Here is a 144179-nt window from a genome sequence, read left to right as displayed (position 1 = left end):
CTCCTTGAACCCCAGTCGGCCTCAGCAGATGGCCGCTCACACTGAGCCTGGTTCTGCTGGAGGTTTCTTCCTGTTAAAAGGGAGTTTTTCCTCTCCACTGTCGCTACAAGCATGCTTAGTGTGGGGGATTGTATTTGAGTCAATGAGTCGATGCAATCAACTGGTTTTCCTTAGATAGAAAACTTTGTATCAATTTGACTGTATGATCTGGTTGAACTGTAAAGTGCCTTGAGATGACATGTGTTGTGAATTTGGCGCTATATAAATAAACTGAATTGAATTGAATTGAATTGACTGGATGTGGTTGTGACTGGTTTTAGTTGTGACCGGCTAGAAATGAACCAGATTGTGGTCAGAGTTCCCCAGGGGATAGAGAGGTGAGGAGCTGTATGCCTCCTTATGCTGCGTTCACACCTAAAGCAGCAAGAGCAGCAAACAACACGCGTGCTGCTTCATTTTTGATGCTTGTACAAGTTTAGTTCTGATGCGCTGCTTCAGCTGCGTGGTGGACAAGTGGGTCTGATGCATGTTGGGCGGAGCTACCCTATCCTTTCTTTGTCGGTAACAATGGCAGCTATATTCAGTGATGGGACTAACGGCGTTGAAAGTAATGGCGTTACTAATGCTGTTACCTTGTTTTAGTAACGAGTAATCTAACTAATTACTTTGACTGTAACTATAACCCAGTTACCATTGCAGACACCCCGTTGCTGCACGTTACTCAGGTCGCACAATGAACCTTTTTTCATGATAGGACTCGTGCGCGCCTTGTCATGAGAAAGGGGAGGACGAGAATGGCTGATGTATAGTGAGATTCCGTCTGTCAGTTGGGTAGGCGGGTATTTCTGCTGGCGGGTGTTAATGTACAGCACACACAGAGAGATGGAGAGTGGGGATGACTCCAGCAGCAAAACTGCGTTTTCCAGATGGAAATACCGATGTTACGTCGAGCTGCATCTCCGCACAGCGCAGTCGGCACGATTCACCGTGCGGAAACGCACATGCTCGCTAAAGGCGCGCAACAGCCGCCCTGTGCTCGCGCCACAGGAGAACTATGGAGAGCGTGAACGATCAAATGAAAGGGAGAAATCTGGATGGATGGATGGATGGATGGATGGATGATGGATGCATGGATGGATGGATGGATGGATGGATACTCTGCCTTTTCAACCTACTGTATTTTTTATTTTAAACATTATTTGATGGCCTTTGTGGCAGGGATGGAGATCCATATTTTATGTCACACACAGAGTATACATCTAGATAGATAGATGGATAGATAGATGTTGCAGTATCTATAACAACCCAAACACACAGGATTTCAGAATTAGACATCCCCAGTTATTAATTTCATATACTCACCAGATCTGAAAGCCCTGTTAAAAAACTTCACATGGCGTTCCCCCCTGATGTCATTTAGGTTAAGTTGCAATTAATGCTAAACTTTCTGCAGGTTCTTGTCTTTGTCATCCACTCTATTCAGCTGGCTTTGGAAACACACGGCGAGAAGATGGGGGCTGGGTGGGGAGGGTTACGGGGGCGAGAAACGCAAAAGTAATGCAATAGTTACTTTTACTAGTTGCTTTTATGGTGGAGTAACTCAGTTACTTTTTGGGAGAAGTAACAAGTAACTATAACTAATTACTTTTTTCAAAGTAACGTGCCCAACACTGGCTATATTAGCCGTGATCAGTGAGAATAAAGTAGTTTTACTATGCATGCATATCCACATGTGAACTTCATCAGTGCAGTCAGTTCATCCAGATTACGATCCTGCATTTAAATATTATTTCACTGTCAGAGACGCTCAGACCCCCCACATAACAGCAGTGCTCTGTCAGTAGGAATCGCATTCAACAGCAGCCTCTGGCTCGGTCGCCTCCTTGCGGTTTGCCGTGGCGGCTGGAATGTGGTTTTTCATGTTCGTAATCCAAACTGCAGGCAGCAGGATAATAAAAGCGAACATATTCTGCCGGCAGGTTTCTACATTTTAAGTTAATTTAGTCATTAATAAACTTTTTCAGAGGAGTGATCATAGCGCTCCGCATCAGCAGTGCTGTGTCTGGCTCCCTGCCAGCTCCCAGATCAGCTTCTCTGATTGGTTGATGTGGCGTGTCGAGCAGCAAAAGTTAAATTTTTCCAACTTCAGCAGCTGCTACATTTACAGTGTTTTGCGTGCTTGAGATGCTCATATTTTCATGACGCCCTGCTCAGGCACGCTGCTGCTCAAAATGCGCTGCGGAATGTTTTGCTGAGCCTTGATGCACATTAACCATTGTCTTAAAACTAGATGCTCCTGCTGCCTTTGCTGCTTGCGGTCTGAACATAGCATTAGTGTTGGCACACAGTAGATTCAGTGTTTTATTATTTCTGGTCTGGCAGTTAACATGCTGTGTGAATGTGGGAAGGATGGAAGACAGGGAGACATTGCTGAAGTCCCCAGATGTCAGAAAAACAGCCTGTGGGTGCCGTGGTTGGACTCTGCTGGTGCGCAGGACATCACAGACTATTGCTGCATTTGCGGGGGATGGTTGGGGGGCATACACAGGGCAGGTAGTTAGGCCTCATGCTAACTGCTAGCAGCTGAGTGTCCTTCCTGCAGAGCGTCTCTTTAATCGCTAGCTGGATCCCCCCTTTTCACTCTCCCTGCTGACCCAAAGCAGGTGAAATCCGTCCATGTTTACATGAGACATGAGAGTCCGGGGCTAGTGTGGTTAGCCACGTCTCCGTCAGGCATAGGATGCTAGCCTCACGGTAGCATCTTTCAAGGATAGTTAGAGCCGCCAGTTCATCCACCTTGTTAGAGAGAGATCTGACATTTCCCACGATGACAGACAGGATGATTGGTCTGTTCCTCCTTCCCCAGTGGTATCGCCTGACTCCCGCCTGGCCGCCGCATCTCTTCCTCCTCAGGGATATGGGCTCGATCCATGTGCAGCGTTATACAGCAGAACTGCTGGGGCCAGCAGCTGGTCTCTGGTGTCAACAATGGGAGCCTGGTCAAACACGCTGGCTCCACACGCAAAGATGGCGAAAAAAGAATAAAATACAGAGCTTACAGAAAAACCTAAGCTCCATTATGTTAGAAACGGTAAGAGACAGATGCAAATTCACACCAACATATAAAAAATAATAAACAATATAGATGGAAGTAGGAAAAACCCAGAAAAATAAATGGAACTGTTCTAACAGGCTCCTCGGTGGCGCCATATAATATGCTGCTCTAGGTCAAAGAAGGTTAATGTTTTTTAGCAGTAGACTATTTTCACAGACTACGAGTGATTCCTGTAGACATTGTTATGATCCTGGCACTGATGAATACTTTAATGGTTTATTCCATTCACCTGCCCAGTTTCTCATTACTGTTTATTTCATCCACCTGCTGCTGGATTTATTTAAGCTGCTTGTCCCCGGTCATTAGTGATAGTTTATTCCAGCCTTCGGTGATAGTTCTCTAGTGTACCCTGTTTGTTGTTCTGATTGCCTGATCCTGACTAGTTCTTCCCTTTCGATCTCTGAGCCTGCTTGTTCCCGTTCTGATCTGTTTGCCTGACCTGTCTTCGGACTCCTGCTCAATTCTGCCTGCTTATGACCCTGGATCTGTCCCCTGACCTCGACTTAGATTTCCCTTTGGTACCTCTTCGTGGTCAATAACCTCAGTTTCCCCTTTACAGAGATTTCGGCCTTTTCCGCCCTAACTGCGGAGTCACAGATTCATAGTTTAGTCAATAAATCTGTGAATCAAATCAGTCTGTCTGCTTGAAATTCTGGGTCCACAGTTCTGAGCCTTGACAGGCACTTAAAGTGTAACTTTCGATCTGGGTTACTAATATCATGCTTCAAATAATGTGCGTCTATAATTAGCAGAATCAGAATTAATTAATTAATGCCTTTCGAGAAATTATTTTCTTGCTCGGCAACCATTTACAGAAGAGAGAAAAATAAGACGTAATATAGAGCAAAAATCAAAGGAGCCTATGCATTATTGTTCAGTGATATAGAGGAGATCAAAATAGAACATATTCTTTCAAATCCATTGATGAATTCTATGATAATGTTCTGACTCTTGAAGGAGGCGGTCACATTTTCCTCCCTGCGCTGTCCTTGCTTTGCTGTGTGTCTGGTCTTTTCTGAGCCCTCTCTTCATATCAACCGAATTCAAACAATGGATCTGGTCAGCTGGTCTCTCAATGCAATTGATCAAATTTTCTCAACTGGAAGACAGTGAAAAGGGGACCTTTCCTGTCCTCCAGGACACTATGAACTCCTGGAAGGCTTGAAGGATAGTGTGTTTTACAATGTTGTCAATGGAGAATATCAAAGCTCTATGGATTTTTGGATTTATAATATTTGGATTTCTCCTGTTTGGATTTGAAGGATACCTGATGTATTCACATTTACAGAGAATGTTGGCGGCCGTGTGAGCACTGCTAAGGCTGGTTGACTTGCTCACAAAGGCTGTGAACGAGCAGGACCGGGAGCTGAGCCATATGCCGGTTGCAATTAAATGCAGACTGGCTGCAGTGGTTAAACTCAAAGGTGAGATGCCCCCCCACCCACGAATTTCTGTAGATGCATCCAGAACTGTAGTGCTGGTTGATAAACTCCATCATGTGCCTCCAGCCTCCCATGTGACTGAAACTGAAATCTCGATGACAGTGTAAATTGTAGTTGACGATAAAGAAATTGATTGATTGATTGATTGATTGATTGATTGATTGATTGGTAATGATCTGCTACAACAAAAGAGAACTATGTTAAAGCAAGTTTTATAGTTACTAAAAATTGGTCAGAGAGGACAGGGTGGTGAGGAAATTCTGTTATTTCTTCACATTTAATGCCACATGTCAGCACAGGGTCCAAAGTATTAAGATTAGAAAGTGTGGGACTATTAACATTTTGAACAAAACCAATATACTATAGCTAAGATAGCTTTAAAGCCTGCACTTAACCTATCGCCTTCAATGTCAGAATGGATGTTGAAATCCCCCATTATGATGACCCTGTCAGTATCTAATAACAAATTTCAATTCAATTCAATTCAGTTTATTTATATAGCGCCAAATTCACAACACATGTCATCTCAAGGCACTTTACAGTTCAACCAGATCATACAGTCAAATTGATACAAAGTTTTCTATCTAAGGAAAACCAGTTGATTGCATTGACTCATTGACTCAAATACAATCCCCCACACTAAGCATGCTTGTAGCGACAGTGGAGAGGAAAAACTCCCTTTTAACAGGAAGAAACCTCCAGCAGAACCAGGCTCAGTGTGAGCGGCCATCTGCTGAGGCCGACTGGGGTTCAAGGAGACAGAAGCAGAGATACAAAAAGCAGCTGTAAAAGGCGGCAAGGAAACACACAGCCAGGCAGACGAGCTCCAAGGCAGCTCCCATGCCAGAGGACGAAGAAAAGAGGACAAATCAGAAGGAACTCTGAAAACTCATCTAAAAATTCAGAGTAAGGACCTGGTGGACGATACAAAGTTACAAAAAGAAGAGGGTGTGTTGCTTTGCAATTGGATGAGGGAGTTCAAAAGAGTTGTATTTGTTAAAATATTTGGGATTGTTACCACTCCTCCCCCTCACACAGTATTTCTGGGCATATTAAAATTTAAATAACTGTGAGGAGGGGCTTCATTTATGCTAACAAAATCCTCAAATTGCAGCAAAGTTTCAGTGAGACAACATAAATCAGATTATCACAGAGCAATTCATTAATTAACAAACACTTTTAGTAGAGAGAGATCTTATGTTAAATAAATTGCATCTAATCAGTTTGATTGGAGGGATTTTAATTATAATTAGATTATTAATATTTATATCAAATTTATTGAATTTAGACGTTAGTGGGTAAGAATAGAGAAGCTGTAGAAAGCACTGTTAAACCACAGATTATTGGCCTGCACCATGGGCTGTCAGGGGTTTGGAGGACTAACACTGATAATAATGGTTGTTTCTGTACTTTTCCGAATACAGAAACTAAAAGCCATGTAAACATAAATTGTATTTACTAATATATAATTATATAGCTCTGGGATATGGGATATGCTCTGCACCGCCTAGGCAGTATTTGGTAACCTGCTGCACCCATGTTGCTCGCCTAGGTCTTGTCCCTCTTCTGGCTGAATCTACTCACACAGACCTTGGTCCCTGCTTTTTCTCACTTTATAATTCATTTCTAGTAGAACTCAGCATCACTACTAACTGCATAGCTTCAACTTATTCCTCCTCTTCCTCACTACGTCTCCAGTTTTTGGGGATATCATTTGCAAATTTAGCTAATTCATGTAATGTAGGATGCTGTCATGATCTTAGCACTGATTTCTGGTCCGATTACTCATTTCATTCATTTGCTTATCTCCGCCCAGTTCTCATTACCTGCTCATGTGATCCACCTGCTCTAGTCTCTATTTAACCAGCCTTCAACCACTCATCAGGGCAAGATTATATGAGCGTGTGGAGAAAGGTCTCTAACGTACCTGAGTGTTTCTGATTGCCTGATTTCTGACCCGTTCTGCCTTCTGACCTCTTATCCTGCCAGATCTTTTAGTTATCAGGCTACTCCCCCGTGGATCCAACTACCAGTTTTAGTCTGTGAAGCAGACACCATGTCTACTTTTAAGGCTAGGCTTAAAACTTTCCTTTTTGAAACTGCTCTTGTCTGCTGTTTGTTAGTTCAATCTCTAACGTTCTGCTCTCTCTGCTTTTTCTCATAGTAGCTTCATCTGGTCTGTTCCTGTTTGGCTGTGACTCCATCCTGGAGAGAAATATCAGCTGTGCTGCTGCCATCAACACCTTTGTTTCTAGATGTTGGAGCATGGCCTGTTTTTCAGTGTAGTCCTGTTTCTCTGACTGTGACTAACTGGATGTGCTCTCTTCATCCTCCGACATGGGAGCTGGCTCGGAGCTCGTCTGCCTGGCTGTGTGTTTCCTGAAAGGGGCCGCCTGTGGAGCTTGTTTACATTTTGATTTGTATCTATGCTTCCTTTTCTATGTCTCCTTCTGTCTCCTTGAACTCCAGTCGGCCTCAGCAGATGGCCGCTCACACTGAGCCTGGTTCTGCTGGAGGTTTCTTCCTGTTCAAAGGGAGTTTTTCCTCTCCACTGTCGCTACAAGCATGCTTATTGTGAGGGATTGCTGAAGAGTCAATGAGTCGATACAATTTTCCTTAGACAGAGAACGGAACCAATCTGACTGGATGATCTGGTGGACTGTAAAGTGCCTTCAGATGACATTATGACAAGACTCTGCTGTCTATCTATACCTTATGGACAAAGGACATTCTTTGGAGAACCAGAATGTTCACCTTTTGGACAAAGAAGACAGGTGGTTTGAGAGGGGTGTGAAGGAAGCCATCTATGTTAAGAAAGAAAAAAACAACCTTAAACAGAGGGGGTGGCCTCGTGGCTGGAACCAACCTCACCCTCTGGGCTCAGACAGAACTATAAGACCAGGTTAGTGACTCACATGTTCATTATTATCCAAATCCAGATAGACATGGTCACTAACCTGCTGTCTCATTCCTGCCTTAGACACTGCTCACTTCAGTTCAGTTTTCTATAAGAATCAATAAAAAAAACTGTTTGTCTGACTGAATGGATCCTGTTGTTCTGAGCCTGACACAACACACGACCCTTTTGACCCCAATATCTGGGTTGCTCCTTCTGGAGAGGCAGGTCTCCCACATATATCCTTGTATTTACACCATATCATCTGCTGTGTTTCCTGGGTTGCAGCTCCAACAAAATAAATGCATTAAACTAAACTAGTCTAATGTTTATTTTAATCTTATATGTTAAACTATAAATGTTGAAATCTGCCATTTTTTAGGAGTAATATTAAAGCACCAAGATTATTCATATTTTTGCGTAGCCTGACTGAAAGTGTGACATAACATAATGGGGCAGCAGTGGCATTGGCTGCACTGCAACAGAAGGGTTGTCGGTTCAAGCCCCCGCTGTGGCTTTCATTGTCAGTGGCTTCTGATGGTGGCCAAAGGGTGGCGCCAGTGTACGATAGCCTGGTTTCTGGCAGTGAGCCCCAGATGTGGCTACGATGCAGCTCACCACCATCAGTGGGTGAATGGGTGAAGGTCCCTCCATGAGTCGAAGGCGAATCCTATATTTATCCCGGTCCCTGCCTGGTTTCTATCATACAATGAAACGCTGCTGATAAAGTCTTCCTTTTTTTTCCAGTAGCAGTTTAACTTTTACTGAGCTTTGAGTTGATGTTGGTTATCTGTGACTGCAGAAGAATCCATTACTATTTCTAACCGTTTGAAACAACCTCTTCTTCCTTTTCTTCTACTGAAAGAACCGCATTCGAATGAATTGGCTGCGTCCTCCGAAGGCCAGATTCTTAGGGCTGATTATGTCATAGCGAGGCGCCGAGGTCTGGTCTGATTCCAAGACTCCTTGTTATGCGGCCTACAAATGCTTCCTTCTTTCTGTCCAATTTGAAGGAAGGGTCCGATGTATCCTATCTAGCCTATTGTATCCCAGGATTCATTACACGACCAAGACCAAGCAAGCCGGCTGCTCAGTGATCAGAGGAAAAAGGGAAATGGCGCCGAATAGTGGTGAATATTGGAAGTTCATGTTAATATAATCCAAGTCTCTGAATAGTTCCGTCTGAAATGAATGAAAATAGTTGTTTTAATGGTTATTGAGTCAGATATGTGGCGGTAATGTTTGATTTATCTACAGGTTTTTATCTGTTACTGTGTAAATGAGTTTGGCTATAATTTAAGGACAGATTCTAATATTGCTTTAATAATTGCTATTTTGCACAATTTGCAATATTTTTTGTTGTGCAATATAACAGATTTCACAGATATATTTTTTATACATACAATGTTTAGATTTGTTTCTATCTTTCTACCCTTTTTATAGAATAGAACAGAATAGAAAATCTCTTTATTTTCCCTCGATGGGGAAATTCTGGTGTTTACAGCAGCAAAAAGATTATTGAAAAAAATTGTCACACAAATGTGGACATTAATATTTAAAATTAGCAGCAACATCAGAGATGTGTAAAATGACAGCATGTTATTTAACCGACTAAGGTTTCTATCATTACATTTGCTTTTATTTGTTCCTGCTCCCAGTGGTTGGAAGCTTTATTCCACTCTGGATTCTCATCAGTCTTTGTTCACTTTTATATAAAAAAATTTAAACAGTTTTGAAAAGTTTGGTATTCATCCTTTTCCTGCTTTGTGTGTCAACTATCACGGTTGCTAGGCGACAGAGCGTACGGCGCAGAAAGCTGCCGAAGGCTGGACATGTTGGAATCCACAGCCAAAACTCCTCCAGTCTCCTTATTTTCACGGACTTGGAGAGATCCAGTCCAGGTAGACCGCGTCCTTGGAGGACGCATCCCATGAATTCAAGCTTTTTCTTCTTCGTCTTCTACTGAAACAAGCACTTCTTCTGTATCAAAGCTGTCGGGGTGCATATGCAGCATAAATAGATGTTACATCCACATGACTGTGCAGGAAATAAGGCCCCAGAATTGCAGCATTTAAAGCAGCACTAGGGCTGCAACTAACGATTATTTTAAAAATCGATGAATCGGCCGATTATTTTTTCGATTAATCGATGAATCCGACAAAAAATATTTTTTATATTAACCTCTTTATTCCAAAAAAAACCTTTTAGACAGAACAAACAAACACACAAGTACAGGTTGCTCATTAACTGTACTGGTGCAATATGAAAAATAAATGTTTGTGTTAAAACTACGCAAACTTACATGAGAAATGTAGCTGTACATCCACAAAATATAGGCTACTTTGTTTCACAAAGCGCAAAAATCGATTTTTATCGATTCGTTGTTGCAGCCCTAAGCAGCACACAGCCTATTGAAGGCTGAGAGAGAGTCACGGTGGGTCCTCAGTTTTGGTTTTTAGCACTTTATTTCCCGTTAGCATTAAAATGCTGGACATGCATGTGTATTCTTTCACAGTTCCTGTCTTTAGTTACTTCAAGGATTTCCAAACTTTTTCTCATAAATTGACATAATTCTTGAAAGAAATGACATCATAGGCTGCATACTGGTAATATGTTTCCAACAAAAAGTACTTTACAGCCAGGCTCCTCAAATCTGCACAGATGATTATTGCAAAGCGAAAAGAGAAGAATATTCAAATGAGAGGAATTGATGTTTAAGGTGGCATGCAGAGTTCAAAGCACTAACTGTTTTTATTCTGGTGTTACACTGTCATCATCTAACTGGTAACCAAACAGGCAGGGTGAAGAACTATGATCCACCCACTGGGCTTTGTGGATTATTTTATAACAAGCTGGTAAAGACAAAATGAAAGAGGGTGAGGGTATAGGAGTAGACGGATGGGCGAGCGATCCGAGCGTGGCTCAGCGCCAGGCCTCCAGCCTCGCCAACAAGAACACAGCTGCCTAATGGAGAGCTGGCATTGCTGGTGTACGTGGGAGTATGGGGGGTGGGGGGAGGGAATTAAAAATAATCAAGAAAGTCGAGCTCTGATAAAGATGGTTGGGGGCTAAAAGACGCAGAAGGAGCAGAAAAAATGAAACAAACTTTGAAAGGGAATTAAAGGGGGCAGAATTAAAAGTAGATAAAAGAAGGGGGGGGGTTACAGAGGGACGGAGATTGGATGATATCCTCCTGTCTCTGTTCATTAATACACTATGATCTCCTCTCTCCCTCCTTGGTGATTTTAACACATTTCTAATTAGCACACAATCCTCTGAGTTAGAGAGGGAAGCGGGGGGAGATGGAGGGAATAGAATCATATTTATATCTGGCTTTAATAAATTCACTTTCATTTCATCTTTTTTTTTAACTCACAAGCTTCTGTGGGATAAGTTTTCAATTTCCCCTGACTCTGGCAGAATAAAAAGGGATTTAAATTTGGTACAGTGTGTTCTGCTTGTAAAGAGGCCTGATAGGAGTGGCTGTTAGATTATAAAAGGTCCTGGAGAACAGAGACATCCTGCCTTCTATAACTCAGATGGGTTGAAGGATGAAACTCTAGATTTAACCTCAGAGGTTTAATCAATGCATTCAGGGTTTAGCTTCTTTATTTTGACTTCATCCATTTCCCTCATTGTCTTTGCATAAAGATATTATGAGTGTTACAGCACATTAGGGACGCTCCCTCCAAGCTTTGACTGAGTCACTAATCAGAGAGCAATTAGAAGGAGACTTCTTTGGGCAGCAGAAGCCTCTGATTACCCAGGAGGCCTCCTGGATATATTTAGTTCCAATCCTGGTGTTCCTCTGTGGATGGGTAGGGGCCCTGGAGCTAGTACGCAGCATCAGACTGGGTGATGGTTATGATGGACCTGTTCACCGTCTCACTGAATCCCAGGGAACATCCAGACATGGCAGCCTGACTACCAGGAACAAATATTGTCCAATTATGTATATATATATATATATATATATATATATATATATATATATATATATATATATATATATATATATTTTTTTTTTTTTTTACAATTCTGCTTTCTCTGTGTGATTAGAAAGCGGAAAACAGTCCTCCTTTTTTTTTTAGACTGCCTTAATGGCAATACTGAGAAACAAAAATGTTGAAACCTCAATAAAACAGTTAGCTGAATATCAGCATAACTCTCCATCGTTGTTTTAGTTTAGTATTTTTAGTATTGCTCTGCTTATTTAGTCTTATGCTTTAGAAAAAGCAATTTCCTTCCTTTGAAACACAAAGGAATACCTTGCACTTCTTGCACATCACTTATGTTTTGCTTTTGCAGCCAGATCTGTGACACTTTGATGTTTCACTCGCCAGCTCTGGTAGATGGATGCTTCCATAGTGTCTGAGAGCCACAGTTGGCTGTGGTTTCTACTTTTGATAAGGGGAGCGTAGTCATCTTCACTGTCACTTGTGATTCCTGTTTGGGCCAGATTACTCTGGCCACTACTACTAGTAATACTAATACTAGTAGTTTTTTTAAACGTTCTGACGGGGTCATGGCTGCATCCACAATACCTGCCAATGCTATCAGCCTGGAGCGGCTAACGCTATACCGTGCCGAAAGCAACAAAGAACTAAGCGGTAAGACTCGGGGTGGTGGGCTCTGTGTTTATGTTAGGTTTATTCAATGATGATTATAAAAATTTATGTATGTACATATAAAACATTGGAGAAATGAGATGCTTCACTCTGTCTTATGATTCAATCAGGAGACCACTCTATCTTGTGATTCAGTGAAGAGGAGAGCTCTGCCTTGTGATTCAGTCAGTAGAGCATCCTGTCTTATGACCTGATCAATTGTCCTTTCAGAACAGTACTCTGTTTTGTAACCATGTGTTATGTTCTCTTAATAAAAGCGCTTTGCAGAGGAGGTCCGGGGGGAGAGAGAGTTGGAGTGTTGGGTTCGGCTCTTCCCCCTCCTGCATGAAGCTGTTGTTGAAAATCCCTTACTGTGTATTCAGTCCTTTTTTTACAAACCTACATTTTTTAACAGTTTAGTCTAACAGTTTACATCAACAACAGATGGTGTAAAAATGCTAGATCGGTCGCCAGCTTCTGCTCTCCTGACATCAATTTTCTGACTGTTAATTGCAGACCGTTCTACCTGCCCAGAGAGTTCAGTGTGGTTAGCATCACTGAGAAAATGGATGTTAGAATTTCTACTCTCTGTGTACACTCTGACGTGTGTACACAGTGATGATGGAGTCCCGGACATGGGTCATAACTCTCCTCTATTGGTCGGTAGTCATAATGCTCCGTCATTGAGGAGCATTTTGGGACAGGGAAAAAGGTGGTAGACTTAAAGTAGTTTGGGACAGTGAGACTTCTGCCAACACTCAGTCCCGCAGTATTTCACCCCTGGGATATGTCAGGGCCTGCTACCTTATGGGGGTTGATTGGCTGAAGGGTCTTCCTGTGGTCATATGGAGAGACAAGTGGCAGTAAATGTGGTGCCGATTGGGTAGTTGTGATCTTCAAAGCACACATAGATCCTGTTGAGTATCTTTTATTTGGTGGAGAAGTGGCCCGATGCTTGCAGTCAGTTTTCGGTCTTCAGTCCCATCCAACTATCGGCCCATAACCTGCCTCTCCAGAACGTGGAGGCTAATGTCTGGGATCATAGCGGCTAAGATAAGCGGGCACATGGATCAATACATTAGCACATCTCAGATGAGATGTCATTCGGACTAGAGAAGTGTGGTCGGATGGTAACTAAGAGAGGGAAGGTAGTCCACACAGAGGGGTCTCACTCCCAGAAGTAACAATAGCAGACATTGAAGACAGCTACAAGTACCGTTGAAACTTGCAAGCAAATGGCAACCTCGAAGAGCTGACAAGGAAAGCGGCTATGGCCAAATACCCCCAACGAGTAAGGCAGGTCCTAAGGAGCCAGCTCAATGGCAAGAATAAGTGTCAGGCAATAAATAGCTAGTCTTTACCAGTGATGAGATAACCTGCAGAAATAATAAGCTGGCCAAAGGAAGAGGTACAGGCCACAGATGTTAAGACACAAAAGCTTCTAGCCATGCACGGAGGGTACCACCCCAAATCTAGTACCCTGAGACTATACGCCAGCAGTAAGGAAGGAGGCCGAAGACTAATGAGCATAAGAGCCACTGTGAAGTTAGGAAACTGAGTCTGGAAGCATTTTCTTGAAGGATAATTTTCTCTTTTATTTATCGTCCTTTGGACGGAGAGGGAGATAGAGCTCTCTCTGACTTAACCATCCTAAGCATATTCATTCCAACACTCTCTCTCTCCCATGAAGCACTGTGGAAGCATCCATCTCTGGTAGATGGATGCTTCCATAGTGTATAAGAGCCACAGTTGGCTGTGGTTACTACTTTTGATAAGGGGAGGGTAGTCATCTTCACTTTCACTTGTACATAAATATATATATATATATATATATATATATACTTATACATATATATATTTATATATATATATATATATATATATATATATATATATATATATCTGTGTAAGTATTAATCCGAATAAAATTATAGTGATTTTGTGCAAAAACAGTGCAAGAAATGAATAAATGTCAGTTACAGGGGGGAGGGGGGGGGGGGGGGGGGGGGTCTGAATCACTGAGGGAGGCGTTAAAGAGATTGATGACCACAGGCAGAAATGATCTACTTGGAAGAAATGATATGTCGTGGAGAGGAACTTTATATCTTTTCTCTGATTATCTGACTTCAGATGCTTCATTAGAATCAACCCAACCTGTGGCGCCAAAACGGTGAAGTGGATCGAACCAAGAAGCAGGAAGGTAAAGGAGAAAAAGAACAAGGGGGTCATCCGTCTTGTTTCTGCACTTCTCTGTGCCCCGCACAGACATTGGAATATAAAATAACAATAAATTATTGTAATGTATATTCAGTCAAAACCTGTAAACAGAATCCAGTTATTTACTGTAATTATTTCTTAAGTAATAGACAAAAACTAACAGCCCTTTATTGGCAACTGTCTGCCTATTATTTACTAAGAAGGAAATGTGTTCCGATCAAGTACAGCTCCCATAGAGCGGGAATGGGGTGGGTGGAGGAGGGAACTATGCTCTAACAGTAATTACAGTGTATTGGTGTGGATAATGTTACCTGAATCACACATCCAGCAGGTGGGTGAGGACAAGGCGGATGGTTGGTGGTGGTTTTGATGACCGGATCAGGATTATTTCCTACTCTGTTCATGCTCCCTCTTTTTGAAAAAGAAGAGAATGGAGATGCTGGAAATAAAAGGTTGCAACAGATCTTACTCATAAAGCGGAGAACCCCCAAACATTTCCTCATCTTCTGTGTTAAAATACAAGCTGCTGTCTGAAGATTCTGGTGCAACAAATATCCTCCAGTTTGCCCCAATCGGTCGTTTTCTCTTTCTGTACCATTGGGATATTTGATTATCATGAGAAAGAAGAAACATCAACGCAAAGATTGATGAAACGGAGCTTCCAGCTGCACAATAAGCAATCTTTGCATTCTGCAGCTGTGCGTGCAGAGCTTAAGCACTGAACATGTTTGTGTTCGGTAAGCAGACGGCTTCGCTGGAAAAGGTGAGATGATGACCTCTGACCTCCTGTTGGAAAGGTAAGAGCCTCTAGTTTCCAACGATGCCAGCCATTAGGGGGTGTGACTAAAAAGGGCAGAGGATTGTTGCTTAATGCAGAAAGAGTCTCATTAGGTAGAATTTTAAATCTCAATTCATTCGTTTGCACTGTAAAACATTATGTCAGAAACTTTAAGGTGAGTGAAAAAAATTAACATATTTCAGTCATATCTATGAATAGATGAAAACAGTCAGGTGTCAGCTGGGCCCTGATCGGGGTGCAACAGGTTAAGCCAGGTTTCTGTTGGCAAAGAACATAATTCTTATCGCTTTGGCGAAACTCAACCATAGATAAAACAAGTCCACCTTGTTTTCCAGTGACAGGATGTTGGCCCAGAACATTTGGACTCTATGGCTTCCTTGCTTTTAGCCGGACCAACATGGCCGCCTGATTCCCTGTTTCTGTTTCCTCTTGACCTTTGCTTCCAGCACTCGGTTGTGCCAGTCCATTTTACTCACAAATAGATGTAATTTCTTTAAATAAACACATTTATTGTCATTAAATCCTAATAACTTAGTTATTTAACTAAACGAACATCTTGAGAAGCTGTTGCATCTCTGTAAGCGCATCATGCGGCTGCTGTGTGCTACATCACCTGGCTGTTAGAAAAGGTCGTCTCTTTGGAACCGCCCAGAGCTACGCCCAACAAAGAGCCCCTCCTACCTCCTATTGCTGCTATGATTTAAATAAAATAGGCTCCTACAGAGAGTTATAGTCTGCCTTTTAGTCAGTTATACAAAATGTGAAACTTTAATATTTGTGTTGCACAGATTGGTGCTGGTGACCCGCTGATTGTCTTTGCTCTTCTTGTCAGGTAAGCCTTTTTGTTTTTTTCTTCTTGGTACTGCATCCGGCCTCAGTCAGCATCCTCATCCGTCTAGGATGCACCGATTCTGTTCCAGTGCCAATAAAGCCCCCCCACCCTCCACCGTCTCTGGCTGTTGATTACAAACGACACTGACTTGTGTTTATGTGCAACTGAAAAACAACCACATCATCATCAATACAATATTCCAGACTTAAAGAACATATTTTGAAGCCGTGTCCAGCCTTTATTTCTGCTGAAGTGCATCAGATTGATGGCACAGCAGCGTGTCTATGTCCCCATCCGGAATAGTCCCACCCAGCGCTGCATCCCAGATGAAGCCAATATACGGGCATCCATTTGTAAAAGAAGAAAGTTCTGCTTGTCCTCCTCTAGTTGAAGATGACTCATGTCTGTGGGCTGCAGCTCCTTCTTTTGGCTTTGATTTCAATGTCAAACTGTCAAACTGAAGCTGCGATTTCTTTCCAGGTTTTTTGTTGGTTACACTTGAATTCAGGGTTCCAGATAGGATTTGGTGTTTTGCCTCTAGTACCATAGATTTAGAGAGGATTAATGTCCATAGCCTCCTTCTACCATACATGTGCAGTTAGAGGTGTTCCCGAATGAGCCGTCACAAGCATGAATAGGGTAGTTCTGAACAGCTGGGGTTCATCACTGGGAAGTTCTTAAAGCTGAGCACACGCTGTCAAGGTGGGATGGAGTTTGGCTGAGAGATCAGTGTTGCTGATTTAATGAAGGCGGCAACAGAAAGACAAATCAGGGAACAAAATACTGAAAACCCAAAACCAGGAGGAAAAACACAGATGAGTAACAACCAGAAAAAAGCAAAGAGTAACTGAACAGGTGGCGCATATATGGGAGACAGAAACAATGGGAGAGCTAATCTGATGAGGACCAGGTGTTGACAGAAATAACCAGAAGGAGCTAATGGATAAGAGACCACCATAGGGGGGCAACAGAGAGCAATTTAAAAATGCATAAATATAAAACAAAATGGAAAAGAAACAAACAAGAAAACACAGAATAACATAAATAGAAGTGGAACTGAAAACTCAAACAGAAGTCCAGTAGAGATCCATAAAACATGCACGGTTGATAAATCAGGATTTGTTTTATACTTAGGCACATTCTAAACTTCTAAACTTTAAAGGCTAATTTAGAACATTTTCTATGTTCAGCTGATAAATGAGGCCCCTGGGGTCTAGACCACCTGGATTCAGCTTTCTGACACATTCTGGTTTCATTTTATTGTAAACCATGAAACCAAAACACACCAAATTTCATAAAAGAAAAAAAAAAAACATTGTGCATTTCATTTGAAAAGATCCTTTTCCATCCATAGAGAAGTAAACTTCAAGTATGCTACAAAAAAGGGATCCCATATCAGGGGGAAGACTAGCCTGACGTAGTCCTACTCAATTCTAGTCACAATATGAGTCTGATACTCATCCATAGAGCTGTGATTATGGGGCGTGTTTCGACCGAACCAGGAAAAAAAATGCCTCTGCACTCAATTGCATAGACCTACAACCAATAAGAGCAACGGAGTGCGTGACGTATGTTAAAGGAGAATTCCGGTTCTTAACACTTTAAGCCCATTTTCTGTAGTGTCCAGGATGAAATCGAATGATCGACACCAAAATTTTGACAATTGGTCCTGTCTCTGCTTTTTGGCTCATTTAGAATCAACCCCTGGCTGCTTCAGAATGGCTTCCATAGTGCATGTCCGATAATGTCCTTAAAACAACCTTAAACGTTCTTTTTTTTAAATATGCTACTCACCGGGTCGTCAGCGCTGTTCAATGACGTTCCAAAAAAAGTTTCGTAAAGAAAAAACGTTCCTGTAGTGTTTTATTTAGCATTTTGTAAATCCCATTGAGTTCTGTTGGAATAGTCAATATCCCTCCGCCACCGGAAACGGAAATGGGGCCTGTTTACACAGTTGTAGTCTTTTCGCTTCACTCTGTGTACTCCGACGTCGAGAATCAAGAATCCACCTTTCGTATTCCATTTTCAGAGTTTTTTAAAGTGTTTAACAGAGACGTTAGCACCTCGACGTCGGAGTACACAGAGTGAAGCGAAAAGACTACAACTGTGTAAACAGGCCCCATTTCCGTTTCCGGTGGCAGGGGAATATTGACTATTCCAACAGGACTCAATGGGATTTACAAAATGCTAAATAAAACACTACAGGAACGTTTTTTCTTTACGAAACTTTTTTTGGAACGTCATTGAACAGCGCTGACGACCCGGTGAGTAGCATATTTTAAAAAAAGAACGTTTAAGGTTGTTTTAAGGACATTATCGGACATGCACAATGGAAGCCATTCTAAAGCAGCCAGGGGTGGATTCTAAATGAGCCAAAAAGCAGAGACAGGACCAATTGTCAAAATTTTGGTGTCGATCATTCGATTTCATCCTGGACACTACAGAAAATGGGCTAAAAGTGTTAAAAACCGGAATTCTCCTTTAAGCGAGGCATAGTTGTTGTCCACAAAAATCAAAGCGTGCACGCCTATAATAAGAAGATGAGCCTTGATCGCGTTTCTCTGTTCCTCTTTTAAAATTAATTTGCTGTCGATATCTTCTAGAACAGACCTAATAGCAGAATCTACTCACCCAAACTCTCCAGCGGCAGCCATTATTGTTGTCACCCAAGCGCACATTGGTCACGTGGTTGATTACGCGACTGCTGGTCATCTGTCCATCATCGTATAAAGCCCGCCCTGACAATTTGATTGGATCGCCTGACAGTGGGCGATAATACTTGCGCTGCTATGGAGCAGAGCCAGACCGAACTTCCCCGACCTCAAACTTTGTGGGCGGGACTAAGTTCGGAATGGCACCCAGGCTAGGGGAAGACTGCATCACTGCTTAAAGAGTCACAGGTTCTAGGTGCTCTAGATCTTTTCTGTTTTGAACGAATCAATATTTGTTATGAGAGTTTATATGAGAATACTGAGATCAACATATTGGCATTTTAAGACATCAGTTTTATCTCCATGTGAAATGAAATCACTCTAAACTCAATTCAGTTCAGTTCCAGCTCACTATTTGAATCCCAAAGGGAAAATGAATGTCCTAACTTCCATGTCTTTAATAGTTGTTATAGATATTGTAAGCAGAGAGGATCTTCTTGCTGGATGTGACTCCATATCAAGTTGATTAAATTTACAAAAATGATTTGGGGAACTTTATAAAACTACCCTCAGTCTGAAGTTGTTAAACCTCTACTCTGTTTGAAACTATTACCTGATTTAGTGGATGAAATCTGACCGATGCTTTGGGAGTTTTATTCTTACAGGAGATTAAATAGGATTTCTGACTCATTCCTCCTGACAGAACATTTTACCTCTGCCCACAAATGTTCTATTAGACTGAGATCAGGGCTCTGGGAGGACAACACCAACATTCTGACCTAAACGTCCTTAACCCACTTCCTGACTAATTGGATGCTATTCTAAGGGCCACTGTAATTTGTTCTTAACTCCTAACCTCACGGTCTGATGTCCTGATTGGTTGTCCTCCCTGCTGGATGACTGTGAACATCTGCTATTGGAGTATTAATGTAGCATTATGCCTGAACAAGTTAAACCATCTGACTAGCTTCTATCAAATTAAGGACTTTACATTTTTGCAACCAGGAGACCACACCACCAAGATTTCTTTGAATCTTCTCCTGCTTATCTGTCAGGGTCACGGAGGGGCTGGTGCTTTTCTGCAGCGAAAGGCAGGGTAGAGCCTGGACAGTTCAGCAGTCTATCTGAGGACAACAGAGAGGCAAACAAACTTCTAAACTCACCGATAGGATAATTTAGATGCGATCAGCCCAACAGTCACGTTTTTGGAATGTGGGAAGAAGCTGGAGTACCCAGAGAGCAGCATGAAGCAGACAATGGCGATCATCGGATATTAGAGTTAGTCTTCCAACAAACTGCATACTTTCTGTTGTAAGAGACTGACCTTTATTGACACCTAAATATTCATTTAGCAACTGCTAGATATGCAGTGCTGGAACTAAGGTCACATAAACGAAGGCTTTATAGTTCCTACGCTCATTTTACTTTAACTAGCACTGTTACTAATTAGTTTGTAAACGTCAGTGATACGTTAGTCATTACAGTGCCTTAAACGGATTTGATACATAATGTGTATGAATAAGCACAAAAAAAAAAAGTAAATGTAAATCTCTTTATTAATCTCAAAATGGGGAAATTCAGTCTCTACCGTTGTTCGGCACTCGGGGAGCTATCAAGGGTTAAGAGTCTCGCTCAGGGACCCAGAGTGCAGGCTATGGGGATCGAACCGTGTAACAGCTGGGATTCAATACACCCCTCTGCTATTGGCTGCTAGACTTCCTCACCAACAGACCTCAGTCAGTCCGGGACGGACAGAACACCTCTGATGTCATCAGTCTAAGCCCCTCCCCTCAGGGCTGCGTCCTGAGCCCCCTGCTGTTCACCCTGATGACACATGACTGCGTCCCCAGGTTCACCACCAATCACATGGTGAAGTTTGCAGATGACACCACAGTGGTGGGCCTCATCAGAGACGACAACGACCTGGACTACAGAGAGGAGGTGGAGCAGCTGGTGGAGCAGAGATAACAGCCTGATCCTGAAGGTGGAGAAGATGAAGGAGATCATGGTGGACTTAAGGAAGAACCGGCCTAACCACGCTCCACTGGTCATCAACAGCTCAGCTGTAGAGATGGTCAGCAGCACCAAATTCCTGGGGGTGAACATCACAGACACCCTCACCTGGACTGGAAACACCACCTCACTGGTCAAAAGGGCACAAAAGCGCTTGGACTTCCTGCAGAGGATGAGGAGAGCCCACCTGCCCCCCCCATCCTCCCCACCTTCTACAGAAGCACCATAGAGAGCGTTCTGACCAGCTGTCTCACTGTGTGGTGTGGAGGCTGCAGCGCCTCAGACTGGAAGAAGGTGAGAAGAGTTGTGAGAACAGTTTACATCACTTTTTTTCATCTCAGTGGGTTTTTTTTCATCACAATGTTTTTATAACTGCTGCTTAACTGATCAAGGGTGCCCTTTAAAAAAATGAAATAGTCTAGAGAACTGTACTTAGCGAAATTTCTTCTTGTATACATTTTTGTGAACAAAATAACCATAAAATCTGTCGAAGTCTACTTTTAACCTTCTCAGAGCACAAGCGCACTGCTCTAAACACTAGGCCAATTGTCCCCCTAAGAGCTTACTGGTGTAAATGAACGTCACAACGACATACAATTTTAATTAAATTCAGTTTATTTATATAGCGCTCATTCATAACACATCACATTAGGTCACTTTACAGAGACAACACAGTCACAGCCAAACAGAAACAGACCAGATGAAGCTACTATGAGAAAAAGCAGAAAGAGCAGAACTTTAGAGATTGAACTAACAGATTCTGCAGAGTGGGAGAATAGAGATAGAATGAAGCAGAATGATGAAATAGGGGTCCCTATGTCCTCCAGCAGTCTAAGCCTATAGCAGCATAACTATAGAGATAGCTCAGGATAACCTGAGCCACTCTAACTAGAAGCTTTATCAAAAAGGAAAGTTTTAAGCCTAGCCTTAAAAGTAGACAGGGTGTCTGCCTCACGGACTAAAACTGGTAGTTGGTTCCACAGGAGAGCAGCCTGATAACTAAAAGATCTGCCTCCCATTCTATTTTTAGAAATTCTAGGAACCACTAGTAAACCTGCAGATTGAGAGTGAAGTGCTCTGTTAGGAACATAGGGAACCGCAGATGAAAGAAGTAAATTCTAGAAACCTCTTTGATATGGGATTTAGAGTCCTGATCAAAAACAACACCAAGATTTTTTACTTTATCATCTGAAATCAGTTTAATCCCATCCAAATGAAGCAAAGACTCTGGTCCAAAGACTATAACTTCTGTTTTGTCTGCATTCAGAAGGAGAAAGTTAAGAGTCATCCAGGTTTTTATGTCTTCAAGACATGCCTGTAATCTCTGTAATGGGTTAGCTTCATCTGGATTATAGACAGATATAGTTGGGTATCATCAGCATTACAGTGAAAATTAATCCCATGCTGTCTAATAATTCTACCGATTGGGAGCATGTATATAGTAAAGAGAATTGGTCCTAGCACTGATCCCTGTGGTACTCCGCAGGTAACCTTTGAGCATGTTGAAGATCTATCATTAACATGAACAAACTGAATTCGATCAGATAGATCAGATTTAAACCAGTCTAGTGCTGTACCTTTAATTCCAACAAAATATTCAAGTCTTTCTAAAAGAATATTATGGTCAACTGTATCAAATGCAGCACTAAGATCCAACAGGACGAGCACAGATACAAGTCCATTATCTGAGGCCATGAGAATATCATTAGTGACTTTCACCAGAGCTGTTTCAGTGCTATGATGAGCTCTAAAGCCAGACTGAAACTCTTCAAAAAGTTCATTATGGTGGAAGTGATCGCACACTTGTTTGGCAACTACTTTCTCAAGAGTTTTAGATTCAAAAGGAAGATTGGATATAGGTCTATGATTGAGCAAGTCATCTGGGTCAAGAGACAGTTTGTTAAGCAGAGGTTTAATTACAGCAACCTTAAAAGCTTTAGGTACAAATCCCTGTAACAGAGATAGATTAATCGCATCTAAAATGGAGGAGGAGATCAAAGGGAATACCTCCTTAAATAACCTGGTTGGAACTGGATCTAACATCCAAGTTGAAGGCTTAGATGAAGACAATAGTTTTGCAAACTCTGAAAGTTCAACTGGATCAAAGCAGTCTAAACCCGGTTCAGATTCCATCACTACCTCAGATACAATCGCGGATAGAGGAGTGCTTATGATCTTATTTTTAATAAGATCAATCTTATTTATAAAGAATCCTATAAAATCATTGCTGCTAAGAGCAGGTGGAATGGACGGTTCAACAGAGCTATGGCTCTGAGTGAGTTTGGCAAATGGATTAAAAAGAAATCTAGGATTATTCTTATTCTCCTCTATTAATGAGGAGAAATATGCTGCTCTTGCTTTACAAAGGGTCCTCTTATACAGCAGTAAGCTGTTTTTCCAGACTAGGAAGGACTCTCGCAGGCCTGTGGAGCGATATTTTCTCTCCAGTTTCCTAGCATTTTGCTTCAAAGTGCGCAGCTCTGTATTAAACCAAGGAGCAAGCTTTCTATTTTTAACGGTTTTCATTTTCAAAGGAGCTGCGTTTTCTAAGGCAATACGCAGAGAACTAGCAACCCCATCAACAAAATCATCAACCTGTGAAGGGGAATAAGCTAAGCTTTTGCACTCTGCAGCACTGCTCAGCGACACAGAGGAGAGAGAAAGTGAAGCAGATTCTTAAAAAATTTATAACTGCACAATCTGATAATGATCAGCTAAAATTTAACCTTCTTTTGGGGGAGGAGAACTCTGTTAAAGTAATCCTGAAGGTTATTAGAAAGTGGTCAGAGAGGACAGGGTTGTGAGGAAATACTGTTATTTCTTCACATTCTATGCCGTATGTCAGCACAAGATCCAAAGTATGAAGATGAGAATGTGTGGGACTATTCACATTTTGAACAAAGCCAATAGTGTCTAAGATAGCATTAAAGGCTGCTCTTAAGCTATCGCCTTCAATGTCAGCATGGATGTTAAAATCTCCCACTATGAAGACCCTGTCAGTGTTTAATACCAAATCAGAAAGGAATTTGGATGAGGGAAATTAAGGGTTATTGTTCAAAAGAGTTGTAGGTATTACCGTAATTGTTTTGGGAGTAATCAGTAAGTCAGACTGGAGGATTGTTGCTACTCCTCCTCCTCGCCCAGAACTTATGGGTATGTGAAAATTTAAATAGCTTGAAGGAGTTGCCTCATTTAAGCTCACATAATCCTCTTGCTGCAGCCAGGTTTCTGTAAGGCAAAACAAGTCAATGTGATTATCACAAATCAAGTCATTAACTAGAAAACTTTTAGAGGAAACAGATCTTATGTTAAACAGACCGCATTTAATTGTTTTAACTTTTTCCCCAATTGGAGTTATTTTGATTTTAATTAGATTATCATGATTTACTCCTTTGGTAATCTTTGCTAATTTATTAGATTTTGGTCATGGGTAAGACACTGTCTGGATGGAGTAAAGAGTGGGTAACAGTAGAGAAGCTGCAGAGATGTGTGTTAAACTACAACTCTGCTTCCTGGTCTGCACCCTGGGTGGTCAGGGTTTTGGAGGACTAATAAATGTGGCCAGATTCCTAGAAAGAAGAGCTGCACCATCCAAAGTGGGATGGATGCCGTCTCTCCGAATCAGACCAGGCTTTCCCCAAAAGGATTGCCAATTATTAATGTAGCCCACGTTGTTTTCAGGACACCACCTAGACAACCAGCGGTTGAATGACGACATGCGGCTAAACATGTCATCACTGGTCAGATCAGGGAGGGGACCAGAGAAAATTACACATTGTTTTGGCAAATTTACACACCGAAGCAACACTAATTTTAGTGACCTCCGATCGGCATAACTGGGTGTCATTACCACCAGCGTGAATAACAATCTTACTGTATTTAACCTTATCCTTAGCCAGTAGTTTCAGGTAGGATTTGATGTCACCCATTCTGGCCGCTGGCAAACATTTGACTATGGTCCCTGGTGTCTCTAATGCCACGTTTCTGACTATGGAGCTGCCAATCACCAGAGTGGGCTTCTCAGTGGGTGTGTCACTGAGTGGGCAAAACCGGTCAGAAACGTGAACGGGTTGGTGGTGACCAGTGGGCAGAGATCCACGACTACGCTTTCTGCGTACAGTTACCCAATCGCCTGGCTGCTCAGGCACTTTTAGAGGACAGCTACGTGGGGGGCCTACTTTAACTCCTGGATGTTCAACAGCCTGAAGCCTGGATTCTAACTCTGACACCCTCGCCTCCAAAGCTACAAAAATTCTACACTTATTACACATCCCATTATCACTGAAGGAGGCAGAGGAATAACTGATCATCTGACAAAGAGATATCACAGAAAAAATAACTTAACTACAGATGGAGATCGTCTGGACAGCAACAACACTCAGTTAATCCAAATAGGAAGTGAACACGATACGTCTCACCAACAGCAGCAGAATCGCCATCTAGTGGCAGGACAATGGATGGATGGATGGATGGATGGATGGATGGATGGATGGATGGATGGATGGATGGATGGATGGATGGATGGCTGGATGGATGGATGGATGGAGGGCTTGATGGATGGATGGATCGATGGATGTTACTCTTAGAGGTGTAGTGTGTCAGTAGGTAAAGAGTCTCAGTTGTCAGATTTTGTCCTTGAAGGAGACGAAGTTAATTGACTCTAAACTTTCGGGCCCTGCAGTCAAATCCACATCAGATCGGCTGCTTAACTTTTTTGATGTGGCTCAGGAGGATTGTGTGTGACAGGTTAATTTTCGATGACTTTAATTGGTTTGAGCAGCCAGGACTCTGTTGCGTGAACACTCACACAGACAATCATACATCCTTGTGGGGACCTTTCATTTCTAACTGATTTCTGCAGCCTAACCCTACCATTAAAAAGTTGATATTCCCTAACTTGAGCTTAGTTCTAACCTTATTCCTGTACCTAACCCTAAATCAGCATTGGTACCCATGTGGACCAGAAATGGAACCACACTAGAGCAGTCAGTCCAAATGATATGTTATTTTACAGAAAGTGGTCCCCACAATGCATGAAATACATGCAGACACACCCGCATTCTGTGGGGGTGATATCGTTCACACAGACACACCAGAGTGACCTGCTTGCTCACCTCAGCACTGACACTGTTTCTACGCATATTTATCCAAACTCAGAGACTTTTTACATCTAGAGCCCAACATGGCCGCCACATCATCCCATCAGCTTTCAGAGGAAAGCATTTGGTATAAATGTATGAACATTTCCGGTTATATTCAGTTGAAAAGATGTTTTTTCTTGTTTTATCATCTGATTTTGGTTGATTATTTGCATCAAACAGCAATGAAAGGTTATCTGGAGTTTATTAAAAGGTCTGAAGGCACTCAGGTTATTGAGAAAATGCAATTAAAATTATAATTGACATTGAAACATTCACCTTATTTCAATAATGCACAATGCTTTTTGTAAATCATGAAAACAGATTCCTGTCATTGAACTAGTATGTGTCAAACCAGTAGTCAAGCTGTAAAAAATAAAGATTAGGGATCATGGATTTTTTTTTTTTTAGAAGCATCCATAGCTTAATTAATATATTCTATTAACCTAAAACACTATGCATGGTCTGGTTGTTCCATATGAGCTACACCGGTCATTTAACTTGACCAAGATACCTTCCTGTAGAACTGCAGTCAGTCTCTGGACTGGCATGGCTATCACTGCCCCCTACCATCACCGTGCTAAGACTTGGTCTACCATGGGTCCTCGATGGATCCCAGTCAGCACCAATTCCTAGAACGGAGGAAGAAGATTAATTCCTTTACCCACAATGATCAAAGCTTCTCTTAGTGGAGCTGGTGTGTTAAAGAAAAATGAATTTGCATCTGTAGAATTATTCCAAGAAAGTTTCTCTTCTACAGTAATCTGTCATTTGAATTTACAGAATTGTTGTTTAGGTGAGACGTGTCACATGAATCCAAGTTTACTTCAAGAAGATCAGAGAAACAGGACTACACTGGAAAACAGGCCAAGCTCCAACATCTAGAAACAAAGGTGTTGATGGCAGCAGCACAGCTGATATTTCTCTCCAGGACTTTTGTTTGAATTTGGATGAAAGTAAAAAAGGAGATGTGAGTCTAGAACTTCACATTTAACTTCCTTCTCAGAGGGATGTTATAAACAAGATACATATTTGTCTGATTAATAATTTCTACCTATTTTTTACAGCTTGCTGAAAACAATTTGCTTCTCTCCAGTGCATTGTCTTCATTAAAATCAGGAGTTAATTGGCTCTAAGTGGTGCGTCAGTATGTAAAGCAACAAAGGGAACATTGTTATTCAAACTGTTTGCAAAGATCGGCTCCTAATCAGCCTGCTAATCGCTGCTAATTGGTTGCAAAGGTAAATGAGTCAGCGCTGGTTTTGCTCTCAAATCTAGAGCTGTGCTGGGCGTTCTCGATGGCAGCCGGCACACACCAGTTTAAACTGGTAGGATGGGTGCAGAGGGGTGGCACATAAATATAGAGCAGAAGGTTCTTTAGTAGTGTCCATGATCTGTCTCAACAGCAAATACAAAGCAATTTGGAACATAATGCAGAAAATAAATGTCAAAATAAAAACAAGAGGAGACTGTGCAGAAAGGGAAAACAAACTGCAAAAGTCAGTCCATCCTGTTAATCTTAGGCAGGATCAGCCAATGCACTGCCAACGAGAAGCGGCCACAAGCGTCCCCGATGCAGCAAACCCCAGCGAGCAGGCTGGACTCTGATCCAGGACAGGGATTCAGATCAGACTGGAGAATTACTGGAATCCAGGGTTAGTGGTACGATCCACTCAGGAACAGACAGATTCAGGTTCCAGGAATCCATCAGAGCATGAAGACAGGCTCAGAAACACGCCTGGGAGGACAGGTTCAGAGTCCTGTACGTTGAGGATCTAGCTCAGACAGAAACGCACAGAGAGGAAGGATCCAGCAGGAGTCCAAACTGTTGGGAGCTGGAGAAGTACCACCTTCCTCCAGCAGAGTCCGCCGTGGATCCTCCTGAGCCGAGCCTTCGACGCACCTGTGGCTCGTTTCATCATCAGAGGATCCACAGTATAAAAGCTGTCTTCAGACCTTGCCTCGACGCCGCAGTGTTGAATCTAGTTGGTTAGCACCTGAGCCAAAGAACCTTCTGAGAAATCTTTTATTGCCATCTGAGTCCTGCTAGGATTCTAATCCTTTGTGTCTCTGTTTCCAGGAAACCTGTTTTTCTCTGTAAGCTCTGGTTGAGCTTAGACTGCCGAGCCTGCCCTCTGAGCAAAACCCGAAGACTCTTCTCTGGATTTCCCATGCAGCTCTGGATTAAGAGCTGGAAACCCAAAGCCAAGGTCTGCACCCTCATCAGAAGTAAGACGCTGAAGCAGTTATTGGACTCTGCTGAAACAAACCTTCTCTGGACTCAACAGGCCCTCTCTCTGAACTCAAATCGGAACCCTCAAGGTATTAATCTGAACATCACAAACCCAAACCCCATTGCTCTCAAAGCTAACTGCTCTGTTATCTACACAGACTCCAGTGAACCAGTCCCCAGGCCTGAACCAGTTCCAGACAATATTCCATGTGCTTGTGAACAATAAACATTGTTTAACTTTTACTCCTTTTTCCGTCTCCGTGGTGTTCTGCATAACTGGGTCTCATCAGTGAACCCATCATGACACAAACGAGGATCAAGAGGGCAGATCAGGCAGGGACAGACAGGACCAGTAGGTGGGAGGGAATGGAATCAGGAGAACAGAATCACTACTGGTTAAGAAATAAACTCGTTTTATGACACTGGCTTAAGACTTAAACTCCTCACTGGAACAGGGACATGCACCTTGGAACTAACTAAAAGTAACAAAACCGACTGCCGGAGCAACAGAAACCAAACAGTGAACAAATATCAAACAATGATCTTGCCCAGATAGCTGGGCTTGACTGAGTATAAAGCAGAACCTACAGATGGATGAGATCAGAGACTGCGATAGGCCAACCAGCGCTGCGATAGGCCTCCCAGCACTGCGATAGGCCACCCAGCACTGGGATAGGCCTCCCAGCACTGCGATAGGCCACCCAGCACTGGGATAGACCTCCCAGCACTGCGATAGGCCACCCAGCACTGGGATAGGCCTCCCAGCACTGCGATAGGCCACCCAGCACTGGGATAGGCCTCCCAGCAATGCGATAGGCCTGCCAGCGATGCGATAGGCCTCCCAGCACTGCGATAGGCCTCCCAGCGATGCGATAGGCCTGCCAGCGATGCGATAGGCCTCCCAGCACTGGGATAGGCCTCCCAGCGATGCGATAAGCCTCCCAGCAATGCGATAGGCCTCCCAGCACTGCGATAGGCCTCCCAGCACTGCGATAGGCCTCCCAGCACTGGGATAGGCCTCCCAGCGATGCGATAGGCCTCCCAGCACTGCGATAGGCCTCCCAGCACTGGGATAGGCCTCCCAGCGATGCGATAGGCCTCTCAGCGCTGGGATAGGCCTCCCAGCACTGCGATAGGCCAACCAGAGCTGCGATATGCCACCCAGCGCTGCGACAGGCCATCCATCACTACGATAGGCCACCCAGAGCTACGATAGGCCACCCAGAGCTACGATAGGCCACCCAGAGCTACGATAGGCCACCCAGTGCTACGATAGGCCACCCAGCACTACAATAGGACACCCAGCGCTACAATAGGCCACCCAGCGCTACCATAGGCCACCCATCACTACAATAGGCCACCCAGCGCTACAATAGGCCACCCAGCGCTACCATAGGCCACCCAGCGCTACTATAGGCCACCCAGCGCTACAATAGGCCACCCAGCGCTACGATAGGCCACCCAGCGCTACAATAGGCCACCCAGCGCTACAATAGGCCACCCAGCGCTACAATAGGCCACCCAGCGCTACCATAGGCCACCCAGCGCTACAATAGGCCACCCAGCGCTACAATAGGCCACCCAGCGCTACCATAGGCCACCCAGCGCTACAATAGGCCACCCAGCGCTACGATAGGCCACCCAGCGCTACAATAGGCCACCCAGCGCTACGATAGGCCACCCAGCGCTACGATAGGCCACCCAGCGCTACGATATAACCAAGTGGTTTGGTCATAAGGGAAGTGTTTATGGAACACATCAAGTACAAAGATTACAGGATCCCAAGTAATGAGCACTTTTAACATTCTGCAGCAAATCAGAGAAATGATTGAAATGATTCAATATCTATTTTTATATCAGGATTAAAAACAACCAAAGGTAAATCAGGTAATGGCCAGAAATCCACTCTTTGCTCAGAGATAGAGGCGTTAGAGTCCAAACTAAAGGTTTCCTGTTAAAACATGAGCTCAATAAGCCTAAATGTTGAAGTTGAAATACATCAGTTATCGTGTCATTTTACCATAAACATGAACTCTGTACAGTTTTTTCCCTCCACTTGCTTTGAGTATGGGTTGTAATTTCAGCAGGACAGCTGAGTAGAGAAGTGAGCTCTGAGAGGAAATGGATCAGACTGAGTATAAACAAAACAATAAAATGATGCTGCTGCACATATAGGAAAAGATTTTCAAACATGTTGGGTTTGAACTCTTTTTATGCGAGGGCGGATAGTTTCCAGGTCATTTTTAACATGTGAAAGAGCATAATTCCACCATGGCAGCATTTGACAGGTCAGAAGGAGGACGTACAGGTCATAGTTCAATAACAGTCCCTAGCCCTATAAATCTAGGCATAAATCAGATTTCTATTCTATTCAGTTTATTTCTATAGCACTAATTCACGTCATGTCATCTCAGGTCACTTTACAGTTCACCAGATCATCCAGTCAGATTGATTCAAAACCAGCGGATTGCATTGACTCATTGACTCTTCAGCAATCTCTCACACTAAGCATGCTTGTAGTGACAGTGGAGAGGAAAAACTCCCTTTGAACAGGAAGCAACCTCCAGCAGAACCAGGCTCAATGTGAGCGGCCATCTGCTGAGGCCGACTGGGGTTCAAGAAGACAGAAGCAGAGATAGAAAAAGAAGCATAGATACAAAAGGCAACTGCCAACCAGCTCCACAGGCATAACATTGACCATATCAATACAGGGGGTATTTTGCACCATGTTTTTTCTCCCACAATGTTTACATCTGGTCACTGCTGCACTTTAAAAATGGATATGTTCTGAAAGCTAAATTAAATTTATTTTTTTTTATAAAGTCTTTGTATACAAAATAATAACAAATGTTGTGCAAGTCTAAGTCATCCAGAGGCTGAGCTGAGAGGGCCTTAGCTGGTGATGGTGGCTGAAAATGAGCAATCTGGCAAGTCGTTGAAGATTAGTATAGTTGGTGGAGAGGGTTAGCAGATCAGAGATGCTAATAGATACAGTAGGAAAGGCAGATGGCTGCTTTGAGCTGAGCATGCAGGCTGGCATACAACAGAAATTAAGGCACAAGGAGAGAAGCAGCAAACACAGGGATCCATGAACAGACATGAAACTAGGAGCTCCGAGAACATTTGCTGCCATAGTGGGTGATGGAACCATCTGGCTCCAACTGGAAGGGAAGCTCGGTTCAATTTACTGCTAGAAATAATGATATAATGATGGCTGAGAGGTAGTGGCCCCGCCCACAAACACATGCGGATTCAAACACAGAGAGGCCTGGCAAGCCTGGAGCATAATATTCCACATATAACAGCATCTTAGGAGCCCTGCCTTCACACTTTTCAGGGGTCAGAGCCTGCAGAGGCTATTCATTTTACTCCATGTCAATTAAAAAGGAAACTGTTACAGCTCAGTTAACCATATGTACAAACAGGTTCATGATATTTGCAGCAACTCAATTGTAAAAACTAAATATCATGAACCGATGTGTTATGAGAAAAACCCGCTGCTTTCCTCCCAAGTCTTTTACATCTTGACCTGCATAGAAGCTGCTTGGACTGAGAGCCAATCAGCTTAACAGATCAGCAGAGGTCAGCAAAGTGCAGCAACATTTGCATCTTAAATACAGGTGCTGGTCATAAAATTAGAATATCATGAAAAAGTAGATTGATTTCAGTAATTCCATTTAAAAAGTGAAAATTGTATATTATATTCATACATTACATACAAACTCATATATTTCAGATGTTTATTTTGTTTAATTTTGATGATTACAAATGACAACAAATGAAAATCTCAAATTCATCATATCAGAAAATTAGAATATTACTGAAGACCAATAAAAACAAAGGATTTATAGAAATGTTGGCCAACTGAAAAGTATGAACATGAAAAGTATGAGCATGTACAGCACTCAGTATTTAGTTGGGCCTCCTTTGGCCTGTATTACTGCAGCAATGCGGCGTGGCATGGAGTCGATCAGTCTGTGGCACTGCTCAGGTGTTATGATAGCCCAGGTTGCTCTAATAGTGGCTTTTAGCTCTTCTGAATTGTTGGGTCTGGTGTATTGCATCTTCTTCTTCACAATACCCCATAGATTTTCTATGGGGTTAAGGTCAGGAGAGTTTGCTGGCCAATTAAGAACAGGGATACCATGGTCCTTCAACCAGGTACTGGTAGCTTTGGCACTGTGTGCAGGTGCCAAGTCCTGTTGGAAAATGAAATCTGCATCTCCAAAAAGTTGGTCAGCTGCAGGAAGCATGAAGTGCTCTAAAACTTCCTGGTATGTGGCTGCGTTGACCCTGGACCTCAGAAAACACAATGGACCAACACCAGCAGATGACATGGCACCCCAAACCATCACTGACTGTGGAAACTTTACACTGGACTTCAAGCAACGTGGATGAAGTGCCTCTCTTCTTTTCCTCCAGACTCTGGGACCTTGATTTCCAAAGGAAATGCAAAATTTACTTTCATCAGAGAACATGACTTTGGACCACTCACCAGCAGTCCAGTCCTGTTTCTCTTTAGCCCAGGCAAGACGCTTCTGACGCTGTCTGTGGTTCAAGAGTGGCTTGACACAAGGAATGCGACAGCAGAAACCCATGTCTTTCATACGTCTGTGTGTGGTGGTTCTTGAAGAACTCACTCCAGCTGCAGTCCACTCTTTGTGAATCTCCCCCACATTTTTGAATGGGTTTTGTTTCACAATCCTCTCCAGGGTGCGGTTATCTCTCTTGCTTGTACACTTTTTTCGACCACATCTTTTCCTTCCCTTCGCCTCTCTATTAATGTGCTTGGACACTGAGCTCTGTGAACAGCCAGCCTCTTTAGCGATGACCTTTTGTGTCTTGCCCTCCTTGTGCAAGGTGTCGATGGTCGTCTTTTGGACAACTGTCAAGTCAGCAGTCTTCCCCATGATTGTGTAGCCTATAGAACTAGACTGAAAGACCATTTAAAGGCTTTTGCAGGTGGTTTGAGTTAATTAGCTGATTAGAGTGTGGCACCAGGGGCCATCAATTTTGAACCTTTTCACAATATTCTAATTTTCTGATATGATGAATTTGAGATTTTCATTTGTTGTCATTTGTAATCATCAAAATTAAACAAAATAAACATCTGAAATATATGAGTTTGTATGTAATGTATGAATATAATATACAAGTTTCACTTTTTAAATGGAATTACTGAAATCAATCTACTTTTTCATGATATTCTAATTTTATGACCAGCACCTGTACAGTAATTCAGACATGAAACTGACTCACTGAATAATCTCACTCAGCTCATCCTCCAGTCCTACCATAAATGGTAGATTATCTAAAACCATGATCATCTTCTACTTCTTAACAGTTGACTAAACAGAAACCACTCCATAAATCTGAATAGCCTATTGTTCAAGATTTGTTATATATATTCTAGAAGAGGGGAAAATATTTCATCTTTTATTTTTCAAATTTTAATTGGCCTCTATTAAATAGAAATATTAAATTTGATCAAAAATAGAATATTAGATAATACCAATTTAATAAAAAAAAAACATTTTCGTGTTAACGTTATGCAATCCTTACATCTGAAAGCAGTCATTTCCTCCATTATTAGTTTGCTGCCTGCAGGCTCGCTATTTAATGCTACGTTCAGAACTAAAGCAACAAGAGCAGCAAAAAAATTTTTTAAGCTTTTACAAGTCTAGTTCTGACACGCAGCTGAAGCATCTTTGCTGCTCCAGCTCTGCGGTGCTAAAGTGGGTCTGATGCGCGTTGGGCAGAGCTACCCTATCCTTTCTTTGCTCCACTGCATTCAGACTGATGAACTGTTGAGTAAAATGGGTTATAGAAAAAAGGTTAATTGAATAAATGTTGAATGTTAGAACTGTAACTCAACAGTCATTTGTTTACAACACTGTTTTTCATCACAATGTTTTTATCACTGCTGCTTACTTTATCACAGCTGCACTTTAAAAAATGAAATAGTCCAGAGAGCTGTACTTAACGAAATTTATTTTTGTTTACACTTGTGTTTACAAAATGACAAAATAAATCTGTCTAAGTCTAAGTCATTCTCAAGGCACTTTACAGTTCACCAGATCATCCAGTCAGAAATGAACTTGTTCCATCAGCTCAAATAGTCAAAGAAGGCGAAGAAGAAGGCGCCAAAGTAAAAAAATTTGCATGATGGGACATATAGAGTTCATTCAGTACATCCACATAGGACAACTGGAGAAGTCTGAGTTCGCTGGACCGAGTCAGACTGCCTTTTTCCTGTGATTCAGAAGGAACTGAACGCAATGGTTTTATCCTTCCTGCAATTCAAACCGAGTGAACGCAGTGTATCCTGAATCCTCCTGCAGCAGAGACAGAGCAGAGCTAATCTCACTCTGCTAACCGCTGAACAACGGAGGCCCCAATCGCTGTTCGCCGAAAGAAGTCGCTGCAGCGCCACAGAAGTGCGACAGGCCGCGGCTACCTGCTAACCACCGTAGCTAAAGGGAGACATCCCTCATGTTACTGTGAGTTATAAAATTAACCCCCATGCAAATCGCCTCTTATTGTTGCATCAGATTGATCCAAATCTCTTTGAGTTGCTGTTGGATGAACGGACTGGACTGCAGACGGGTCTGCAGAAACCGGACCGAACTGAAGGCCTTCCCTCCACCAAACCGAAAACAGTAACTGCACCCCCTCCTTTCCACTGATTAATGCTAATCAGTGTTCTGCTTGGGTAAACTGTAGGTAGATAAAATAGCCGTGTCTGTGTTTTTATTTGAAATAAGCTTTCTGATTCAACTGTTCGATGGTTTTTAAAGGTTTAACTAAATGCTAATGCTCACTACAGACCGAACCGAACGTGTTACTGAAGCTAACTGCTACATCGTGAGCTAACCCTCTTTGTGTTTCAGTTTGACCCTACCAGAACCCCTGGGGCCAGCTAAGCTAACAGGTCTTTCAGCCTCATCATAGTTTAATGCATTCCTGAGTCATTATTTCTTTTTCACCATAAACTGAATGAAATTTCACTGTTTTGACTGCAGTTAACATCTCTGTGTGTGTCAGGACTTATTTACATTTTATCTGCTGCTATTATAAAGGACACTTTTAAATGCATTAAGCTTTAAAACTTCAAAGATCCCCCAGACTTTGAACGGACTCTTAAACTGCTCTTCCCCTTTTATTTATTTAATTCTGCTTATTTCCAGTAGTGTTTAGAGTTTTCTTTAGTTATTAGATATAATACTGTGTGATTGTACCTAACAAACTCGAGGTCTTTTGTGATCATTTTACCCAGTGAATGCTTTATCACTCAGGTTGGATTCATTCTTCTTTCAGTAGCATCTCAATGAACAGAGACATTTATTTGGTTGGTGATTAATAACGCTGCTAAGAGCCATAGCCTAAATTACTAAATCGGTGAAAGACAACTGGATTTTTAACAGCCGGATTCAGGAGTGTAACCCTTTAGGGAAGGGGCTAAAACCCTGGTCAGTAAGTAAGTTACAGTTATAGTCATTCAACTGATAATAAATAACTAAATTTACCTTTGATTTGAATGACCTATTAATTAACTAACAACCAGTTCTTGTTTTTTAATATATTCATAATCTTCTGGTTAAGTGGAACAACACTAAGCTTCTAATGAGTTCCGCCAGCTTTATACAGACAGATTTCTGAATTGTTTGTGTTTTACTGGAGGACCATCCTTTAAGAACGATGTTGGTGGTTTTGAACATTTCTCCACAGGCCTCAGAGGAGTAAACTGAACAGATTGCTGACTGATAAAGGCACATGCTCAGATCTATGCGTCAAATATAAATGCCAAACAGCTTTACAGACATCATCATCATCTGCAGTTTCTTGATAGCCATGAACATGATTAGATGATTACATATGGCCACTGGTTAGTAACTCAGTCTCTAGCCATATGTTCGTCTGACAGCTTGATTTTCCCTTCAACACAACATCACTTCAGTTCTGCTCCTTTAAATTTAAATCAGTTTTCCTCAACATATTTAAACTTTTAATCATCAAGTTGAAGGTTTTTTCATGTTGATGCTGATCTGCTTCAAGTGTAAAAATAAATGTGTGTGTCTGGGTCCATGCGTAACGACTCACCCAACTATGGACGTCTTTGCTAGGGGTCAACATTTCTGGTTTTAATGATGACGAAGAAACAAAAACAGCCTCTATCTATTGCTTTATATGTATGAGATCAGATGTCCTCACGCTTTCTACCACTAATCAGCTTTTTAATAAGGTAACATAGCCTCGGTTTTAAAAGATCATGGTTTATCTACTGAAAAACAGCTTCACACAGAGATGAACTATATTATGACTCTGATGCTAAAAGCATGAAGGAACAGTAGCTCTATCATCTCCAGGGGGAACAGGGAGTAGTTGAAAATAGAATGTAAGAATAAAAAGAACACAGGATGTAACGGCTCAGAAAGTTGGACCCAGAATTCAGGCAAGAAAGAAAGCTGAATACTTAAAATATGTTTATTTAAACAAAGACGGAAAAGATCTGCGACGGCAACTGCAGCGGCTAGGGCATCTGAGGCAGGAATGTTTATCGGAAAAAAACACAGGTTAGTGACAACGAATAATCGGACAGAGGAGGATTATGAACTTGCGAGTCATTAACCTGGTTTGACAGTCCAGTCCGTGCCCAGAGAACTGGGATGATTACAGCTGGTGGACTGAAAAGACCAGTGTTGGGCATGAAAAAGTAATTAGTTATAGTTACTAGTTACTTCTCCCAAAAAGTAATTGAGTTAGTAACTGAGTTACTCCACAATAAAAGTAACTAGTTACTAGTAAAAGTAACTATTGCGTTACTTTTGCGAGTGTATGAAATTAATAACTGGGGATGTCTAATTCTGAAATCATGTGTTTGGGTTGTTATAGATACTGCAACATGTAGCTATATCTATCTATCTATTCCATCCATCCATCCATCCATCCATCCATCCATCCATCCATCCATCCATCCATCCATCCATCTCCCTTTCTCCATATAGGCTAATGATTGTTCACGCTCTCCGTAGTTCCCCTGTGGCGCGAGCACAGGGTGGCTGTTAGGCGCCTTTAGCGAGCATGCGCGTTTCCTGTCGCTTGCGCAGTGAATCGTTCCGGCGCGCTGTGCGGAGATGCAGGGAAAAACCGTATCAGATGGGGAAACGCAGCTCGACGTAACACCAGTATTTCCATCTGGAAAGCGCTGTTTTGCCGCTGGGGTCCTCCTCACTCTCCATCCTCCCCTCTCTCATGACGCGCGCATGAGTCCTATCGTGAAAAAAGGTTAATTGTGCGACCTGAGTAACGTGCAGTAACGGGGTGTCGGCAATTGTAACTGCGTGATAGTTACAGTAAGAGTAATAATTTTGATTACTCGTTACTAAAAAAAGGTAGCGCCGCTAGTAACGCCGTTACTTTCTATGCCGTTACTCCCATCACTGGAAAAGACGCAGCAGATGCTGCCAGAGAGTTCCAGACAGGGGGCCTAGAAGGCTGCAGAGCTGACAGGAGATCAGATCCTAGCTGATCAAGGAAGGCAAGATAATCCACAGTTAGAAGTCAAAAGTCAGATCTGGGTTAAGTCCACAGAAGAAACTAACAGAATTTGAAGACGGGTCAGGCAAACAGATCAGAGGGGCAGGCAGGCTCAAAGGTCCAAATACAGAAACGGGTCAGGATAAGGCAAACAGAAAACAATAGAAACACTAAGGAACTCTCTACAACAAAGGCTCAAGAATAATCTAGCACTGATGGCTGGGAATAAGGAGTTTAAATAGAAGCAGGAGCAGGTGGATCAGATGAACAGGGGATGAAGACTTGCAAGAGCTAGACAGGTGAATGAAATGAGCAATCAAGCCATCAGTGCCAAAATCACGATACAGGAGTCCTTTAAAGCTAGGCAAAAAGTAAAACAGTTTATATGTTATATGTGTACATCCAACGATTAAACACTGATATACAGTTTAATTACATTTATTCAGAGCCCACATAGATGTTTCGATTACTTTTTTTCAACAGAGTAGTTTTTCAATTCAATTTTATTTATATAGCACAAATTCACATCATGTCATCTCAGGTCACTTTACTTCACCAGATAATCCAATCAGATTGATTCAAAGTTTTCTATCTAAGGAAAAGCAGCTGATTGCATCGACTCATTGACTCTTCAGCAATCCCTCACACTAAGCATGCTTGTAGCGACAGTGGAGAGGAAAAACTCCCTTTGAAAAGGAAGAAACCTCCAGCAGAACCAGGCTCAGTGTGAGCGGCCATCTGCTGAGGCAGACTGGGGTTCAAGGAGACAGAAGCAGACATAGAAAAAGAAGCATAGATACAAAAGGCAACTGTCAACCGGCTCCACAGGCGGCCCCGTCCAGGAAACACACAGCCAGGCAGACGAGCTCCGAGCCAGCTCCCATGTCAGAGGATGAAGAGAGCACATCCAGTTAGTCACGGTCAGAGAAACAGGACTACACTGAAAAATAGGCTGATCTCAAACATCTATAAGCAAAGGTGTTGATGGCAGAAGCACAGCTGATTATTAATTGAAATAACTATACAAACAGAAAAAAACCGTTTGTCCCAATAAATGCAAAGACTAGCTTGGAAATAAAGACAGGAAGAGAGATAGATAGATAAGAAGGGAACATTTTCCAATTAGTTTTCTAACTGTGCTTCATTCACCATAATTTTATATGATCCCAGCCATGAAAGTTGGTTTAGGTGTTAATTGTTTTGGGAGAAGGCCCGGTGGAAGGCCCAGGACATGGTGGAGGGACTATGTCTCTGAGCTGACCTGGTGTTGCCTGGAGAAGCTGGAGGAGGTGTGTGATGATCAGGAAGTCTGGGCATCTCTGCTTGGACTGCTGCCTCCGCGACCCGGCCCCGGATAAAGAGGAAGAGGATGGAATGGAATGTCTTCACACTGACTTGCTCCAGGTGTGTCGTCTGCGTGGTCAGAAGGTGACAGGAAGAAATAACTGAATGATTTCCTGCCTATGATGGGCTTTGTTTGTTCTGGGGACTATTGGTTAAAAAGGTTAATATTTAAATTTCAATTCTTTAGTTCCAGATGAGCAGAGGTGAAGATATTACCTGAGGCTATCTGCAGTCTATAAACATTCCCTCATGCATTTCAGCAGTGAACTAAGACTTAAAGAAAAGCTGTGTTTTAACACATAGGTCCCTTATTTGTCTTCACTTAGGTGTGTGTGAAGACTTTGAAATATTTTCACTAGTTTGGGGTAGTGTGAATGGCATCATGGTGGTTTTATTCCATCCTACTCAACAGTTTCTGAGAATTGTTGGTGTTACCGTTAAAAGTTGGCAAACAGTGTTAATGGTTCTGATTTAGTGTCTCTGCCTACACATTTCAGCACAGAAGAAAAAGCTGCAGAAACCTTGTGGCTTATAAACGGCCATCTTGTCTCTTTTATAGCTTGTTTGGCCTACTGGTCTTTTGGTAATATTTTCCTTTTAAAACTTTTGCCATAACTGCTTAGTATTCGACTCTTAACCACGGTCACAGCAATACGACAACCAACACATTCAACAGTCTGTCAGAGACATGCTGTGTATCTTCAGGGCTGCATGTTGTAGCATTGATAATGAATTTGCAATAGATGCATTTCAGAAGCATGATTTCTCGAAGAAGCGAACACCTGACTTTGCTCTGTGACTCTCTGACCCAAATGGATCTTTTCTATTTAAATCGCTGTGAGCCTCAATGATCCTTAGAAAATCTATGTTATTGGATGCGATCTATTCAAAGTCTCTGCAGACCTTTTTTCTACACCTTTCTTACAACTGATGGGTGTACAGATTTTTCATACACAATTATGTTATACACAACTTGTCCTCATGCAATTCAATTCAATTCAATTCAGTTTATTTATATAGCGCCAAATTCACAACACATGTCATCTCAAGGCACTTTACAGTTCAACCAGATCAAATTGATACAAAGTTTTCTATCTAAGGAAAACCAGTTGATTGCATTGACTCATTGACTCAAATACAATCCCCCACACTAAGCATGCTTGTAGCGACAGTGGAGAGGAAAAACTCCCTTTTAACAGGAAGAAACCTCCAGCAGAACCAGGCTCAGTGTGAGCGGCCATCTGCCGAGGCCGACTGGGGTTCAAGGAGACAGAAGCAGAGATACAAAAAGCAGCTGTAAAAGGCGGCCCCGTCCAGGAAACACACAGCCAGGCAGACGAGCTCCAAGGCAGCTCCCATGCCAGAGGACGAAGAAAGCACATCCACTCAGTCACGGTCAGAGAAACAGGACCACACTGGAAAACAGGCCGATCTCCAACATCTATAAACAAGGGTGTTGATAGAAGCAGCACAGCTGATGTTTCTTTCCAGGATGACGTCACAGCCAAACAGGAACAGACGAGGCAAAGCTACTCTGAGGAAAAGCAGAGAGAGCAGAAGGTTAGAGATTGAACTAACAGATTCTGCAGAATAGGAGAACAGAGAGAGAATGAAGCAGAATGATGAAATGGGGGTCCCTATGTCCTCCAAAAGTCTAAGCCTATAGCAGCATAACTATAGAGATAGCTCAGGATAACCTGAGCCACTCTAACTATAAGCTTTATCAAAAAGGAAAGTTTTAAGCCTAGCCTTAAAAGTAGACAGGGTGTCTGCCTCACGGACTAAAACTGGTAGTTGGTTCCACAGGAGAGGAGCCTGATAACTAAAAGATCTGCTTCCCATTCTACTTTTAGAAATTCTAGGAACCACTAGTAAACCTGCAGATTGAGAGCGAAGTGCTCTGTTAGGAACATAAGGAACAATCAGATCTCTGATATAAGATGGAGCTTGGCCATTTAAGGCTTTATATGTGAGAAGGAGGATTTTAAATTCTATTCTTGATTTAACAGGAAGCCAATGAAGAGAAGCCAGGACAGGCGAGATATGATCTCTCTTTTTAATTTTCATTAGAACTCTGGCTGCAGCATTTTGGATCAGCTGAAGGCTTTTAACTACAGTTTGTGGACTTCCTGATAGTAAAGAATTACAATAGTCCAGCCTTGAAGTAACAAATGCATGGACTAGTTTCTCAGCATCACCCCTGGACAGGATATTTCTAATTTTTGCAATGTTCCTCAGATGAAAGAAGGAAATTCTAGAAACCTCTTTGATGTGGGATTTAAATGACAGGTCCTGATCAAAAACAACACCAAGATTTTTTACTTTATTATCTGAAATCAGTTTAATCCCATCCAAATGAAGTGACTGGCTAATCAGTTTCTTTTTCAGAGACTCTGGTCCAAAGACTATAACTTCTGTTTTGTCTGCATTCAGAAGCAGAAAGTTAAGAGTCATCCAGGTTTTTATGTCTTCAAGACATGCCTGTAATCTATGTAATGGGTTAGCTTCATCTGGATTTATAGACAGATATAGCTGGGTATCATCAGCATAACAGTGGAAATTAATCCCATGCTGTCTAATAATTCTACCAATTGGGAGCATGTATAAAGTAAAGAGAATTGGTCCTAGCACTGATCCCTGTGGTACTCCACAGGTAACCTTTGAGCGTGTTGAAGATCTATCATTAACATGAACAAACTGAATTCGATCAGATAGATAAGATTTAAACCAGTCTAGTGCTGTTCCTTTAATTCCAACAAAATATTCAAGTCTTTCTAAAAGAATATTATGGTCAACTGTATCAAATGCAGCACTAAGATCCAACAGGACGAGCACAGATACAAGTCCATTATCTGAGGCCATGAGAATATCATTAGTGACTTTCACCAGAGCTGTTTCAGTGCTATGATGAGCTCTAAAGCCAGACTGAAACTCTTCAAAAAGTTCATTATGGTGGAAGTGATCGCAAGCTTGTTTGGCAACTACTTTCTCAAGAATTTTGGATAAGAAAGGAAGATTGGATATAGGTCTATAATTGACCAAGTCATCTGGGTCAAGAGACGGTTTCTTAAGCAGAGGTTTAATTACAGCAATCTTAAAAGCTTTAGGTACATATCCCTGTAACAGAGATAGATTAATCACATCTAAAATGGAGGAGGAGATCAAAGGGAATACCTCCTTAAATAACCTGGTTGGAACTGGATCTAACATACAAGTTGAAGGCTTAGATGAAGACAATAATTTTGCTAATTCAGAGAGTTCAACTGGATCAAAGCAGTCTAAACCCAGTTCAGATTCCATGACTACCTCAGGTACAATCGCGGATAGAGGAGTGCTTATGATCTTATTTTTAATAAGATCAATCTTATTTATAAAGAATCCCATAAAGTCATTGCTGCTAAGAGCAGGTGGAATGGACGGTTCAACAGAGCTATGGCTCTGGGTGAGTTTGGCAACTGTATTAAAAAGAAATCTAGGATTATTCTTATTCTCCTCTATTAATGAGGAGAAGTATGCTGCTCTTGCTTTACAAAGGGTCCTCTTATACAGCAGTAAACCATTTTTCCAGACTAGGAAGGACTCTCGCAGGCCTGTGGAGCGATATTTTCTCTCCAGTTTCCTAGCATTTTGCTTCAAAGTACGCAGCTCTGCATTAAACCAAGGAGCAAGCTTTCTATTTTTAACGGTTTTCATTTTCAAAGGAGCTGCGTTGTCTAAGGCAATACGCAGAGAACTAGCAACCCCATCAACAAAATCATCAACCTGTGAAGGGGAATAAGCTAAGCTTTTGCACTCTGCAGCACTGCTCAGTGACACAGAGGAGAGAGAAAGTGAAGCAGATTCTTTAAAATTTATAACTGCACTATCTGATAAAGATCTACTAAAATTGAACCTTCTTTTGGGGGAGGAGAACTCTGTTAAAGTAATCCTGAAGGTTATTAGAAAGTGGTCAGAGAGGACAGGGTTGTGAGGAAATACTGTTATTTCTTCACATTCTATGCCGTATGTCAGCACAAGATCCAAAGTATGAAGATGAGAATGCGTGGGACTATTCACATTTTGAACAAAGCCAATAGTGTCTAAGATAGCATTAAAGGCTGCTCTTAAGCTATCGCCTTCAATGTCAGCATGGATGTTAAAATCTCCCACTATGATGACCCTGTCAGTATTTAATACCAAATCAGAAAGGAACTCTGAAAACTCATCTAAAAATTCAGAGTAAGGACCTGGTGGACGATACAAAGTTACAAAAAGAAGAGGTTTTCTTGCCTTGAAATTTGGATCAGGGAAATTAAGGGTTAAATGTTCAAAAGAGTTGTAGGTATTAACTGTTTTGGGAGTAATCAGTAAGTCAGACTGGAAGATTGTTGCTACTCCTCCTCCTCGCCCAGAACTTCTGGGGATGTGAAAATTTAAATAGCTTGAAGGAGTTGCCTCATTTATGCTCACATAATCCTCTTGCTGCAGCCAGGTTTCTGTAAGGCAAAACAAGTCAATGTGATTATCACAAATCAAGTCATTAACTAGTAGACTTTTAGAGGAAAGCGATCTTATGTTAAACAGACCGCATTTAATTGTTTTAACTTTTTCCCCAATTTGAGTTATTTTGATTTTAATTAGATTATCATGATTTACTCCTTTGGGAATCTTTGCTAATTTATTAGATTTTGGTCGTGGGCAAGACACTGTCTGGATGGAGTAAAGAGTGGGTAACAGTAGAGAAGCTGCAGAGATGTGTGTTAAACTACAACTCTGCTTCCTGGTCTGCACCCTGGGTGGTCAGGGTTTTGGAGGACTAATAAATGTGGCCAGATTCCTAGAAAGAAGAGCTGCACCATCCAAAGTGGGATGGATGCCGTCTCTCCGAATCAGACCAGGCTTTCCCCAAAAGGATTGCCAATTATTAATGTAGCCCACGTTGTTTTCAGGGCACCACCTAGACAACCAGCGGTTGAATGACGACATGCGGCTAAACATGTCATCACTGGTCAGATCAGTGCACTGTGGAGAGTCTAAATAATTTTAAAGTCTGAACGATTTTAAAGGCACAAACTCTGATGGTATTTCCCTGCTAGGTGGTATGTTGACCTGGAATTACGAAGTCTGGAAAACAAGAATATATGTATTTAAAATGAAGCAAAATAGCGTTCTGCTGATCTTTATGCTTATTTCATTTAAACAGATAAACGCAAATATAATGTCTTTCGAAAAATCTTCAGATCTTTTTTAAAGAACATTTTTAAAGAACTTTTAGTTGTGGTTAATTCTTGCTCCCCCCAGAGGACAAAACCTGTACTGTTTTGCCAAAAGTGGGACAACATGGTAAAACGTGTTGAAATCCAGATCTTCTGGTGGCCTGCAGTTGGACTGAGCTACATTTTTGTTTCCAGCTGCTGAAAAATGAATATTAATGAGGTTAATGAATCTAAAGGTGGAGAAACAATCTGACCATGTTGAAAATGAGAAATGTTTAACTTTGGTTTCTACCGTATTTCTGCACAGGATATGCTATCTCAATTCTCCACACTTGTTTTGAAACTCATCTGATACGAAATGTACGTTGCAGAGACGACTACTTTCAGATGTTAAAGAAGTTTTCTTCCTCATCATCCTGCCGCCTCTGCAGCCTCTCAGTCTCCTCTGTATGTCTGCAGGGATGACTGGTCTATGGAGGGGAACCAGCCACCCTTCTAGAGGAAATCAGTTACACTAAATACAAATTAAAGAAACACCAAAAACACTAAAAAAAAGGGAAATTAAGGACAAAAAAGGAGCCGACGTATCGATCTGCTGCTTGCACAAAGCCATGTTGCAAAAAATGAGTGCACAATCTTTTCCAACTTGGCCAGACCTAAAATGAAGCGACTATGACATGTTTTCCTGCCGGAGGTGAGATCTTAGGCAAGAACAGTAATAGTAACTAATGAGGCTGTGAAAGAGATTAAACGCTTCTGAACAAGGAAAACACAGAAATAGTGAATGTTGGCTGAGGATAACACAGATCAAAGAATGACATCCAACCTTGAAGAACTTAATCATTCCCATCAGAGCGCTGAATGATAGTGCTGAGAGGAAGTCAGAAATATTAAAGACTGACGTGATCAGTCTGCAGAACAGTGAACACAATAGACCCATTTAAAGGTTTCACTAGTGACCCTGTCCCTCCTTCAGCAAAGTTTCCTTCCTCAACAAATGGAACAAACGAGCGGCTCTGCAACATTGATTTGCTTTATTGGGAACTTTAATATTTTCTGGGAAAAGAGAGATGGGTTTCACCTGAATGGATCAGGAGCAAAACATTTGGCTTCCAACATTTTCTGTTCCATGAAAAAAAATAGATGATGTGAAAGTAAAAAAGATAAAGAGTCTCCATGGTGAAAAAGGTCACTCTGATGGGGCCTCAGAGCAGGAGGGATGGGAACGCCGAGTCCAGGAACGGCAGCAAGAACAGAATAAACGGATAATAAAGACAGGACAAACGGTCAATGAGGTGATTGATTGATTGATTGATTGATTGACTTTATTGATCTAACGGTGGACAAACCTGGACAAAAGAAGAAGAAGAAGGAGCCAAGGGAAGAAACAGGTGCATGATGGGATATATACAGTACATACAGTGAGTCCACATAGGACAGATTTTCATTTTTTATAGCAGAATTATTATCCCGGGTTATTGCACAGGGTGTTTATATAGATGGATATTAATATATATAGTAATTGCTCAGGGTGTCAGATATAGAGAAACAGATTATTTCACAGGGTATTAAATAGTAATTATTCTCCATTACAGCAGTTATTGCGGTTGTAGCGTCTCATTATAGAGTCTGGTCGCAGCAGGGATGAATGACCTGCAGCAGCGCTCCTTTTTCCAAACAGGCTGTAAAAGTCTTTGACTAAAGGAGCAGCTCAGCTCCTCTCCAGTTTGCTGCAAAGGGTGGAAGGTGGCGTCCATGATGGATGGAAGCTTGGACAGCAGCCTCCTCTCAGAGTCCAGAGTGCAGCCTAGGACAGAAACGGCCTTTCTCACCAGTTTGTTCAGTCTCTTTATGTCCCGCTCTGTGCTGCCAGGGGCCCAGCAGACGACAGGATAGAGGAGGGCTGATGCCACCACAGAGTCAGAGAAGGTTTGAAGCAGGGGCCTGATCACTGCAAAGGACCTCGGCCTCCTCAGGAGGTGGAGGGAGGCGGCTCTGGCCCTTCTTATACAGGGCGTCGCTGTTATGAGTCCATTTCAGTTTGTTATTGACAGGCAAATACGGATCACATAAATCAGAGCTTTTAGAGCATAATCTTCACTCCTAAAACACCAAAAAACAGCCATTTAATCCAAATAACCCAACACTATTGTTGGGATCTGGAGGTTGTGTCCATCTTCTCCACCAGAGGGCGCACGAGATCTCCTGGGAGCATGAGCTGACTGCAACACCTGTCTTCAATCTGCTCATCAGGAGGTCCTACTTAAGGAGGAGGGGACTAACACTTCTCTGCCAGAGTGTTTGCCAGTAATGGTTAGCAGAACCTGAGCCAGCCTACCTGATCTAGCCTTATTTCTGTGAACCTGTCTGACCCTGTTTTCTCACTGTCTCTCAGAACCTGTCTTAAATGGAAACCTGAAACTCAGAAGAGAGAAATCTCAACCTGGAACATGCCTGCCTGCACTCACTCTTAGTCTCTGCCTCAGCCCTCAGCCCTCTGCCTGCCGACAAGCCTCCGGACTCACAAGGTTCCCCCCCCGCTGATCAGAATCCCTTTTGAGTCATCATCTAACTGCATATTCCCTGGATCAAGACTAATTACTCTGTCCTCCCAAGTGGTGTTTCCTCCTGTGACCAGACCGCAGAACCAGAACCCGTGCATAATTCACTTGGTACATTTGTAAATAAATCTTTGAAACTTTTCCCTGACTCAAGGTAGTGTTTCTGCGCATGTGGGTTAGACGCCTTACACCCAACATGACAACTATAGCAAAATCTACTGTTTCCACTGTTCCCGTGCAAGACCTCCTGCGCAAAGCAAAGCCTACATCCTCCGTTGTTCCTCCCATCTTGCTCCACTCTGACTTCCTCTGAGCTCATGGAGAGCATGCGTTATATTATTAAATTCAAAGGAGCAAAACATTCATTTTGACAAGGAACAAATGTTGTTTTTTCAGATATCAGTCAGACTAATACATATCAAAACAGCTTGGCATAGCCTGTTGTGACCACGATAACAATAAGATATTATTTATTGAATGTTTGTGGATCAATGCATCTATTTAGATGAAATCATCTGTTGAAGAAAAATTGTTCTAATCTATAGAACCTGTTCATCATCTCATGGGTTCCTCCTCAGTTTGATTCAGTCTTTTACACATTAAATAATTAGTGGCTGTTTGTGGCTCCTTTGGATTATATCATCTCTATAAATGGTCGTTATTAGCGGCTCTCAGTCCCTTAGAATGGCTTCAGATTGTTCCAGTAGGCCCAGTAGTTTGTTGTCATCGAGTGAATCCTAAAGTAATTCCTTTTTCCCTCGTGGAATTAATGAATCTATTTATGTGTGATCTGAAGATAATTTCATTAGTTCTTCATTTACTGTAAAAATAGATAAATAAAATGTTCTCCATTTCGCTCATATTAAACCAAAAACCAGTAATCTCCTCTCCTGTCACTCAGTTGTAGAATCCTCTCCCTATAAATATTTAATTCTCTGTGAATAAATGCTGATCATTCTTTAGTAAGATCCTCGGACATGTAATGTTTGTTTTTAAAACGGACATAGTGAATGATTTTTTATTTTAAGCACAAAACAAGGACAAACATCAGACTCCATGAGGAAATAAAGCAGCGTGATTGGCTGTAAGGAGAGCGGAGCCAGAGGACGCTCTGAGTCTACTGAAGGAAACCTGCTGGTCTTCTCCACCTCCTGCAGACTAAGTAGACATTGACAGATTGGTTGACCTCCAACGGGTTTGTTGGTTTCAAACATAATTGTCATTCATTACTACATTAATATTGCAACAGCAGCAGCTTTTATATTGGTTTAATTTCCACTTAAACTGAATCTGCATGGATTCATTTTAATTCTGCCCAGAAATGGAAGCAGAAAAATAGAAGAAAATCAAATGTTCATTCTTCTCTTCTGCTCTCTACAGTTTATAAAATCTAATATAGAAAATCATACATGTTCCATTCAAGCATTTCATCTAAAGGACATATTCTGAAGCTTTTTTAAATGTGCCGTCAAACAGAGGGCCTGTTTACAGCTCTAAGTGCTGAAGCTCGCTGTTTATCTGTAAAACTGATGTGTGAAATTAAATAAATAAACTTCCATGTAAATAAGATCACATTTTCCACAATTTATCACACAATTGTATGAATGTGTTATAGTATAGAAACATGTAGCAGTTATCTATACTTGTGTTGTAGTATAGAAACCTTTTTAGACTCAAAGCTTTCTGGTTTGTATTTTCTGTTTTTGGTTGATATAATTAAAAAGATAACCTGCTGTTCTGTGCAATGCTGCCAAAATACAATTAGCTCCAACCAGCAGAAAAGAGTCTGATTCTAAAGGCTCTTCTTCCTCTATTTTTAGTCTAAGATGATTTCTCCAATGGCTCATGTCCGTAAAAAGAGATAATTTCAGAGGAAGTGGGGGGTTCAAGTTTAATTTGGTTGGGTGGGATAAGGAATTGAAATGAAGTGGGGGAGGACAGGATCCTAGTGGGGAGAAGGAAATGATTTAAAAAGCGTAGCGACCCCTGTGAAGCAGAGCTGATGGAAAAAAAATCCAAATCTGGAATTTTCTTTGTTTTCCATCTTATTTTTTTATTCATAACTTGGAAATATCAGGCAGAGAAATGGCAGTTAAAAAGTAGAAAGCAGAGGCTGGAAAACAAGCTCCAGCAGAACAATATCAGAGATGAAGAAGATCCCAGGCTTCCAGCAGAAGGAAGATCAGACAGATGGAAGCCTGGACAGATCCAATGAACTGAATCCATTCCTCAACATGTTCAGTTCAGGAACAAGCTCAGCATCTTTCTGTCCCATGGACCTCCTGCCCTCATCAGCCCCAAAGACACATCATAGCTGTTTGATCTTCCACCTTTGCCTGTAGAATATCTGTGTTTGTTCTCATCCACATCAGAAGGTGTTGATGCGCCCCAACCAGACTGTCTCTAGAAGGCAGGTTAACAACCAGGTGAGGAAACTAATACCCATCACTTCCTAAAGTCCTGTTCTCGACCCTAATATGGGATTCAGCCAAGGTCTGGATCTCTTCAGCTGTTCCCTGAATCTAAGGCAGGGCGTCTGTTGGGATCTGGAGGTCTGTCCACTTTCTCCACCAGAGGGCGTACGAGATCTCCTGGAGCCAGAGCTGATTGCACCACCTGTCGCTCATCTGCTCATCAGGAGATCCGTATTTAAGGAGGCGGAGGACTTCTCTCCAGTGCCAGAGTGTTTGCCAGGAACGATTGAATCTGCCAGAAACCTGAAACCCTGAAGAGTTTCTCTGCCGGTGATCTGCCTGTCCGCTCTCAGAAGATACTGGAAGGAAACTCAAATCTGTGATCTGCCTGCACTCAAATTAAGCTCTGCCTCCGCCTAGCCCTTAGCCGGCTGACAGCCTCTGGACCCTCAAGGTTCCCCCCCTTAGCTGCTCAGTTCAACTCCATAACAGGTACTGCCCAGCACACTCTCATCCTACAAAATACCTGGACCTCCACTAACTCCTCTGTCCCCCTCTGCAGTGAACCCACTCGTGACCAGTCCATTCTGTTCCTGGATCTGATTTATTTGTGTGCCTTTCAGAACCCACTCGTGACCAGACAAGTGTCCCACTGGATCTGTTCATTGAATGTGTACAATCTCCTTAATAAACCTTTGAACTTTTCTCCTGCCTCTGAGTGTTCTGCATGTGGGTTAGACACATTAAACCAAACATGACAGCGTCTGAGTTTGTTAAACTTTCTCTGTGAAACAGACCCCTGCCTGTGTTTTATGTAAACACTAATTTCTCAACCTTTACAGAATCATCATGTACAGTAGTAGCCAGACATGGGCAATGTGGAGTCAACAAGTCATCTCCATGTCATGTATTTGTTCTACCCAGCCACTGAAGCAGGTGAGTCCAATCTTCACTGTGAATTAACCTGTGCAGATTGGACTCACCTGGTTAATTGGCTGGGTAGATTAAATACATGACATGGAGATGACTTGTTGACTCCACATTGCCCATGTCTGGTAGTAGCCAATGAAAATTTACCCACATTCCTTGGTTGGTTCTTGGTTGGTTCTTGGCTGGTCCTTACCTGGCCCTTGGCTGGTTCTTGGCTGGTCCTTGGCTGGTTCTTGGCTGGTTCTTGGCTGGTCCTTACCTGGCCCTTGGCTGGTTCTTGGCTGGCCCTTGGCTGGTTCTTGGCTGGTCCTTACCTGGCCCTTGGCTGGTTCTTGGCTGGTCCTTGGCTGGTTCTTGGCTGGTTCTTGGTTGGTCCTTACCTGGCCCTTGGCTGGTTCTTGGCTGGTCCTTGGCTGGTTCTTGGCTGGTTCTTGGCTGGTCCTTATCTGGCCCTTGGCTGGTTCTTGGCTGGCCCTTGGCTGGTTCTTGGCTGGTTCTTGGCTGGTCCTTATCTGGCCCTTGGCTGGTTCTTGGCTGGCCCTTGGCTGGAGTTTGACTGGCCATTTTGAATAGCTGCTACTGTAGGCATTTAGCCTTCATGACACTGGAAACCAATTGATGTTTACTTGTCTGTGCAGCCCTGATTGCACTGAACAACATAAGTCATTGTTTTGGTTTGGGTGTCCTGCCATTGTCAGAAGTGGACAAAGAGGTAAGATGGTTTGAGAGAGGGGTGAAGGAACCATAAACCCAAAGGAGTTCACATTTTCCCCACTTAAAAACGTGGCACAAAAACACTCTGTTCAAGAACTTTTCAGAGCATAATCATCTTTCAATTGACCAAGATTATAATCCTTAGACAAAAAAATATCAAGAGATAAATTAGAAACATGCAAAGTGAAACGCCCCGCTTCGTAACCGCCCCGCTCTGTTAAAGCTGCCCTCCTATCCGCTATGCCCCGCTCCTTTACTGCTCTTCTCGCCGTTCTTTTTCCAGTTTGGTGCAATTGCAGATCTTGACCTGGCCGGAGCGGAGCTAAAAATAGCTCGGCTCTGTATTTTGATAGTGACGGATGTAGAAGGCTTACGTGGACGGTGACGTGCAGAGGAGTAGTGGAGGATGTGGAACAGGTCTCATTGATTAACACAACAGACAAATACTCCGCATGATGTATGTGAGCGGGGCGGAGATGGAGGATGTGGGATCTGGAGGTCAGAGATAATACCGTCCCAGTTTCAGTTTCATCCTTATTAGGATGGGTCCTCTCTGCTTCCACCCACATGAGGCTGACTGATGCTAGTGAGGGAGTTTAGCCTTTTCATAAAGGTGTGCAGGATTGGGGACAGATTTAAAAGTTACAGGACAGATTCAGATCTGAGACCGCTGGGTTACAGGGAATGCAGAGTAAAGCCGACAACCAATATACAAAAACTGTAAATAAAGGTTATTTAAACGTCCTACAATAAAACTAAGTTATTTTATAGACTTATGATTATGTATCTATTAGCCTTGGAAATATGCTAAAACAAATAGCTATGCTAAAGAATAAGTAGATGGAAATGAACTTGTTTAGAAGAAAGATGTAGAACTAGACGAGGTGAATGTTGGCTGTCAATGTAGAGAGGAAAAGAAAATGTACCCAGAGTCATCGTCAGAGGTTGCTGGTTCCAAACTCCTATCAGACTCAGACCATATAGATAAACGGATGTATATATAAAACTGCTTACCGTACTTCTTGTTTTCCCTTTAAGAACAATACATTAACTGCTATCCAAATTCCTATTTTCTTTCACTGTCAAAAACTTTTTTATTCAATTGGATCCCTGTTGAAGCTGCTTGACTCTAGAGCTGGGGGGTGGGACACTGAATGCGAGGGGGGGGTGGTGATGAGCGACAGCGGGTTGCCAGATTGTGTAAACACAGCAGGGACCTCCCACCCTCAGGCTCTCGGCTGTCACCTCCCATGATGGGCAAATTGGACGAGCTGGGTGTGTTGCTGCTATTCTGGCACAGAGAGGTGTACATGAAGCTTTGAACACTGACACACGGGTGGGCACGCTCTGAAAGGAATCCTGCCGAGTGGCTAAGTCAGACCCTCAGCTTCCATGAAGCGTGTGGGTGAGGGCCTAATCTGGCAACCCACAAGCTCCAAACTTCCAAAGCAAAGCTCACTCACAAAGACCTGCATTGTTGTGAACAATCCCACCATCTGTGTAACGTTGCAGAGACTCACTGCGTGGCGCCTCATTTCATAGTGTCTACACATTAGTTTGGATAAAAAAAAAATGCTTCATCTGATCACAGAATTCACACACATAAAGAGGCGACAGCTTTCTGAACCATGAAGAGACTCTCACCACTGTCTGCTTTTCCTTTGCTGTTATTCTCATCTTCTGTGTGGGCATGTAGCTGTGATAAATGAAGTGTGCGGGTCAGAAGATGTATGTCATCCCGACACCTCAGAGCTTCTCACAAGACTGATTACCGTAAATCCTCTAATATAGAATGGGGCCTTTATTTCACTCAGGTGCATCTTGGTCCAGGCCATTATCGGAAGGAGGCCAGAATTTGAGGCAGGCCTCTATTTCTATTTGATTAAAACAGACTACCAGTGGAATGAATAAAAAACTGATTTTTTGTCTCTTTGAACCTATAAAATACTAGGTTCATTTATTAAGAAAGTACAGTTACCATAACAGTATATAGAACATTATTCAGACATCTTCCGGCAGCTGCAAGTTTTCTGCACGGCAATATGAAGAAAAAAAGACACAGAATGGAATCTTGGCCAAACTGACCTGCGAAAGAAAGTTTTAAAAAACATTAATGGAAACTGTTCTGCCATCGCAGTGATATTTTTTGGGGGGCAGGGTAGGTGGAAGTAGGCTACCAGTATCATATATTTCAAGGGAAATTCAGAACAACGAAGGCCAACAAAATTCTGTCATTTTAAAGCTGCCTGGTTACCACCAGACCTACCGGTAATCACATTTGATCACACACTATCAGATCAGAACGATTGTGTGGCTGGTTATACTCCTTGAGCAGCGTGTCGCAGCAAGCTTAATGTAGACATTTTTGATTTATGCTCAATATTGAAGCACGGTCTGTGCTATATGCTGTGGGTCTAGACACGTCTGATGCGATGAGGAAGTCGGGGCGAGTAGTCAGACAACAGAGGGACATTACGGCGAAAAAGAGCGGAGATCCAGGTGGGAAAAGGGTCCCAGCATTCTCGCGCACCTCGCTCTTCTAGCTGGTCAAACTTCACGAGTTGTTTTCCGTAATTTCGGTCATAAAAACAAAACAAGCCGGCCTCCTGTCTGCGGCACTGTCTGCGCTAAGGATGGGACTTCCCATGCTAATGGCTTGGATTCGTTAGCAAACATTGCCCCCCTGTGGTACTTGTATGTAACTATCACAAGTTGTTGAGGAGTGCCCAGAAACATTGTTGGTTCAATTATAGCTCCGGCCTGTATAAGAGTTCGGTCATAATTTACCTCCGCCAACAGCCAGACAGGCCATTATTAGAGACCCGGCTGCTAATGAAATACAGGCCAATATTAGAGGATTTATGGTAATTCCTGACTTCTTTCCTCAGGTAGACGCAGGAATGTCTCCTAATCCCAGATGGGATATTTGCTTGAATCGGGTGATTTTCATGGTTCAGAGGAGATGGACACTCAGTAGGGCAGGCAGCCATGTTCATGACGGAGCAATAAGAGAGCTTTAGGAAGTTTAGCTTGAACTATGGTCCCTGCACCATGATCGCTGCACTATGATCCTGGCACTATAATGCATGCACCATGATCCCTGCACAATGATCCTGGGACTATGAGCCCTGCACTATGAGCCCTGCAATATGATCCTTGTACTATGATCCCTGTACCATGATCCTGGCGCTATGAGACCTGCACAATGAGCCCTGCACTATAAGCCCTGCAGTATGAGCCCTGCAATTTGATCCTAATACTATGATCCCTGCACCATGATCCTGACACTATGACCTGTGCATTATGATCCTTGCACCATGATCAGAGATGGGAAGTAACGTAGTACAAATACTTTGTTACTGTACTCAAGTAGATTTTTCTGATATTTTTACTTTACTTTACTACTTATTTTTATGGCGACTTTTTACTTCTACTCCTTACATTTTTAGACAAATATCTGTACTTTCTACTCCTTACATTTTAAAAAATTGGCTCATTACTTTAGTTTTGAATCATTTCAATGGAGTTACCGTTATTATTTTTCACGTCATCAATACCAAATTCAATCTAACTGAATGGGAATCTACGTTGCATTTGACGCACCACTACAAGATGAATCGACAGATTCGGCGGTATTCATTCACGGTAAATCATTGCAGCTTGGTGGCGGTGGCGTTAGCATAGTAGCATGGACGACGAGATGATTGAAAATGAACACAACGGAGATCTAGTCCTATTGGCAGATATCCATTTAAAATGTAGGCAACGGCATGAAAAAAGTGGTTTCTACTTTTAGTTTTATACTTTAAGTAAATTTACAAGCCTGTACTTTGTTACTTTTACTTGAGTAAAGAAGTTTAACCAGTACTTCCACTTTTACCAGAGTATTTTTTAACACAAGTATCTGTACTTTTACTCAAGTACGGAAAGTGAGTACTTTTGCCATCTCTGACCATGATCCTGGCACTATGAGCCCTGCACTATAAGCCCTGCACTATGATCCTTGCACTATGATCCCTGCACAATGACCCTGACACTATGGGCCATGCACTATGATCCCTGTATCATGAGCCCTGCAATGAGCCCTGCACCATGATCCTGGTACTATGAGACCTGCACTATGATCTCTGCACCGTGATCCTGGCACTATGAGCTGTGCATTATGATCCTTGTACCATGGTCCCTGCACCATGACCCTGGCACTATGGGCCATGCACTATAATCCCTGCATTATGAGCCCTGCAGTATGAGCCCTGCACCATGATCCTGGCACTATGAGACCTGCACTATGATCTCTGCACCATGATCCTGGCACTAAAAGCTGTGCATTTTGATCCTTGCACCATGATCCTGGCACTATGATCTGTGCACTATGATATCTGCACCATGATCCTGGCATTATGAGACCTGCACTATGATCTCAGCACTATGAGCCGTGCAATATGATCCTTGTACTATGATCTCTGCACCATCATCCTGGCACTATGAACCCTGCACTATGATCCCTGCACTATGATCCTTGCACCATGATCCTGGCACTATGATCCCTGCACAATGATCCTGGGACTATGAGCCCTGCACTATAATCCATGCACCATGATCCCTGCACAATGATCCTGGGACTATGAGCCCTGCACTATAATCCATGCACCATGATCCCTGCACAATGATCCTGGGACTATGAGCCCTGTAATATGATCCCTGCACCATGATCCTGGCATTATGAGCTGTGCATTATGATCCCTTCACAATGATCCTGGCACTGTGAGCCCTGCACTATGATCCCTGCACCATGATCCTTGTATTATAATCCCTGTACCATGATCCTGGCACTATGAGACCTGCACGATGAGCCCTGCACTATAAGCCCTGCAGCATGAGCCCTGCAATATGATCCTAATACTATGATCCCTGCACCATGATCCTGGCAATATGAGACCTGCACGATGATCTCTGCATTATGAGCCCTGCACCATGATCCTGACACTATGAGACCTGCATTATGATCTCTGCATTATGAGCCCTGCACCATGATCCTTGCACTATGACCTGTGCATTATGATCCTTGCACCATGATCCTGGCACTATGAGCCCTGCACTATAAGCCCTGCACTATGATCCTTGCACTATGATCCCTGCACAATGACCCTGACACTATGGGCCATGCACTATGATCCCTGTATCATGAGCCCTGCAATGAGCCCTGCACCATGATCCTGGTACTATGAGACCTGCATTATGATCTCTGCACCGTGATCCTGGCACTATGAGCTGTGCATTATGATCCTTGTACCATGGTCCCTGCACCATGACCCTGGCACTATGATCCCTGCACTATGAGACCTGCACTATGATCTCTGCACCATGATCCTGGCACTATGAGCTGTGCATTATGATCCTTGTACTATGGTCCCTGCACCATGAACCTGGCACTATGAGCCATGCACTATGATCCTTGTACTATGGTCGCTGCACAATGACCCTGACACTATGGGCCATGCACTATGATCCCTGTATCATGAGCCCTGCAATGAGCCCTGCACCATGATCCTGGTACTATGAGAGCTGCAGTATGATCTCTGCACCGTGATCCTAGCACTATGAGCTGTGCATTATGATCCTTGTACCATGGTCCCTGCACCATGACCCTGGCACTATGGGCCATGCACTATGATCCCTGCATTATGAGCCCTGCACCATGATCATGGCACTATGAGACCTGCACTATGATCTCTGCACCATGATCCTGGCACTATGAGCTGTGCATTATGATCCTTGTACCATGGTCCCTGCACCATGACCCAGGCACTATGGGCCATGCACTATGATCTCTGCACCATGATCCTGGCACTAAAAGCTGTGTATTTTGATCCTTGCACCATGATCTGTGCACTATGATATCTGCACCATGATCCTGGCATTATGAGACCTGCACTATGATCTCAGCACTATGAGCCGTGCAATATGATCCTTGTACTATGATCCCTGCACCATGATCCTGGCACTATGAGACCTGCACTGTGATCTCTGCACCATCATCCTGGCAATATGAACCCTGCACTATGATCCCTGCACTATGATCCTTGCACCATGATCCTGGCACTATGATCCCTGCACAATGATCCTGGGACTATGAGCCCTGCACTATAATCCATGCACCATGATCCCTGCACAATGATCCTGGGACTATGAGCCCTGTACTATGGTCCCTGCACCATGACCCTGGCACTATGGGCCACGCACCCTGCATTACGAGCCCTGCACTATGATCTCTGCACCATGATCCTGGCATTATGATCCTGGCACTATGATCCTTGTACTAGGATCCCTGCACCATGACTCTGGCACTATGAGCCCTGCATTATGAGCCCTGCACCATGATCCTGGCACTATGAGCTGTGCACTATGATCTCTGCACCATGATCTGGGCACTATGAGCTGTGCACTTTGATCTCTGCACCATGATCCTGGCACAATGAGACCTGCACTATGGGCCTTGCACTATGATACTGACAATATGAGGCCTGCACTATGGGCCTTGCACACTGATCCTGGCAATATGAGCCCTGCACTATGATTTCTCACACTATGATCTCTGGACTACGATCCCTGCACCATGAGCCCTGCACTATGATCCTGGGACTATGAGCTCTGCACTATGGGCCTTTCACTATGATCCTGGCACTATGAGCCCTGCACTATGAGCCTTGCACTATGATCCCTGCACCATGATCCTGGTACTATGAGACCTGCATTATGATCTCTGCACCGTGATCCTGGCACTATGAGCTGTGCATTATGATCCTTGTACCATGGTCCCTGCACCATGACCCTGGCACTATGGGCCATGCACTATGATCCCTGCACTATGAGACCTGCACTATGATCTCTGCACCATGATCCTGGCACTATGAGCCATGCACTATGATCCTTGTACTATGGTCGCTGCACAATGACCCTGACACTATGGGCCATGCACTATGATCCCTGTATCATGAGCCCTGCAATGAGCCCTGCACCATGATCCTGGTACTATGAGACCTGCAGTATGATCTCTGCACCGTGATTCTGGCACTATGAGCTGTGCATTATGATCCTTGTACCATGGTCCCTGCACCATGACCCTGGCACTATGGGCCATGCACTATGATCCCTGCATTATGAGCCCTGCAGTATGAGCCCTGCACCATGATCCTGGCACTATGAGACCTGCACTATGATCTCTGCACCATGATCCTGGCACTATGAGCTGTGCATTATGATCCTTGTACCATGGTCCCTGCACCATGACCCTGGCACTATGGGCCATGCACTATGATCCCTGCATTATGAGCCCTGCAGTATGAGCCCTGCACCATGATCCTGGCACTATGAGACCTGCACTATGATCTCTGCACCATGATCCTGGCACTATGAGCTGTGCATTATGATCCTTGTACCATGGTCCCTGCACCATGACCCTGGCACTATGGGCCATGCACTATGATCTCTGCACCATGATCCTGGCACTAAAAGCTGTGCATTTTGATCCTTGCACCATGATCTGTGCACTATGATATCTGCACCATGATCCTGGCATTATGAGACCTGCACTATGATCTCAGCACTATGAGCCGTGCAATATGATCCTTGTACTATGATCCCTGCACCATGATCCTGGCACTATGAGACCTGCACTGTGATCTCTGCACCATCATCCTGGCACTATGAACCCTGCACTATGATCCCTGCACTATGATCCTTGCACTATGATCCTTGCACCATGATCCTGGCACTATGATCCCTGCACAATGATCCTGGGACTATGAGCCCTGCACTATAATCCATGCACCATGATCCCTGCACAATGATCCTGGGACTATGAGCCCTGCACTATGATCTCTGCACCATGATCCTGGCATTATGATCCTGGCACTATGATCCTTGTACTAGGATCCCTGCACCATGACTCTGGCACTATGAGCCCTGCATTATGAGCCCTGCACCATGATCCTGGCACTATGAGCTGTGCACTATGATCTCTGCACCATGATCTGGGCACTATGAGCTGTGCACTTTGATCTCTGCACCATGATCCTGGCACAATGAGACCTGCACTATGGGCCTTGCACACTGATCCTGGCAATATGAGCCCTGCACTATGATTTCTCACACTATGATCTCTGGACTATGATCCCTGCACCATGAGCCCTGCACTAAGATCCTGGCACTATGAGCCCTGCAGTATGAGCCTTGCACTATGATTCCTGCACTATGATTCCTGCACTATGGGCCCTGCAGTATGAGCCCTGCACTATGATCCCCCACACTATGATCCTTGCACTATAATCCCCTGCACCATGGTCCTGGCTCTATGATCCCGGCACTATGAAATGCAGAAAAGGATCAACACCCACACTGCAAAAAATCAAAATCTTGATAAGTAATTTTTTCTTGAAATAAGTGCATTTGTTCAATTTAGATTTAAAATAAGAAAACACAATTGCATTGTCTTATTTCAAGTGAATATTATCTAATTATCTTATTTTAAGTGTAAAAATACTGATTCCATTGGCAAACTATCTCATTTACCTACTTAAATCAAGGGTAAATACACTTAATTTAAGAAATTTTTACTTATTTCTAGATCGTTTTTACAGTGCAGGAGGGTGGTAGAATGGCCTAGTCAAAGTTTGGACCTTCTGTCCAATTAAGATGTTCTTTGAAATTAAAAAAACTTGTTCTTGCCAGTTTTCCCTTCATATGAAATCAATTGGAATAAGATGAAATTGTCTCGAGTAAAACAGAAAACTCTTCTATATGATCTCAGGTTGTTTTTGTATACTATTCATATATCCTTTATGATCTAAAATATTCAGATGTGACAACCAAAACTTTTGACTGGTCTTGGAGAAGAACTGAATGTGGAATCCAGAAAAACGAATCCCCTAAAGGAAATGGAGCTGTGTGATTGGTACTGCAAGCATAAGGAGTCATTATCCGAGGAGCCTAATGGAAGGATTGGCAGACAGAACTAGGAAAGATGAAGTGAGAAAGAGATTACAAAGTGGTAGATGGAGAGGCGGAGTGAGAAAGAGGAAGCTGAATGGAGCATATGAAAGCTAATAGAGGTAGAGTAAAACCCCCTCTGAGAAGAATGACTCGCTTTCCCCTGGGATTAGGAAGGTAATTATTTGAAGGAGGTTTCTCATCAGAATATCCAAAGGTGTGGAAAAGGGAGGCAGGAAAGATCAGAGAGGCCTTAGCTATCAGAAATGAAAAAGATACTTTGACCTCTGTGGTTGATAGCAGACCCAGATTCCTCAGAGCTGAGGAAACATACCTGATGTCTTCAAAATGTTTTCTGTTAATCTGCTAAAAGGCTCTGATTGGGGAAAGAAGGAGACATAACCTGCTGATCACTGATAAGCTTTTATTTGATGCTGACAGGAGCCTCATAACCACAGCAGCCTTATCGGATTCTATGAAAAGGTAGCTGCTGGATGTAATGGACGTCTCCATTCGTCCAAATGTCCTCAACAAAGATGAAAAAGATGTTTAACAGTAAATGAAGACTTTAATCTCAGAAGGTTGTACATTCATTCATCAAAATTGCTCTTAAACATCCAGTAATATTGAAAGGTAAAATATACAGGCAGCAAACAGTCCCTCTCTTAGTCTGCTGTCCATCCATCCGCTGTGGAGGCTCCGCCTTTCTTCACCGCTAGATGGGACAGGAAGCAGAGATTGTCTGAGGAGCAAAAGTCCTTTTCCTCTGAGCGGAGAAGAAACAAGTCAATAAGCACCACGGTTCTGCTTGTGGATCAAACAGGAAGCACGTTAGCAAAGTGTTCAGGGAGGAACAGCGTCCGACTCTCCAACCGCTCTGAATGAAAACTTTGTCACATTTAGTCTTTGTTCCTTCCAACCAATGACATTCGTTCACTTCTACTGTCCCACATTCAGGCCCAGTCCTCCTGTCTTTAGCACCCTACCAGACAGACGCTTTAATACTGCAAAGATTGAACAGTTAGGAAGCAGCTGATGCATGCCGCCACATGCTAACAGTTTTAAAACATTTGAATCATACCGAGATAAGCTGTTCAGTTCTTTCAAACGTCAACCTGGTCTCATGTATAAAACTGTCATCAGCCAATCTTCTGATTGGTTCCTTTGATTCTTCAGGCCCACATTAGGAGGAGAAGTGATCTAAGCGTGAATCCAAAGCATCTGATGTGAGCCTGACAGCTGTTTGAACCTATAATCCCAAACTGATTCCCAGTCATGATCCTTCCAGCAGCAGAGCAACCAAGGACATCGTCTGCATGAGGTCAGCTCCACCTGATGTGGAAGGACACTTGGCTTCTCAAAGGCCACGTCTGTCAGGTCTATCCACAGACTTCCAGATTCTTTGGGATCATCCAGATGTTTTTGAAATGTTTTAAACATTCAGCATTGATTCTGACCTGGGATGTTCCATGGAGGCCAATCTTTGACTATCTGGAAACTTTCTCTTTCTGAATGTATTCTTTGGAGCAGCAGCCCTAACCTCCACCTCTCCACCGTCTAACGTGCTCATCTGTTTATTTAGAGCCAACCATGGCTGCGTTAAAGGCACTCAGACGTTTCCAATCATTATTTTAAAAGAAATCAACAAACTTCCATCTTTCTGCACCAAGATGTTGCCTTGCAGCTAAAGTCCTGCTGGATGTTTAACTTTATGGGTTCAGGTTAGATTAGCTGGTTAAGCACAGCTGGTGATATTGGGTAAACTTGCTATCTGAGCTGAGCAGTGTTAGCGTGGATCTTAGAAATGGTCTCTGGTTGGTTCGGTGCTTCTCATGACGTCTCTAAGAGAGATAAATACCATCAATTTAAACAACAGTGGAATCTACAGAGCTGATAGATAAGCTTATAAATGATAATAAATGATTCCATCCTGCTTTAATCTGCTCCATGAAGGTCTTTGTTTCTACTATTAAAGAAGATTTTTCAACCCGTGGAAGTTTTTCTCTCACTTCCTGTAATTCAATAATGCAGCATTTTAATGTGAAAGTCATCAGGGATCAGTTTCATCTTCTACATTTTATTTTGAAATCCTTCTCCTTTCAATCATTCTCCAGTTTCCAACGTTTCCTTCTTTCCATCTCAGGAGCTTCCTGTCAGCCTTCATAATCTGCTCCACTAACCCACTGCTGAACAGGAACTCTGAGAGTTTGAAAGGAATAAAATATCATTTAAAAATAAAAAATAAAATTGTTACTATTTTTAGTCCAGGTTCCTTCATTGATAGAAACAAGCAAAATATTAACTTCCAGTGAAAAGTTTGGTTCTGATGTTTGTTTAGCGAAACTAAATTAATTTACAATAAGAATTATAAATTAAACATATTTTCTAACTTGTTTGGGCAGCATCCAGGGGGGCGGAGCCTAACCAAAGGCTCCTCGCCTTAATCTGGATTAAGAAGACATTAGTATCCATGTTTATGATGGTAAATAGATAAAAACCAGATTACAGTCAAGTCATCATTTCCCTGCTCTCAGCATTTTTCTAATATTTCACTACAGAACAGTAAAAATCCAACTATGAGAAAAAAAATTTGTTTTTATGCCGAGTTGCTGAACTGCTGAGATCTTCTGTGTCTGGGGTCAGATTATTTTCTGTGTCTCAGGTCATTGTTGGTGTTTTTTGACCAGCTGAGGAAGGTAGAGATCAGCTTTGGTTCTGAGCCGGTAACCTTCAGCTCAGCAGCAGCTTCTACTGACCAATTAATTAGACCCTTTAGGACGGTTTGTTCAGCCTGTTAGAGAAGCCGGATGGTCCAAACCTGCAGCCACCAATCAGATCCAAGGCTGCAGAAAACATCTGGATTCTGACTCTCTCACTTGTGCAGCAGCTCCTCTCTCCAGCCTTTCTAATAAGGCGACTCTAACCCTCACAGGGACCAGAATAACTTAGCACCTCCAGAGAATCGTAGCGACTGAACGTTGTCCAGAAATAAAGTGGGAGCTGTTCTGCAGAATGGTCTGCTGGCAGGATGCCTGAGAGGAACAAGAGAAACAAACCTTTCCTTCTGGCTGTTGTGCAACATGTTGTAAAGTGCTGAGGAGGGAAGAGGGCAGCGGAGGACAGAGGCTCAGCTCCACCACTGGGCCGTAAAAACCCAAAGATTGAAAACATTTGATCTCCATTTAGATACAAAAGACATGAAAGAATTAATCAGTCGATATGGACCAACAGAAGGAGGAAATATCACCACAAGCATTTACATTATTAGTAGCAACGACCACAGATACAGTGGGTACGGAAAGCATTCACACCCCTTTAAATTTCTCACTCGTTGAGTCATTGCAGCCATTTTATTTTTATTTCTAAAAGTTAAAGGGGTTTGAATACTTTCTGCACCCACTGATATGTACAGCGTAAAATCACAGCATAGAAACAGCATGAATGGAGGAACTTTACAGAGGAGAGGAGAGGAGAGGAGAGGAGAGGAGAGGAGAGGAGAGGAGAGGAGAGGAGAGGAGAGGAGAGGAGAGGAGAGGAGAGGAGAGGAGAGGAGAGGAGAGGAGAGGAGAGGAGAGGAGAGGAGAGGAGAGGAGAGGAGAGGAGAGGAGAGGAGAGGAAGTGTCTGACAGGGCAGGGGGATTATAAAAGGGACAGAGGGTCAGAAACGTTCCACAGCTGCTGAGCCAAAGCTCTGCAGCGACGATGATGATGAGGAGGAGCAGGAGGAGGAGGAGCAGTAGGAGGAGTGGGGCCGTTTTAGTGTTTGTTAGAATGAAGCAGCGTCTTCATGCCTCCATCAGCAGCCTCAGATTGTCAGAGCAGAAGGACACAGAGCTGGTAGAAAATGTCTGCCTTTCAAGGCGTCTCTGCATGAGAAGGTTCCCCATCAGCTTATAGCAGATGGAGAAACGCAGAGACGGAGGAAGCGTCCATCATCCGCCCCTCTCACAGTCCGGAAACACACCTGGATTATATCTACACGGCTCCACCTGCACAGCCCTGCAGATACAGCTGCCTGTTTGGGGCCCCTTTCTCTCCACCGCTGCTTTGGGGTCCAGTCTGTTCTAGTCATGTGGATCTAGGGTTGGGAAGGTCGAAGACGATGGGGGGGTTCATGGGGAGGAAGTTAACGGTGCAGGCCGAGGCGTTGATGAACGTGGTGGTGCCGTCTGTCATCATGCCATAGCCTAAAAACAACAGGCAGAAGGAACAAAGAAGAAAAGGAAGAATCTGAATTAAAAAGTAAAAAGCAGCTGAATTCATTCATGTTTTTCAGTTCATCTGACTTAAAGGAAAAGCCCCGAAACAGCAAAAATGACAACTAAACGGATTTATTTCAACAGAACTGAATCTGAACTTTGTGATTCAGGTCAGACTAGTTTGTCATCATGAACATGAACAAATAACCCAGATTACCTCTGCTAATCTGCTTTCCTTCCTGTTACTACAGTAAATATGTGGACATCATTAGGTCACCTTTTCTAGTTCAAATACTGATCAATGATCAGTTTGAGTTAGTTGAAAACACACAAAGTATACATGGAGCGACTTTCACTGCATAAATTATTGGGAGGTCTGTTTCCTGGAGCAAAACCTCAGTTATAAACATCACCTTCAACTGAACGTTGATCTGGTCCAAAGAAGAAGACCGGATGCAGCGTTAGGAAGGTCTACAGGAAGCAGACAGCCTCAAGCTACTAGGCAGATTGACTGCAGCCAAAGTTCTGATGGAAATGATCATATCTCTCCTATCCTGGCTTCTCTTCATTGGCTTCCTGTTAAATCCAGAATAGAATTTAAAATCCTCCTTCTCACATATAAAGCCTTAAATGGCCGAGCTCCATCTGATATCAGAGATCTGATTGTTCCTTATGTTCCTAACAGAGCACTTCGCTCTCAATCTGCAGGTTTACTAGTGGTTCCTAGAATTTCTAAAAGTAGAATGGGAGGCAGATCTTTTAGTTATCAGGCTCCTCTCCTGTGGAACCAACTACCAGTTTTAGTCCGTGAGGCAGACACCCTGTCTACTTTTAAGGCTAGGCTTAAAACTTTCCTTTTTGATAAAGCTTATAGTTAGAGTGGCTCAGGTTTCAGGCCTGAAACTAGCATGTGATGTTCTCAGGCCTCATTCTATCACTATCCCTTCAGAGGAGCCTGGATTTCGAGAGTGAGGAAGGAAACCTGATTCTGATCCACAGAACGTGGTCAGTGTGAACCAGAGCCATGTGTGAGTTTTGTCTGAATCCTTTGGAAGAACCTGAGCTTATGTAGAGACGCAAAAATGACATAAGTCACCCTGAGGGGGAAAGTTCTCTCTGAATTATAGACCCATCTCTGGACTGAAGCCAGACTTCTTCTAAAATGTCCTCCTTTAATCCTCTGAATAAGGAGGAACGCTGCTCTCAGGGCATTTCTGCTTTTAGGGGAGCTGATCTACTTTCTAATCTGGCTGCCTCTGATCAGGGAATGCTGCTCCAGGCCAACGCTGACCTGATAACCCGGAAAACAGCAATCCTCAGCACAGGGAGCTGCCTATCTGGCCTCATTGGCCTGGGTGGATGATAGAGGAGGAAGCAGCAGCTCATAAGCAGGCAGGAGGACATTCTTTAAGGCATGTCGTCCTACAGATGAAGGTCTCTTTATAAACAGCCAGGCGTGTTTACCTTCGTGAATGTGTCCAAACACGTGTAATTTAGGCTGAACCCTCCTCTGAACCGTGTTGAGCAGCTCCATGCATCCGACACGCTGCATCTTTTTAGGAACCCAGTCCAGAAACCCTGCAAATAGAAAAAAGCAAGTCAGGAACAGGCAGCAGCCAGAGCGGCCTACAGGACTAAACATTCCTCCCTAATGACGTTAACGACAACAATGGACAGGAAATATAAAAACAGCTGAACTCTGCCTCAGTATAACAGGAGAACAAAAACTGGAATATGAAATGATTGTTTTGGATCAGAGGATTTACTGCATCTGTTTAAAATTACCAAGGTCGAGTTAAAGAGCAGAGATCTACGGTGATCTAAGGAGGCGGAGCTTTAAACAAAGCATTTCTCCTGGGGTGTGAGAAAAAACAGAACTTCATCCCACATGATGGAGGATTAAGGGGGTCTGGAAAAGAACAGCTGACTTGAGTCCTGATATCACTGCAGGCTGCAGCCAGTTCATCCACTCTGGCTATGCTGGTTGTTGGGAAACCACAGAAAGAACTGAGTTTCAGGCTCCAGTTCCAGCTCCATTCTGTGGCAAATAGCTGCCTCTCTAGTCAGTGTAGTAAATCCTTCTAGCTCAGTAGCACCGTTGCGTGATGGATGGCCCCGCCCACTATGATGCATGATGAAGCAACAGTATAAAAACCAGATGAGCCAGACGTCAGGTCAGATAGTGGGGAGGAGTCTCAGTTCAGACAGCTTTAGAAATGTCATTGCTGGTTATGGATTATGTTTATAGTCAAATTTTCAGGCTCATTGGACTTAACTACACATGAGATTCAAAGTTTTCTGCAGAATTTGAAGATTTTAAACTAAATACTAAAACAGCTAAACTGTAAAAGTAGGTTCTTAATGCTGTTAGCTTGATGCTAATGTCCAAATTTGGATATTTCCGAGGAAAGTTTTTGATTCGGTTTGGCCTCAAACCATCTCAGTGCTGCCACCTATGGGTTAAAGAGTGGCTACTGCAGCTGAATATATCGCAGGTCTATGTCACAGATCTACGTCTGGTTGAAAAAAAAACTTCCACTGATCCACAGCTGAGTGGTTCATCACCTCCTAGTCAGGATGATGGACTGAACTAGATGATTTAGTCATTTAAATTCACTCTCCTCCTGAAAACATAATGAAATAGAGACTTCTCAATGTGGGACTCCGTGTGATTGGTGAGTCTGTATCCCTGGTCATTTCCTGGTTCATTCCCATTCTTAAGGTATTTGTAGAATTGCTTGTTGTTATATCTATGCAGACTTGGCTTAGATCATAAAAATGATTTTCTCCATTCATGGCCACGTTGAAACTGGTGCTGAAGGTGCAGAAACCACAATGCAGATGTGATATTAGTGACAGAAATGTCATTATAGAATAAAGTAAACTTCAGCAGGTGAATCACCACTAGCAGTGTTAGCCATTGGTAGTACACGGTGCTGAGATGTCACAGGCCGCCATATTGGTACTCCCCAGTTAGACCGGTCCCAATGCAAACAATCAGTGCGCTAAAGCATCGAACAAGTCAATAAAGTCTATAAATCATGTAATATAACATATTATACAAATACATCACAATAAATGTATGTGTTAATGGAGCAGATAACACAGAGGAAAGGATTTACAATGAAGGCGCTTAAATACAAACTTACAACATTTTGGTTATTTCTCATCAATAAACCATTTTTTTACTCATAAACAATGAAATAAATTGAAGAATGAAGAAATGGGAGAAACTGGGTGTGACTCATTTCCAGGGATCTTCAGGAAACCTTCAGCTCTGCATGTTGTTTATCAGTCCTGCCTTTCTCCAACAATGCTTCAGAAATCCACTTAATTGGATGTTTGATGCTTTGGGTTGATTTCCAGCGTTTTTTCGCCTGAGTGAAGGTTATAAATTCCTCCTCCCCTAAATTGGTAATACGTCACTCTGTCAAAGAAAGCTTTTCATGGCAGGCAGCTTGTGGGATGGTAAACTGCTCAGCACAGCACAAAGGGTAAGAACAGGCAGTCATAGAAAATAAAGATCCATCAAAGGCTCACTCAGACGCAGACTTCACGGCACGCGTGACAAGGATGGAGCGTGGACTGTGTAGGATTTAATGGCTGCACAGTGAGGAGGCATGCTGCTGACGCTGAGTCATAAAAGCATCTAGTCGCAGGAATAAAACGAGTCTGAGGCTAATTTCTCTCCTCCTGTCAAAGAAAACAATGATGAAGTGAAAACAAAAGACGAGAGAGAAATGAAGCAAACAAGAAAGAAAATGGAAAACAGGAGAAACAAACCAGCATTTTGGAACAAGGTTCACTTCTCTGAATCAGTGAAGAGTCATAGTCATCCAGGTCCTGGTCAGTTTAGGCAACTGGACGTGAAGAAAGAATGAGAGGGAACTAAAGGAGCCTCCTAATGGATTGGCCATGGAGGTCACCTGGAGAGTTAATGGTGGGTAGGGGGTCTGATGGCTGATGACTCATTAACTCCTTGTCAGAGTGGTTTCAGTCACATGTCTGATTGAAGTGTGATTCAGGTGAGAGGTGAATCTTCTGGGTATTGTTCTAAAACTAAACACTAAAAGTGCTTTGGATGAAGGTGAAAGGTTCTGTCTAAGACCACCTCATCTGTTGAGAGATGTTTTTTCCGGGTTAACAAAGATGGCTTCCTTAACCTTGCTCTCGAACCATCTGTCTTCCCTGGCCACAATCAGGATGTTTTTCTCCTTAGAGTGAGCGGCTGAGTCCTGTCCTGAGGAGTTGACCTGTGTTGAGCCATGCTCCTTTTTAGCGGTTGCTTGGTCTTTCCAATCTACAGGTCTGTGCTCTCTTCACTACGCTGAATGGCGTAAACCAGGGGTGTCAAACTGGTTCCAGAAAGAGCCATGTGGCTGCAGGTCTTCTTTCCAACCCAACAAAAGCACACCAGACTCCAGTCATCTCATCAAGTCATCATGTTCAGATTGGACTCACTTGATGAGATGACTGTAGTCTTATGCGCTATTGCTTGGTTGGAAAGAAAACCTGCAGCCACATGGCCCTTTATGGAACCAGTTTGACGCCTGTGGCGTAAACCATGATGTCGGCCTGGTTTCTGGGTGTTTTATCTTTGAGATGAACCAGTTTTTGTCTCCAATGTTTTGTTCCCATGTATGAGTGTAGAGCTCTGCTTTGCACTTCTTCCATGTATAAGTTCACCACTATAGGAGCTACAGGACAGCCAGTCCATGCTTCTGCCTGTAGATAGCTTGGTTGAATTGGAAGTATGTGGTGGTGAGGCACAAGTCCAAGAGGGATCAGTTGTGGTCAGATTGGTCAGGTTGGTCCTATCTGGCAGAGGGTGGTCTTGAAGTAAACACATACTTATGGTGGAGACGGCTTCTTTGGTGGGGAAGACATCAGACATCATAGGAGACCATGATCTCATCCGTGTCCAGTGCCAGGCTCTTTATCCTGCTGTGGAAGTTCTGTGAATTAGCAATGTGATGTGGTGTGTTGCTAACCAAAGGAGCATGGATGTGAGTGAGATGTTGGGCCTGAGTGGAGCTCCTTCCTGGTGTATTTTTGGGAGGCCATAGATCCAGTAGATGAAGCTAGCCGATGACTTTCTTCTTCTTGCTGCTGGTGTGGTCATTCTTCAGTGATTTATAGGTGGCCGTGTCACCAAGGAGGGCTTTAACTTCGGCGTGGTAGTTGGTTGTGTAAAGTACGACCATGCATATTCCTTTCTCCGCTGGTAATGTGATTATGTCCTTGTCTCTTTGGAGGACTTTCAGAGCTTTCCTTTCTGGAATGGTCAGGTTTGAAGGGGGAGCCTTTGCCCTGGAGAGAGATGCAGTGACCTTCAGCCGAAGTTGTTCAGCTTTTATGAAGGTCAGTTTGTTGTTTCTGATGGCTGTCTCCGTGACTGTGATGAGATCCAATGCGGGGATCTGTTAAGGGGATGCTGCATAGTTCATTTTCAGGCTGGGTAAGGGTCCTGTTGGAAAAATTCTTCTTATCTGTGAATACTTTGATTTGCAAATGTGAGTTCCTCTGAGGTGGTCGGTCTGGACTGGAGGATGGGGAATCTATGTTTTTGCCTTTGTAGTGCTGGGACATGTTGGCCTTCACTGCAAACTTGAAAGCGTCATCCATGATGTCCCTGGGAAGTGCTGCGTACAGTTGCACACCTGTCTGATCAAGTTTCCCTTTCAGCACGTAGTGAAATGTATCTGTCTGATGTGTTGGCTAATTAGCTGGTGCTGTGCTTTCAGGAGGATGTTCCTAGCTCTGTGACATTTCACTGAGGAGCAAAGATTTAAACTATTGAGGAGGATTTTGTGGTGCCTGCATCTTAAGTTGAAACGCATGTGGTTTCTGTAGTCCAGCATGGAGCCCGGCCGGGCACAGCCTGAAGAGGAAACATGGATCCCCCTTCCAATGGGCTCACCACCTGCAGGAGGGGCCAAAGGGGTGGGGTGCATTGTGTGATGTCAACTCTTTGCGGGAGAAGGAGCCTGAGGTAGTGTGTTTGGCTGAGAGGTCCTGGCTACAGATAGTTGGATGTACCTCATGGCTCTGGCTTTGGGACCAGTCTCCTGGAGAGAGGCTGGACATTCTTCCACTCTGCAGCTGCCCCTGGTGAGAGGCGCAGACTTGTTGCCCCTCATCTTGGTAGGTTGGCGTTTATTCTGGTGTGATACTCAGTCATCCCGGTTATAGTCATTCCAAAAAAGTTAAAAACAATCCACTGGACTTTGAAGATGTTTCTCTTCCCATCCAGGAGGCTTTCTAAATTCAAATGTCTGAAATAGCGTTGAGTTCCAGGCTTTGTAGAGTGGAACAAAAAAAATAAAAACTTCTTTTGGTTCTTTGTTAGCCTGCAATAACCGATTCCTGTCTATGTCACTGAAAGGGGGGTCGTTAAAGGGAATTGTTGGCCTGGCTTAATAGGTGGTTGGGGCTGTGATGATAGTGGGAAGTAATCAACTCTATCGCTGTATTGTAGGTTTTTGAAAGTTGAAACCTGAGTCCACTCCCCTCTGTTCAATATTGGTTTAACATAGATGGCTTCCTTCACACCCCTTTCAAACCACCTGTCTTCTTTGTCCAAAACGTGAACTTTCTGGTCCTTTTGACATTCTTTTGAGGACCAGAGCTCCCTCTTTGAGAGCTTTGGACAAGTTCCGAGGGAGGAGGGGGACATTGAGTCTGAGTGGACCATTATCCGTGCCTCTATTTTTGACGTGGCTAGTCAAAGCTGTGGCCGCAATGTGACGCACTGGCAACCCTCAAACACGCTGGCTGACACCAGTTTGGAGAAACCATGGAGAAAGTCCACAATCCGGCGTCTCAGGAGGGGGAAGCATTGCAGTACCAACACTATTTATAGTGGGGGTGGTGTGCTGCTGACCTTGGTGGGCAGAGTCCTTCAAAGACATCCTTAATCCCACCAACACATCTTCCATTGAGGAAGCAGAGTCTGGGGGGGTTCGGGTTCTCCCATCTCTGGTGCTGAAGTCATTGAGGTGGTTGAAAAGCTCAGCAAGATTCTGGAGGGTGCATGGGAATTTGCCCAACCAGTTTACAAGTTCCATGTGGATCTGGAGAATGCATTCGACCGTGTCACTCGGGGGGGCCTATGGGTGGTACTCTGGGGGTATGGAATACTGGGTGGTTTAATAGGGGCTGTTAGGACTCTGTATGACTGGTGTCAGAGCCTGGTCCGCATTCTGGCAGTAAGTCAGACTCGTCTCCAATGAGGGTTGGACCCAACCAAGGTTGGTGGACATAATGTCTAGGTGCAGCCAAGGTATTGAGGAGATCAGTTTAGGTGGCCTTAGGATCGGGTCTCTGCTTTTGACAGATGAGAGCTGCTGCTCCTCCACATCAAGAGGAGGCAGTTGAGGTGTCGTTGTCTGTCTTCGTTTTTTTCTCAGTCTCACCCCAGCAATGATGATGTTAACTTCCTCCTCATGTCCAGATAAAGAAGACGACTGTCTTCTCTCTGATATGTAGCTTTGTCTCCCCTCCTTAGTGCCTTTAATTGACGCCGGTTGTGAATTGTTGCTGTATACAAGAACTGAACTGAATAAGAACCTCTGCTGCAGCGCTAAGCTGCGTCTCGCTCACTCTGATCTTTTCTTCATCATTTCTCATTAATTTCTTCCTCTTTTCAACAGGAGAAGAAAACATTTGTAAAGTTTATGTCAACATCTGTCTCTTCCTCCCATGTCAGTCACTTAGCTTTTGCATCTGAGTGAGGATGTGTCATGCTCCAGTAGCCTGCTGTAGCTGCTCCATATGCTGGCAGCTTGTGAGCACATACTTGGCTAAGCTGAATGAAAAATAATTTGCAGCGCTCAAAGCTGAGATGCAAACACAGAAATCAATCATGAACAGTTGTCGGAGCAGCACAGCTGCAGCAGGAGATGAGGTGTGAAGGTGTGAGTGCGTGTACGAGGCTGATGGCTGTGTGTGGAAGCATGAGCATAGAATAGGACGTCAGTCAGCTCCTGTGTTTCTCAGGCCCTTTGTTCTGAGAAACACATGTAGGGTTAGACAAAAGCTAGGCACTGGGATCTAAGATCACACCGGTGTGGAATGGAGGGGGACTGGAACCACAACCACCAGCTATGAAGAGAAGATGAAAACACCTTCCTATGGTCTCTGCTAAACAAGGTGATGACATCCAGGTGACAATCCAGCTATTCCACCATTTTTTTTTAAAGCTATATTTCTGCAGTAACCAAAGCGACGGGGTTTGGGTTCCTGGGACCATGAGCTCCAGAAGTCCTCAGCCTGCCTCCCAGGATGAGAACTTCCTCTGATCGCCACCACCCACACAAAATTCATTCTTTCATGGAAACGTTGCAGACATCTTCTCACTGAGTGTTTTAATGAACTATTTTTTGTCTTGGTGAACAATTGATCTGAATATGGTCCCTGTGACAGTCTTGGCCTAAACAAACTCAGTAACTGTGTTAGCTTCTGGCATTAAAGACAAATTCCAGAATCTTTATCGTCAATTGTGACCAATTTCTGCCGAGATCATAAAACACAGAGAAGATTTTAAAAAACCTTGAAGAGGAATTAGCCTAATGCTAACCTGAGCTGTTTACTTGAGCTGTTAACCTGAGCTGATAGCCTGAGCTGTTAGCCTGAGCTATTAAGCTGCGTTCACACCAAACGCAGGAGCAGCAAAAACGCGTCTGCTGCTTCATCTTTGATGCTTGTACCAGTTTAGTTCTGACACACGGCTGAAGCATCTTTGCTGCTCCAGCTGCGAGGTGGAAAAAGTGTGTCTGACGCGCGTTTGGCAAAGCTACCCTATCCTTTCTTTGCATGCAGCTATATTTGCTGTGATCAGTGGGAATAAAGTAGAAGAGCAAAAAAAAATTCCATCTCGAGCAGCAGCGCATTTGCTGTGCGTCGCGCGCGCCAGATGCTTAAACGCTACCAAAACGCTGCTTTAGCTGCTTAGACGCCCTGCCCCTGCTCCTCAAAACATGCTTCGGGACGTTTTGCTGCGCCTTGACGCACTTCAACCATTGACTTTGCATGTAAACTAGCTGCTGCTGCTGTGTTTGCTGTGAACGCAGCATTAGCCTGAGCTGATAACCTGAGCTGCTAGCCTGAGCTGTTAGCCTGAGCTGCTAGCCTGAGCTGCTAGCCTGAGCTGATAACCTGAGCTGTTAGCCTGAACTGTTAGCCTGAGCTTCTAGCCTGAGCTGCTAGTCTGAGCTGTTAGCCTGAGCTGTGAGCCAGAGCTGCTAGCCTGAGCTGTTAGCCTGAGCTGCTAGGCTGAGCTGATAACCTGAGCTGTTAGCCTGAACTGTTAGCCTGAGCTGCTAGCCTGAGCTGTTAGTCTGAGCTGTTAGCCTGAGCTGTGAGCCTGAGCTGCTAGCCTGAGCTGTTAGCCTGAGCTGCTAGGCTGAGCTGATAACCTGAGCTGTTAGCCTGAACTGTTAGCCTGAGCTGCTAGCCTGAGCTGCTAGTCTGAGCTGTTAGCCTGAGCTGTGAGCCTGAGCTGCTAGCCTGAGCTGTTAGCCTGAGCTGCTAGTCTGAGCTGTTAGCCTGAGCTGCTAGCCTGAGTTGATAACCTGAGCTGTTAGCCTGAGCTGCTAGTCTGAACTGTTAGCCTGAGCTGCTAGCCAGAGCTGTTAGCCTGAGCTGCTAGCCTGAGCTGCTAGCCTGAGCTGTTAGCCTGAGCTGCTAGCATGAGCTTCTAGCCTGAGCTGTTAGCCTGAGCTGCTAGCAGGACCTGCTAGCCTGAGCTGCTAGCCTGAGCCGTTAGCCTGAGCTGCTAGCCTGAGCTTCTAGCCTGGGCTGTTAGCCTGAGCTGCTAGCCTGAGTTGTTAGCCTGAGCTGCTAGTATGAGCTTCTAGCCTGGGCTGTTAGCCTGAGCTGCTAGCATGAGCTTCTAGCCTGAGCTGTTAGCCTGAGCTGCTAGCAGGAGCTGCTAGCCTGAGCTGCTAGCCTGAGCCGTTAGCCTGAGCTGCTAGAATGAGCTTCTAGCCTGGGCTGTTAGCCTGAGCTGCTAGCCTGAGCTGTTAGCCTGAGTTGCTAACCTGAGCTGCTGCCCAGGTTCAGGTCCAGAGCTAAATATCATGAAAATAACTGTGAGAACTTTCAATTTCAGACCTAAGGATCTTTTTCCAGGAGCAGATATCTTTAAGTGTAGATGATTTTATGCCAAATCTGAAGGTGAATATTAGCTTAAGGATTTTATGAAAATATTGCATTAATGTGACAGTGAGTGTGTGTTTGGGAGTTCTTATCACAATTAAAGACATTTCACTATAGTCACTTTAGTCCAGAAGACCAATGGAGACCAAAGACTCTAGTTCTACTAGAGCTGGCCCCCATTAGCTGGGTTAGCAGCTAGAGGAAGAGCTATGGTGAAAAGAATTGATCACTGGGATGTTTTCCGGTTTTATACATAACTCACTATTTGGAGATTTTTCAAATCCTGTTTGTGTCATTTGCAAACACTGCAGTGCATATCTCACCCAGTGGGGGGCAGTGTGTCACCAGGATGTCTGTGTTGTCCGGAATCTGGTTCCATTTGTCCAGAAGAGCCTGGCCCCGCGGTAGGTTGAAGCCCCAGCCATAGTACCAAGGCTGCCTGCAGAAAGACACAGTGAGAGGAAACCATTGAGCTTCACTTCCAGACGCCATGACAGCAGGTTCTACTGTTACAAACCACAAATATCAGCTCTGCTAAAACATTCAGCACTGAAAGAAAGAGCAGCGAACGGCTTAAAGAAAGATATGATCAGTGGCAGCGAGCTGCTGGACCCTCGTTTAGTTAATGGCCGTCAATCCTTATCCAGTCTGACTGACGCCGCCAACCCTGACCTAGAGTCCTCTCAATCTGAGCAGGCGCTGCGATGCATAAGGCCACATGAAGAGCAATCTTTAGGAGATCAAGCAGCTTGAAGGCGTGGAGCAAAAAGCTAAGTGAAACGTTTCTTTGATCTGGAAAAGTGAAGGAAAATGTAAGGACAGGAAGAAGAGTAAAGAAAGAGGATAATAGAGGGAGAACCGCTCAGCCTGCCGCTCCTTCACTGAGCTAATGCAGCGGCCGTGAGTGACGGAGAAGAAATTAACATGTCACTTACAATCTGTACTCCGATCCATCTTTCGCCACAACAGACAGCACACGTGTGTGAACAGCGGCAGGCGACAGCATCTGTCACCGCCGGCGTTCAACCCGCTTTTAATAAATTGCTGAGCTCAGTCACTTGAAACGCCAACTTTATCGCCGTAGCTGCTGCGGCGGCATCTGTGTCTAATGGAACATCAGACGAGGGATTTTACAATAATATCCGCCGTGTGTGTGAGGGGGGAGGGGTGTGTGGTGTGGGGGGGAAATGCACGGGGACGGCAATAGATGAGAGGAAGTGAGATGAGCTGATTACAGAATCTGTTTCCATCCTTCAGAGGAGCGCTGGATGGAAACATGGAGGTCACAGATGAACAGAGGCCATGCAAACATCAGGATCTGTTGCTGTTTAAACATCCAGGAAGAAACATTTCTGCAGAGGAAGCCGCTTTCAATCCTTTACAGAGCAAATATTAAAACATTTAGACCGGCTCAGCATATTAATAGGAAGGAAATATTCATATCAATCTAAGCACAGACGTCTAAATGAAAATGGAAGGAGCTCAGCGGCGTCACCGACGGCAGCAGAAGCAGAAGGGTTGATAGGAGCTGCATGAAGTCATTCATCGGAACACGCCCTAAATGAAGAGTAATAAAAGGCTTTGATGGACGGACACACAAACCATTAGACAGCTGCAGGCTGCCCTCCGATCAGGAGCCTTTATTAAACCCATACATGCTTGATTTCTATAAGAGAGACACGAGACAATAAAAATGATCAAAAGTTTAGCTTCTTGACAAAGACTAGAGGGAAAGCAGCAGGCGGTAACTGGATCAGAGCAGTTTAAACAGGAAGATCCACCTGCTGATCTGATGGACGGTCCCGTATTAGGTCAATGTCTCCTGATCTCAGACAATGTCTTCATACCAACTAAGTATGAAAATGATTCTGAATTTATCGGCCGCATAACGAGGAGCATTCCAATCGGACCAGGCCTCAACGCCACGCTATGACATCATCAGCAGATGAATCTTTGGAGGAAGCAGCCGCTGGATTTGAACTCCGTCAATCAGTCGATGCAATCAGCTGGTTTTCCTTAGACAGAAAACTTTGAACTAATCTGACTGGAGGATCTGGTTGATCTGGATCTATAAAGTGACCTGAGATGACATGGTGTGAATTGGAGCTATAGAAATAAACTGAATTGATAATTGAATCGATACTTCTTGTTGACTAGATGACATTAAAGCATCAGGACGAAACCCTGACAAAGACAAGGGGTCCAACTCATCCTGGGTTTGAATAAATATTCATAAAATGATCATCAAAAGTCTTAAACAATATTATGAACAAAACCACAGCAAAGAACTAGAGAACTAAGGAGACTATAGAGATGGGCGAACTAGAACCAAACAGACCAAAGAAATACAAATATACTTTTCAGATGTGGTGGTTCCTCATGCATGATGGTATAAGATCCAAACATCTCAAATCAGTAAAGACATCTAAGCTAAAGTGTCCGCGGTTGCCATGTCTGAACACTAAACTCCTATCTGAGGGACGGTTCTAGCAGCCGATTTCTAAGCAGTGCTGCAGCCTGCTTCTTGAATCCCAATCTTTTAAAGCGGGGCGTCCACTAGTGCATGTTTACAATCATTGTACGCAGCTACAGCTCAAACTGTACGATGAAACAACAGAGTTTATCAGTTCACCGCTCACCATGTTTGTTCTGACATTAAACGTCCAGAAACCAAACATCAGACTCAGCGCCGATGGATGGCGCCGATCTGACCAGACACCTTGGAAGAAGAAGAAGAACTTCCTTGTTTGCACATGCGCAAGGTTCTGGTAAATCGCTCTCAGCTCTGCTTCATCAGCAGGATTTGCTAAGCAACGTGTCACAATGGCCGACTGGATTTCTATGGTTTGATTGTCTCCTCCATGATGCTGTGGGAAGCAGAGAATAACTGATGTATTAGTCCTGCTGAACGTGATGATACCTTCATCAGGTGGGGAAAACATGGCTTCTAACTGATGCTCAGGATTATCAGGATGTTCTTAGCTGCTGTAGCTTCACCAGCTGCTGGAAACACATGCTGGTGCTGGAGGACCTGGTCATCATCTCCTCAGAAAATGGCGAAAACTTTTGCTTCTGCCTAATTTCTGCTGAAAAACAGATATTTGGGTGTTAGCTGTGAAAAGAACGAAGCCCATCTTCCCACTTCCTCTTCAGCTCATCCAGCTTAAGCTGAGAGGATTGTTGCTTTCAGCACTCATTCTAACCTTGGCATTCCCTTCTGTCTGTCAGTGGCCGTCTGATATCACTGGACTGACTCTATGAAGCATCTGCTGAATGCTGCCAGGCCTTCATCGTCCCTCCATCCTTTCTCGTCTCTTACCGTATCACCCCAGCCTTCACTCCCTCCTCATTTTCTCCACATAGTTAGCGAGGAAACGACGTGCTAACATGGCAGGGCCGATGAATGGGCTTGTTTCTGAACCCTGTCAGCCTGAGGGAACACTATGCTGAGCAGCTGGTTGGACTTTGTTCCAGTTAAAATAAAAATCTAGACTTTGGGAACTGATTTTCTGTGACAGGATGGTTTGATCCAGACAGGATAACGAATAATACCTAACAATTCTGCTTCCTCTTTGGAAAGACTCCAGTTAAACCTCGAACTGGGTAAAAAGCAAGACTCTGATATAAACTGGGATCCCAAACCAAGACTAATCTCATTCAAACCTGTTTAAAATGCATAACAGATCTAATGACTGACATTTTTCCAATAAACAGACAAGCTTAGATCATTGGGTCCCATTGGAATTTCATGAAATTCAACCCCCACCCATTAGCATGACCGCTACGGTCCATTCAACCCTGTCCCGTTAGCATGACCACTACCGTCCATTCAACCCCCACCCGTTAGCATGACCACTACGGTCCATTCAACCCTGTCCTGTTAGCATAACTGCTACAGTCCGTTCAACCCGACCCATTAGCATGACCGCTACGGTCCATTCATAGCCGACGCGTTAGCATGACCACTACGGTCCATTTAACGCCGACCCGCTAGCCTGACCGCTATGGTCCATTCAACGCCGACCCGTTAGCATGACCGCTACGGTCCATTCAACCCCAACCCGTTAGCATGACCGCTACGGTCCATTCAACGCCGACCCGTTAGCATGACCGCTATGGTCCATTCAACGCCGACCCGTTAGCCTGACCACTACGGTCCATTCAACGCCGACCCGTTAGCATGACCACTACGGTCCATTCAACCCCAACCCGTTAGCGTGACCGCTACGGTCCATTCAACCCAGTCCCGTTAGCATGACCACTACGGTCCATTCAACCCATACCGTTAGCATGACCGCTACAGTCCATTCAACCCAGTCCCGTTAGCATGACCACTACGGTCCATTCAACATCGACCCATTAGCGCATCGTTAGCTGTCGGTTGCTCCCTGTCTCTATATTCACAGTTTTAATGATGAAGGTTGATTTTAGGAACCTGCTCAACATTTTCTAAACTACCTAAAATTAAAAATAAGGCAATAGCTAAATATATCCCAGATTAATCACCTAAATATTCACCCTGTAAAAAAGAAGAAAACAGCATCTGGATTTTATGCTTTTTTCTCATTCAAACAATCAGCCAAAATGATCAATAAATAAAGCTCAGTACTTATGTATTTCTTTCATTAGCTTCTGCACTTAGCGCTTACAGATCAGGACCATGGCTAGCTAAGGAGGGGAACCAAGCATTCAGAACCACGGCCAGAGACATGGCTGAGCTGCTGAGTCACCGATCTGATTCCTTTAGATCTTTTTAAAAGATTCCTTAAAGAGAAGAACAGAAATGTTGGAAAAGCCGCCTTTGGTTCAACTTCCTGCTCCTCGCTCTTCAAACTGATGGCTTTCACTCTGATCTTTATTTGAACCTTTAATTTTGTTTTTATCTATGATTGAGTCAAATTCATGTTTTAATGTTCACTCTTCCTATTAAAGTGATTGTTATTTTGAAAGGCACTCGATATCTTTTTTTTTTATTATCACATTATCTTCATCAGTTTAATCAGCATCAAATAAATGCAATAAAGCATCAAATGGAAGATTTTAGACAGACTGAGTTTAAAATGCTGCTGTTATTTTTTAGATTTCCATTGCTTTATATCTTCCCATGTTTTCCCTCTTCCCACCCACTCACAGGGATTAGCTTGTTTAGGCTAATTTCACAGTTGCAGCTCAGAAGTCCATGAGTGTTTCTGGACAGTGAGAATAAAGACTGAATGTGTTTCAGCTCTAGCGTAGCCTGTGGTGAGTTCCTGACTGGGTCTACCCACTCAGCAGCACGGGGTGCCAAGTTAGAGAAACTCAGGGCCGGCGTCGGTTATATACCATGAAAGGATTTATAAATACTAGATTAGAATTATGGGATTTAATCCGCAGAGCATCGACTGAATTAAAGCAAACAATGAGAGAGAGCGGGGAAGGGATGAGACGTTAGAACAGTTTGAAAGATGCCAGAGGAGGTGAAGATGGAGAGATGGAGCCTGACAGCCGAACCATTAGCATTAGCAACTAGCTGGTGAGGAGCCCTTCATGTGATCTGAGGAGCAGATTAAAGTTGGTGGTTCCTTTTTCCCACAGGTTCATCTCAGCCTGAACCTTCAGCTGTTTGATGAAGAGACATTTGCATCATTTGCAGGTTCATCGTGTCCAGAGTATCTGAGGTGGTCCTGGTTGTTAAATCATCTCATTCTGTTAGAGAGGAAATAAAGGAAAGGACATTTTTCAGCCTTGCAGTTTTTTATGACATTATTTAATCCATTAGTGTAGAAGGAGATTTCCTAAAGTCCAAACTGACTATTGGAGGTTCTTCAAATTCTCCGTCTGGATTGTAATTTACATCAGAGACAGTTTTATCCGCCGCTCCAGGTGGTCCGGTTTGCTGCTTTTCTGCTTCTGAGCAGCCGAGTGAAATAATCTGGAGTTTGGAGAACTGCTTGCAGACTGAGGTGGTAATCCATTCAGAGGGGAAGCAGAGACTGCTAGAAGGATCTGGTTCTCCATCCGTGATTCTCCAGGAGCATTAACTGGTTCTGCTTCCATTAGAAAACGAAGGAAAGTGGAGAATAATCTGGAGATGGTTTAAACCAAAATCAGATAAAGGGAAGTTTGTGCAGCTGAAGATGCAGGCAGAGAGGAACTCCTCTGCTGGAAGGAGGACATGTTTTATCTCCCCTCATTCCTCCAGTGAGCGCCGCCGCTGCCGCCTGCCGCCACATAGAAAGCCTAACATCTATCAGCACTGAAACCATTCATCCATCTGGGATCCAGACTGAAGGAAAGTTTGTTTGCTGAAAATCTCAATATTTCCTATCTGCAAATAAACACAAACCTGCCTGGTCCCAGAGTCCCCAACGCTTCCTGTTCCAGCAGAGAGGCAGCTGTCAGCGTGGGGGGGGAGGGAGGTGTACTGGGAAGAATGGGAGGACTGGAGAACCACAAGATCAGACAGGGAGGAACATGAAAGGAGCCCAAAGTGAGGCGAGTCAACTGAAGATGATGGACCAGGCCAGGACGTCGCTGACCTCCTGGCCTGGTCCACAGGAACTCTGGTCTCCCTGTAAGTTGCTCAGACTCTCCAAACTTCTATTAAGGTTTAAAACCAGAAAAACTGGAATTCACTTCCATGCAGAAAGCCCATATTCTGATCTTCAGGTAACACAGAGTACATGTCAGATTAAATAATACCACTTATACTTCAGTGATAGAATCTAGGTGTTACTTTATTGTAAGTCTCGTACCATGTCTGTTGGTTGTTCTGTTCTTTTTACATCTCTTTGCAGGTGATGAAGCAGACTGAAAATGTTTTATCATTATCTCCCTTTTATCTCTTCTTTCTTTAATCTTTTCTCCTTTTTTCTGTTTTTCCTTTCCTGTTCTACTTACATTGCAGTGTCCATATAATCTGTAAAACTGAGTGCTAACATGGAGCCTAGGTGGAAGTTCAACTGAATAAACTGATTACTCACCGTAACAGCCAATCAGCTTTGAACCAAACCTCCACAAAAGCCAATCAGTCAACCAGCAGTCTACAGACTGACCAACTCCATCTATCTCCACTCCACCACCAGTTTCAGGCCTGAGGGGGAAACAGCCCTGTTCTTTGCTCCTGTTCAAGCATATCTACCAAAACTCAGTGCAAAGACTAAAGTTATCGTATCAATAAATTTCTCCTAATGTCTTTTCTCTTTGTGTGAGTTTTTCAGATTTAAATCTTAAGACAGTTAACCTGTGTTTATATCATCTATTTTCATACATCTACATTGATGTAACTATTATTTTAGGTATAGCCAAACTGTTTAAGGCAGAAAACCAACAAACCTTTTCAGATGATTCCCCTAAAGATGCTGATTCTTTAAGTATAGAAACTATAATATCTGACGCTCCTCATGGAAGATTAACAGATTGAATAAAGTTGGTGAGAAGAAGTGTTCATGACCGCCTGACAGCTCACGCATTTTAAACTCAAAGGGTTTTCATTTTAAAATCTGTAAAAAAAGCAGGACATAAACGTAAATATGGCAGGAATCTAAAAAGATGAATAATATCAGTAATGAGTGAGTTTTCTATCTAATGTTTAATTAGAGTTAGAGTCTCCACAGACCCCCAAGGAAAGATGAGCAGCTTTTTTTCCAGCTTTCAGATGTGATGATTAATGTCGCTGCTTCGAACTGCACTGTAAACCTTCCTGTCCAATCAGGAGTCTCCTTATTAAAGGTGTTCATCTGCCAAACAACCAGTTCAGGTCACTGCAGGAGCTCAGGCTGCTCCAGACGTGGATCCTGACTGGAGCCTTTGAACACTACAAACAGGATGCAGACCTGCAGGAAACGGTCTGCAAACGTCCCACATCAGTGGTCGTTGTTCCCCGATGATGACGCCAGTCATGGTGGTGGAACAAACAGCAACGTGTAGAGAGAGACGCTCTGAGATGCTCCCCAGAGCTCCGAGCGAATTCCTCAACCCGGCTCTCCACCCACAGACACGCAGCTCAACAACACCCTCAGTCAGCGGCACTCGGCGACAGGAGGGATCCAGGATGCGGCAAATCAGCCGAGACCCTGACAGTCAACTTCATGCCCAGCGATAATGAGCTCCCAACGGAAACGCTGCGACACAGGAGGGACTGGAAGATAGAAGAACGGAAGTAATGAGCTAATCAGCCACCAAGGTATTACTGCAAAATGAAGAACAGCTATTTCAATGAACCATCCTTTAGAGGAGAAAGACAATAGAAAGGAGGTACAGAGATGCTGGCCGGATCAGGAGGAGCACATTATTCATATTATTATTTCTGATACTTTAAGATGTTTATTGTCCTCCCCTGTAGGGGTGGTAAATATCTTATTTAATCAGATATTATTTCGTCTGTTATATACCGTTTATGAACACACTCCCTACTAGCTGTGTGTTAGAACAATAAATGAAAGAGTGATACGAGCACTAATCATGGTCAAACAGTTAATTCTGCACATAGATGGAATAAATTCACCACAACTTCTGTTCAAACATATTTCAGTTTAACACTAACTAAGACTAGAGAAACTCAACTAAACTAAACTAAACTAAACTATTATGTATTGGGATGTGATCAAATTAGCTTTTCACTAATTTAGAGAAATGGGAATGTTTTCAGACCAATTCACAATGCAAATCCATGAGGTGAATAAAACATTATTTGGCCAAATAATGTTTTATTGAATGATTTGCTTAATCAAGAACCAATAACCTTTAGTTAAATGATTCTTTACCCTCTTTGAAATAGCTAGCAGCGAATAGACATCAGGATTCCTCTAAATGACTCTTGGATGGAAATGTAATGAGCATCTGAGGAACACATGAACACTAATGTTATATCAGTGTTTAACTCTTAGTGAAATAAAGCTTGTCCAAGCTTCAGCAACAGCTCAACACATATTCCTGTAGCATAGCGTAGCATGCAGTCCATTCTGTTAGCGTTGTCTTGACTCAACAGTAAACAAACTGTAGTTAAAAGCCTTCAGCTGATCCAAAATGCTGCAGCCAGAGTTCTGATGGAAATGAAAAAGAGAGATCATATCCCTCCTATCCTGGCTTCTCTTCATTGGCTTCCTGTTAAATCCAGAATAGAATTTAAAATCCTCCTTCTCACATATAAAGACCAAACGTCCGTATTTCCCGGGACATATCCGTATTTCACGTCCTGTCCCGGGTTTTTTTTAGGAAGTGGGGAAATGTCCTGATTTTTTCGACGCTCCGTGTGACGTAATCCCTGAGCCGCGTCAGTGCGGGCAGCCCTGTTTTTAATCAGAGGCTCTGTTCGAAATCCTGGGCTGCATCCTTCAAGGACGCGGTCTACCTAGACTGGATCCTTCAATGTCCTTGAAAATAAGGAGGCCGCAAGAGTTTTGGCTGTGAATTCGACCAGGTCTACCCTTCGACGGGTTTTACCGGCGTATGCTCTGTTGCTTAGCAACCGTGAAAGTTGACACACAAAGCAGGAAAAGAATGAATACCGAGGTTTTCAAAACTGTTTATTTATTTATTTTTTAAAAAGTTAAAGTGAACAAAGACTACACTCACAAGAATCCGGAGTGGAATAAATGTTCCAACCACCGGGAGCAGGAACAAATAAAATTAAATGTAATGATAGAAACTTTAGTCAGTTAAATAACCTGCTGCTGTCATTCTGCACATCTCTGATGTTGCTGCTTTTATATTGTTAAAACACTTTACAGAATTGTATTGTTTATATTTTAACTCTTCCCTATTATGTTATTCTTATACATTTTTCTAAGGTCCTCATTTGTGTGACCATTTTCAATAATCTTTCTGCTGCTGTAAATTTGCCCATTGTGGGACAATAAAGAGATTTTCTATTCCATAAAAGGGGTAGAAATATATAAGTAAATCTAAACAATGTGTGTATATAAAATATATCTGCAAAATCTCTAATATTCAAAATAAAAAAATACTTAGTTAAGCATATTGTGCAAAACAGCAATAAATAAATTAAACTCCTATCAGATTTATAGTTCCCACTCTGTAGATTTATTAGAATCTGTCCTTAAATTACAGCCAAACTCATTTACACAGTAACAGATAAAAACCTTTAGATAAATCAAACATTACCGCCACATATCTGACTCAATAACCATTAAAACAACTATGTTCATTCATTTCAGACGGAACTATTCACAGACTTGGATTATATTAAAACTGAACTTCCAATTTTCACCACTGTTCGGGGCCAAGTAACATTTCCTCTGATCACGGAGCAAATCCCGATGATGAGACATTATTTCTTTCATTGTGCTATTTATTAATTACAGGAATTGTTAAGCACTTTTAATAAATACATTTTGAATAAAATTATCGTTTGTTATTGGAGTTATTGCTGTTGACTTTTACTGAAAAGCATTTTTAATAAATCAACTGTAAATATAATGTTATTGTAGGATTACGTAGGCCTACGTTAAGTGAGTGCATGCCACAGACATATCTATGCATGGGAACAGAGATCCCCCACCCCCCCAAGGTGTCCTGGTATTCCCAAATGAAAATATGGTCACCCTACCTTAAATGGCCAAGCTCCATCTGATATCAGAGATCTGATTGTTCCTTATGTTCCTAACAGAGCACTTCGCTCTCAATCTGCAGGTTTACTAGTGGTTCCTAGAATGTCTAAAAGTAGAATGGGAGGCAGATCTTTTAGTTCTCAGGCTCCTCTCCTGTGGAACCAACTACCAGTTTTAGTCCGTGAGGCAGACACCCTGTCTACTTTTAAGGCTAGGCTTAAAACTTTCCTTTTTGATAAAGCTTATAGTTAGAGTGGCTCAGGTTATCCTGAGCTATCTCTATAGTTATGCTGCTATAGGCTTAGACTGCTGGAGGACATAGGGACCCCCATTTCATCATTCTGCTTCATTCTATCTCTATTCTCCCACTCTGCAGAATCTGTTAGTTCAATCTCTAACCTTCTGCTCTCTCTGCTTTTCCTCATAGTAGCTTCATCTGGTCTGTTCCAACATTTAGAAACATCCTTTATTTATAGATGTTGGAGCTTGGCCTGTTTTTCAGTGTAGTTCTGTTTCTCTGACTGTGACTAACTGGATGTGCTCTCTTCATCCTCTGACATGGGAGCTGGCTCGGAGCTCGTCTGCCTGGCTGTGTGTTTCCTAGACGGGGCCGCCTGTGGAGCTGGTTGACAGTTGCCTTTTGTATCTATGCTTCTTTTTCTATGTCTGCTTCTGTCTCCTTGAACCCCAGTGGGCCTCAGCAGATGGCCGCTCACACTGAGCCTGGTTCTGCTGGAGGTTTCTTCCTGTTCAAAGGGAGTTTTTCCTCTCCACTGTCGCTACAAGCATGCTTAGTGTGAGGGATTGCTGAAGAGTCAATGAGTCGATGCAATCAGCTGGTTTAATAGAAAACTTTGACTCAATCTGACTGGATGATCTGGTTGAACTGTAAAGTGCCTTGAGATGACTTGCGTTGTGAATTGGCGCTATAGAAATAGACTGAATTGAGTAAACACATGAAATGATCATCAAAAGTCATATTGTTTTTTCTTTCCCTAATTGTGCCAGACATGCAAAAATTTTTGTCCATGTCCATTTCGAAGGCTTGAATTTTCATCCATCAGCAGCTTAGTAGGGCATGCTCACAGAAATTGGGGTTTTCTTCGTTCCATGCGGTTCAAACCAAAGGATTTTTAGGAGACTTTCTCCTCCAGTCTGTCTGTGTAAGTTCTGAAACTCAAGAGAGATGTGTTGCAAAAAGTCTGTTTTGCAGCAGTTTGATTCTGAAAAGTCACCCATCATGACTTATCCTTGATCATTCTAGAGATCTGGCCCTGTCTCCATGGTGGTTGCCTCTTCTAATTTGAACCCCCTGGCAGCTTCATGAAAGAGAATGAAATCCTGTGTGCTGTTGTCTTTTACTTTTCTCAACACAGAGGCAAGTCAAACCTCTGTGGAGCAAGTTGGCTGAAAAGTGGGTTCCAGAGCAGAGGAGAGGTCTCACAGCTGTTTATGTGCCAAAACTGCATCTTTTTCTCAGGTTATCATGTTAAGATGAAACATGGTCACCGGTTCCCAATGTCAAAAACCACGATTATGGCTCATGGCACAACAGTTGTAAAAGAAGTCATGAACTGGCCCGCTTGTGCATTCAGTTGCTTCATCTTCAGGTTCAACATGGCCATTTGCTCCTCCTGTTTGTTGAGGTGTCTGTCCTGGGCTTCCAAACCTGGGTCAAAATTTGCTATTGTCAGGTTAGTGGGAGATTTGAAGGACCCAAATGCAGAGATGGAAGCTGAGGTGTTTTGTTGAAGATTTCATAAAGTTCCAAAGAGCAGCTTCAGCAAAAGTCCACAAACAAAATACTTAAATCCAGGGAAATTGACATGAAGGCCAAAGAAATGATGATGAAACAGCAAACAGCAACTGCAGAGGAGGAGTAAAAATGGGAGACTGAACAAAGAGCAGGCTAATCAATAGATTGGGAGCAGGTGTGGGCTAAACAATCTAGAAGGGAGTTAGGGGAAGGAGACTGAAACCAGAGGGCAAACAAGAATTACCTAAGAACTCCAATACATCCAAAAACAACTAGAATGACACAAAATGGAAATATAACCAATGAAAACTCAAAAAGAAAACTTAAACAGAACCAAAACCATGACAAACATATTTATTACATTTTCTACAGGACTGGTTTGTTATTCTGGCGAATAAGAATTATGTTGCATTAAAGCTTCATCGTGGTTTCATTTGACCATCCCTAAAAACAAGTAATTCAAAGGGAAGCGCAGATCTTGAGAGCCACTGAGTAACAAACCTTTTCTCTTTTCTGCATGTGCCTCTGAAACGCCACAAAGATTCTTCTCTCACTGAGTCATACTAGGAAAGTAGATCTATCCTTCTTGTAAATAATGTTTTGCAGAGTGTCAGAGAAGCTGTACAGCTCGGGAGTTACACGCTGAGCTGAAACGCTGGACTAATGGAGGCAGATACTTGGAACTGATGCACTGTGAAGCTCAAATACGGCTGACTAAAGGAGGCTGGAGGTATTCAGAGGGGATGGAGACTAGGACAGCTGGAGCTAGGGATGCTGGAGCAAGGAGGCGGGAGCTGGGATGGCTGGAGCTAAGGACGGCTGGAGCCAGGGACAGCGGAATTAAGGACGGGCTGGATCTAGAAGGACGGCTGGAGCTAAGGGACGGCTGGAACTAAGGACGGCTGGAGCTAGGGATGGCTGGAGCTAAGGACGGCTGGAGCTAAGGACGGCTGGAGCTAGGGATGGCTGGAGCTAAGGACGGCTGGAGCTAGGGATGGCTGGAGCTAGGGATGGCTGGAACTAAGGACGGCTGGAGCTAAGGACGGCTGGAGCTAGGGACGGCTGGAGCTAGGGATGGCTGGAGCTAAGGACGGCTGGAGCTAAGGACGGCTGGAGCTAAGGACGGCTGGAGCTAGGGATGGCTGGAGCTAAGGACGGCTGGAGCTAGGGACGGCTGGAGCTAAGGACGGCTGGAGCTAGGGACGGCTGGAGCTAAGGACGGCTGGAGCTAGGGATGGCTGGAGCTAAGGACGGCTGGAGCTAGGGACGGCTGGAGCTAAGGACGGCTGGAGCTAGGGACGGCTGGAGCTAAGGACGGCTGGAGCTAGGGACAGCTGGAGCTAGGGACGGTTGGATTCAGGGGCGGCTGGAGCTAAGGACGGCTAGATTCATGGGCGGGTGGAGGTAGGGACGGCTAGATTCAGGGGCGGGTGGAGGAAGGGACGGCTAGATTCAGGGGCGGGTGGAGGAAGGGACGGCTAGATTCAGGGGCGGGTGGAGGTAGGGACGGCTAGATTCAGGGGCGGGTGGAGGAAGGGACGGCTAGATTCAGGGGTGGGTGGAGGTAGGGACGGCTAGATTCAGGGGCGGGTGGAGGTAGGGACGGCTAGATTCAGGGGCGGGTGGAGGTAGGGACGGCTAGATTCAGGGGCGGGTGGAGGTAGGGACGGCTAGATTCAGGGGCGGGTGGAGGAAGGGACGGCTAGATTCAGGGGTGGGTGGAGGTAGGGACGGCTAGATTCAGGGGCGGGTGGAGGTAGGGACGGCTAGATTCAGGGGTGGGTGGAGGTAGGGATGGCTATATTTAGGGGCGGGTGGAGGTAGGGACGGCTAGATTCAGGGGCGGGTGGAGGTAGGGACGGCTAGATTCAGGGGCGGGTGGAGGTAGGGACGGCTAGATTCAGGGGCGGGTGGAGCTAGGGACGGCTAGATTTAGGGGCGGATGGAGGTAGGGACGGCTAGATTCAGGGGTGGGTGGAGGTAGGGATGGCTAGATTTAGGGGCGGGTGGAGGTAGGGACGGCTAGATTCAGGGGCGTGTGGAGGTAGGGACGGCTAGATTCAGGGGTGGGTGGAGGTAGGGACGTCTAGATTCAGGGACGGGTGGAGGTAGGGACGGCTAGATTCAGGGGTGGGTGGAGGTAGGGACGGCTAGATTCAGGGGCGGGTGGAGGTAGGGACGGTTGGATTCAGGGGCGGGTGGAGGTAGGGACGGCTAGATTCAAGGGCGGGTGGAGGTAGGGACGGTTGGATTCAGGGGCGACTGTATTCAGGGACGACTGGATTCAGGGGCGACTGGATTCAGGGGCGACTGGATTCAGGGGCGGCTGGATGGATGGTTGGATAGAGACGAAGACAAGGAGGAAAATAAACAAATTGCTGCTGTACGGCATAAAGCGGTTTCAACAAAGTCCAACAATTTCTGTACAAGCAGTTGAGTTTTTTTCCCTCTCACACAATCCAACCCCCCCCCCCCCCCTTTCCTTTCACATCGATAGTTGCCTTGGCAACCGTGGCAAATCTTTCTTTTCTCAAACAGATGTCCCATTTAGTTGGAAATTAGAATGTGTAAAAAACCCTTGAGACGCAAATTATTTCAAAGTTCTCTGCTTGTAGAGAGAGGATGGAAGGATGGGGGAGGAATAGAGGATGGGGAGGATGAGAGGAGGGGGTTGGATGGGGAAGGGTGGAGGAGATATAGAGGATGGGGGAGGATGAGAGGATGGGGAAGGATGGGGGAAAAGAGGAAACAGAGACCTTTTCCCCCCACCAAACCTACTGCCTCATTCCTCTCCCCACTCAGTTGCCTGTGTGAACATTGCAGATCAGCCAGTTCAGCTGGAACTGGCACCTTCGGGGGGGCCCCTTCTTCCGAGATGGATGGATGGATGGATGGATGGATGGATGGATGGATGGATGGATGGATGGATGGATGGATGGATGGATGGATGGATGGATGGATGGATGGATGGATGGATGGATGGATGGATGGATGGAGGCACCAGGAGGTGTGAGCACCTGGTGCCAACATGGCAGAAGGAGCAGACTATGGATCCCTGGACTGCCTGCAAGGAGGAGCCTGGGCTCATCAGCCTGTCCCAGAAGCACCTTAGTTCTTCATGTACCATCATCAGGCTGTCAATCAACCTCCCGTTGAATTAGTTAGAGAAAAAAATAGTTTGTTTTTTCCAGAAACATTAAAAATGTTGGCATTTAATGACTTCCTACTATTTTAACTGCAAATTAATTCCTAAAAGAGAAGTCTGAGGTTAGAATAACCAAACAATCTGAAGAGTATGTAATGACATCCAGAGCAGCTACAGTGGCTTCAAAAAGTATTCACATCCATCTGACTGTTACCCATTCAGATCTTGGACCAACGGCAGAGATCTGAAGCTGGGGGGGGGGGGGGGGGGGGGGGGGGGGGGGTCTGTCCACAGGACCACTATCACTGGTGTGGTCTTTATAGAAGCGTGGCAAGACGGAAGCTGTCATTAGGACATCAAGCAAAGACCCGCCTGTAGCCTGCCAGAGCCCAGCTTTGGTAAGACTAGACCAAAGCTGAAGCTTCTGAACAATATGTTAATTTGGACGAGGACTAACCCTGAACCTCATCCCAGCTATCAAATATGGTAGTGGCAGCATCATGCTATGGGGTGCTTGTGTTCAGCAGGGACAAACCTGCTAAAGCCACCCTAATCACGCTCACTCACAAACTGAATCATGTAGTTACATCCAGGACAGCACAAATAATCTTTAAAGTCAAAATAATCTTCCACCAGCAAACATCCCAAAAGGTTTTCCAGCAGAAGGAGGGACCAGGAGAACTTTCCGTCTGTGGAGTAAAGATATGAAGAATTGACATATCATTATCAAGCTCTGTGTTTATATCAACAACAGCTGGTGTAAAAATAATAGATCAGTCGCCAGCATCTGCTTTCCTGACATCGAGTTTCTGACTGTTAACTGCAGACCGTTCTATCTGCCCAGAGAGTTCAGTGTTGTTAGCATCACTGCTGTTTATGTGTCCCCCAGCGCTAACACTAAAGAGGCCATGAAGACTCTATACCAGGCTATCTCTGAGCTCCAATCTGCACACAGAGGGTGTTTTCATCATTGCCGGGGATTTTAACCAGGCTAACTGCATATAAGCCCCAGCTGATCAGGGCTAAACTGACAGTTAAAGAGGTCAGAGTGTGGTCTGAGGGCGCCATGGAGAAACTCCAAGAATGTTTTGAATGCTCTGACTGGAACATATTCAAGGCTGCAGCAACATATGACAACTTGTTAAATATTGGTGAGTATACCATGAGTGTGTCAGCCAACATCAACAAATTAATTGAGGATGTCAGCATCAAAAATAACATCACCACCCGGGCCAACCAACCACCCTGGATAAATGGAGAGGTCTTTGTCTGCTGATTGACCTGCCAAGGATTGCATGTCTTACATGTGCAAACATGTGAAAATAACTGTACTTTGTGCACAATGAATCAAATTGAGCGGGAAATATATTTATTTTGCAATGACAAAGTGATTCACACTTTTCACCTTATTTTATTTTATTTTTTTTGGTTTGGATAAATTATTCATAGATTGTTTGCAGTCCCACTGCATTAATTTGTTCTGGCTTGTGAAACGTTTTGTCTTTATCAGTATTATTCTACTAATATCTGAGGGTCCCAGTATGTTTACATGGTGTCTGGTGGATTGCACTGTGGATTTTGCACCTTCTTCAAAGATCTGCTATGAGTTCACCAACATTTGCACAAATGTTCAGACAGTCAATGCTTCTGAAGATCAGCTCCTATAATTTAGCTTCTGACTGATGAAGAAGTGGATTTCCTTTAATCATTCTAAGGTCTTTAACATTAACATCCTACCAATTCTTTACTTATGAGTCCATACTATTCTGAATCCATTAAATGTGCATTTAAACACATTGTTTTCATTTTCTGTCTCTGCCATTCTCAATTTTCCCTGCAAAGTGTTTTTTCCATTGATAATTGGTAAATATACATACATGAATCATCATGTATGTATATACACTATATTGCCAAAAGTATTTGCTCACCTGCCTTGACTCACATATGAGCTTAAGTGACATCCCGTTCCTAATCCATAGGGTTCAATATGACGTCGGTCCACCCTTTGCAGCTAGAACAGCTTCAACTCTTCTGGGAAGGCTGTCCACAAGGTTTAGGAGTGTGTTTATGGGAATTTTTGACCATTCTTCCAGAAGCGCATTTGTGAGGTCGCACCCTGATGTTGGACGAGAAGGCCTGGCTCTCAGTCTCCGCTCTAATTCATCCCAAAGGTGTTCTATCGGGTTGAGGTCAGGACTCTGTGCAGGCCAGTCAAGTTCATCCACACCAGACTCTGTCATCCATGTCTTTATGGACCTTGCTTTGTGCACTGGTGCACAGTCATGTTGGAAGAGGAAGGGGCCAGCTCCAAACTGTTCCCACAAAGTTGGGAGCATGGAATTGTCCAAAATGTCTTGGTATGCTGAAGCATTCAGAGTTCCTTTCACTGGAACTAAGGGGCCAAGCCCAGCTCCTGAAAAACAACCCCACACCATAATCCCCCCTCCAACAAACTTTACACTTGGCACAATGCAGTCAGACAAGTACCGTTCTCCTGGCAACCGCCAAACCCAGACCCGTCCATCAGATTGCCAGATGGAGAAGCGCGATTCGTCACTCCAGAGAACGCGTCTCCACTGCTCTAGAGTCCAGTGGCGGCGTGCTTTACACCACCGCATCCGACGCTTTGCATTGCACTTGGTGATGTATGGCTTGGATGCAGCTGCTCGACCATGGAAACCCATTCCATGAAGCTCTCTGCGCACTGTTCTTGAGCTAATCTGAAGGCCACATGAAGTTTGGAGGTCTGTAGTGATTGACTCTGCAGAAAGTTGGCGACCTCTTCGCACTATGCGCGTCAGCATCCGCTGACCCCGCTCCGTCAGTTTACGTGGCCTACCACTTCGTGGCTGAGTTGCTGTCGTTCCCAAACACTTCCATTTTCTTATAATACAGCTGACAGTTGACTGTGGAATATTTAGGAGCGAGGAAATTTCACGACTGGATTTGTTGCACAGGTGGCATCCTATCACAGTTCCACGCTGGAATTCACTGAGCTCCTGAGAGCGACCCATTCTTTCACAAATGTTTGTAAAAACAGTCTGCATGCCTAGGTGCTTGAATTTATACACCTGTGGCCATGGAAGTGATTGGAACACCTGATTCCAATAATTTGGATGGGTGAGCAAATACTTTTGGCAATATAGTGTATGTATATGTAGCAGCTGATCGATGGTCTGACCCAAGATGGCCGACCTGTAGGCACGTCCAATGGGGCATCTACCTATGATTATCTATGGTAGTGACAGTGCCAAGGACCAATTCTAGTTTTATCTTAGAGTCACAGTATGCAGCCATGTCTGCTGCCTGTTAGCGCTCTGCGCTCTCCGAATGCTTTTCTAGTTTTTCCTGCTAAAATCTTTGGATCAGTGAAATTTTAATTTATGTTTATTGTACATATGATAATCTGAAGATTTAGGATTTCTATCTGATGAATAGACTTTAGGAGAAGTTTTAGCTAAACCAGCCCATCTGGAAGAACTAGAATATCCTTTATAAATAGACAGTACAGCATGAAACAGATTAAATCTTAGTGTGAAAGAGAGTCAACAGAAACTAGTCATCTAATCAAATGATGTTAGCATCTGGCTCTGGTAGCTCTGTGGTCAAACAGTCAAGCATTAACATCAGCGTTTAGCTAGCACCAACCAGCACGGCGGTTACCCTGGGCTCTGGGTGGTTACACGGTTAATAAACGTCTGTGCATGCATCTGTGTGAGAGACAGAGAGCGTGGCGTACATACAGCAGCAGGGAGGGGAGGGGCAGAGGAACATAAGGAGGGAATAATTTTCATTTCTTTCTTTCCCCCATCAGCAGAGCCCGGTGCCTTGGGGAGGGAAGTCATGTGTGAAATGGTAGAAAGCGGCCCATAGCGGGCCGCAGCACAAAGGAACGCCGACATGCACACCCACCCATGTTAAGGCTCAGCCCCTGGAGGACATTTAACAGGTAATTTAAAGGAAATCCCTCCAGGGACATCGTCCTCCATAACTGTTTATTTGGCAGCAGGCCGGCAGACTGGCAGCACTTAGAAGGAAGATAAAGATGGAGAACAGAGGAAGGAAAGGGGAGGGGCCACTGTGAAAGGAGTCCATCATTTATTCAGCTTCATTATTCTAAATCGCCTTTTGATTCTTTATAGAAAACAGAGAAATGAGGACTTGGAGCCTAAGCTGTCAATGACCTGGAGTGAATGGGTTACACAGGCGTCATTTTTACAAGTCCAATGAAATTCATGACATTAAGCCAATTTTCAGCCCTGCATTGAACCCGTACAGTTTTATTACGTTTCTACTAACACTTTTATTTGTTAAACATATTATTTTCATTTCAAAATCTACTTCACACTAAATCATTTTATTTTAAAAATGAATGGGAGGCAGATCTTTTAGTTATCAGGCTCCTCTCCTGTGGAACCAACTACCAGTTTTAGTCCGTGAGGCAGACACCCTGTCTACTTTTAAGGCTAGGCTTAAAACTTTCTTTTTTGATAAAGCTTATAGTTAGGGTGGCTCAGGTTATCCTGAGCTATCTCTATAGTTATGCTGCTATAGGCTTAGACTGCTGGAGGACATAGGGACCCCTTTTTCATCATTCTGCTTCATTCTGTCTCTATTCTGCCACTCTGCAGAATCTTTTAGTTCAATCTCTAACGTTCTGCTCTCTCTGCTTTTTCTCATAGCAGCTTCATCTGGTCTGTTCCTGTTTGGCTGTGACTCCATCCTGGAGAGAAATATCAGCTGTGCTGCTGCCATCAACACCTTTGTTTCTAGATGTTGGAGATTGGCCTGTTTTTCAGTGTAGTCCTGTTTCTCTGACTGTGACTGGCTGGATGTGCTCTCTTCATCCTCTGACATAGGAGCTGGCTCGGAGCTCGTCTGCCTGGCTGTGTGTTTCCGGGATGGGGCCGCCTGTGGAGCTGGTTGACAGTTGCCTTTTGTATCTATGCTTCTTTTTCTATGTCTGCTTCTGTCTCCTTGAACCCAGTGGGCCTCAGCAGATGGCTGCTCACACTGAGCCTGGTTCTGCTGGAGGTTTCTTCCTGTTAAAGGAGAGTTTTTCCTCTCCACTGTCGCTACAAGCATGCTTAGTGTGAGGCATTGCCTCTGAGGCAATGAGTCGATGCAATCAACTGGTTTTCCTTAGATAGAAAACTTTGAATCAATCTGACTGGATGATCTGGTGAACTGTCTCTGTAAAGCTGAGATGACATGTTGTGTGAATTTGCGCTATAGAAATAAACTGAATAGAATTGAATTGGTTCACAAAGTTTATCCTTTAGAAACAAAATAAAGATGTAAAGCTTAGTAAATGAATGAGACTATGGAGCTTCTCAATAGATAGAACAGGCAGGGCTTTTATTTTGAAATACTCAGCCCAGTTAAAGTCTATCAGATCTAACAGACGAACTATATCAAGAATAAAATATGAGGTTTTTCTCTCTGATTCCCGTTTATTTCCCGGGCAGCTTGGGGCAGTCAGCTCCAAACATGGCTGCATTTTTTTTTACGGGAAATGCCTTAAACAACCAATCAGCATCAGGCTGCAAGAGGTCTGATCACCATCGTCACATTGTGGGCGGAGCTAAAGTGTTATAATCAGTGAGATGGGAGATGACCTCGCAACCTAATAAAACCAAGATCCATCATTTAGAACATAAGCGATTAATTCATGGTAGATTTAATTATTAAGAAGTTTTATAATTAAATAGGAAATTCAGTTATAGAGTAATGTAATAAATAAATAACTAGAATATTCAATCATTCATTCAGATGCTTAGAAGAACATTTCATATTTTATGATGAATGTATCTAATTTTGTCCCTCGTGACTCTCCATACTCCCATCCTCCATTATTCCCCCATTAATCTACTCCGGCAAACCTTGCCAGTGCAGCAGAACCAGTCAGCGCTCGAAACCCAGCAGGATCCGTTCAGCTCATCTTACAGGTTTAATCATCTTATCGTTGAATCAGCAGAGGAAGCAGCTTCTGAATATCAAAGCGATGGCGGACCCAGTGATGTGATCAGTAACCACCGATCCTCCACCAGCTGCTGAAACGTTTCAGCCCGACTGGCTGAAGCTACATCCCAGTGAGATGAGCTACTCCATCTGGAAAATGTTCGTCCCCTTTACCATCCAAAGCGCCACCGCCACTTTGATGGCGTTTCTCCCACTGCAGCAGTGAAAAGGAAACCTGAGGCAGATTCAGCTAAAGTACCATGATGGCCAAAGCTGTCCACGATGCGCTACTACTGCAGCGTGAAGATGAAATGACGAGGATTCAATAAACTGCTCAGTTTGCTGCAGAAAACAAAATGGCCAAATGTTGCATTTGATCAGAGGGAAGAATATATGAAGCTATGTAGGAAACTTTACCAGTTTTATTCCCTAGAAGGTTTTCAATCCTGAAAAATCAGTTCTTCCTTTAACCAAACGGGTGAGTTGTTAGGAATCCAGTCTGTGTGGGTTGTGTTTTTGTGTTTTCTCCTTCCACCACCAGGTGGCGCCCTGTTCTCGTTGGTCCTCCCACACATCTGCGGCTGGTTGGCTCATTACTGAGGACTTCTTAAGCGGTGGACTGCCACTACCTCCTCGCCAGAGTTGAGTTTAGCTGAGTCTGACTGATTCTTTGTTTTCTCTAAGTCTAACGTGATTTTTGTCTTTTGCCTTTCGGCAGGAAGTCTTCCTGCATACTGGATGTTTGGCCTTCTCCCCCTGGAAGGATTGTTTGAGCTTCACACTGAGCAGGGGATTAATTTCCACACGTCCCGTTCAAGTTCTCCAGGAAATCTAAGTGGCAGTCAGCTCCATTGCTCCTCAGGAACCAACCAAACCAAAACCTGTCCGCCTTCCAAAGAGCCCCTTTATCTCTGGAAAAACCCACACCAACTGGATTCTGGGAAGAAGCCTTTCTCTGCAATCGTGAGTCCCGTTTATCCCTGTTTTTGCAAGACGTCGTTCAAAGTTCCCACGGACCCTGAACTAACCTCTGTGAACTTCCCTTCTCACTTCCAGTTCCGGTTCACCAGCTCTCTGAGTTCCCCTGAATCCAACCCATTTGAACTCCTCAATAAACCTGTTAAAGTTTTACTCTGGTTTCTCTGAGTGGTTTTCTGCATGTGGGTCAGATCTCTTAAAAACGTCATGACATGAGCGAGGAAAGAGATGAAGCAGGACAGCAGAGAGCAGCAGGTAGGAAGGTAGAAGGTGGAGAATGAAAGCGACGCATTAATCTGAGTTACCATCAGCAGAACTGAAGACCTGCATTCATCAGCTAATAACCCCCCCAACATGGATAAACCCCCCCACCAGGGTCGCATTAATACAAATACATTTAATTTAAAAAATAAATTACACTAGCTTTAAAACTGCTATATTCACATTTATATTGTCAATGTAATTTTTATTGGAATATTTCTACTAAGGAAAATGATCAAAACGTGAAAAAGTTTAACATACGTTAACTTTAAACTTTACATTACTATCCTATCAAAATAATAGCAGCTGTATCTATGAACACATGAACAGAAAACAGGTTCCGGATGGTGAAAATAGATTCCTATCAACTTTCACCATAACTTTATCAAAGGACAGATCATTTTTATGCCCTGAGAGTTTATTTTACATTAATCTGCGTGTCTAATGACAATAAAACATGTATTTATTATGTGGCTGCTTCAGGCTGCTCATGAGAATTATCCAGATTTCTAGATGTCTTTTGATGGTTGTAATTTAATCTGAATATAAAAATCTAACCAAACTGTTTTAATATTGACCAGATTATAATCCAGGCTGCTGGAGGCGACTCAATGCACTGCAGCTGTCCTGGATTAACACAGTGGAAACAACTGGAGGACATTTCAATTTATGATTTATCATTATATATAAAAACGTAAAAAGTGGTAAAGTCCCACAGACTGTACTGATGCTAACTGGCAGGATTAATCCTGGATTATTTGTCCTTGAAAACTAAAAACGAAACACAACAAAATGATGAAAACTTGCAGTCACGCTCCGTTTCAGACGCATCCAGCTGGGCGGCGTCATTAATGATGTGATTTCCCTCCGACATTTAGGGAGATTAACTCAGTAGTTTATCCAGCAGATCCTATTTTATTCAATAGGTTAATAATCTATTGTTAATCTGAACTATTCAGGTAACAAACCGTTCTTTATAATCTGGGTCAGGGTATCAGACACCTTCTCTCGCTCCTGTTTCTCTTCCTTTTTCAAACTCAGACTTTTGGACGCTGCATTTTTCAGCCGTGGATGTTTTAACCACACTCCTGCTTATTTACACATTTTCTAGTTAACGTGTTTCTATCATTCTCACTAAATGATGCGTGCGTGGCATTTAAGCCTCGGTACGAGGGAACTGCTGGTTACAGACGGTGAGACCTGGTGCTATGCAGGACCTGAGGACCGAACCAGTTATTGCAGTTTCACTGCTGAAAATGAGAGAGAACATGAAGATTAATCATTTACTGCTGGATTTTCTTATTCTTGCCCCCCCCCACCCACTCCCTGATTGTTTTGTCTGTGAAAGTTTTTGGACATCAACTTTAAAAGCTGAGGTGAGCTTCTGTCATCATTAGACTCATTATCACAGAAGAAGAAGCCTTGATGCCACCTTCACCTCCTCCTCTTCTCTTTACTTTTTCCCCTGAAAACAACGGCGTTGATTAAAGCAGCCAGAGCCCCTCCATTTCCTGCTCATCAGCGCGGACGAGCCATCAAACAGGAAGCAGGTGAAATGAAAGAGGCGAGGAAGAGGAGGCTGAGGAAGAGGAGGAGGAGGGATGAGACAGAAAGGAGGGGAAACAGGGAGAAAAACACTTTCCCTTCATCTCTTTAGTTTTTGATGAGCTTTTTTAATTGGGACACTATAGAAGGAGAAGTGAATCCTCAATAATTAAAAAATCTAATTAAGGATTCTTTTGCATCTGCATCCTTCATTATTTCCCGTGGAGCCGCAGCTCTGCAATCACTCATCCATCCTGTCAGCACACGGAGCGTTTCCACTCCCCCTCTGAAGGCATGCTGGCCCAGACCATGACCCCCCCCCCTCTGACTGGCTGTGTTAAAGCATTACACCTTTATCCATATGTTGAGCCCAGCAAAGCCTGTGCTGTTTCTGCACTGATTTAACACGCTGATAGATTTGTCTTATGAACAGTCACAGCGTATTCTGCAAACATCCGCCTCATTTTCAGTAATCCTCGCCTTTTTGCATAACCAGATGGAAAAGCAAATAAATACATTTTCCTAAGGCCAACAAAACATTTTGACCTAAAACATTTTTTTTTTCTTTTTGAGTTTTTACGGCACTAGTGGCTCATTATTCTGACAGGAAAGGGGAGAGACATGTGGCAAAGGACCGCAGGTCAGATTCGAACCCGGGTCGGCCCTGGCAAGGACTGAGAGGTCTGTACATGGCTTGTGTGCGCTAACCAGTGCGCCACCAACACATTTTAACATGAAACATTTTAACATGAAACATTTTAACCTAAAACATTTGATCTGAAACATTTTAACCTAAAAACATTTTAACCTGAAACATTTTAACCTAAAAACATTTTAATCTGAAACATTTTAACCTAAAAACATTTTAATCTGAAACATTTTAACCTGAAATATTTTAATCTGAAACATTTTAACCTAAAAAACATTTTAACCTGAAAAATTTTAATCTGAAACATTTTAACCTAAAAAAGTTTTAACCTGAAAAATTTTAATCTGAAACATTTTAAACTAAAACATTTTAACCTGAAGCATTTTAATCTGAAACATTCTAATCTGAAACATTTTAACCGGAAATATTTTAACCTGAAATATTTTAATCTGGAACATTTTAACCTAAAACATTTTAACCTGATGTTGGGATCTGGAGATCTGCCACCTGTCTCCAGCAGAGAGCACTGTGGGCTTCCTGAGCTGGAGTCCTCAGCACACCTGGGGATCATCAGCTCATCAGAAGACCTCGCTACATAAGCAGCAGTCAGACCTTCCTTCGACGCCGGAGTGTTGACCTAGTTTGGTTAGCGAACCTGAGCCTCTGAAATCCTAAAGAATACTAGTTGCCTCTAGAGAGAAACTAGCCTTCTAACTTGCTCTTGTCTTCTTGCTCACAGAAACCCAACTGAAGTCTGAGCTCTGGATGAGCATAATCTGGAAATCTGCCTGCCTGCCCACGTAAGCCAAACCTGAAGATCTCAGTCTGGATTCCTCCATCAGCTCTTGGGAAAGAGCTAGGAAACAAGAACCCAAGTCTGAAACTCTCTGGCTCGAAGCTAGACGCTGCTGCTGCTGAGCTCTCTGCTACCTCCACAGACTCTGGACCCAACCGGTTCCTCCTCTCACGGATCTGTTAAAACCTCCTCAAGGTATTATCAAGATTCTACTCACTCGTCAAACCATCATCTGCTTGGCTAATCAAACTCTCATCTCTCCAGATAATATTGAAACCAGTCCCGGACCTGTACCAGAACCAGATCTTGAATCATTCTGTGTATTCTTAAATAAACATTGTTAAACTTTCCTCTGTCTCCGTTAGTGTTCTGCATGTGGGTTTAGTCCATTAAACCGATCATGACACCTGAAGCATTTTAACCTGAAGCATTTTAACCTGAAATATTTTAATCTGAAACATTTTAACCTAAAACATTTTATTCTGAAACATTTTAATCTGAAACATTTTAACCTGAAATATTTTAACCGAAAAATAAAACTGAGAAAGAGATATTTGGTCTGAAAATATTTGATCTTAAAATCAAACTTACTGAAGTCTGTCCGTTCTGTTTAAAAACAGCTTTGCTATAAAATAAAATCTGTTTCAGACGCTAGTGAAGCATTTCTTTATTATGATGTGAGCTATTGTAACTTTCCCCGTTAACGACATCTATCCATCTCTCCCAAAACAGCTTCTGCTAATAACAATCACCTGAAATAAAAAGAAGCCTGTTGTTCCTTTAAAGAGGAATATTTAGCATCATTATTGATAGAAAGTGTTTTTTCATCCTGGACTTTCATTCCCACCAGTTTTTCATTGGTTAAATATGAAGCAGGGAGGAAAACCACTCAGTCAACTTTGTTTTTAAACTGTTTTCAGTGTCAAATTGTGCTGTTTTTGGTCTGACCTTTATTTGTAGATAAAGTCCTTTGCCACAAAAACCTAATTTATTTTCTTGTTAAAGTCCTTATTTTCCTTTAGTTTTAACGTCTCTCTACCTAAATGGAGGTGATGAGCAGGCAGGAAAGTTGTCGTTATTCTGATTGTTTTCGGTCTTTTCCACGCAGAGAAGGACCTTTCTACGGATGTTGTGAGCAGCAGTTGGAGGAACTTTGTCCCGAGGAACAGTCTGTAGCAGATCCTTCTGGGCCAAAAGGCTGAGAAGCTGTCCAGCCGCATCCAGTCCTCACCGTCTGCATTGTCTGAACCTTTTAGCTGCGGAGTTGGTCTTCTGTTTTTAATCACATCCTCTTTGGACTGAAAGTCCACTTTTTTAAAATTCCTTTAAATTAGCTTTTATGTCCCATCAGCAGAACTAAAGTATGACATTAATAAATATTAAACGTTTATGGTTAAAGACAACAGCCACACTGTGGAACATCAGAGTATATAAGCGTATATGCAAACAGTATATTGGCCACATGCAGCGATACGGCAACAGGAAAGGGCCAATTGCATGTATCGACTCAGTTTGGGATAGATTGCGCAATCAGAGGCTCGGCTCCTTTCTGCCACAGCTTGCGATTCACCCTCAGATTGAACAGGAAATATGCGATTTTAGTGATTATGACTATAAAAATGCTTGCAATTAGTTATACATAAAGATCAGAGGACAAATATTAATATTCATTTTACATCTTTTTTTTGTCTTGCCTCACGTTCCCTATGGCAGGCCATTTTAACATTTATTCAAGCGCTCTGGCCTCTGTGTTCTATTTGTAGATCAATAAAACAGGATTCTTCATAGTCAAAATCACATTAATAACTGGAAGGAACGACTTCCTTTGGATTTAATTACGGACATAAAGAAAATAGCATCTGCTAATTATGATGATTTAAGTATTAACAGATTAAAATCTTCATCACCTCCCAACTAAAAGCTTTAGCAAAAAAACTATGCAGAAAAACAGATCCAATATAGAAAATATCGTTGTTAACCATCGTCAGAGTAGAGGCCTGATTTCAACATTTTGTAAAAGTTTATTACTTTCCTCAAAAGTAGACAACAGACCTTTATATTTACTAACATGGAAAATTGACGGATCCCAGGAAGGCAATAATTCCTCCCTGTTGAAACAGACATGAACCATTAACTCCTTAACTCCCCCCCCCGATATTACTACATTTTTACCTTTTTGCATCACATTTAAAACATCGAACTCATATTAAAGTCAAACCCAGCATATTATACCTCTTTAGAATCAGGCAATCCTAAGAAAATAACCATCAACTCAAATGTAAGCCAACATACACGACAAATACTAATAATAATCCATCAAATTAGAATTCATAATTATCAGATCCTACCGATCAGAAATGTAAAAAAGGCTTATTCTGTCTGTAACACTCTACAGAAAAGTAATATCCAGTAATATTTCCAAAAAATCTACTTAAGTTAATAATTCACCAAAGGTTGTTGGGTCTTTTTTTCCCATAAAAAAGGTTAAAACATTAGGATGAAAACATATAATCAATCTCTATAATGATACTTGTCCGCCATTTTAGATGCGTGGACGTATTCAATTCAACGACCTATTTACTCCATACATCGAGTGTAACTTCCATTTTGACTATGTAACGTAAAAAAGGCCCTCCCTATACGCATGCATCACGTAGTTTTATTCAGCTGATGGTTGACAATAAAATGGCTGATCAACCTTTGATTGGCGTATTTTGTTAGCCAATAGAAAAAGGAGGCAGGGGAAGCAGAATAAAGCCTTAGCCTCGCTGCATGCAGTTAGTCTAGCCTTGGAGCTAAACCAGGTCCTGGAGAAAGACTGAGAAAGACTCTGTCTTTGGACTGATGATTCGACTGATCAGGTTGAAACGGTTTCACCTCCAGCTTCTATTGGTGAGTTTGCTTTAAACCAGCGGTAACCAATTAAAAACCGGTGGGGTCTGAATAAAGAAAATAATCAACCAGTAAAGGTCCGGAGACATTTTTAACTATAATCTGTTACTTTAAACAGAATTTAACACTGAAATAAAATTATGTATTTATGCATCCATGTTATACATTTAATTTTTAAATTTAAAAAATATAAAAAATTGAAAATCGTTTCCTTTTAAAAATCTAAAGTGTTTTTTAAGGGAACAAAACAACAATCGTTCAGTTTTTTTTATAGACAATTTCCTGATTCCCATATTTTCTAAAACACCTGAACTGAGCGTTTGTTATTTTCTCTTTTTTTCTGTCTTAATGTTGGCAGTGGGCTTTAGGCTGCCCTGCAAAGCTTTAAACCTGGGTTTGAATGGAGACTAAGCCGTTCTCATATCAAGGAGCTCATTTTGAGCCTGGATCCAGATTTATTGTTGATTCTGTTCATGGTGGAGCATCCTGCTTCACAGCAGCAGGTTGAGCCAAACATCCTCTAAATGTGCTGGGTCATCTTTGAGCACCATTTCACTTTTCTTTCACCAGTTCACCACAGTTCTTTCAGCAGTCCACACTTTCTCTGCTCTCTTTTTCTCATCATCTTCTCCTTCTTTCCCATCGCCCGGCTTGCCACAGGTTTGCCTGCTGTGTCGAAAAGTAGCAGCAGCAGCAACCCAGACTGACAGCAGCTCATTGGCTAATCTGGAGCCGGACGCTCCAGAAGGCTTTGCCGTATTAACAGGAGAAGCTGCGCAAGTGAAGTTAGACACTGTCATCAGACAACATGCGGTAATTTCTAAATGTTTTAAATCAGGTTGGGTCCGGATCCGGACCCACCTGCTGGCTAATCCGTGACCTCAGCTCTAGATCACGTGGGCTAAATTTTTGCTTTATATTATGTGAGATCGGGCGTTCAGGGAGGATGCCAACAGAGATGAAATGAGCTTCTAAAGAGAGAAGGTTTCCTCTGAGAGAAGATCTGTTTGCTCCTGAGCAGAGCGGCCGTCACTCACCATGGAGAGCCGTAGATCCTGAAGCCTCGCACCGTGACCTCCGAGTCCTGCAGGTAGATGCAGTTGGTGAGCAGCGACTGGACGTTTTCATAATTCTCCGGCTTCAGCTTGGAGGCTGAGGGGAAGTAGTAGAAGTCCTGCTTGATGAGATCTGCCATGAACTCCTGATCGAAGGTCAGCTCGTGGTTTCCAGCAATCACGATTTTAATGTCGTAGGGCAGCGTGCCTGGAGGGAAAGAGAGAGGGACAGGAAAGGGATGAATGATGGCAGACCAACAGTATGACAGTAAGGCCAAAAACTAAAGATGGGACGGGAGGAGCAGAGAACGACAGAAGGGATATGAAGGAGAGGAGAAGGGGGAGGAGAGGAGGAGTTCAGGAAACCATCAGATGGATCCAGTCTCTAGTGAATCCGTCCCTCTGCAGCTTTCCTCAGTCATTGAAGGTCTGGATCCAGAGAATCTGAAACCTTACAGACTGGATCTCCTTCCATGGGCAGAACCTCCCTCCTCCATCCTCTGCTCCATTTCTCCTCCTCTAATTGGCCCTTCAGAGCTCAGCACAGCAGGGTGCCGCATGGACCGCGGCTCATCGGGCCTCGCCGGCCTGAAATCAGCTGGACTGGCTGACAGACATCTGGGGGTCTGCTGAGGGAGGCGGTTCATTCTCTCTGTCAGTGTGTCAGCAGGCCTGTCTGCCACTGACTTCACAATGTCTGCACAAGTTTGCATGCATCTGTGCACGAACGTTGGTGAAAAGGAGTAATTAAAGTGAGCTTGAGAAGAAGCTGACAACCCGGCAACAAGTCTGTCACAACAGCCAATCACAGCTGAGTGGGGGGGGGAGGGGGACCCAAAAATCCTTGAGTGTGAAGGAGGAATAATAAGCAGATGAAAGCAGCTGTCAAAGCAGAGCCATCTCTGTGGTTTGGGCCGGGCCCACGCCTCTTCTTACAGAACGGCCGATTGTTTGGAGGGAAAGCTTCTGTTTAGCTGTCACCCTCAGAAACAAGGAGCTGCGCACAAAGCCACGCCACACAACCACTTCCATCCTTCCTGTTTGAAACGAGAGAAACTATCACAGCAGTTGGTTCGTTCTGATCAGCTCTACGCAGGAACAACAATGGCGCCCCCGATATGGAAGATTAAAGACGGACAGACGGACGCAGACAGTGCATCAATGCATCGATACGCCATTCATGAAACCTTCCTGCAGCAGCATGAACTGTCCAGCTTTAACCTTAAAATAAGGCCTGTTAATTCATTTCACATTTTCCAAAAGAGCTTTTTTTATGTACTGAAAATAGTTTCGGCCTCACAAACAACTGAAGTATCATCAGAGGAACCCTTCATATTGCAGACCTGCTGTCATGATTTCTGTTTGATAAAATGAATAAAATGGCCAAGCTCCATCTGATATCAGAGATCTGATTGTTCCTTATGTTCCTAACAGAGCACTTCGCTCTCAATCTGCAGGTTTACTAGTGGTTCCTAGAATTTCTAAAAGTAGAATGGGAGGCAGATCTTTTAGTTCTCAGGCTCCTCTCCTGTGGAACCAACTACCAGTTTTAGTCCGTGAGGCAGACACCCTGTCTACTTTTAAGGCTAGGCTTAAAACGTTCCTTTTTCATAAAGCTTCTAGTTAGAGTGGCTCAGGTTATCCTGAGCTATCTCTATAGTTATGCTGCTATAGGCTTAGACTGCTGGAGGACATAGGGACCCCTTTTTCATCATTCTGCTTCATTCTATCTCTATTCTCCCACTCTGCAGAATCTGTTAGTTCAATCTCTAACGTTCTGCTCTCTCTGCTTTTTCTCATAGTAGCTTCATCTGGTCAGTTCCAACATCTAGAAACATAATTTGTTTCTAGATGTTGAAGCTTGGCCTGTTTTCCAGTGTAGTCCTGTTTCTCTGACTGTGACTAACTGGATGTGCTCTCTTCATCCTCTGACATGGGAGCTGGCTAGGAGCTCGTCTGCCTGGCTGTATGTTTCCTGGACGGGGTCATCTTCTACAGCTGCCTTTTGTGTCTCTGCTTCTGTCTCCTTGAACCCCAGTCGGCCTCAGCAGATGGCCGCTCACACTGAGCCTGGTTCTGCTGGAGGTTTCTTCCTGTTAAAAGGGAGTTTTTCCTCTCCACTGTCACTACAAGCATGCTTAGAGTAAGGGATTGCTGAAGAGTCAATGACTCAATGCAATCAACTGGTTTTCCTTAGATAGAAAACTTTGAATCAATCTGACTGGATGATCTGGTGAACTGGACAGTGAATGGAGATGACGTCCGTTGTGAATTGGCACTATAGAAATAAAGTGAACTGAATTGAATAGAATTAACCAGAAACCAAGACCAAAGAAAATGAAACATGGTCTCTGCATTAATGGAGGTTGCTTCCAGCCATGCATGGTCTTTGTATTAAAGGAGGTTGCTTTCCAGCCATGCATGGTCTCTGTATTAAAGGAGGTTGCTTTCCAGCCATGCATGGTCTCTGTATTAATGGAGGTTGCTTTCCAGCCATGCATGGTCTCTGTATTAATGGAGGTTGCTTTCCAGCCATGCATGGTCTCTGTATTAATGGAGGTTGCTTTCCAGCCATGCATGGTCTCTGTATTAAAGGAGGTTGCTTTCCAGCCATGCATGATCTCTGTATTAATGGAGGTTGCTTTCCAGCCATGCATGGTCTCTGTATTAATGGAGGTTGCTTTCCAGCCATGCATGGTCTCTGTATTAAAGGAGGTTGCTTTCCAGCCATGCATGGTCTCTGCATTAATGGAGGTTGCTTCCAGCCATGCATGGTCTTTGTATTAAAGGAGGTTGCTTTCCAGCCATGCATGGTCTCTGTATTAAAGGAGGTTGCTTTCCAGCCATGCATGGTCTCTGTATTAATGGAGGTTGCTTTCCAGCCATGCATGGTCTCTGTATTAATGGAGGTTGCTTTCCAGCCATGCATGGTCTCTGTATTAATGGAGGTTGCTTTCCAGCCATGCATGGTCTCTGTATTAAAGGAGGTTGCTTTCCAGCCATGCATGATCTCTGTATTAATGGAGGTTGCTTTCCAGCCATGCATGGTCTCTGTATTAAAGGAGGTTGCTTTCCAGCCATGCATGGTCTCTGTATTAATGGAGGTTGCTTTCCAGCCATGCATGGTCTCTGTATTAAAGGAGGTTGCTTTCCAGCCATGTTGTGGTCTCTGTATTAATGGAGGTTGCTTTCCAGCCATGCGTGGTCTCTGTATTAATGGAGGTTGCTTTCCAGCCACGCGTGGTCTCTGTATTAAAGGAGGTTGCTTTCCAGCCATGCATGGTCTCTGTATTGATGGAGGTTGCTTTCCAGCCATGCATGGTCTTTGTATTAAAGGAGGTTGCTTTCCAGCCATGCGTGGTCTCTGTATTAATGGAGGTTGCTTTCCAGCCATGTGTGGTCTCTGTATTAATGGAGGTTGCTTTCCAGTCATGTGTGGTCTCTGTATTAATGGAGGTTGCTTTCCAGTCATGCGTGGTCTTTGTATTAATGGAGGTTGCTTTCCAGCCATGTGTGGTCTCTGTATTAATGGAGGTTGCTTTCCAGTCATGCGTGGTCTCTGCATTAATGGAGGTTGCTTTCCAGTCATGCGTGGTCTTTGTATTAATGGAGGTTGCTTTCCAGCCATGCGTGGTCTTTGTATTAAAGGAGGTTGCTTTCCAGCCATGCGTGGTCTCTGTATTAATGGAGGTTGCTTTCCAGCCATGTGTGGTCTCTGTATTAATGGAGGTTGCTTTCCAGTCATGCGTGGTCTCTGTATTAATGGAGGTTGCTTTTCAGCCATGCTTGGTCTTTGTATTAATGGAGGTTGCTTTCCAGCCATGTGTGGTCTCTGTATTAATGGAGGTTGCTTTCCAGTCATGCGTGGTCTCTGCATTAATGGAGGTTGCTTTCCAGCCATGCATGGTCTCTGAATGAATGGAGGTTGCTTTTCAGCCATGCTTGGTCTCTGTATTAATGGAGGTTGCTTTCCAGTCATGCGTGGTCTCTGCATTAATGGAGGTTGCTTTCCAGCCATGCATGGTCTCTGTATTAATGGAGGTTGCTTTTCAGCCATGCTTGGTCTCTGCTTAATGGAGGTTGCTTTTCAGCCATGCTTGGTCTCTGTATTAATGGAGGTTGCTTTCCAGTCACGCGTGGTCTCTGCATTAATGGAGGTTGCTTTCCAGCCATGCATGGTCTCTGTATTAATGGAGGTTGCTTTCCAGCCATGCGTGATCTCTGCTTAATGGAGGTTGCTTTCCAGCCATGCATGGTCTCTGTATTAATGGAGGTTGCTTTCCAGCCATGCATGGTCTCTGTATTAATGGAGGTTGCTTTCCAGCCATGCATGGTCTCTGTATTAATGGAGGTTGCTTTCCAGCCATGCATGGTCTTTGTATTAATGGAGGTTGCTTTTCAGCCATGCATGGTCTCTGCATTAATGGAGGTTGCTTTCCAGCCATGCATGGTCTCTGTATTAATGGAGGTTGCTTTTCAGCCATGCTTGGTCTTTGTATTAATGGAGGTTGCTTTCCAGCCATGCGTGATCTCTGCTTAATGGAGGTTGCTTTCCATCCATGCATGGTCTCTGTATTAATGGAGGTTGCTTTCCAGCCATGCATGGTCTCTGTATTAAAGGAGGTTGCTTTCCAGCCATGTTGTGGTCTCTGTATTAATCGAAGTTGCTTTCCAGCCATGCGTGGTCTCTGTATTAATGGAGGTTGCTTTCCAGCCATGCGTGGTCTCTGTATTAAAGGAGGTTGCTTTCCAGCCATGCGTGGTCTCTGTATTAATGGAGCTTGCTTTCCAGCCATGTGTGGTCTCTGTATTAAAGGAGGTTGCTTTCCAGCCATGTGTGGTCTCTGTATTAATGGAGGTTGCTTTCCAGCCATGCATGGTCTCTGTATTAAAGGAGGTTGCTTTCCAGCCATGCGTGGTCTCTGTATTAATGGAGGTTGCTTTCCAGCCATGTGTGGTCTCTGTATTAATGGAGGTTGCTTTCCAGTCATGCGTGGTCTCTGCATTAATGGAGGTTGCTTTCCAGCCATGCATGGTCTCTGTATTAATGGAGGTTGCTTTCCAGCCATGCATGGTCTTTGTATTAATGGAGGTTGCTTTTCAGCCATGCATGGTCTCTGCATTAATGGAGGTTGCTTTCCAGCCATGCATGGTCTCTGTATTAATGGAGGTTGCTTTTCAGCCATGCTTGGTCTTTGTATTAATGGAGGTTGCTTTCCAGCCATGCGTGATCTCTGCTTAATGGAGGTTGCTTTCCAGCCATGCATGGTCTCTGTATTAATGGAGGTTGCTTCCAGCCATGCATGGTCTCTGTATTAATGGAGGTTGCTTTCCAGCCATGCATGGTCTTTGTATTAATGGAGGTTGCTTTTCAGCCATGCATGGTCTCTGCATTAATGGAGGTTGCTTTCCAGCCATGCATGGTCTCTGTATTAATGGAGGTTGCTTTTCAGCCATGCTTGGTCTTTGTATTAATGGAGGTTGCTTTCCAGCCATGCGTGATCTCTGCTTAATGGAGGTTGCTTTCCAGCCATGCATGGTCTCTGTATTAATGGAGGTTGCTTTCCAGCCATGCATGGTCTCTGTATTAATGGAGGTTGCTTTCCAGCCATGCATGGTCTCTGTATTAATGGAGGTTGCTTTCCAGCCATGCATGGTCTCTGTATTAATGGAGGTTGCTTCCAGCCATGCATGGTCTCTGTATTAATGGAGGTTGCTTTCCAGCCATGCATGGTCTCTGTATTAATGGAGGTTGCTTTCCAGCCATGCATGGTCTCTCTATTAATGGAGGTTGCTTTCCAGCCATGCATGGTCTCTGTATTAATGGAGGTTGCTTTCCAGCCATGCATGGTCTCTGTATTAATGGAGGTTGCTTCCAGCCATGCATGGTCTCTGTATTAATGGAGGTTGCTTTCCAGCCATGCATGGTCTCTGCATTAATGGAGGTTGCTTCCAGCCATGCATGGTCTCTGTCTTAATGGAGGTTGCTTTCCAGTCATGCATGGTCTCTGTATTAATGGAGGCTGCTTTTCAGCCATGCATGGTCTCTGTATTAATGGAGGTTGCTTTCCAGCCATGCATGGTCTCCCTATTAATGGAGGTTGCTTTCCAGCCATGCTTGGTCTCTGTATTAATGGAGGTTGCTTTCCAGTCATGCGTGGTCTCTGCATTAATGGAGGTTGCTTTCCAGCCATGCATGGTCTCTGTATTAATGGAGGTTGCTTTTCAGCCATGCTTGGTCTCTGCTTAATGGAGGTTGCTTTTCAGCCATGCTTGGTCTCTGTATTAATGGAGGTTGCTTTCCAGTCATGCGTGGTCTCTGCATTAATGGAGGTTGCTTTCCAGCCATGCATGGTCTCTGTATTAATGGAGGTTGCTTTCCAGCCATGCGTGATCTCTGCTTAATGGAGGTTGCTTTCCAGCCATGCATGGTCTCTGTATTAATGGAGGTTGCTTTCCAGCCATGCATGGTCTCTGTATTAATGGAGGTTGCTTTCCAGCCATGCATGGTCTCTGTATTAATGGAGGTTGCTTTCCAGCCATGCATGGTCTTTGTATTAATGGAGGTTGCTTTTCAGCCATGCATGGTCTCTGCATTAATGGAGGTTGCTTTCCAGCCATGCATGGTCTCTGTATTAATGGAGGTTGCTTTTCAGCCATGCTTGGTCTTTGTATTAATGGAGGTTGCTTTCCAGCCATGCGTGATCTCTGCTTAATGGAGGTTGCTTTCCAGCCATGCATGGTCTCTGTATTAATGGAGGTTGCTTTCCAGCCATGCATGGTCTCTGTATTAAAGGAGGTTGCTTTCCAGCCATGTTGTGGTCTCTGTATTAATGGAGGTTGCTTTCCAGCCATGCGTGGTCTCTGTATTAATGGAGGTTGCTTTCCAGCCATGCGTGGTCTCTGTATTAAAGGAGGTTGCTTTCCAGCCATGCGTGGTCTCTGTATTAATGGAGGTTGCTTTCCAGCCATGTGTGGTCTCTGTATTAAAGGAGGTTGCTTTCCAGCCATGTGTGGTCTCTGTATTAATGGAGGTTGCTTTCCAGCCATGCATGGTCTCTGTATTAAAGGAGGTTGCTTTCCAGCCATGCGTGGTCTCTGTATTAATGGAGGTTGCTTTCCAGCCATGTGTGGTCTCTGTATTAATGGAGGTTGCTTTCCAGTCATGCGTGGTCTCTGCATTAATGGAGGTTGCTTTCCAGCCATGCATGGTCTCTGTATTAATGGAGGTTGCTTTCCAGCCATGCATGGTCTTTGTATTAATGGAGGTTGCTTTTCAGCCATGCATGGTCTCTGCATTAATGGAGGTTGCTTTCCAGCCATGCATGGTCTCTGTATTAATGGAGGTTGCTTTTCAGCCATGCTTGGTCTTTGTATTAATGGAGGTTGCTTTCCAGCCAAGCGTGATCTCTGCTTAATGGAGGTTGCTTTCCAGCCATGCATGGTCTCTGTATTAATGGAGGTTGCTTTCCAGCCATGCATGGTCTCTGTATTAATGGAGGTTGCTTCCAGCCATGCATGGTCTCTGTATTAATGGAGGTTGCTTCCAGCCATGCATGGTCTCTGTATTAATGGAGGTTGCTTTCCAGCCATGCATGGTCTTTGTATTAATGGAGGTTGCTTTTCAGCCTGGCATGGTCTCTGCATTAATGGAGGTTGCTTTCCAGCCATGCATGGTCTCTGTATTAATGGAGGTTGCCTTTCAGCCATGCTTGGTCTTTGTATTAATGGAGGTTGCTTTCCAGCCATGCGTGATCTCTGCTTAATGGAGGTTGCTTTCCAGCCATGCATGGTCTCTGTATTAATGGAGGTTGCTTTCCAGCCATGCATGGTCTCTGTATTAATGGAGGTTGCTTTCCAGCCATGCATGGTCTCTGTAGTAATGGAGGTTGCTTTCCAGCCATGCATGGTCTCTGTATTAATGGAGGTTGCTTCCAGCCATGCATGGTCTCTGTATTAATGGAGGTTGCTTTCCAGCCATGCATGGTCTCTGTAATAATGGAGGTTGCTTTCCAGCCATGCATGGTCTCTCTATTAATGGAGGTTGCTTTCCAGCCATGCATGGTCTCTGTATTAATGGAGGTTGCTTTCCAGCCATGCATGGTCTCTGTATTAATGGACGTTGCTTCCAGCCATGCATGGTCTCTGTATTAATGGAGGTTGCTTTTCAGCCATGCTTGGTCTTTGTATTAATGGAGGTTGCTTTCCAGCCATGCATGGTCTCTGCATTAATGGAGGTTGCTTTCCAGCCATGCATGGTCTCTGTATTAAAGGAGGTTGCTTTCCAGCCATGTTGTGGTCTCTGTATTAATGGAGGTTGCTTTCCAGCCATGCGTGGTCTCTGTATTAATGGAGGTTGCTTTCCAGCCATGCGTGGTCTCTGTATTAAAGGAGGTTGCTTTCCAGCCATGCGTGGTCTCTGTATTAATGGAGGTTGCTTTCCAGCCATGTGTGGTCTCTGTATTAAAGGAGGTTGCTTTCCAGCCATGTGTGGTCTCTGTATTAATGGAGGTTGCTTTCCAGCCATGCATGGTCTCTGTATTAAAGGAGGTTGCTTTCCAGCCATACGTGGTCTCTGTATTAATGGAGGTTGCTTTCCAGCCATGTGTGGTCTCTGTATTAATGGAGGTTGCTTTCCAGTCATGCGTGGTCTCTGCATTAATGGAGGTTGCTTTCCAGCCATGCATGGTCTCTGTATTAATGGAGGTTGCTTTCCAGCCATGCATGGTCTTTGTATTAATGGAGGTTGCTTTTCAGCCATGCATGGTCTCTGCATTAATGGAGGTTGCTTTCCAGCCATGCATGGTCTCTGTATTAATGGAGGTTGCTTTTCAGCCATGCTTGGTCTTTGTATTAATGGAGGTTGCTTTCCAGCCATGCGTGATCTCTGCTTAATGGAGGTTGCTTTCCAGCCATGCATGGTCTCTGTATTAATGGAGGTTACTTTCCAGCCATGCATGGTCTCTGTATTAATGGAGGTTGCTTCCAGCCATGCATGGTCTCTGTATTAATGGAGGTTGCTTCCAGCCATGCATGGTCTCTGTATTAATGGAGGTTGCTTTCCAGCCATGCATGGTCTTTGTATTAATGGAGGTTGCTTTTCAGCCATGCATGGTCTCTGCATTAATGGAGGTTGCTTTCCAGCCATGCATGGTCTCTGTATCAATGGAGGTTGCTTTTCAGCCATGCTTGGTCTTTGTATTAATGGAGGTTGCTTTCCAGCCATGCGTGATCTCTGCTTAATGGAGGTTGCTTTCCAGCCATGCATGGTCTCTGTATTAATGGAGGTTGCTTTCCAGCCATGCATGGTCTCTGTATTAATGGAGGTTGCTTTCCAGCCATGCATGGTCTCTGTATTAATGGAGGTTGCTTTCCAGCCATGCATGGTCTCTGTATTAATGGAGGTTGCTTTCCAGCCATGCATGGTCTCTCTATTAATGGAGGTTGCTTTCCAGCCATGCATGGTCTCTGTATTAATGGAGGTTGCTTTCCAGCCATGCATGGTCTCTGTATTAATGGAGGTTGCTTCCAGCCATGCATGGTCTCTGTATTAATGGAGGTTGCTTTCCAGCCATGCATGGTCTCTGCATTAATGGAGGTTGCTTCCAGCCATGCATGGTCTCTGTATTAATGGAGGTTGCTTTCCAGTCATGCATGGTCTCTGTATTAATGGAGGCTGCTTTCCAGCCATGCATGGTCTCTGTATTAATGGAGGTTGCTTTCCAGCCATGCATGGTCTCCCTATTAATGGAGGTTGCTTTCCAGCCATGCATGGTCTCTGTATTAATGGAGGTTGCTTTCCAGCCATGCATGGTCTCTCTATTAATGGAGGTTGCTTTCCAGCCATGCATGGTCTCTCTATTAATGGAGGTTGCTTTCCAGCCATGCATGGTCTCTCTATTAATGGAGGTTGCTTTCCAGCCATGCATGGTCTCTGTATTAATGGAGGTTGCTTTCCAGCCATGCATGGTCTCTGTATTAATGGAGGTTGCTTTCCAGCCATGCATGGTCTCTCTATTAATGGAGGTTGCTTTCCAGCCATGCATGGTCTCTGTATTAATGGAGGTTGCTTTCCAGCCCTGCATGGTCTCTGTATTAATGGAGGTTGCTTTCCAGCCATGCATGGTCTCTCTATTAATGGAGGTTGCTTTCCAGCCATGCATGGTCTCTGTATTAATGGAGGTTGCTTTCCAGCCATGCATGGTCTCTGTATTAATGGAGGTTGCTTTCCAGCCATGCATGGTCTCTCTATTAATGGAGGTTGCTTTCCAGCCATGCATGGTCTCTGTATTAATGGAGGTTGCTTTCCAGCCATGCAAGGTCTCTGAATGAATGGAGGTTGCTTCCAGCCATGCATGGTCTCTGTATTAATGGAGGCTGCTTTCCAGCCATGCATGGTCTCTGTATTAATGGAGGTTGCTTTCCAGCCATGCATGGTCTCTCTATTAATGGAGGTTGCTTTCCAGCCATGCATGGTCTCTGTATTAATGGAGGTTGCTTTCCAGCCATGCATGGTCTCTGTATTAATGGAGGTTGCTTCCAGCCATGCATGGTCTCTGTATTAATGGAGGTTGCTTTCCAGCCATGCATGGTCTCCCTATTAATGGAGGTTGCTTTCCAGCCATGCATGGTCTCTGTATTAATGGAGGTTGCTTTCCAGCCATGCATGGTCTCTCTATTAATGGAGGTTGCTTTCCAGCCATGCATGGTCTCTCTATTAATGGAGGTTGCTTTCCAGCCATGCATGGTCTCTCTATTAATGGAGGTTGCTTTCCAGCCATGCATGGTCTCTGTATTAATGGAGGTTGCTTTCCAGCCATGCATGGTCTCTGTATTAATGGAGGTTGCTTTCCAGCCATGCATGGTCTCTCTATTAATGGAGGTTGCTTTCCAGCCATGCATGGTCTCTGTATTAATGGAGGTTGCTTTCCAGCCATGCATGGTCTCTGTATTAATGGAGGTTGCTTTCCAGCCATGCATGGTCTCTCTATTAATGGAGGTTGCTTTCCAGCCATGCATGGTCTCTGTATTAATGGAGGTTGCTTTCCAGCCATGCATGGTCTCTGAATGAATGGAGGTTGCTTCCAGCCATGCATGGTCTCTGCATTAATGGAGGTTGCTTTCCAGCCGTGCATGGTCTCTGTGTATCTCCATTTGCAGGTGCAGGCGATGGTGTGTGTGCGCTCTGTGTGTGTGGGCTCCACAGGAAATCTTCCAGAGCGCAGCCCTCATGGTGGTGTTGCTGCTATGGGTGGTCTGCTCTTTGAAGAGGAAAATCCCGGTGTGGCTAAAGCTCCTTCATGTACAGGCGGATTACTGCCCATTGTGTGGCTTCATTCGTGCTCTCTGACGTGTCTGAGCACACAGATTCCTGAAGAAAAGGCCACAGACATCCAGCATTCCAGCAGATTCGCCACCACAGTGTGGAAATGAAGCAACTGTAGCCAAAACATGTTGCCCAATAAGTTCATAAGTGCGTAAGTCTGGACATTCTGGGTGTTTGGACCAAATCCTTCATGTTTCCATGGAGTTATACCAGAACAAGGAGCAGCTCTCAGAAATAAAAACAACTCTCACACTATTTAATTCTCCCCTGGTCAACGTTTGTTCAATTAGTAGTAAACGTATAATTGTGAAGTCTCTGGAAGCCTGAAGGTTCATTCATCATAGTTACTGAATATTCAGGTTTAAGGTGTCGACCTGAACAGGCCTCCTGCATCTGAACATGATGCTCAGTGCAGACAGAGGCTGCAGAGTTTGGGTCCATCTTCAGTCCCAGACCAGAACCAGGTTTTCTATGCAGGAACAATTCCATTATTTAATGATTATAAATCTAATGTTCATGATGTTATAAAGTAAAGAACTTATTTTAATGTTTTTGTTGCTTATAAAGTCAATAAAACTGAATGTGATTGTCACTGAGACACACCTGCTGATGTTTGCATGAACATCAACTGATCGTTCTGGGCTCACAGCTCAGAAAGAAGAGCAGATAATAAACATCAATTAAAGTCTCTGTATAAAAGAGAATCAGAGGGAGGAGGAGATCACACCGTAGACTGACAAGATGAAGGTCCACCATGTAGGCAGAGCAGGAAGGAGCTGTTGGCTTTGCACCTCGTCTCAAACGGCATTTAATCCTCCTCCCACACACTGCAGCATCCATCACACACAGACAACAAAGACAGGCAGCAATTATGAGAAAGCGTACACAAACACCACCTACTGCGCCATGCATCCAAAACCCTCATTTTATCTGAGTCCAGCAGAACTTCCAGTGTCCGCAGCAAACAATGCGTTCCGCATGCAGACATCCAAAGACGCTCACAAAGAGCTTCTTCCTCCTAGGTGGTCCCTCTCCTCCTCCTGTCTGCTCCACTTCCTGCTTCAGGGTGACAAACGTAGCCTGCAGGATAATGCGGCGTAAGATTAAGCCGCAACTTTCCGAACAAGCACCTCCTGATGAGTTAAGATATGTGGCAACACGCCGTCCAGCCCAGGCTGAGCATGTTCACACTGTGCTGCTGTTGGTCAGAACCATCCAGAGGTTCCTCTCCTGCTGCGCTGCAGGGCCGCAGGGTCCAACTCTGGGTTCATCTGAGCAACAGAAGGGTCCTGTTGGCTCCACAGGAGGCAGCGTCCTGCAATAACAGATCTCTGAACCTGCTGCATCCAGATGTTGACACAAAACCAGAACAAACATCTTGCAATATTCAAGCATCTCTGATGATGTCATAAAACATCATCTCCAGGGGGACTGATCGGTGGTTTTAATGCTTCTTCAACTTTGAATAAAGGATTCACTACCCTGAAAAATAGTGGAAATGTTTCTGTGAGCATTTCACAGCCAATTGAGTCTCTTTCCCTCTTGGATGCACCGAGATTTACAGGAAGCAAACAGAAAATACAAGAGCAGCGAAGGACAGATGGGGAATGGCTGCCGAAATGTTCAGCGCAGCTCTCTGATTAAAAACACCAACAACAGCAGGGAGAGGGTAAACACAGGAGGAAATAGGAAATGAAGACAAAGGAACAATAAAAGTAAAGACACAATGGAAGCTGGTTAAGAAAAGAGCAGCGAGAAAAAAGCTGCAAAGAAGAAAAGAGGGAGAGAAGGAACAACATAAAGAGACAGCAGTTATGAAAGTTTAATGTCCTCAGTGTTACAGAGCCGAAGGAAGAATGAGGGAAGATAAAGATGCTAAAACGATGCTCAGATATGAGGCGTCGCAGTAAACCCCAAAAATAACAACATGGGGGGGGAGCAGAAGAAGGTCTCTGCTTCTCCTCAGCAGAATTCATCTCCCCCCATACCTTCTTACATTATAGATGCCTACATGGTGATTGCATCATGGCCTGGGCTCGTTTATTATTCAGCAGTGCAGGATTTAAACCAGGGACCGCTGCTAACATGCTACAGGCTGTGAACCTCAGGCAGAGATTCAAACCGTGCTACATAATCTGAGGCGTGTCAGGATTCCTCTGCAGATCTAGTTTCATATCACATGAGGAGAAACACGTAAAGACACTCATTTCACCAACTAGGTCCTAACAAGACTTTAAATGAGCAAAGGAAGGGAGGGCAGTGGCTCCCACTGCTGCCTGCGCCTCACAGAGGCGCTTTAAATAACCTCTGACAGGCTAAAGCACTGAGCTAATAAAACAACAACCTGTTTAAAACCTCACAAACTTAACATCCCATGAAGCTCAATAAATCGGTGCACAGCTTCGTCTGGCAGGAAGCAGGAAGTAGACCATTTCCTGTGATGGACGCATTTATCTTTTGCCTCTTTCATGGTTTTTAGTTGGAGTCAATTTTGTGGGGGTCCCCACTCTCTGGAAGATGTCCTCGTGGTACCGGATCCCAAAACGCTGCACACCAAGGAACCGGCCCACTTCAGACCACTCAACATGACCTCCCACCTGATGAAGACCATGGAGCTCCTCATCCTAACCCACCTGCGCACCGCAGTGAACCCCACCCTGGACCTGCAGTTTGCTTACCGACCTGACATGGAAGTGGAGGAGGCCATCATCTACCTGCTGCAGCGGGCGCTCACCCACCTGGAGACCATCGGCAGTACAGTGAGAGTTTTGTTCTTTGACTTTTCCAGCGCTTTCAGCAGCATCAGACCAGAGCTGCTAAGGGGGAAGCTGGAGGATGCTGGAGTGGAAACACATCTGGCTGCCTGGACCATCAACTACCTCACTGATCGACCTCAGTATCTGCTGCTGCATGGCCGTCAGTCAGAGGTCTGCAGTACCGGGGCCCCCAGGCCCCCGTTCTGTCTCTGTTGCTCAAGGCTAATTTAGCCGTTAGCTGATGATGTCACTCTGAGCTACAGAAACTGATTGGTGGAAAAAAAGCTGATTTTCACAAACTTCAATCTTCGTAAACAGAAAATTGGATAAAGCAAAGCTCAAACAGCTCTCCTCCCTCCTCTCCTCCCCCTGCCCCCCCCTCTCCTCCCTCCTCTCCTCCCCCTGCCCCCCCTCTCCTCCCTCCTCTCCTCCCCACGCTGCCATCCCCTGATGAAAGCCTTCAGCTGCTGCCAACCAGCCGACTTCCTGCTAAAAATAAAAGCCAGACGTGCAGCGAGTGAGAAGGATAGGAGCAGGAGAGGAGACGCAGAGAGGAGGAGATGGAGACTCTCCACACAAAGAAGTGAGGGAGGAGATGGAGAAAAGAGAACAACTAATAATGAGAAAAGTTTGGCTCTAAGCAGAGAGACTCACTACAGCTGATCACACTCAGCAGTCACTACTGCTCAACCAGCAGCAGGAGTTCTATTGGTGAGAGCGATGCAGCGAGGAGCGGAGGCATTTTATGAATATTAATCTGAGCCCCGGAAGGAGGTGGGAGGAGGGAATAATGGGGGGGAGGCTCCAGCAGGTGCTTCAATGGCTTCATCTGCTCAGATGCATCTCCCATCATCGCCTCGCCTGCAGCAGGACAGGAAGACCCCCCCACACACACACACACACACACACACACCGCAATGGTTTCTGTGGCACCAACATGAACTCAGCAATCCCCCACACTAAGCATGCTTGTAGCGACAGTGGAGAGGAAAAACTCGCTTTTAACAGGAAGAAACCTCCAGCAGAACCAGGCTCAGTGTGAGCGGCCATCTGCCATTCAGACTCATCTGCTGAGATTTCTGATGCCAGTTTAGCAGAGCTCTTGGCAAAGTTTGATCAAATAACAAAGGAAAAAGCGGACGTTTTAGTGCAAACTGTTCCCACCGGGACCTAAACAAGCCGGTTCATCAGCCGCGCCCACATTTAAACATTTTATTTGTATGATCCAACTGTGAATCAAAATGTGCCTCCATTTATTCCCCTAAACTAGCTGCTCCTGTCTGAGGTGTTTAGCTGCACCCGTCCATCCCAGACAATCAGTTCCCTCCTGCAGTGCAAACCTGCTGAAAAACTACAGGAAACCTTTGACCTCTGGAATCAAAGGACCAAATATTAACCTTGATTTTTTCAATTGTTCAAATACTTTTTAGCAACTGAACGATACAAATAAATATTTTTATCATAAATATTGTGATTTCTCGATTTGTTTTTTTTTTATATTATGTCTCTCAGTAGACATGAACCTATTATGACAATGTCAGACTCTCCATGATTTCTAAGATGGAGAACTTGGAGAAAAGCCAGATTTTCAAATATAGGCAACGAGGAGAGAGAGTGAGGAAGAAGGAACTGTCCATAGAGAGCAGGTAAGACATAAACACTGAGGTCTTCAGCACAACCAGCTTCATGAGGAGGTTAGGGGAACCTTAACTGGCTTAGATATATGTTTGAAGATTAATTCACCTTCAGGTCTCATGAAAGAGCCACACAGAGACTCTTATCGTCTAGATCCGCATCACTAAATGTATGATGTGAGGATGGGTGAGATTTTTCAGGGAGAGGTAAGGAGGAAGAGGCAGCATCGTGAGGAGTTTTACTGAATTACTTCTTTCTGACAAAAGCCCATAAAAAATGTAATTACATAAAAAAATATAGAATGTAAATAATAGAAGGAGCTGAACACATGTCACAGGATGCCTGGATCAGAAACAGAACTCAGGTGATGATGTTCTGAGGGGTGGAACCTGGCGGAGCTCATGGTTCTGGTTGGAGAGGTTGCTGATGATATTCAGGGTTCTGGTCAATGATCCAAGAAGGTTTCAGGTTTTTATAGCATGTCTACCTGTAATGATCAGTGGACATTATAGATCTAGATCAGTCAGAACTAAAAAGCTAAATTCATATGAACCTGATGATGAGAAACTGTAGTTTCTATTTCTATGCCGTGAGCCGTTTGATAAACTCAACATTAAGACAATGATTGTGTTTCTGCAGGGTTTTAGCTGCTTCCTGGGTTAGAACCCAAACGATGAGAAGCATCAAACTCAGAGATGACAACATGAGCAGCGTTTACTCACCCAGCCAGTCGTTGAACTTCTTGACCTCAGAGGGCAGGCCCAGCTCCGTGAAGTCTCCTGCGTGGATGAAGACGTCTCCGTAGGGCATCTGGATGGCGTCGGTGCGCGAATGAGTGTCCGACACACAAACAAAGCGGGTGTAGCCCGGTGGTTTGGGGGCGTCGTGGGGCATCGGGTCCACCCTGAGAAAAAGTTGAAAGTTGAAAAAGTGGTGCAGGAGGAGGCTGACAGGAAGGAAGTTTAAATCAGCATCCAGCAGAGAGACTGAAGCAGAGCAGGGAAGGCTGGGGACCGAGAGGCCACCATAAAACACACAGAGAGAAGGATGAGCGAAAATAGAAGAGGAGGGAAGCAGAGATCCAGAAGACTCGAGTCCTGGGGGATTTTCACGGAATGTGAACATTCCTGTGGTCTCCAGGGAACCAGCGTGATGGTGAATAACCATGGCCCACTTTACTGAGTCTCCTGCAGGTACAGATGCACAGACCTTTCTGACCCCCCCCCCCCACCCCCCCATCTTTGATTAGATAGATCCTCTACACGCCTCTAAATAATAATAAAACCATCCTGATCTTCTGGTTCTGCCTCAGAGATCAACCATCATCACCAAGGAACCAGTACAGCCTGGATAGGTTCCAGAACATCTCACTCAGCTCTGGTCAGTTCATCCTCTGGACCTGGTGAGAGGATGGACCCCTGCAGGCCATGGAGGTCCACCTCACATCAGGAGGATGAAGGGTGTAGGTTTGATTCCAGCTTTGGTAGGGACACTAATGGTCTTCAGTTTCATTGGTCCTTTGCAAAAATCTTGATGCTCTATTTTATGCTTAATGTGAGCTTTAGGAAACACTTAGTTTAAAGAGAACAGCAGCATTTCTGCTACATTAATATAAATCTTATCAGCTCTACACTCACTAGATGCTGTTTATCAATGTTTAAAGCATCACTGGCTCTGATCAATGTGGAATTAGGACTTTTTCCACTTTGAAAAGGATTGCATTTTAACTTACCAGCGACAAAGATAGAAGGTAAATATTTAACCAAATATAGCCTAAATATGTCTGTTATATGTGGATTTATCCTCTGTTTTCTATTGAAGATATAGAATTGAGCAGAGGTAACCAGAAGTATAACTCTTATTCTTTATCTAATATGCTCTCTCTGTATCATGCAAAATAATACATTCAAGGTGAAGGTAAATAAATGTATTTACATGTGCAGTGGAACTATAAGAGGAACTGACACTGAGCATTTAAAATATTAACTTCACTATACAAGTTGTACATCTGGGCTGTAGTTACTCTGTGTCGCCCATTTCAAGTATTTTATCTATGGCTGAAACAATTAATCATATTAATCAATAATTTAAATTATCATCAACTAATTTAGTAATTGATTAATCATTAACTGGAGTATAGAGCCACTAAAATGTGCCTTTAGCCGACAGAGCGACCCACTTAGAGCAGGAATTATACCAAGATTGTAAAAAATATGTAAACATTTTGCATTTAAGTTAAAAAAAAAAGTTTTTGTCTTTTAATATTCTCCATCCAGATCTCCTGAAGAGGAAACGTTTCTGTTTCACCTGGTTTCATTTAGTAAAAAAACAATCTTTAAGGAACCTTTGGCTGATCTGATTACTAATCGATTCATTGAAAAAAGAATCGACACATTAATCAATTTGCAGAATAATCATTAGTTGCAGCCCTAATTTTATAGTAACTTTCCAAACACATTTCTTCCATCATGCAGCAGTGAAGGGCAGCTGCTTCACCCTGAGGCTGCCCTGCAGCATTATATCTGTTTCCTACAATCATATAGTGTTTCTAGTGAGGTTTAAGTAGTAAAGGATTAAATGTAACAACCTTTTATCATCATCCTATATTGCTGCTGACTGAATGTTTAAATAGCTCCTTATGTCCATTTTCTTTTTTAGTGGCATCATCTACAAACACAACACTAAGAATGAGCCTAAGTTTATTCAAATATAAAATAACTTTTAACAAAAATAAAAGACAATTTAACACTATCTTATATGTAATGTAATAGTATACAAAATAAACAGCCAGATTCCAGCATTATTTACCAGACATTTATGTTTGTACTAATTTACTTATGGACTGTGTGGAAATCTAGAAAAATAGAATCACTGTAAATAGAGTTCCTCTGTTTGTCTTTATCCTATTTCTAGAAGTAGAATCAATTAAATAGAACAATTTTTATGTGGAAAACAAAAATGAGCAGATCTTTAGCATCCTTCTCGTGTTATGTTCTATAAAATAAATAAAACCTGTTATTTATACCTGAACTGCCGTGAAAATGAAAACATTAATAGCAACGAAATGTTGATAGTTTACAGTCTTTGTTCATTTTAACAGCAGTTTTCTGAACTTAGAAAAGAAATCCTAACTTTGGTTACTTTTATTTCTCAAGTTCCAAAAATCCGAACTCTCTCCTGCTTCTTTACAGAACTGTTATCAGAAGCTTTCACCTGTTTTAGCGTAAATAATATTTAGTTTTTTAATTGCCTAATATTAATTTCGGTAACTGCCGTATTCTAGCGTCAATGTTTTTTTTTGTTGCACTCCAAGCACGCGCACACATACAGACTAGAAAACAAGCAATCAGAAAGAGAGAAGGATGAACTTAAGGCATAACAATCAGAGAGTTAAACAGCACAGCACAGTTGATGCGCTGCTATGTGAAAGATACAGGAAAGAGCAGGAAGCTGCAGCTACCAGGCAGAGGAGCTGGAAAAGAAGCCACTGCTGCAAAAACGCTGGATTGTATTTTATAAAAATGTTGTTGACATCCAGTTATTGGTAGGGACAAGTAGGTCGGTCCAACATTTTGGTAGGGACATGTCCCTATGGTCCCTATGCAAACCTAAGCCCATGCTCAAGAGGAAGTGAGAAACCCTGAAGGAGCTGCAGCCAAAGGTGCACTGGTACCTCAGCAACTCGTCATCGTCACCGACCAGAAGATTTTAACGAGAACAGAAGCAGCATTCCTTCATCTCAGCGCAGGGTTGGCAATCAGGGCAACATTTAAAAAAGGGAAATCTGCTGCTTTACCAGACAGAAAAGCTAAAGCTGTTAAATACAAAGTTTACATGCATCTAATCTGTGCTGCAGGAACTGAGATGATCGGCTACTATCATGAGATATTGAAATAGATGTTAAAGGGTTTTCCTTTCAGTAATTTCAAAAAGTTTCACCTCATTGTTAAAAATCAAAGGACAGAAAGGAGCCAAAATAAAGCCAGCTGGTGTTCTGGTTTCAGGTACGTCCCAGTCTCACCACTGCATGCCGTCTGCAGCTCTTCCATCAGGTTACAGGTTTGCTTTCTTGTCCATGAGCACTGATTCTCTCCACGGTTACCGATTTAGAAGATGGACTGAATGTTCCCATCTGCATGTTTACAGGTTGGTCTCATGACCATACTGGTCTGCATGCCGCCTGCTGAAGCCCTGAGCGTAGCAAACCTTAGTGCCTGTTTCAGGCCAATCAGCTCCTGAACGTCTCAGCCCAGACGCGTTGGGACCATAGTGATGCCCAATGTGTCGCAGACCTGAACCTCCTGTTCATTTACTCACATGTGGACGTGTGGCGGCTGGAAGCGTCCCTGGTTGATGTTGTAAAAGGTGAAGGCCTGAGTGGGGTTGGTGCTGTACTCGTCCACTTCCACGGCCGCCCTGCCGCCCCTCTGAGCATGAGACTGCGCCTGGGACTGCTGCCGCCTGGCCGCCATGATCTCTGACAGGGTGAAGGCCATGGCTGTGGGAGAGGAGGTCTTCAGCTCCTGGATGCCTGGGACGGTCGCTGGCCACAGGGAGACGTCTGTCCTTTAATGAATCAAGAAGACGCTGAACTCAGTGCCACGCTGATCTGAGGAGTCAACATATCCTCCTTCTCTTCCTCTGTTTCTGCTGGTCACCTGAGGAGAGGCAGGAAGCAGAGATTAGAGAGAACGCTGGATATGTGGAGTGAAACCATCACAACATGACACCTCTTCGACCTTTATTAGCTGCTGAAACAATTATAAACTGACCGACTATCCCTGTTCCTTCACCTTTCTGCCATCAGTTCAGATCTCCTTCCTCTCCTTCGCTCCGCTCCCTGCCTGACCTCCTGGCAAAGGTCAAGCAGCTCCGCTCCCTGCCTGACCTCCTGGCAAAGGTCAAGCAGCTCCGCTCCCTGCCTGACCTCCTGGCAAAGGTCAAGCAGCTCCGCTCCCTGCCTGACCTCCTGGCAAAGGTCAAGCAGCTCCGCTCCCTGCCTGACCTCCTGGCAAAGGTCAAGCAGCTCCGCTCCCTGCCTGCTGTGTCCTCAGTGTTTCAGACTATCACGGTCACATTTACAGTGTCCCTGTTAGAGCTGAGATGAAATCATCCAGAAAATCCCCAGTCGGTGAGGAATTGATGAGCCTCACTTGCTGAAATGACTTTATGTGATATTCTACCTTCATTTCATGTTATGATACAAAGAAAAAGCTTTTTCTAAACCACCTGCATTCAAAGGAGAATCAAACAAAGCAGCTTTTTTTAATTTAAGATCTGGATGGATGGATGGATGGATGGATGGATGGATGGATGGATGGATGGATGGATGGATGGATGGATGGATGGATGGATGGATGGATGGATGGATGGATGGATGGATGGATGGATGGATGGATGGATGGATGGATGGATGGATTTTATCAGTTATCAGGCTCCTCTCCTGTGGAACCAACTAACAGTTTTAGTCAGTGAGTCCGTATAGTTAGAGTGTTATTATTATCTCTATAGTTATGCTGCTATAGGCTTAGACTGCTGGAGGACATAGGGACCCCCATTTCATCATTCTATCTCTATTCTCCCACTCTGCAGAATCTGTTAGTTCAATCTCTAACGTTCTGCTCTCTCTGCTTTTTCTCATAGTAGCTTCATCTGGTCTGTTCCTGTTTGGCTGAGACTCCATCCTGGAGAGAAATATCAGCTGTGCTGCTGCCATCAACACCTTTGTTTCTAGATGTTGGAGATCAGCCTGTTTTTCAGTGTAGTCCTGTTTCTCCAGTTGCCTTTTGTATCTATGCTTCTTTTTCTATGTCTGCTTCTGTCTCCTTGAACCCCAGTGGGCCTCAGCAGATGGCCGCTCACACTGAGCCTGGTTCTGCTGGAGGTTTCTTCCTGTTCAAAGGGAGTTTTTCCTCTCCACCGTCACTACAAGCATGCTTAGTGTGAGGGATTGCTGAAGAGTCAATCTGACTGGATGATCTGGTGAACTGGAAAGGTGTGAATTGGCGCTATAGAAATAAACTGAATAGAATTGAATTGGACAATGGACGGATGATTAGTTTTACGGTATTTGGAACTAATATTTCCTGCCTATTCCCTGCAAAAACCATCTGGAAATAAGTAAGAATGTCTTCCATTAAGTTTATTTAGCATTTAGGTGAGCAGGTACTTAAGTTGATTTCTGGATGGAAGCAACATTTCTACTCTTAAAACAAAATAATTAAATAATATGCACTTAAAATAAGACAATGCAATTGCTTTTGCCCTCATCCAGCCTCGTCCTCATTAGCCACCCATTGCACACAGACAGTTTCTCCATCCTGTTAATCGTTCCTGTTAAACTGGACTCCCCGTCCTGACAGGAACCATTCCTCTTTATTCATTGAAACTGTTTGAATAGATTTCGGTTCATCCTTGATGTTTTTGTCAGCAGGTTTAGGAGGAGCCTGGAGGGTTCGGGGGACATGCCGCCCATCCCTGGCCTGTCATCCATTAAGGCATGGATTCATTTTCTAGAGGCAGAGTGGAGTGATGGCTGCAGGGAAAGAAGGAGGCGATAATTTGGGGACAGGCGGCTGTGGCGAAGTCCACCTGGACCGCCGCGTGATGTCGGCGTGCCATCTTGATTCCTCATTCACTGCAACCTCACACGCTGACAGCCACTGATGGCACAGAAACACACTTCACACTTTGCAGGGCGGCGGATCCCCGCATGGCTGGTGGAAGCCTTTCAGCAGCGCCTCTGAAGGCCTGCACATGCATATTTAAAAGTGTCTCTGTTGTGGTGAATGTGACAGTGACAGTCCCTCACACTGTTAGTGTCAGACAGAGAAATGCATTAGCAGATGCTGAGTGTCTCACACTATGGGCTCAGACTGGGCGTCTCCATCCTCCTCTGTCTGTTCTTCACCCTGATCAGGACTTCATGGTGAATCTGAACCTTTCCCTGTAAACCAGCCCGGTACCGAACACTAAGCTGTACTGTCTTTATGCCACTCTGTCTTCCTTCCTGTTTCTCACCTTTGATGTATTTCTAGCCTGAACCTGATGGATGTTGGATGTTATGAAGGGAGGTTGTAAATGGTGGAAAGTGGCCTCTTAGCTAAGGAGCTAAACACAAACGCAGGCCAGATGTTTGAGACATCATTAAATCATTTAACCACAGAAACCAATTCTGCCATAAAGCCTAATAAAACCAAGCAGAGAAACTACCGCAGAGTGCTGTGAGTAGAACGTATCTCTGGGACAAAGCAGGCTGTCATCAGCTTCACAGTTTTCTCTTTCCTTCCACCGATGCTGCAGTGTTGCTGATCTTATTTTTAGCCTCAGCATCTTTTCCTGGACTCTTAGCACCGTGCTCCAACATGCCAGCAGAAGTTCTGTTGTCCTCTGTCCTCTCTGTAACCCAACCGGATCTCAGGGTTATTCCTGAAGGGAACGGGTCCAACCAGCAGAGGGACTCAGCGAGCTGATGATGAAGCTGACTGTCAGACCAACCCTCTTCATCCCTGAACCTGAGCCTCACTGGGAAACACAGGAAGACCACCAGAACCATCGGAGCAGACTGGCACAGAGGGGCCAGTTCCTAACTGGTCCCAGTCAAACTGTTCCAGTAACGTCCTGTTAGTAGGGGTGAAGGTTTCCATAACTGCAGGTCTGATACTTTCTACACACTCCATCCATCCATCCATCCATCCATCCATCCATCCATCCATCCATCCATCCATCCATCCATCCATCCATCCATCCATCCAGGTTGGTACCAAAATGAGTAGATGAGTCAGAACTGAAGGATCCAAACCCTGCAGCTCCTCTGCAGACGCCATAAGCGTAGATGCACCTTCAGTCCATCTACTATTTTAGATAAAATAAAATAAAAACATCTTGTTTATTTGTCATTAAAAGCTTCTGATTTTTAGAATTGTATTTTTTTAACTATTTAATATCTGAATGAATCAGATTTCTCGGTTTATAAAACACAACCTGTGCATGTTTCATCTTAAAATCAATCAAACTAGACGGTGCCGCATTTAAAAAAAGATCTAACTGCTCATTTAATTAATTTAATTAAATAATTTTATTTGAGTGATTGATGAGAAACCGATATCCTGTCAGGAGATGGATGAAGCACACATCCTGCCTGGTTCCCGACACGCTGACAGCAGACATCAGCGCAGTCAGTGGGAGATCTACACGCCGTGTCTGGAGCACGTCTGAACTAACCGGCCGCACCGGGGAGCCGGAAATCAGAACAATCAAACCCATTCATGATGAAGGCATGAGCTGACCTCTAGAAACACAGAGAGGAACCCAGCACAGAAAAATATGGACGCCATCGATTCTACCACTGCAGGCGTAATAAGTACAGCAAACATCTCGGTCCCAATATACTATGTATGACATTCAGAAGATAATTCATATTGTATAAATGATATTTATTAGTTTCTTTGTAAGATTAATAAAACATTATTGTATAATTGACTTAAAAGGCAAAGTTCTCTGTGAGCTGATTCCATCACGACATTTCAAAGCTTTCCTGATTAATCTACAGAATAACCGATGCTTATTTCTAGTAAAAAAACGCCTACAGCAGGAGACACTGATCATTTAGATTTAAACACACCTGTGTTCTCTCAGCCTCCTTATAAGCACATCTTATTTTTATATATAAGAAACTACATCAGAGTTCCTAATTTCTATCTGTTAATATGGACATAAGGCAAAGGACAACGATCAATTAATTACCATTCAGATACGAAGCATTTCCTAAATCAATGCAGACAGAAATATGATTAATATAAAGATACATGGAGACTTAAAATAAAAGCACTGACACCAAGTTAGCTGACATGTTAGCCACTGAAACCTGGCTACCTGACCTGTTAGCGACTGAGACCTGGCTAGCTGACCTGTTAGCCACTGAGACCTGGCTAGCTGACCTATTAGCCACTGAGACCTGGCTGGCTGACCTGCTAACCACTGAGACCTGGCTTCCTGACCTGTTAGCCACTGAGACCTGGCTACCTGACATGTTAGCCACTGAGATCTGGCTACCTGACCTTTTAGCCACTGAGACCTGGCTACCTGAACTGCTAACCACTGAGACCTGGCTTCCTGACCTGTTAGCCACTGAGACCTGGCTACCTGAACTGCTAACCACTGAGACCTGGCTACCTGAACTGCTAACCACTGAGACCTGGCTTCCTGACCTGTTAGCCACTGAGACCTGGCTAGCTGACCTATTAGCCACTGAGACCTGGCTGGCTGACCTGCTAACCACTGAGACCTGGCTTCCTGACCTGTTAGCCACTGAGACCTGGCTACCTGACATGTTAGCCACTGAGATCTGGCTACCTGACCTTTTAGCCACTGAGACCTGGCTACCTGAACTGCTAACCACTGAGACCTGGCTACCTGACCTGCTAGCCACTGATACCTGGCTACCTGACCTCTAAGCCACTGATACCTGGCTACCTGACCTCTAAGCCACTGAGACATGGCTAGCTGACCTGTTAGCCACTAAGACCTGGCTAGCTAACCTGTTAGCCACTGAGACCTGGCTACCTGACCTGTTAGCCACTGAGACCTGGCTACCTGACCTGCTAGCCACTGAGACCTGGCTAGCTGACCTGTTAGCCACTGAGACCTGGCTACCTGACCTGTTAGCCACTGAGACCTGGCTACCTGACCTGCTAGCCACTGAGACCTGGCTACCTGACCTGTTAGCCACTGAGACCTGGCTAGCTGACCTGTTAGCCACTGAGACCTGGCTACCTGACCTGTTAGCCACTGAGACCTGGCTACCTGACCTGCTAGCCACTGATACCTGGCTACCTGACCTCTAAGCCACTGAGACATGGCTAGCTGACCTGTTAGCCACTAAGACCTGGCTAGCTAACCTGTTAGCCACTGAGACCTGGCTACCTGACCTGTTAGCCACTGAGACCTGGCTACCTGACCTGCTAGCCACTGAGACCTGGCTAGCTGACCTGTTAGCCACTGAGACCTGGCTACCTGACCTGCTAACCACTGTGACCTGTCTAGCTGACCTGTTAGCCACTGAGACCTGGCTACCTGACCTGCTAACCACTGAGACCTGGCTACCTGACCTGCTAGCCACTGAGACCTGGCTAGCTGACCTGTTAGCCACTGAGACCTGGCTACCTGACCTGCTAACCACTGAGACCTGGCTACCTGACCTGTTAGCCACTGAGACCCTGCTTGCTGACCTGTTAGCCACTGAGACCTGGCTACCTGACCTGTTAGCCACTGAGACCTGGCTACCTGACCTGTTAGCCACTGAGACCCTGCTTGCTGACCTGTTAGCCACTGAGACCTGGCTACCTGACCTGTTAGCCACTGAGACCCTGCTTGCTGACCTGTTAGCCACTGAGACCTGGCTACCTGACCTGTTAGCCACTGAGACCTGGCTTCCTGACCTGTTAAATAAACTCTGATAATAAACAAGGCTTCTTTCTGCTGCTCTTCATCCTCTTCTGCATCACATTGTTTAAAGGAATTCTTTTCCTGAGCGGCTCTCATATTAATGCGTATAACGATGCAGGACTCCATCCTGTTTCTGTTTGCTGTGCAGATCCGTCTGCGTCTGAGAAGATAACGGCTGCGCTGTGAACTGAATGTGTGACTTCATCTGCATCCCTTAGCCAGCGTTTATACATCTAATCACTGTATATCTGAACCTTTTCATTACGTTTAGCAAAGATGTTGCTCAATTAGGATTCATCTTCTGATCATTTTATCTGATGCATCATCTTTAATTGTTTTCATCTGAACTGTTTCTGGAATGAGAGAAAATAAGGTGTGTGTTGGAGTCCTGCAGCGTCTTTGGATCCGTTTCTGAGGGTTTCGCTCGGCTGCTGTCAGAAAGCAGATTTGGATCCAAACTCTGATTTCATTTTCCTCTTTGTTTATCATGCAGAAATCTGACAAACCTGGGTTAAACATCTCTAAGACCCCTCAATATTATAGGAGCTTTAGATCTTTTTTTTTATTACCACCAAAACCTTTCATATGAAGGTAACTATATATATATATATATATATATATATATATATATATATATATATATATATATATATATATATATATATATATATATATATATATATATATATATATATATATATATATATATATATATATATAGCCAGACTTAGAACTTTCTCAGAAAATGTTTCATCTTGTAAAGGAAAGAGGTGAGCCTTTTACCTGAATCAGAGTTTAAAACATCTCTCACCTGAAACAGATTGGCTTTTATTATTATTATTATTATTATCATTATTATTATTTTTGTTGTAGTTGTTGTTTCTGTTGCTGCTGATGAGTTTAGTTTAGTTATTTTTCTTTTGGGATTATTGCTGTAATTTTCACAGATTAATGTTCTATCCTGGTAATCCCAGTCTGTAGGTTATCAATTAATCCCAGCTTCAGGTTTCTGTCACAGAAATATGGTGATCAGATGTTGTTCTCCGTCTTTTATTGATCTATTTTATATTTTTCTACTCTCCATCCAATCAGATAAGGTCAGAACTATAAGAACTAGTTTATCAACGTTTGAAAAAAACATTTGATTAGATTAACAATCCATTAATCATCCAAAGCAGTTAGAAAATGAAAATAAATGATCATAAAAATACCAAACTTCAGGTAAAAGGGTGCGAATAGTTTATAAGTTTAAATCTCTTAAAAACGGCGCTGATCAGGAGAATCTATCCTCCAAATAGCAAAAATAATATTTTATAAAACATTAGAAGGTATTTTAACGCTTCATTGCTTTTATTTAATGATTTATTACATCAGAAATCTTCCTGCATCTTAACAAAATGATGTCCATGTTCCTATCAGCTGAACTGCATCCAAACTTTCCAACCTTTCGCTCCTTCATAGGAAAACCCGCAGCTTTCCACGCGTGGACACAGCTTCTGAAGGGAAGCGCAGACACGAGGAGAAACCACGGCCACGCAGCGCGAACCTCTGCGGTGTTCCCCACAGACAGACAGACAGACAGACAGACAGGAGGCTGCAGGAACCTACCGGGGGTGAAGAGGAGGAGGTTCTGGTCAGGCTGCCCAGGGAGGAGAAGATGAGGGAGGCTGCTTCCAGACTGCTCTGCCTGCTGGAGGAGAAATCCGCCACTGTTTTAAAGCGCACACTGAGGAGGAGGACCAGGAGGAGGAGGAGGGGGGTCTATATTTATTGTTATTGGTTGTTTTCTTCATGGGATTCTGGGCTGAAAGATAAAAGCTGATATTAAACAATGGGAACAATGATAATTAACATCTTAATAAAAGACGTCAGTTTAATGGAAAATCTTTACAATGAAAGAAAATCTTTTTTGAATCATCCGAACCAATCAGAATAAGCCATGCTGACCAATCGTAATAAGCCATGCTGACCAATCGGAATAAGCCATGCTGACCAATCGGAATAAACAATGCTGACCAATCAGAATAAGCGATCCTGACCAATCAGAAAAAGCGATGCTGACCAATCAGAATAAACAATGCTGACCAATCAGAATAAGCCATGCTAATGTATCGGAATAAGCTATGCTGACCAATTGGAATAAGCTATGCTGACCAATCTGAATAAGCGATGCTGACCAATGGGAATAAACAATGCTGAGCAATCTGAATAAGCGATGCTGAACAATCTGAATAAGCAATGCTGACCTATCGGAATAAACGATGCTGACCAATTGGAATAAACGTTGCTGACCAATCTGAATAAGCAATGCTGACCAATCAGAATAAACAATGCTGACCAATTGGAATAAACAATGCTTACCAATCTGAATAAGCCATGCTGACCAATCGGAATAAGCGATTCTGACCAATCGGAATAAGCTATCCTGACAACACGGAATAAGCGATGCTGACCATTCGTAATAGGCGATCCTGACCAATCGGAATAAGCGATGCTGACCAATTGGAATAAACAATGCTGACCAACCAGAATAAGCCATGCTAACCAATCGGAATAAACAATGCTGACCAATCAGAATAAACAATGCTGACCAATGGAAATTAACAATGCTGACCAATCGGAATAAGCGATGCTGACCAATCGGAATAAATAATGCTGACCAATTGGAATAAACAATGCTTACCAATCTGAATAAGCCATGCTGACCAATCGGAATAAGCTAACCTGACCACTCGGAATAAGCGATGCTGACCAATCGGAATAAACAATGCTGACCAATTAGAATAAACAATGCTTACCAATCTGAAAAAGCCATGCTGACCATTCGGAATAAGCGAACCTGACCACTCGGAATAAGCGATGCTGACCAATTGGAATAAACAATGCTGACCAATTGGAATAAACAATGCTTACCAATCTAAAAAAACGATGCTGACCAATCGGAATAAGCAAACCTGACCACTCAGAATAAGAGATTCTGACCACTCGTAATAGGTGATCCTGACCAATCGGAATAAGCGATACTGACCAATTGGAATACACGATGCTGACCAATCTGAAGCTATGCTGACCAATGGGAATAAACAATGCTGACCAACCTGAATAAGCGATACTGACCAATCGGAATAAGCGATGGTGACCAATGGGAATAAACAATGCTGACCAACCTGAATAAGCCATGCTGACCAATCGGAATAAGCTAACCTGACCACTCGGAATAAGCGATGCTGACCAATCGGAATAAACAATGCTGACCAATTAGAATAAACAATGCTTACCAATCTGAAAAAGCCATGCTGACCATTCGGAATAAGCGAACCTGACCACTCGGAATAAGCGATGCTGACCAATTGGAATAAACAATGCTTACCAATCTAAAAAAACGATGCTGACCAATCGGAATAAGCAAACCTGACCACTCAGAATAAGAGATTCTGACCACTCGTAATAGGTGATCCTGACCAATCGGAATAAGCGATACTGACCAATTGGAATACACGATGCTGACCAATCTGAAGCTATGCTGACCAATGGGAATAAACAATGCTGACCAACCTGAATAAGCTATGCTGACCAATTGGAATAAACAATGCTGACCAACCTGAATAAGCTATGCTGACCACTTGGAATAAACAATGCTGACCAACCTGAATAAGCTATGCTTGGAATAAGCGATGCTGACCAATCTGAATAAGCGATGCTGACCAATCAGAATAAGCGATGCTGACCAATTTGAATAAACAATGCTGACCAATCTGAATAAGCCATGCTGACCAATCGGAATACACAATGCTGACCAATCTGAAGCTATGCTGACCAATGACGATAAGAGATCCTGACCAATCGGAATAAACGATGCTGATCACTCGGAATTAGTTACACCGACTGTTCCTCTTGATCATTACTCCTGTGTTAGCACATTAGTCGTGTGCCGTGGTACACTCCCGTCTCTGATATCATATAAAATATACTAAATGGAGTGAAAATAAAAAGGGTGGTTTTTTCCTTTAGTGTCACAAAAATTCCAATTTAAACACCTTTTCAGGATAACTTAATATAAAGAGACAATGTGGCTCCAAGGCCAACATTTCCTGCTTCCAGGCACCTGGCTGTCCTCTTAAACCCGCAGTGCACAAAGTCCAAGCAAGAATTTCCTCTTCTGTTGTGATGAATATTAGACTCAACTGACACATATAAAATCATAGCCTCAATGAGTTTGTCTTATAGATACTCAGCCCACTAAATTAGAGACATTTACAAACTATAACACAATATCTATTGAGAAGGATTAATTTGTGAGGCCGGAGGCTAGGCAGAGTCTCTGGTGGTTGGCCATAAGATTGGAGGCGAGGCAGAGTCTCTGGAGGTTGGCTGTGAGGCTGGAGGCTAGGCAGAGTCTCTGGAGGTTGGTGGAAGGCTAGGCAGAGTCTTAGGAGGTTGGCGGGAGGCTAGGCAGAGTCCCTGGTGGTTAGCCATGAAGCCGAAGGCGAGGCAGAGTCTCTGGAGGTTGACCGTGAGGCCAGAGGCTAGACAGAGTCTCTGGATGTTGGCGGGAGGCTAGGCAGAGTCTCTGGAGGTTGGTGGGAGGCTAGGCAGAGTCTCTGGGGGTTAGCCATGAAGCCGGAGGCGAGGCAGAGTCTCTGGAGGTTGACTGTGAGGACGAGGCTAGGCAGAGTCTCTGGAGGTTGGCTGTAAGCAGGGACGTGGCTAGACCTATTTTAGGGTGGCTGAAGTCATCCCTTCGTTGGTATTAGCCACCCCATAATTATTTTGCGATTTTTATTGTTATTTTTTTATTTATTGATTTTTTTTCCATATAACCCCAAACAATTGCAGTAAAGCACTGAAAACGAGCCACCAAGAAGGCAAGTTAATCTGAAGATAAGTTCCTGTTAGTTTATTTACAAACACAATTATTTATACAATTATTAATATCGTTAGGATATTCATTTCCTTCATTGGCTCCGCGTCCAGCGTCACGTCACGTGGTACACGGCCATCAACTGGACCATAGCAGCTGTGCAGTGCAGCAACAGCGCGCCCTTTGAATCTCCACACAGTCATCGAGCTTGATTAGGAAAGTTATGGTTGCGTGCAGATACATACGGTGAGTTTGCCATTTGATGTCAGCGGTTTACATTTTCTTCACTTTACCTGGAGTGAGGAAAGAGACAATATAGGCCTAATAGCTTGTCTGATTCAGTAGGAATTACGTTACCATGGTGAACAAAGTCAGTGGTGTGGGAAAACACGATGTTGTTGTAGCCTACTAGCATCATTATAATAGTTTTGTCACAGGAGCAGTGATGGGCAGTAGCGCCGCTACATGTAGCGAAGCTATTAGTTTAACTACATTTTCAAGTAGCTTGACCGTAGCGTCGCTGCTTTATTTATCAAGTAACTTTCCTGTAGCGACGTTATTGTTTTGATCAAGTAGCGACGTAGCGTCCACAAACGCTACAAAATCCAGGGCAAAACTAAGAAATGAAACCAGGTTTTCTATTTCTAAACAACAATCAGCCACAAAACTACTGTAAATAGCAGTTTCAGCTGACGCTTTATAAGTGGCGTAGTAGCACAGGCACACTCCGTAGGGTTAAACAAGCGCACCTTTTCCGAGGCTGTCGTTCTATTGGCTGGAAAGGTTGCTAGGCAACGATCCAACTGCAGTCTGAGAGAGCAAAACAAATCCGCAAGCAGAGCGTAACTGAGACCCGTGCAGAGCGGAGATGGAGGCAAGCGAGAGGAAAAAATATCTGTGATAATATAGAAAATATCTGTTTAAATCTGAGAGAAGAAACAAAGATTTTTGAGAGAAGAGAAAATATTTGAGAGAGAGTGCATGTTTTGAGTGTGAGCATTATAAGTTTTGAGTGCAAGAAGATGAAATTCTTTTCTCTAATTGAAGTTATGTGCTCTTGCATTATGGCAGGATAATTCTCCCATATCTATGTGCCACCAGTCTGATAGGGCGACACTGTGTGATATGGTAGTGCTTCCTTGGGTTGACTATAGTTCTAAGTTGTACGTTTCATATATTGTTGATTTTGTGTTTTCATTAATACATTGTACTTAAAAATACTTCCTTTATTTGCATTAAAACTTTGTCAGACTGATGTGAAAAAGTCTCAAGGATATCCTTCTTTGCAATGATGCTATTGCCTATTGCCTACTGTCCATTTATGCAACTTGTATTTTGTGGTTAAACTTTAGATTAAGCAGAAATCTATCAAAGATAATGCTGCATTTATTGTTAAGTTCCTCACATATATGTGTTTCTCTCTGTGCCAGGTGTAGAGAAAGACATGCCAAAGTCCAGGTCACACACACACACCAAGCACACACACAGAAACAGGGTTATTGCAAAGCAGACAGGGGTTCCTGACAGGTTGTGGGTGCAGGGGAGATGGGGAAAGATGAATGGCCAGGTTAAGGGTTTATGAAGATGTTGGGAGTCTGTTGGTTAGACAACTGTCTTCTGTAGAAGGTTTCCATTATGATGAGTGGCGAACCACTTGCCTTCTTCCATTTATGCAGTAATGCATGGCACCTACCATTTACTCTTTGTAATTTAGCACATTTTAACTGGTGTAGTTTAGTTGGTGAAGTAGCATTAGTGAGGGAAGTGTTTCCCAGGTATGTTGCTCTTAAAATAATGAATTTATAGACAGCGCCTTAGAAAGTGCACTGAAAAAATTTCGGCGCGCGCTGCGCGCGCGCAATATCTTACCTAGGGGCTAAGCCACCCATGTCTCTCAAACCTAGTGACGGCCCTGGCTGTAAGGCCAGAGGCTAAGCAGAGTCTCTGGAGGTTGGCCATGAGGCCGGAGGCTAAGCAGAGTCTCTGGAGGTTGGCCTGGAGGAGAGAGACAAGGCAGAATCTCTGGAGGTTGGCCATGAGGCCGGAGACCAGGCCGAGTCTCTTGTGGTCGGCAGTGAGGCCAGAGGTGAAGCAGAGTCTGTGGAGGTCGGCCATGAGGCAAGGCAAACTCTCTGGGGGTTGGCCATGAGGCCGGAGGCTAGGCAGAGTCTCTGGAGGTTGACCGTGAGACCGCAGGCTAGGCAGAGTCTCTTGAGGTCGGCCGTGAGGCAAGGCAAACTCTCTGGGGGTTGGCCATGAGGCCGGAGGCTAGGCAGAGTCTCTGGAGGTTGACCGTGAGACCGCAGGCTAGGCAGAGTCTCTTGAGGTCGGCAGTGAGGCAGGAAGTGAAGTAGAGTCTCTGGAGGTCGGCCGTGAAGCAAGGCAGAGTCTCTGGAGATTGGCCATGAGGCCGGAGGCAAGGCAGAGTCTTTGGAGGTTGGCCGGAGGCTAGGCAGAGTCTCTGGTGGTTGGCAGTGAGGCTGAAGGCTAGGCAGTGTCTCTGGAGGTTGCCCTGAGGCTAGTTTGAGTCTTTGGTCGTCAGCCGTGAGGCCGGAGGCAAAGCGGAGTCTCTGGAGGTCGGCCATGAGGACGGAGGCGAGGCAGAGTCTCTGGAGGTTGGCCATGAGGCCAGAGGCAAGGCAGAGTCTCTGGAGGTTGACCTTGAGGCCAGAGGCAAAGCAGAGTCTCTGGAGATTGGCCATGAGGCCGGAGGCAAGGCAGAGTCTTTGGAGGTTGGCCGGAGGCTAGGCAGAGTCTCTGGTGGTTGGCAGTGAGGCTGAAGGCTAGGCAGTGTCTCTGGAGGTTGCCCTGAGGCTAGTTTGAGTCTTTGGTCGTCAGCCGTGAGGCCGGAGGCAAAGCGGAGTCTCTGGAGGTCGGCCATGAGGACGGAGGCGAGGCAGAGTCTCTGGAGGTTGGCCGTGAGGATGGAGGCGAGGCAGAGTCTCTGGACGTCGGTCATGAGGCCAGAGGCGAGGCAGAGTCTCTAGAGGTCGGCCGTGAGGATGGAGGTGAGGCAGAGTCTCTGGACGTCGGCCGTAAGGCCGGAGGCTAGGCAGAGTCTCTGGAGGTCGGCCGTGAGGACGGAGGCTAGGCAGAAGCTGCGTCTCAATTCGCAGGCTGCGTCCTTCGAAGGACCCAGCCTACTCAGCCTTAGGAGGTCCCAGCCTTCCGAGGATGCTCCGGAGGATCCTCAGCCGTTGGTAAATGGGATGGTCTAGCCTTTGGAGCATTTCAAAGGTGACTAATGTCTGACTAATGACTGAGGCTGGCCAACAGCCCTGGATTCCCAGTCCATCCATGCCTGCGGGGCCTGTAGTTGGAAATAATCCGTTTTTTAGTTTCCTTTTTCTTTTCACTCATTGTCAGGTGGTGGTGGATGATTGGACTGCATGGAATACAGAAACAAATCTGACAACCTTTAATCTGGACTAATTTTGGAGGTTAATGCATCTTATAGCTGTTCCAGGTTGTTCAGAAAACACCTGGAGAAATAGGTCTAATTGCTGGTGAATCAGAAGTGGAAGCAAATCATCAAACCAACAACGTCGTCTCGTTACCTAAAAGTTAAAGACAGGATTATTTACAGAATTACACACAGGCTGCCATGACTTGTACTTATAAATCCTCCCGCTGTTGTAGTGTTGAAGGATGGAATCAGTTTTAACACACACCAATCATCTCTTTAAAACACCTTTTGTTATCTTTAGATAATAAGAAAATTAACTTTTTTCTGGCCAAAAGCACCATGAAAAAGTATCGGAGGGACATGACTGCTCTGGGCTTCCGTGGCAGAGGGATGTCTGTGGATTTTTGGATAGCTGGTTACCAGAAATGTTGGAGCCCCTGCCCTGAGAAATCCGATTATTCTTGAAAGAGCTAACCATGTTAGCCCCGAAAAGAAACACAGAGGAACCCCAAGAACCATAATTATGAGGTTCCTTAACTGTCTATAAACAAAAGGATATAATATTCAAAGCAAGTAACAGAAATACAGATTTTCTCTACAAGAACCAACAGGTCAGATTCTACAATGATGTCGCTCTGGAGATACACAAGCAGAGCAAGCAGTACGATGGAGTCCACAAACACCTTGCCGAGCTCGGGCTGAGCCTCATCCCTCCGGCTAAGCTGCTGCCAATGTACCAAGGGGAACCTTTTTAGGTTCAACACTCCAGTTGAGGTCCAAATGTTCATCGATCGGATTCAGAAGAGACTGATGAGTGCAAAGGAATGATTGAATAGACATAAAACTGATAGAATGTAACGTTGGTGTGCTCTGTTAAATATATCTTTTTGTATGATAATCACTATGTTCATTTTATGAAATAATATACCTTCTACTTCCATGTTCATTAGGGCGGAGTGGTGACCTAGGTGGTTAGGCATTACAGCCGGGATCCCAGAGGTTCTGAGTTCAAGCCTCACTGCCACAAGCAGACCATGAGCAAGACCCTGCTCTCCGGGCGACTCACAACGGCAGCCCACTGCTCCACAAAGGCATTGGTTAAATGTAGAGATGGAATTTCTCCAGTGTGAGATCAATAAAGTTCTATTATTATTCTGCTAAGATGTTCTACCTCTGTTAAACACACTAGAGAATGTTTAGGGACAATTAGACTGCTGGAAACGGAGGAGAAAGTTGGATACAGTACATATATTCATTTTTATTTGTTGGTGGAGGTTATAGACATAATAGATAATTAGGATCTAGTCAGGTCAGTTTATTTTATTAATTTTTTTATTTAACCTTTATTTTACCAGGAAGTCCCTTGAGATAAAATCTCTTTTTCGAGGGAGACCTGGCCAAGAGGCAGCAGTACAGTAAGACATAAACACATAAAAACAACATAATAAAATCAATCATAGACTAGACTCTAGAATAACAGTTACAATTCTCTGTGCAAGTGGTTTTCAATAGTGATTTAAAATGCTGTAGCGGAATAAGAGTCCGTAATTGCAGGGAGTTTTGAATATTGTGCCACGACCATGGTGCTGCATAGGAAAATGATGTTTTGCCAAGATCTGTGTTGATCCTGGGAATAGTGAAAAGAACACGACTTGAAGAGCGTGAGTTGTAACCACTGTTAGCTACAGACATGAGGTGACACATGTATGGAGGGAGTTTACCCAGGATGGCCTTGTAAATAAAAGTAAGCCAATGATGTTGTCTTCTGAGTCTTAGAGAGGGCCATGAAACTAGAGCATACAGTTCACAATTATGAGTCCTGAAAGCAGAGTTGGTGATGAAACGTAAAGCTCTGTGATAAACTATGTCCAGGGAGTGGAGAGCTGAGGAGGCAGCATTCATATATGATGTCTCCATAGTCCAGAACAGGGAGGAACGTGGTCTGAACAAGTCTCACTGAGGGAATCAAAGAGGATTTTTGTCTGTAGTAAAAGCCGAGCAGGCTTTCAGCTTTTTTAACATATTATCTAAATGTGTTGTGAAAGACAATTTGTCGTCTATCCAGATACCCAGGTACTTATAACAGGACACAATCTCAATTGCTTCTCCACTTAAGGTCTTAATGCCTTAAGTGGAGAAGCAATATAGCAGCATAACTATCTCTATAGTTATGCTGCTATAGGCTTAGACTTTTGGAGGACATAGGGACCCCCATTTCATCATTCTGCTTCATTCTCTCTCTGTTCTCCTATTCTACAGAATCTGATGCGATATCTTAAGGTATCGCATCAGATACCTTATCTGATGCGATTGTACCTGAGGTAGTCATGGAATCTGAACCGGGTTTAGACTGCTTTGATCCAGTTGAACTCTCTGAATTAGCAAAATTATTGTCTTCATCTAAGCCTTCAACTTGTATGTTAGATCCAGTTCCAACCAGGTTATTTAAGGAGGTATTCCCTTTGATCTCCTCCTCCATTTTAGATGTGATTAATCTATCTCTGTTACAGGGATATGTACCTAAAGCTTTTAAGATTGCTGTAATTAAACCTCTGCTTAAGAAACCGTCTCTTGACCCAGATGACTTGGTCAATTATAGACCTATATCCAATCTTCCTTTCTTATCCAAAATTCTTGAGAAAGTAGTTGCCAAACAAGTTTGCGATCACTTCCACCATAATGAACTTTTTGAAGAGTTTCAGTCTGGCTTTAGAGCTCATCATAGCACTGAAACAGCTCTGGTGAAAGTCACTAATGATATTCTCATGGCCTCAGATAATGGACTTGTATCTGTGCTCGTCCTGTTGGATCTTAGTGCTGCATTTGATACAGTTGACCATAATATTCTTTTAGAAAGACTTGAATATTTTGTTGGAATTAAAGGAACAGCACTAGACTGGTTTAAATCTTATCTATCTGATCGAATTCAGTTTGTTCATGTTAATGATAGATCTTCAACACGCTCAAAGGTTACCTGTGGAGTACCACAGGGATCAGTGCTAGGACCAATTCTCTTTACTTTATACATGCTCCCAATTGGTAGAATTATTAGACAGCATGGGATTAATTTCCACTGTTATGCTGATGATACCCAGCTATATCTGTCTATAAATCCAGATGAAGCTAACCCATTACATAGATTACAGGCATGTCTTGAAGACATAAAAACCTGGATGACTCTTAACTTTCTGGTTCTGAATGCAGACAAAACAGAAGTTATAGTCTTTGGACCAGAGTCTCTGAAAAAGAAACTGATTAGCCAGTCACTTCATTTGGATGGGATTAAACTGATTTCAGATAATAAAGTAAAAAATCTTGGTGTTATTTTTGATCAGGACCTGTCATTTAAATCCCATATCAAAGAGGTTTCTAGAATTTCCTTCTTTCATCTGAGGAACATTGTAAAAATTAGAAATATCCTGTCCAGGGGTGATGCTGAGAAACTAGTCCATGCATTTGTTACTTCAAGGCTGGACTATTGTAATTCTTTACTATCGGGAAGTCCACAAACTGTAGTTAAAAGCCTTCAGCTGATCCAAAATGCTGCAGCCAGAGTTCTAATGACAATTAAAAAGAGAGATCATATCTCTCCTATCCTGGCTTCTCTTCATTGGCTTCCTGTTAAATCAAGAATAGAATTTAAAATCCTCCTTCTCACATATAAAGCCTTAAATGGCCAAGCTCCATCTTATATCAGAGATCTGATTGTTCCTTATGTTCCTAACAGAGCACTTCGCTCTCAATCTGCAAGTTTACTAGTGGTTCCTAGAATTTCTAAAAGTAGAATGGGAAGCAGATCTTTTAGTTATCAGGCTCCTCTCCTGTGGAACCAACTACCAGTTTTAGTCCGTGAGGCAGACACCCTGTCTACTTTTAAGGCTACGCTTAAAACGTTCCTTTTTGATAAAGCTTATAGTTAGGGTGGCTCAGGTTATCCTGAGCTATCTCTATAGTTATGCTGCTATAGGCTTAGACTTTTGGAGGACATAGGGACCCCCATTTCATCATTCTGCTTCATTCTCTCTCTGTTCTCCTATTCTGCAGAATCTGTTAGTTCAATCTCTAACCTTCTGCTCTCTCTGCTTTTCCTCAGAGTAGCTTTGCCTCGTCTGTTCCTGTTTGGCTGTGACGTCATCCTGGAAAGAAACATCAGCTGTGCTGCTTCTATCAACACCCTTGTTAATAGATGTTGGAGATCGGCCTGTTTTCCAGTGTGGTCCTGTTTCTCTGACCGTGACTGAGTGGATGTGCTCTCTTCGTCCTCTGGCATGGGAGCTGCCTTGGAGCTCGTCTGCCTGGCTGTGTGTTTCCTGGACGGGGCCGCCTTTTACAGCTGCTTTTTGTATCTCTGCTTCTGTCTCCTTGAACCCCAGTCGGCCTCGGCAGATGGCCGCTCACACTGAGCCTGGTTCTGCTGGAGGTTTCTTCCTGTTAAAAGGGAGTTTTTCCTCTCCACTGTCGCTACAAGCATGCTTAGTGTGGGGGATTGTATTTGAGTCAATGAGTCAATGCAATCAACTGGTTTTCCTTAGATAGAAAACTTTGTATCAATTTGACTGTATGATCTGGTTGAACTGTAAAGTGCCTTGAGATGACATGTGTTGTGAATTTGGCGCTATATAAATAAACTGAATTGAATTGAATGCCGTGATGCTGTGAGTTTTGGGAGCGAGCTTTTGAGAATGTCATGAATTTTGTCTTTTTTACATTTAGGACCAACTTCAGCTGATTTAGGGCCTGAAGTTGATGGAAAGCAGACTGAAGATCATTCGAGGCATTGTTAACTGAAGAGGCAATTGAATATATTATGGTGTCATCAGCATAGAGGTGAAATTTAAAAGATTTCAAGTTATTTCCAATGTCATTTATAAAAATAGTGAACAGGGCAGGTGCCAAAATTGAACCTTGAGGAACTCCTTTAGTCACTTCCAAAAAGTCAGATTTAAGTCCGTCCACGTAGATACATTGTGTTCTGTCTGAGAGATAGTTTTTAAACCACTCTATGGCAGAGTCACTTATTCCAAGCTTGCAGAGTCTGGCTAAAAGTAATTGGTGGTTGACAGAGTCAAATGCCTTAGACAAATCCACGAAAAGAGCGGCACAATGATGTTTTTTGTCTAAGGCATTTATGATATCATTTAAAACAGACACAGTAGCTGTTATGGTACTGTGACCTGCTCTAAAGCCTGACTGAGTTTCACGCAGGAGGTTGTTGACTGTAAGGAACTGTTTTAGTTGGGAATTGACTTGAGATTCAAGAATTTTAGCAAGTACTGACAGGTTTGATATTGGTCTATGGATGGAAGCAGCGTACTGGGAGGGCCTGAGCAGTTGGTTGGGAACGGGGTTTTGTTTGTTCAAGAAGTTCAGGGTTTGTGGATATATGCTGATTGTTCAGTTGTTTTTGTTGCCCTGCTTTTTCATAAAACGGGACAGATGGCCCTAGTATTGAAGGTGAAATGGTCAGTAGGAAAGTTTATTATATTTATTAAAACAAAACAGACAAACAGAACTGAAGCACAGAGCTGAGGACCTCAGTGGTTGCAGCGACTGCAAGAGGGGGGCAGGGCACCGCCCAATCACTGACACTGTGAAGGGAGAAACACAGGTTAGTGACCACGATCATCCTACAGATGATTATCAGAGTGAGTCACTTACCTGGTTTAACAGTTCAGTCCATCCTCCAATTATAGGCAGGATAATCCGACCCACTGCAAACGAGATGCAGCTCTGAGCTGTCCAAAGTGTCCCCGATGCAGCAGCCGTGGAGTACATGCAGGAAGCCGATCCAGGACAGGAGAGAACAGTTCAGGCAGGAACAGTTCAGAAATCCAGGAGACCTCCACTCGATCAGAGGTTCCAACCCAAACAGAGGAATCCAGGCTTCCAGGAATCCTCAGAGCATGAAGGCAGGTCCAAAGTCCAATGCGTCGAGCAACGAGCTCAGACAGAACTGCAGAAAGACAGGCAGAAGCCAGCAGGAGTCCAGAGAGGACCAGTGGGTGAGAAGGAACAGAATCAGGAAATCCGAATCACTAGGAAACTCTGAAACACTCTCAGCATTGGTTAGGGAATAAACTCACCTGAAGACACTGGCTCCAGAATAATCTCCTACTGGAACAGGGACATGAACCTTGGAAATAAATCTAACCAACAAAACCAACAGACAAACAGGACG

At 43.8% G+C, this 144179-nt stretch overlaps 1 protein-coding gene and 2 long non-coding RNA genes across 3 annotated transcripts; 2 read left to right on the top strand and 1 right to left on the bottom strand.

Moving 5' to 3' along the window:
- Window positions 1-60030: 60030 nt before the first annotated feature.
- On the bottom strand, window positions 60031-131499 carry LOC119788031 (metallophosphoesterase domain-containing protein 1-like). Its single transcript, XM_038292154.1, has 7 exons — window positions 131343-131499; window positions 123606-123946; window positions 120011-120192; window positions 103554-103779; window positions 74307-74422; window positions 65290-65403; window positions 60031-63813 (listed from the first exon to the last, which is right to left on the bottom strand). The coding sequence occupies exons 2-7, from the start codon at window positions 123782-123784 to the stop codon at window positions 63695-63697; spliced, it is 936 nt and encodes a 311-aa protein (XP_038148082.1). The 5' UTR covers window positions 123785-123946; window positions 131343-131499; the 3' UTR covers window positions 60031-63694.
- LOC119788032 lies at window positions 81752-96161 on the top strand. Its single transcript, XR_005281411.1, has 3 exons — window positions 81752-82147; window positions 93249-93383; window positions 96114-96161. It is a non-coding gene; the product is annotated as an uncharacterized LOC119788032 (long non-coding RNA).
- On the top strand, window positions 99622-99950 carry LOC119788033. The gene is made up of 2 exons (XR_005281412.1): window positions 99622-99819; window positions 99889-99950. It is a non-coding gene; the product is annotated as an uncharacterized LOC119788033 (long non-coding RNA).
- Window positions 131500-144179: the final 12680 nt, after the last annotated feature.

The sequence above is a fragment of the Cyprinodon tularosa genome, unplaced genomic scaffold, assembly GCF_016077235.1.
Source record: "Cyprinodon tularosa strain WSP-4 unplaced genomic scaffold, ASM1607723v1 ctg309, whole genome shotgun sequence".
Classification (NCBI taxonomy): domain Eukaryota; kingdom Metazoa; phylum Chordata; class Actinopteri; order Cyprinodontiformes; family Cyprinodontidae; genus Cyprinodon; species Cyprinodon tularosa.
This window is presented reverse-complemented; position numbering and strand designations above follow the sequence as displayed.

What these genes read in the sequence shown, in the direction of transcription:
- LOC119788031 (XM_038292154.1), bottom strand. Translation starts at nt 123,784, where the DNA reads ATGGCCTTCACCCTGTCAGAGATCATGGCGGCCAGGCGGCAGCAGTCC. An exon ending in CAGCCGCCACACGTCCACAT is followed by an intron (nt 120,193 to 123,605) that starts GTGAGTAAATGA and finishes ACTTTTTCTCAG; the next exon opens with GGTGGACCCGATGCCCCACG. An exon ending in AGGATCTACGGCTCTCCATG is followed by an intron (nt 74,423 to 103,553) that starts GTGAGTGACGGC and finishes GTCTTTCTGCAG; the next exon opens with GCAGCCTTGGTACTATGGCT.